General features: G+C 38.7%; 5 protein-coding genes across 8 annotated transcripts; 2 read left to right on the top strand and 3 right to left on the bottom strand.

The window, feature by feature from the left end:
* Window positions 1-10,368: 10,368 nt before the first annotated feature.
* Window positions 10,369-12,827, bottom strand: ccr9b (chemokine (C-C motif) receptor 9b). Its single transcript, XM_041814345.1, has 3 exons — window positions 12,580-12,827; window positions 12,361-12,410; window positions 10,369-11,618 (listed from the first exon to the last, which is right to left on the bottom strand). Exons 1-3 carry the CDS (start codon window positions 12,587-12,589, stop codon window positions 10,563-10,565), a joined length of 1,116 nt encoding a protein of 371 aa, XP_041670279.1. The 5' UTR covers window positions 12,590-12,827; the 3' UTR covers window positions 10,369-10,562.
* A 16,812-nt stretch (window positions 12,828-29,639) lies between these two features.
* lztfl1 (leucine zipper transcription factor-like 1) lies at window positions 29,640-44,124 on the bottom strand. The gene is made up of 10 exons (XM_041813731.1): window positions 43,852-44,124; window positions 43,404-43,528; window positions 43,109-43,303; window positions 35,490-35,547; window positions 33,952-34,023; window positions 33,789-33,854; window positions 33,626-33,703; window positions 33,208-33,384; window positions 30,963-31,066; window positions 29,640-30,432 (listed from the first exon to the last, which is right to left on the bottom strand). Exons 1-10 carry the CDS (start codon window positions 43,852-43,854, stop codon window positions 30,414-30,416), a joined length of 897 nt encoding a protein of 298 aa, XP_041669665.1. The 5' UTR covers window positions 43,855-44,124; the 3' UTR covers window positions 29,640-30,413.
* A 5,812-nt stretch (window positions 44,125-49,936) lies between these two features.
* On the top strand, window positions 49,937-109,525 carry LOC121527153 (dnaJ homolog subfamily C member 13). Of its 4 annotated transcripts, XM_041813922.1 has the most exons (57): window positions 49,937-50,087; window positions 60,301-60,381; window positions 73,897-73,972; window positions 76,499-76,648; window positions 77,096-77,137; window positions 77,222-77,422; window positions 77,518-77,724; window positions 79,073-79,168; window positions 79,398-79,489; window positions 79,658-79,824; window positions 82,499-82,578; window positions 82,675-82,844; window positions 82,947-82,979; window positions 83,701-83,800; window positions 83,950-84,057; window positions 84,196-84,351; window positions 84,431-84,487; window positions 84,588-84,709; window positions 86,678-86,753; window positions 86,912-87,007; window positions 87,633-87,773; window positions 88,693-88,710; window positions 90,948-91,030; window positions 91,148-91,301; window positions 92,220-92,323; window positions 92,420-92,579; window positions 92,672-92,734; window positions 92,830-92,931; window positions 93,073-93,177; window positions 94,509-94,711; window positions 94,797-94,881; window positions 94,981-95,135; window positions 95,955-96,000; window positions 96,122-96,276; window positions 96,367-96,568; window positions 96,667-96,782; window positions 96,957-97,035; window positions 97,131-97,266; window positions 97,346-97,530; window positions 97,616-97,690; window positions 97,803-97,922; window positions 98,054-98,449; window positions 98,552-98,665; window positions 99,033-99,149; window positions 99,967-100,144; window positions 100,240-100,331; window positions 100,415-100,514; window positions 100,633-100,707; window positions 101,843-101,955; window positions 102,058-102,227; window positions 102,339-102,381; window positions 102,469-102,642; window positions 102,730-102,909; window positions 105,056-105,196; window positions 105,289-105,432; window positions 105,528-105,627; window positions 108,435-109,525. In XM_041813922.1, the coding sequence occupies exons 2-57, from the start codon at window positions 60,314-60,316 to the stop codon at window positions 108,530-108,532; spliced, it is 6,819 nt and encodes a 2,272-aa protein (XP_041669856.1). In that variant the 5' UTR covers window positions 49,937-50,087; window positions 60,301-60,313; the 3' UTR covers window positions 108,533-109,525. The 4 variants fall into 4 exon arrangements, with proteins under 4 accessions (XP_041669856.1, XP_041669860.1, XP_041669857.1 ...); XM_041813926.1 differs by lacking the exon at window positions 82,947-82,979; XM_041813923.1 differs by lacking the exon at window positions 88,693-88,710.
* A 2,694-nt stretch (window positions 109,526-112,219) lies between these two features.
* On the top strand, window positions 112,220-132,393 carry LOC121527579 (transferrin receptor protein 1-like). The gene is made up of 19 exons (XM_041814592.1): window positions 112,220-112,319; window positions 116,603-116,652; window positions 116,816-117,020; window positions 117,220-117,415; window positions 120,882-121,019; window positions 121,474-121,558; window positions 121,660-121,782; window positions 121,882-121,977; window positions 123,433-123,572; window positions 123,645-123,814; window positions 123,918-124,037; window positions 126,901-126,986; window positions 127,067-127,130; window positions 127,215-127,282; window positions 127,364-127,431; window positions 127,644-127,734; window positions 128,279-128,506; window positions 128,635-128,784; window positions 129,221-132,393. Exons 2-19 carry the CDS (start codon window positions 116,620-116,622, stop codon window positions 129,431-129,433), a joined length of 2,274 nt encoding a protein of 757 aa, XP_041670526.1. The 5' UTR covers window positions 112,220-112,319; window positions 116,603-116,619; the 3' UTR covers window positions 129,434-132,393.
* Window positions 132,394-134,132: 1,739 nt separating this feature from the next.
* LOC121527595 (dnaJ homolog subfamily C member 13-like) lies at window positions 134,133-135,651 on the bottom strand. Its single transcript, XM_041814610.1, has 6 exons — window positions 135,523-135,651; window positions 135,230-135,431; window positions 135,017-135,132; window positions 134,764-134,842; window positions 134,534-134,667; window positions 134,133-134,454 (listed from the first exon to the last, which is right to left on the bottom strand). Exons 1-5 carry the CDS (start codon window positions 135,618-135,620, stop codon window positions 134,659-134,661), a joined length of 504 nt encoding a protein of 167 aa, XP_041670544.1. The 5' UTR covers window positions 135,621-135,651; the 3' UTR covers window positions 134,133-134,454; window positions 134,534-134,658.
* Window positions 135,652-136,697: the final 1,046 nt, after the last annotated feature.

The following is a 136,697-nucleotide window of genomic DNA, read 5'->3' as shown; positions in this document are numbered from 1 at the left end:
TTCTTGTATTTTCTCACTTAAATGAAAAGATGTACTCATAATTTAAAATTTAAAAAAAATTATATATAATACAGTTTCATATATGTTTATATTTCTTATATGCTTATCTAATCCTTTGAGTTTTTATTCCGAAAACTTGCACAATCCTTGTCTACTGTATTGAATGACAGCGGACTTGCCTCTGGCAACATGTCAGCGACACTGGTGTCCCGCCAGCCAGCTAATCTCTCGTCGCATATTATGTCTGTGTAAAGTAATACTTGAATTTGGATCATATATTGATTCCATTAAAATTAATGTTATGTAATTGTTGTGCTTGTTAGTCTGAAAACTTGCGTATTTTTCATCTACTTGTATTTCCTTACTTGGTGGACTTGCCTCTATTAATACGGTGGCACACAGGGAGAATCTGGATCTGGACAAATTTCACCTTAAAATCATTAAACTATGCTGTAAAACGACATCCATCTGCTCCAGTGTCCAAACTTTTTCATTTAGGGTCCACATACAGAAAAATATAAGGATGGTGGAGCCATTTTTATGTATCTCACCTTGATATTAAAGTTAGTTAAACCAATCTAATGTTGGTTAAGATATGCTCGGTGATTGGGTATGCTTAAATGACTAGACAAGCCAAATAGCCAATCATTTTAAGGCTTTTGGGAAGGCCAATCAGATTTCAGGGGGCCCTAGTCAGCTCTGGCTACCACTGGCTCCGCCCCTGGAACATCAATGGTGCTGCTTTTTGCTGGTGTAACCCATTAGGGCGTTATAAATCAAGGTTTTTCATTTTAGTTGCCAATATTTTTACTATTTATAGTGTTGTCTCAATTTAGTCTGAAAAAACAGCAATAAATCCTTCTATTCAAAATGTTTGTTTACAGTATTAGCATGGTAGCACTACCTTGGGCTAAAACTAATAAGAATAATACAGTGTAGCACAAGTTTCATTCTCTATTGAGGGCCATATTTGATTTAATTTAAAGAATTTTTGGGTGCCAAACTAAAATGGCCCAAGGGCCATAGTTTGGACACCACTGCTCACCGCTCTCTGAAATCACTGGAGGCTAATAACACTACTATTGCCATGTATCTCAGACAAAACAACTTCAAAATTACTGAAATATCCTTTTAAAGATGTGGCCCATTTGGACCTCAGGCCACAGTTTGGACATCCCTAGTTTAGAACAAAACTACAGCCATCAGTGAACCAAATTATTTTATAACATTTGTGACATTTACTTAATGTTATCCAACCTGGGGGTGTTCATGCCATTTAGTATGTTTGAATCTTTTTCCATGGCAGCAAATATAAAAGAGTATTTTTCTTTTTCTCTTACTTTTTTTGTTGTATTTTCCATGACAGGAAAATTAGTCAACTGTCTTCCAGGACACGTGGGACCCCTCAATGTAAAAGGGTAAATGTGTTAACTTCTGTTAAATCTTAGTTTCAAGAGTTAGATTACACGTCTAACGGCAAATAAAGATTTAAGTCAGGTGCAGGCTTTGCTGTCAGGATTGTGTAAAGATCCTGTCAGGCCCACATCACCTGAGCGTGTATTTTACAATAGGTGTTGACTGATTAAAAGTACCTCTTCTTTTGATCAACGAAAAAGAAGTCCCTGACCACTCCATGCCCAGACTGGGGGGTCATTATCAGACCCATTAGAGGCGATAAGACTCTATTCGCAGCATAGTCGAGTCCATTCTCATCTGGTGAAGCACGGAGTAGTATTGTGTATCAGAGCACACATCCTAAGAGCAGACTGAGCTCCCACAGGACACAGTTAAAAAAAAGCATCAATATTTCATCAAACTACTCTCTCTTTCTGGTCCAGATCAAAGCCTCGACTCCCACAGTCCTACAGGTAGAGATGGCTCTTTTGTTTTCGCTCCTCAGGTAGAGCAGCAGTCAGACTCGCTTCGCTTTTGGAAACCTTGCAACGCTCAGCCCATCCATCTCACGGCTCGCCGCCTCGCTTTTGGAAAAGGAGGTAAAAAAGGAAAAGGTAGAGACTGTGAGGGTGAAAACATGTTCCAGAGATGTCCAGAGATTGAACTTCTTGGCCTTGTAGAGCTGTATTGCTTCCTGTTTGTTTTCTGCCAGGTTTCCCAGTAGTGAGAATAATGGTGAGAGCATTCGAGGGTTTTCTCATTTGTCTTTGAACGGCTGCAATAGTGCTGTGAACTTCATTTTCACTTGCATCTGCATTAAAATTGTTCAAACTGAACTTACCTCGCCTCATAAACTGCACACTAATAAAGACAACCATGACATTAAAGGTCAAAATTTCAGACTAAAAATCAAAGTTAGGAGTTGACTCTAAAAGGTCAAAGTATGAGATAAAATTCTAAATCATGAGTTTGAAAAGTCAAAATATGACTTTAAATTTCAAATTGAAATATAAAAGTTCACAATATGAGATAAAAAGTCAAAATCCTAAGTTTAATTCATAACTTTGAGGTGCAAATTGAAAATGTTAAATGAAAACACAAATTCATTTCTCTCCTTCATCCCTTACTTTCTATCTTATTGTTTTTACGCTTTACTTTTTCAAATTTTTATGACTTAAAGGATATTTTAAATCTTCAAGGCTAATTTTACATTTCTATACTGGAGGAAATCTGCAGACCTGCGGGCCAGTTCTAATGAAAATATGGTATGATCTTGCAGGCTGGGTAAAACTGCACCATGGGCCAGATTTGGCCCCCAGTTCTTGAGTTTGACACCCCTGCTCTCGTTTTACCATTTTGAACAGGAATGAGGGATTTCAAACTGAATTCACCCAAATTTGAGCCGGCTCACTGGGCTTCTCTGAGAAGTCAGAAATTAATCATGCATAACATTCAACCACTAAAACTCATTTTTCTCTTCAGAAATGCAAGTAAATAACTATAATTTGACATCTTAATCAAGAAATATTAATGTGCTTTACTATTTTTTCATTTTTTTTTTGTAAATCATTAAATGTGAAAATTCATGGATAACAATAATAATTATATTTTAGCATTAAAAATATCATTTGGGTTAAAGAGCTTCTACATATTGATGTATTAACCATTGCAGAAACATAAAAAAAGATGTTGGTAATTACCAATGCTGTTAATTTAGGGCAGCTGTGGCATAAACCTTACTTTGGTAAGGGTTAGAGTGGTCTAATAAATTTGTAAAGCACTGTATATCATGAGTGTCATAATATAACCTAAGGTACATGACATGCACTTTAAAATTAACCCCTTAAAGCAGTGTTACTCAACCCTGCTCAGAGAGACAAATAGTTGAAAAATACCTTTGCAAGAGCCACAATGTAAATAGTAAAATGTGGCAAAAAAAGGTAAAAATGAGTTAAAAAGTGGCAAAAAAGTGGAAAAAATGGGAAGGAAAGTACCAAAAACAGGCAGAAAGAGGCAAAAATGTGTGAGAAGTGACAAAAGATGAGTTACATGTGGCAAAAATGGTCAAAAGCTGCAAAAATGTAACAAAACTCAGTTAAAAATGACTAAAATGGGCTAAAAGCATCATTAAGGTAGTAAAGATGGGCAAAAAGCTGTAAAAAGGTGGCAAAAATGGGACAAAAAAAGTGGCATTTAATGGCAAAAGGCAGCTTATGTGGGCAAAAAGTGGTGGAAAATGGCAAAAAAAAGGGGGAAAATAGCAAAAAGCAGGACAAAAGTGGCAAAAAGAAGTGGCAAAAATGGGCCAAAAGCAGCAAAAATGGGTGGAAAGTGGCAAAAATGTGGAGAAAAATTAGGAAAAACAGGCAAAAATGGGTGAGAAGTGACAAATTAAGCCTAATGTACAAGCATGGGAAACAAAATTAACAATGTGACTTGCAATGGATCATTTCTGAGGTCATAGTTTCCTTTTTTTTAAGGTTTTCTGGGGGAATAATATTTAAAATTTAGACATAGAAGAATCACAAACCATCACAAAAGAGCCACATGTGGCTGCTATCACTGCTTTAAAGCCTGTTGTATTTGATACATACTTTTATGATACCTCTATCTCATCAATATGATCGATAAATTACTAAAAAAATCTGAATACAATCTGATAAATGATAAAAATGCCCTCAAGTGAATTATCAGTTACCAAAAACACCTAATGTATCAAAAGAGATACAAAAAATATATATGTTAAATTTAATGGAAATTTTGATTTTTTTGGATTTTAGTAGAAAGTGAAATAAACATTTCAGTTCAAAAAGATGTGAATTTTCTGGCTATAATTTGTGTTTTCAGGCTTTACTGGGTTAAAATTAATCTTTTTTTACCTAAAAAATGTCGAGAAATTGTAAAATTATTATTTAGCATTCATTGACATGTTTAATGGGAGCAGAAATCACATGTAATGGTTATGAAAACCATTTCTGCCAATGAGGCCATCATATATTCACTAATGTCCTCGGATCGTGTCATTACAAAGACAGAGTGTTGTGTTTGATGTGTTTAGTATGTTTGTGCATTATGTTTTCTATTATATGTGAGTAAATGTTTCTCCCTCCCCCTCTACAATAACCCGGCTTTCTCTGTTGTCCCTGAACGTATCGGGCCTCTCCTCCTCTCATCATCCGCGTCAATCTGCTGCTGTCACTCGGCACTGGACAGTGACTAACGACACTCCCAGTCAGTCAAACACTTATCACCGCACAGGTAACACACAGGCCTGGAAATGACTGACATGAAATGGAAACGTCTCTCATTCTGTGGGCCCGGGAGCTGAAGTGAAATATTAGCTGTGGGAGAGATGGCGGCTGATAGGAGGCTCCCTGTTTGGGCTGGAATTGTGGAGGTCCAAGTTCTATTACATTTCTTTTCAATGCCGAAGAGTGTTTGCTTGGATAAAGGGTCACTTTCCTTTTCCATTTCCTTTCATAATTTCACTGTTTTTGCTTCAAATTTGCCACATTCTAACTTTCAAGTAAATGCTGCTCAGAAGCCAGTGGGTCATTCTTGATGCATCAGCCACGGCCCCTGAGGCCTTCACAGAACCAGATCAGAGGCCAGTTCAAACTAGACTGCAGCCTTCTCAGTGTCATAGGTCACATATGCTTCCTCTGTCGCTTCTATTACTCATGCACTCTACAGTGTCCTCCTGCCATCCCTTTTTTTTTTCTCTCTCACACATCTCCCTCACACACACACAACATGCACAATTCCCCGTGTGCAGAAAGATGGATGGGATGCTCCCAAACCACAGGTGCTGCTCCACTTGTGAGTCTTTCGCATTCTTCACCAGACCTGCACGCTTTTTTCTTAACTTTTTACTGTTTTCCCCCCGTGGTGATTACTGTGATACTCCAGTTGTGGGATAATGAGGAACATAGAATATTAGTATTGTAGTAGATAATCAATCTGCCTGTCTATTAGGAGCTCTTTGGGAATGAGGCTCCTTGTGCAAGAACAAGACAAACCTCATAACCTTCAGACTTGATGTGTAACACCACTTCTCAAGACGGTCTCTTATTCAGACTGCCACTAGAGGGGGCTAGTTTCATTTACAACTTCTATGTTTGCTGGGACTCTGAATGCTCAGCTCACAACTCCAATGTGCAGGCTACGCCACCTTGTGGCCTGTCGCATGTAACAAAATAAAAAGAGGTTTCTGGTTGAGATTTGTTTGATAAGCCACACATTTATGCAGGTTAGAAAAACTCAAGTTTAAAAGGCTTTTTATGCCTCTATTATTATTATGAGGAGAACAGTGGATAGAGTCAGAGGAAGGGATGAAGAGGGTGGGGAATGGCATGCAGGTGAAACACGGTTGGCAGTTTTTGGTTAAATCTTGACCCTGTTAGGCCCTCAGGTTAAACCTAAATTCAGGTTTTGGACCCTGCTGTGATTGAGTTTGACACCCCTGTTTTAAATCTTCTTATTTTTGTTAACTGACATTACTTTGTAGAAATCTATTTCACTTTGACACATAATATTTTTTGTGAAATGTGAATAAAAGGAGAACATAGAAATCTGCAAATCCTTTTTAACGTACATTTGTCTAAGTACAGTCCAAAGGCTGTATTGCTATGTTCTGCTTTTGTATAGAAAAGGTTCAATTTTTAAACTATTTATAGGACTTTGAATTGTTACAATGGTTCTCTGTAAACAGGTTTGCCTTGCTTTGGTGATGCTTTTTACCCCAAAATCTAAATTTAAATGGCCTGAAAAGGAATACTGTATGAAAAATGTATCACCTGCTTACTTATTAAACAGACCAGTGCTTTGCAATAAACAACAGGATGCAATCAGTTTGATAACTTTATTATTTCCCCTTCTACAGGAATAAGGAGAACTTATCCAAAGGGCGAAAGGTGAAAGTAGAGTGGAAGTAGAGTCATGAGAGCCAGTGACCTTGACCTTCGACCTCCAAAACAATAAAACTTGGCACAAAAAAGTAAGGAAATTTGTGTTTGGTAGATTGTATCTTTGTTGTAACAACGCTTCTTGGCCATAAATCTTATACCGTTGGAAAGTCTGTTTATTTCTCTTTTAAATGGTGCCACATTTGTAAGGACCATGCATCTGTGGGATGAGCAGCAGAGCTGAGTATGTGGGTTGCGTCCATGAAAATTTGCCAAATCTTCATTTGTGACAAATGCTGGTTGAAGAATGGGATTCCATCTCACAGGAGTGTGTGACCAGGCTGGTGACCAGCATGAGGAGGAGGAGCCAGGCTGTTGTAGCAGTGTATGGTTCTTCCAGATGCTACTGAGGCCTTGTCCACACCGAGACGAAAACAATATATTACCATCATTTTGAGTATTTTTTCTGTAAAGGTATCGTTTACAGTCACCAAAAACGCTGTTTCTTGTTTCTTCAAACTTCAATCATCCAATCCGCCAAACATCAAACAAGAGTCAATGGCACCATCAGCTGTTTGGCATTGGCAGAGAAGATTTGGCAAATTTTTCACGGGCACAACCCACATACTCAGCTCTGCTGCTCATCCCACAAATGCATGTTCCTTACAAATGTAGCATCATTTAAAAGAGAAATAAACAGGCTTTCCAGTGGTATCAGATTAATTGCGAAGAAGCATTGTTACAACAAAGATACAATCTACCAAACACAAATTTCCTTACTTTTTTGTGCTAAGTTTAGTCAGTTCATCCTCAAGTCAGAGTGGATGTTTGTGCAAAGTGTTCTTGAAGTATCCCGTTCACAAGAATGGCCTGGATGGCAGATGAACTGAACCTGAAGACATAATTCCTTCAGCCTTACCTGTATTACCAGCATATAGGCATAAAAAGATAAACTACATGTTTAGTCATCATGCATTAGGAGTCATATTAATCACAAACTTGAAAAAGTCTTCCAAGCACTACCATCGTAGGTCATGATCTCCAAATCCAATGTTTGTGTTTTTTAAAAGTCTCAGGCCTCAGCTCTGTGGTAAAGTGAACGTTTGCTGTTCTTCCTCTCAGCTGATGGTTTCCTGACATGAGAAAAAAAGAAACAGCACACACAAGGAAAAAATAAAGAGTGTGGTCTCACCTGTATTCTGCAGGTAGGCTGCAGTTGTCTGGCTCCAACCTCAGTGACCACAATAACAGACTCGATTTTGTTTTTGACAGTCAGTGTTGCCAGCATGTGCTGTTCCTCTGCCACCATCTGTTTTTTTCTTGTTTTACTACACGTGTCTGAAGAAATTTGTTAGAGAGGATTAAAATATTTCTGTATTTTCCAACTCAGAAACAATTGTACAACCCAATCAAACATATTACTGAGACAGAGTAGAATTACTAGTGCCAATATGATACAATACATTGGAGTGAGGTAGAATAGGATGGAATAGAGGAGCATAAGTGCATCGTACCATACTATATCATACCATACCTTACAGAAGGTTGTTATAAAATATGATTTCAGTCAGATACGATTGCGTTTGATACGCTAGGGTGGGACACAGCAGGGCAGGTAGCCTGATGTAAGGTAACTCAACATAGGGCAATGTAACATAAAGCAAAGTTACCCTATGTACCCTACGTAACTTTACCTTGCATGGTATTACATCATGCTCCATGTGCTATGTTATCTTATGCTGCATAACCTTAAGCTACATAACCAGACATTACGTTACCTTATGTTACATTACCTTTTATCATTTACCCTACGTCACAGGTGTTAAACTCAAGGCCCAGGGGCCAAATCCGGCCCGTGTAACAGTTAAATCTGGCCCACAAGATGATCTCATATTTCTGTTATAACTGGCCCATCAGTATGAGGTCTGCAGATTTCCTCCAGTATAAAAACGTGAACTTATCCTTGATGATTTAAGATATCCTTGTTAAGTCACAAAATCTGAAAACATAAGGAGTAAAAATATTTGGATATGAAGTCAGGAAAGTGGGAAAAGAAATTAATTTGTGTTTTAATTTCACATTTTCAATTTAGCATCTCACAATTAGGACTTAAACTTCCGATTTTGACTTTTAATTTCATACTTTAAGCATTTCAACTCATAATTTTGACTTCTCATATAAAATTTTGAGATTTAAGATTGATAATTCTACATTTTAAGTCATATTTTGACCTTTTAACCAGTTATTTTTTATGCATTACCTTATGTTGCCTAATGTTACCTTACCTTATGTTAAAGGGGACATATTTTACCCCTTTGAGACAAGTTTATATTAGTCTCAGAGGTCCCCAAACATGTTTGTGAAGACTGTTGTTAAAAAAAAAAAAAACTCCAGTATTGGATCTATGTTATGTCTAAAAAACCCTCTGTTTCAGCCCTGCTCAGAACGAGCCATTACTGTCAGTGTCTTTAAATGTTAATTCACTTATATTTGCTTATGTGACGAACTTGCCTTCCCTAATATGACGGCAAAAAAGTTAAACTTCTGTCTTGTCAGTCGACAGAATATTTTCCCTAAAGTTATGGGGATCATAATGTAATACAGGTCTTTGTGTTCTTTGTTTAGCAGTGGTTTTGACCTTGAAACTCTCCAAAAGAAGTCATTTTGGCCTAACCTTGCAAAGCAGATGGATACGCCCGTTTCCGTGTTTCTCACTGCAAAAGCTCCCATCTGAACCGTTTTGGCCCGGTTAGAAAGTGACAAAACAGTGACGAGGGGCAGTACTTTCGGGTGCAGCAGAGTCGTGACGTAAGCAAGCAGCAACAAGAGGCTGGTGCAGTTATGGAGGAAGTTTAATGTGGATGCTGCTAAAATGCCAGTTTTATCAGAATTTGTCAACATTTCTTCATTAAAAAAAACAAAGAACAGCAGTGAGTTGTTTTTTGTTTTTGTTTTTTTTTTTCAAAAACGACAAAAGTCGTGTACTGACATGTCTGCAGTTGCCATGGTTCGTGTTATACAGTTCTGTATGGAGTTTAGTCCTGGATAGCGGCTACGTCACATGTCTTGTTGCTCTGATTGGCCCATAAAGATATGACAGACAGAACATTCATCCAATCACCCTCTGAGTTTTTTTTTTTTTTAAAGCATTTGCCCTTTCCCAAATGCTGTCTACGACAGGTTAAGTATGATGTGTTGCTTTTTGAGTTCTTTAAGCTTACTTCACTTTGTCAGACAGGTTCTATGTAAGGGATTTCTTGATTCAGCAGGTCTGGCAGAAATCAGGACTCCAGCAATGTGCACATACAGTAGAGCCAACTCTACTGTAGTTTAAACCAATGTGATTTCAGCTCTTCTTTTATGGAGGTGTTATGAAACTATAAATGTCTCACAGTTTTCCCACATTAAAAAAACCCCTGCAAGACTTTGATGCACCTCATAAGTCAAGTAACAAACGTCCTGCTAGACATTTTCTATTGAACACCCTGCCAAATGCTCTGCTTTAACTCTAAAAATGATGCATTTGAGCATCCACGTTCAACCATGTCTGAAACCTCTGCTTTTGAAAGCTGTGTCTGCGTTATTGAAAGTCTTGAATGCCCTGATTTCACCCTGTCTGCCGCCTGTCTGAGCTGCTGCCGTTATTAGCCCACTATGGGAAACTGTTTTTCATGCCACTTTAAATAGGCGTCTGTTAGCACCTACTGTGAAACCGCCGAGTCATAGCCAGACACTGACTACTGGTTCGACAGTTATGAGTGTTGGTTCAGACGATGGCACCGACAAGAGGAAGACTGCCAGTCAGACTGAAAACTTAGTGGATGAAAGTGGTGGCCCTTTTTCCCACCACAATTTGTACGTTACACCAGTGAAAGCGCTTATTTACTTTCCTATGTAAAGTGGCTAGAAAATGCTGAGCTCATCTTTAATTTCTATTTCTTGAAGCTACTGTTGCACCTCGTTCCTGCTTGTTTTAATGCTGAGGAGACAAATGACAAATGCATTTAGTTTTTCAAGTTTTAATTGCTGTTTTGTATCAAAAATCATATTTATTTACAGCAGAAAACAACAAATACATGATGGAACATTTGTGAAAACAATATTTACACTATAATACAGTTTTACAGTGATTCCAGAGTAATAAATGCAATGTAAGAGGGGTTTTATTGCTCTAAAAGTGTAAATTTGTATTTGTGTTGTGAAATAATGCATGAGGAACCAAAAGAAAACAGCACAAAGGCTTCTGTCTCAGGTTTAAGAGCTTTATAATGAAAGGGCTGGGGTGGTTTCAGTGTCCGACATGACAGAGGGACGTTTAGGAATTGCTTGTATTTTACTGAGCCCTCCTTTGCTCAAACCACCAACACACGTCTTCACAATCCTGAAGAGATCTTGCCTAAACCTAACCCCAATGAAGACGTACAAGAGTGGGTTCAGGCAGGCGTGAGTGTACGCCAGGCTCCTCGCGAGCTGTTTGGCTACATCAAAATGAACGTAGGTTTCACAGGTAGTGATAGTGGTGTTTGCTGCCTGCGTGGCATCGACTATGAGTAGACTGTTGTACGGTAGCTGTGAGAGGACAAACACAAACACAACGGCGAAGATAACACGAAGGGCCTTGTGCTTTTCAAAGCTTCTGGCCTGCAGAAGAGTGTGAATTATAACTGAGTAACAGAAGACCATGGCTATGAGAGGAATGAAGAAGCCCATGCAGATCTGCAAGGACAAAACAAGTATCTTAGTCTGGTTGTTTTTGTTGCTCCAGTAGACCAGGGTGCAGGATGACTGCCCTCTTTGGTCCATCTTCACTTGGGCGAAGATAAATTCAGGAAGAGCCAGGAGAATGGCGAGGAACCAGACACCGAGGCAGGCGAGTTTGCTGTAGAACAACCTCTTCTTCTTCAGGTTCTGCGCCTTGGTGACTTGCACTATTGCAATGTAGCGGTCCACGCTGATGCAGGTGAGCAGGAACATGCTGCTGAAGAAGTTGATTTTATAAACAGCCGACACCATTTTGCACATGCCAATGCCAAAGTCCCAGCCCTTGATGGCTTCAACGGCCCAGAAGGGCAGCATGCAAAGGAAGAGGAGGTCAGCAACAGCCAGGTTGAGCAGGTAAACATCGGTCATGGTTTTCAGGCGGTTGCGCACGGTGCTGTAGATCCAAACCACCAACAGGTTGCCCATGGCGCCAAGGATGAAGATTGTCCAGAGGAGAGGAGGTTCATACTGACTCTGAAACAGACGGACCCAGCTTCTGTCACACATGCCTGTGGTCTGAGTCGGGTCTGTCTCATAATCCATGTAGTCAGAGGTGTCCTGGAATTTAAAAATAAACAAGAAGAAGTCAACTAAATTAGTTTAAAGAAGGCTTATTTGAATTCAGGAGCATTTTTTCTCAGTAACTGCTGTTACGGTTACAGTCTCTAGAGGTGTGACATCAAACAATGACTGTGACGTACAAGCTAACCAAAGCGTACAAAAAAATATGCTCTCAGGTGCAGGTGTTGTGTCTGTGCAAGAGAAACCACACCACTGTGAAACTTCCTGCAGCTATCTAAGCCTAAGAGAGGGGGGTGTAAATGATCCCGAGGGGCTCCAGACAGGGCCCCCCGCTACAACACTCAAAATGAAGCATCAAGATTTAGGGCAGAGATAAACAGAAAGGTGAAGACGGGGCTTCGGTTTACACGAACAATGGAAAATATGATGCTGACTTTTGCATTTGTGTACAATACAGATGTCTGCTTTAGATAAACCTTTTGAACATGAACCAGAAATGTAAGGAAAAAAAACACAACACATACCGAGCCACTACAAGTGATTTGTTCACGCAGAAAAATGAGTTTAAATTTCAGCGTGATATTTTTGGAATTGCACCTTTTAAAAAACAGAGCTGAAACACGGATAAAAAGTACCAAAACAAACATAAAAGTAAAGATCTGTGACAGAAATCTGTAAGATCATATGGGTCAGAATCCTCAGCATTTTTACATGACAGCCTCCGTTTTGTCTGACTTTTTCTTACATCTTCATATAAAAATCTTAAATGCATACTTACAGATCCAGAATAATCACCTCCTGTGGTTGTCAACGGCTCAACGGTGTAATCTATAAAGAGCAAGAGCATTAAATAAGACTTAACACACTTTTACATTCGTAACAATGCAAAACTTAATATAAGGATAAAAATAATACGACACTTAAGTGGAAAATAAAGCTTAAATGCCTAGAAACTTTCCTCTTACATTTTGTATTGCAATAAAGCACTTCCACTTACCCATGGTCATGAGTTGGGAAGAGCAGCCTGTCAGTCAGTGTCTCTTTGTCTTATGGCAGTATGACTGGTGTTACCAACAAACACTTCATGTTTATATGGTTTCCCTTTAACCACATGATCACGTGTTGAGACATATCACTTCATTGCTCTGCAGGAAAAAAAAAAAACACTACACAACCCCTAATGCTGTAGATTTCTAAGAGCAAACACAGCTAAGTAGCACAGTTAAAAAATCTTACATGATCTCAGGTCAGTGTTACTAATGTGCCAGTTTCAAAGGGAAGCTGTAGACTCAACCCGCTGAACCATGGCCATCAAAAAGAAGAACCGAAACAATACTCCCACATTCCCTCCACAGCTGATGCAGTTTTATCGAGTTGAAGCACATTTTTGACACACTTCTGTGTACACAGGTGGAGCACTTAACACTCCAGATGAGTGATGTATGAAACTGAAAACTGCAAAGCCATGATCAAAGACCAAAACTGGAGGAGTAATACAGTACTGAGGTGTTAAGAACCTCACGGTGTCCCAGATCAGTAGTAAACTGTCTGAATAGGAGTGTGTATAAAGGGACTAGGAAGTCTGTTAGCAAGACCTAAATTCACTCTGGCGTTAGCGGTCCTGAAATGTCTTTTAGACATGCACTATCTTGTACTAAAAATATAATAACCTTGCTGAACCTATGGAACAGAAAACTACACATTTTGTTGGTAATTTTAAGTACTTGTTTTTTTTAAGAGCACTGTAAAAAGATACCATGAGATATACTATATAACCAGACAGTGAAAGTAAAAAGGTGGGTTAAGCCAGTGGTTCTCAACCTTGGGGTCAGGACCCCATTGAGGGTTGCGAGACACTGAGAGGGGGTTACCAGATGCCTTAAAAAAATAAGAATATTTTTTAAAATTATACTGTTGCAACTTTACAGCAAATTTACCAAATTTTAAAGCGTTTTCATTACATTTTAAGGCCAATTTTGCCAAAATTAGCACATCTTTACCACTTAAAACCCATCTGTGTCAATTTTATACCCTTTCCACCACTTTTTTCTGCCTGTTTTTGTCACTTTTGAAATCATGTCTTGCCACTTTCTGCCTATTGTTGCCTCATTATTGCCACTATTAACTACTTTTTATGCCCTTTTTTGCCCATTTTAACCCCAGTTTTTATCAATTTTTCATCCCAGTCCACCTCATCTCCCCCAATTTCTTGCACTTTGAAGCCATTTATGCTACTTTTTAATCCCTTTTTACCACTTTTTGAGCCAGTTTTTGTCAATTTAATCCATTTTTGGTTATTTTTGCCACTTTGATCTAATTTTTTGCCACTTTTGACCCATTTATGTTCTTTAAAAATACAAGTCCAACACATTTTTGACCTTTTTTTCCATTATTAACTAATTCAAGCAATTTTTCACCCATTTTAAATATAAGTTATTTTCATTTTAGAAGGCTATTTGCTAGACAAATGAATAGATAGAGATATTTGTTTCTTTGATTAGAGTGGTTATTGTCCAGGTCAAAAATTAAATATGGTTTTCACAGCTGAACTTCACAGTGGACCATGGTTTTTCTGACCTCCATGGGCCCCAAGTTTGGCTGGGTCCCAGAAACCTCCCCCTTTATCCCTCCTTATGGACGGCCTTGTCTGCACATGACTATTATTGAATGATCATGGATGTTCAACCACCTTCAGGTACAGTGGGGGTCCCCAGTCTCTGACACCTTTATTTTGGGGCACGCGGGCTGAAAAGGTTGAGAACCACTGGGTTAAGAAAGAGGGCAAGGATCTTTTCTGTATTGGAGTAACCTCAAGGGATGAACATGAAGCGCAATGACGTCAACCTTTGACCTTCAACAGACTCTTAGATCATTGTGAACATCTGTGCAAAGTTTAAAGAAAATCCCTCAAAGCATTCCTGAGATACTGAGTTTATAAGAAAGGGAAGAACATGAGTCTGATTAATCTTGACCTTTGACTCATTAACTCCAAGATCTAATGTGTTCATCCTTGGGTCAGGCTCAGAGGAGACATTTGAGCAAAGTCTCAAGAACATCCTTCAGTGGAAGGGATGAACATGAGGCCTAATGCTGTGACCTTAAATCAATGACATCTAAAATCTCACCATTTCATGACTGAGTCACTGTGGACATGTGTGTGAAGTCTGAATAAGATTCCTCGGAGCGTTCTTGAGGAATTTGTTTTCACAAATATCGAACAGATTATGACTTGAGGATGGTTGGCTAAGCCGGGCAGAAGGTCATTTAAATACAAAATTTTGTTTTCACGTGCTGAGAATATGACAACTTTAAAGTGCAGGAAGCAGACCTTTCCTGAATCATGGGACAGAGCCAGCTAAACTCCACAGGACAGTCTGGCTGTAGACCGCAGATCTCAGAGGCCCCCCACTTTCACTTGCAGACCAGTACTGTGAGATGCTGCATCTCCCAGAACCAGAATACATGCTAAAACTTTTAAAAATAAAATCAGATTCACAGTTCTGGTTAGGGTTAGGGCAGGGGGTGAGGTATGGGCTAGGACCCAAAAGTTAAAAGTCAAAAACCTGATCTGCACAACCTGATTACAAACTATTAATAAAGCCACGTAAACAGTCTGCTTACAGGGGAAAAGGCTTGTCCTCAGTAAAGACACTATAACACTGCTAATGAAGCTTATAATAAAGCTAATGAAGCTACCTTTCCTACGTAAGCTATGTAGGTAACAAAGCTAATGTAGCTAAAGCTGAAGCTAAAAGCTGAATCGGCCAGATAAGCTACATAGATGCTGTAGCTACTTACCTAACTCTAAAGATAACTAAATGTTACATACCTAAACCTAAAGCTAGCAAAGCTATGTTAGCTATATAAGCTACATTAGTTCTGTAGCTACATACCTAAATCTAAAGCTAACAAAGCTATGTAGCTACATAAGCTAAATGAGTTCTGTAGCTACATACCTAAACCTAAAGCTAGCAGAAAGGGCACCTGAGATCTGCTGTTTGCAGCCAGACCTCTCTCAAACTCTGCTTGTAGCTACAAGCTACACGCTAACCGGCTGCTAGCCCAGCTAAGGTGAAATTGACCACACCAAAACACATCTAAAGAGGCGTTGTCTTTAGTTGGAAAATGTCTGTATTAATAAGTTGGTCAAGGGGTCAACAGTGTGTGTGAAGTCTGTTTGTGAGGTTTCATTTTTTGGGAACTTCACTCACAAGTTAGCAGTGACGAAACATGCAACATGTGAGACAAACAACATCCCTTTTTAATGGAGCATAACGTGATGTTAGACCTGATGGAACAGTTTAGAAAGAGTCAGTATTTTGCCTGCTTCTCTTTATTATTGAGTGAGAAATTAAGTGGAGCTGGGTGGTAGCTGCAGTCTCCCAGTCTGAAGGTAGCTAAGCTTAGCATTTAAAGAACCTGTATCAAAGAAAAACAGCAGAAATGCTGATTGATTTGATAAGAAAGTTTCTGTAAAGCTTTTTTCAAACTCTGTTTAGACAGGTGAGCTGTTTACCTTCTTTCCAGTAGACTGCACAAGCCAAGCTAGGCTAAGCTACTCTAACTAGCTTCTGGCTTAGCTTTAGAGCAAAATACCAGAGTGGTAATCATTTTTTCCTTTCGAAGAGACAATTTATACCTCAAAAACTTATACTTCATCTTCAGTCTGGCAGATTAAGCTACACATGAACCACCAACTGCTCCAAAAACTATGCTCATGATTCAGTATGCTGCCCATCTTAACCCTTAGAGCTCATGTGGCACAGGCCCATCCCTTTAAAGACCACTTAGTAACGTTTGAACCGTAAGTCGTAGACACTTCATTGTGTGTTTTTTTGTTTTTTAATCTGAAAGCTCTCCGTTGTTCTGATTATGTTCTCCATGTGTTCATAACTCTTACAGAACATTTTCCAGTGAGCCCAGAACTTGGCCGACTTTCTGGGGTCTCTGAGGACGCTGTTGTCGTAAACAACAAGAAGTGACAAGTTTATAAAAACGATAACTTTTGAACCACATGTCATGGACACTTACTCTTCTTTTCCTCTGAAAGCTGACTTTCCTTAACCTTGCAAACCAGATGGAAACGCCCCTTTCCTTATTTTTCACTGGCGAATCCATCTTGCAAAGCTCCCATCTGAGCTGTTTGGGCCCGGTTAGAAAGTGACAGGACCAATCAGCGATGAGGAGCAGTACTTTCAGGCACAGCAGAGTCGTGACATAAACAAGCGTTAACAAGAGGCTGGTGCAATTATGGCGGAAGAGCTTAGCGTGGATGCTGCTAAAGCGCCAGTTTTATCAGAACTTGACATTTCTTCATTAAAAAAAGAACAAAGAACAGCAGTGAGTTGTTTTCTTTTCAAAAACAACAAGTCAAGTACTGACATGTCTTTAGTCGCCATGTTTCGCGTTATTCCTTAGTAGCTGCGCACACGCAGCTTGATAGCGGCTACGTCACGTGTTTTGTTGCTCTGATTGGCCCGTAGAGATGTGACAGACAGAACGTTCCCCCAATCACCCTCCAAGTGTTTTTTTCAAAGCCTCTCCCTTTTCCCAAACGTTTCCTGTTAAAGCTTTCCCAGATGGATGTGTGAAACAAATCCATCTGACGTGTCAGGTTAGACTTGCCATCATTCATTTGATATCCTCGATGTCTCAGTAGCCCTAAAAGACGCCGTTTTAGCAAGCCCGGAACTTTGGCGACTGTTCGGGGTTTTTACAGATTGAATCCACATTGTTGATCCAATAATAAGCATCATTTAGTCCATTTTTAATCCATTTTGATCACAGCAACGCATAGTGGGAGTTGTAATCGACCAGTTGTGTCTCTACTGCTTTGAGGAATGGCACAAATGAATCTATCTGCAAAAAAGGGCACGGACTTTTCTTTGTATATATGTCGATATTTTGAAAACTGTTTGCCACAAAATGTTTTTTTTTCACTGTTTTGTCCCCAAGAGATGGGAGAACAAGTCTGTGCAAAGAAAAGGCTTAGTTACTGATGTTTTCTGTGTGTTATAAATAAAAACCGCTGAGTTTCAAACTCTGGTTTATTTTTTCTTTTGTCTTTAGAGTCCTATAACTTTTTAAAAATTCAAGTGACATTGCTGTTGTAGATATATTCTTAAAGCCCAGGTTGTCCTGAAAAAAGAAGATGTTCAGAGCTTGACTGTTTTTAAGACAAAAAGTCCAGATGGGACATGAGGGTGAAAAAAAACAGCTGTGAGCTCTTTCATGTGATGTTTTCTGAAAGGACAACAAGAACTTCCTGTGAAAATCTCAAAGTTCATTGGTATTACAAAGGATAAAGGGAAATGACTAAAATGACAAACAGTCACATTGCTGACCCACATTTGTTTGAACTGGGACAAGGAAACTCCCTCTAATTCCCAAACCTCAAACCCAGAGAAATTGAAATTGGATTTTCACCATGGGAAGTGATTGTACCACCAGAAAAAGACTTGATTAAATAACAAAAATATAAAAAAAAAATAAAAAAAAATACGCAGGATTTCAAATCATTGTTTGTGAAGTGTTTCAGTCTGGTTTTTGGTTGTGTTTCCTGTCTGCATGTCTTACTCTGTGTATTTTGCTCAGTGTGAACGTTTTCTAGAAGATCTTCTCACAGTTTCACCTCCTGTCCTGATGTAGCTTTTTCGGTCTCACCCACAGGTAAAACTCGATGCTGAGCGTTTTGGTCAGCACCCCTCAGAATCTGACCAAATACCGGTTGCGTTTCTCAGTTTTGCTCACAGCATGACAAAGGAAACGACTGTGTCATGATCGGATGAGTATTTTCTTTCAGCAAAAGTGGCATACTGACAGGTTTCACAAACGCAGCATCACCAACTGATAAAGCTGGTAATGATGAACTTGAGGATAACAAAGAAAGACATACTGTGCAATTTACAATGAACTAGAAATTCATACAAAAATCAGACATTATATTTCAGGGGGAAGAAGGTGTCCAGGTTTTTATTTTTGCAAAAAGAGAGTTTTTTCTTAAAAACAAAGGTTACTCTGGGACTGCTTTTGTGAGAAATGTATGACTAATTTTGAGATTTCATACACTGTCAGATAAACAGACTGACTCATTGTTACGTTAATGACAATGGGACTTTTACAGTAAAAAGGACAAATCCGTTTTGCATGCCTCATTAGTCTTTCATGCATTCTATAGCAAAAATAATACCATTCAACACGAATACTTGCTTAAAAGTCTATTTTTAGGCCAAACTAAGTTTTGTGGTCTCGTCTTGTGTCTGAAGCCTAAGGCCCCGTCCACACGGAAACAAATTCAAGAGTATACACAAAAGTTTTATGTCGGATTGGCATTTCATCCACACAGAAACGGCATTTTGGGTGACTGTAAATGATACCTTTTGAAAACGGGTCCCAGAGTGCATAAATCCGTAAATGACTACCGTTTCATCTCCGTGTGGATGGCTATCCGCATCTTTCTTGAAACGATTACGTCACACATAGCATATCTCTCTTAAGGCGCCTGCGCGCATCCGACCAAAACATTCATGGCGGACTACAGGGTTGGGTTCTTGCAGCAGAAGCTACTAAGCTCGTTATGGCTTTTACAGCAAAATCTGATGCTCCTTTACCACCACCGTGAAACGCATAATCACCGTGCGAAATACGGGGGGTCTAGGGGGGTCTGAGACCCCTTAATTGACACAAGAGACCCTTTGAAACCCTCAACTGCAAAATTTTGGGGTGTCTCTTGAGAAGTATTTATAACATCATTTTTTCACTTGCTATTGTCACTACAAATGCCATTTGAAAACATGTTTGTTTTAATTGAGTTCATTGTAAAGAATTTATTCACATATAAGAATACGGAAGAATAATGTCTCTGATAAAGCCTCCAAACGTGGGGGGCGCTGTTTCAAATGCTCCGCAACAATGACCTTGCGTAACCCTGCTATACAGCTTGTGTACTTCCTACCGCTTTGGTTACTCTCCTGAAATTGTGGACTCAGTGTGCTTAAATATGTAAAGGAGAAAGCAAAGTTCTTTGCTTGAAAACTTTGGATTCACATCTAAAAGACTAAACCGAAACAGTGATGAAGATGGAGCAGAGACATGCCGAGCTAATTCTGGCAAGGCAGCTGTTAGGACATCTACAGGTGAGTTTAGGTCTCTTAAAAAAATCTATTAAACCCAAACTTAATTAACTGATCGTGATAGACCTGTTTTACTTCATATTGAAATATATATTTCGCCATACATCGGTTGGCTGGGTTCATATGTGCATGTATGCGTGTGTTTGTGTGAGCACGCACGAGAGGGACGCGTGAGTGTCCTATTTGGTCACAGAGCAGAGTTGCTCTGTGGTCCTGCAGCTGTGTGCAGCTTTGTTGATGATGATGCTAGACTGGGTGATGTGTGTTTAATGTGCGTGTATGCATTACTTGTGGTCCTGTATACTGCACGCTGTGTAAGACTTCAGCCTGATGCTGGAGCACTAGTTAGGGTGGACCCCCCGATTGAGGCCGGGTATTTCGCACACTGCCACATAATCCATATGTTCTTAAATCCACTGCTGAGAAAAAGCAGAAGGACAACTAGAAGAAAGTTTGTGTCACTTTTCTGTGATCTTCTTCTTCTCCTTTGGTGCATTTCCGTGGCAGCGTTACAGCGCCACATACAGGCTTAATATATGCACTGCATTTTTTAGTCGTTTCAGTGGTTCCTGAAACGACTCCGCCTTTACGGAAACCAATTACCTATCCGTACCAAGAAGGTGGAGCTACACACACAAAAATAGGGGGTTGAACTGACGTCATGTCAGCATGCGACAGTTGCTCAGCTGCTTGGCTCCAGGCTGCAAAACACGGAAGTCTCTGTGAGGAGCGGGCGAAAACAGGAGAAAAACTGACTAATATCTGCTTAAATCTGGGCTTTTTGGACTCAACAGAGATCCAAACTGTTTCTTGGTCTGTGGATATTGGTATCTGGCCACAAATCAAGTTTCCTGACATTTATCTGGACCTGATTTTAAGAACACAAAGCAGAGCCTGAAGGATCACATCAGCCTGGTCCATCCGCAATGAATGTGAAACTAAATTAATGCTGAAGTTTTGTAAATACCAAGCCTTAGAACAGTTGATTCTCTTCTGTAACTAGTTATTTGATCTACTTCTTACATAGGTAACCTGTGAAAACATCGCTCTGTGGGGGTTGGACGTGTTTGTAAAACTTCAGGCTGCACCCTATTTAAAACTGAGATCAGCACACCCCGGATTTCTGACTTAATCTAGTTTGATTGTAACACCAGCTGAACCTTATTTTTAATTTTAATTTTATTTTTAAATTCTCACAGTACAGCTTTAAACTTTGATATTTGGCACATAACTGTTATAGACTAGATATATTCAAATTTGAACGTACACTTATGACTCAAAGCGTACACGTATTCCATCAGCTGATGATCCGTACTGACAGCGCTTAACATAATTAACATAGTTATTTTTTTTAAAAGCACTTTCAGCTGAAATAAAGCTGTTTAATGCTTATTCCCCACTGATTTCTGTCACTCATCCTTTCTATAACTCTGTGACTGGAACAGCTGACTCGCGCTGACTGGGACTTCACATTCATTGCCTTTACAGCCGCCCACCAAGGGAGGGCACGGGTGTCTGTGGAAACGCAAACTATTTTGGGGTTTAGCATCCCAAACCATATCAACTGTACTGAATCAAACCGGGCCCCTGATGGAAACACGGCTTAAAAGCGTAAGCGTATTTCAAAGCTTAAGAAGCCAATCCAGAACCTTTAGCCAGACCAAACTGGAGAGGCAGTAAGACCTCTACAACACCCCAAAAAAGTGGCACAACTTCGATTTTATCAGAAGGCCCATATCACAGCTTCAGTGAATCCAGAACTTTTTCCATTCATTGAAAAATTAGTTATTACCTGGTGGTTATATTCCTCTGTAAGTATGCGGATGTAGTAAGTACACTGGTGGGCCAAGAAGGTATAGCTCCTATATGAAGATACAACATATTACAAGGTCACTTCAAAGTTTTCAGTGACCTCTGACCTAAAAAATCTAATCAATTCACCCTCAACTTCAATTGTCAGAAAGGGGAATGCACAGTTTAGGGTTAAAAATAAGAGCCAGGGAGATTGCTGTTGAAATGTGATCAGTGGAATTGTAAGGATGTCGGTGCAGCTGTTGTAATAGTTTGGGTTACAGTGCAAGTCATTCACAAGATAGTCAAATTAATGCCAAAAAAGTAACCTTTGACCTCTAAAATGTAATAAATTCATGCTCAAGTCAACACATAGGTTTTTGCCAGATTTGGCAAAACTCCCTCATTTCATTTTTGCAATGTTGTGCTCACAAGATCTGTAGTCACAGTGACCTTGACCTTCTTTGAAATCCTACCTCAAACTACTCTTGAGACATCGCATTTGGCCCGGGCAAACATGCCAGGCAGTCACCAGTGCATAACAGCTAGATTCACGTGGTTTATTCACGGGATATATTCACATAACATCATTTAAATGCTGTTGTAATGGAAATGTTTTACCCACAGTCATTTTATGGGTGAAATTAAAATATTTCTTAGAAGCTACACATAAATATGCATAGATGCAAGTCGTGTGGTGTTAATGACATAACATTGGTGACAAAAGGGGAAAACCTGACTGCTTAATTGGGTCATATATAGATACTACGTGGCCTCTCTTCTGTCAGTTTCACAAATAACAACATGTGTGGTGGAATGATGCAGCTGCAGCAAATCAACTGTTACAACTCACATCTCAATCCGCTGACCTCAGAAACACACATTCAAATGAGATGCACCTTCATCATGGCTGTGAAGGTACTTAGTACTAGAGAGTAATTTAGGAAATACATTCATTTTACACGCTCTTATTTTTATCGAAATAAACTGCACATTGAAACAGTGTTTGTGAGGGTAATTTACATTTGATAGGCCTCTGTCTAGGGGTGCATTTATTTACAACCAGATAGCTAAATAGACATTCTTAGCAGCAGTAGTTTCTCTTTCTGTTATAAGCTAATTCTGCAAGATGATTCTCATAACCAACAAACTGTCAGAGTACTAGCCTGTAAGCATTGTCATTGTTAACATACTGCACTAGCATGTAGCTGTTAGAGTTAGCTTTAGTGCTGCTGGGCCTAAATTATAGATCGTCTAGTGTGCTGTCCTTGTATTTTAAATAACCTTTAAATCCCTTTCAGTGTCGGTCATTTATGAAAGGAGAAACCGGTACTGAATAGCTGACTCCAAAGTATCTCCCAGGTTTTCATCAAGCTAAAGATTTTTTTTTTTTTAAGTGTGATTACATAACTTTGTATAAATGATAGGCAAAGACTTTTTGTCATGCTTCGGTTGAATGGCAGGACATACTGTGGCAAAAGCTCTGATGAAGAGGAGTCAAGTCGAATATCTGTATAGCTTAAAGACTGTCTGCATTAGCTAATGTTTTTGTTTATCATGCGACCATGTTAACCCACAGTTTTTAGGCAAATGCATTTGTGATTGTCATCGCTATATAGCGTTTGTCTTTGCCTAAACCACTGGTTCTCAACGTGGGGGTCGGGACCCTTTTTGGGGTCACCAGATACCTTACAAATACTAAGAATATTTTTTAATTTACACATTTAACACTTTACATCTTTTTTTGTCAAATGTTAACCTGTTTTCATCGCTTTTTCCCACCAATCTTGCCAAATTTTAACACATTTGTGCCACTTAAAAGCCATTTCTCTCATTTTTAACCCTTTCCAACACTTATTCCTGCCCGTTTTTGCAATTTGTAGACCAATTCTTGCCACTTTCCACCTATCGATGCCTTTGTTGACCAATTCTCGCCACTATTAACCACTTTTTACACCCATTTTTACCCATTTCAACCACATTTCACTACTTATGCCCATTTTTGCCACTTTAACCCATTTCTGCACATTTTTTGCATGTTTTTCTAACCAATTTTTCTTTCCATTTAACCAAATTTTCCAACCATTTAAGCCACTTTTTAATCCACTTTTGCCACTTGAACCCATTTTTGCTTATTTTTTGCCACTTTCTACTACTTTCAAAATCCCATTTCATCATCTTTTCCACCAATTTTTTGCCATTTTTAACCCATTTTAATTCTGTTTTTAAGAAAAAGGATTTACATCCTTAAGAAGGCTATTTACTACAGCACAAAATAATTTAAAAATGTTTATTTGATTAGAGCTATTATTCAGGTTAATTATAAAATATATCACAGCTCAACTTTGCAGTTGACCCAGGATTTTGCTGACCTCCATGCTTGCCTCCAGCGTTTGTGAGGCAACAGCGCTAACCCCTGCACCACCATGCAGCCCCCAAAGTATTTTTCTAATATCTAATAAATAATAGTCAAATTGCATTCTTTTTGATGGTGATCTTTGCTAGTGAACCGTCATTTTGATTTTATCAGCCATTCAGAGGTGGACTTGCTGGTGTTTCTCAGATCATTGTCCTGATTCATAGCCCAAGAATCCTTGAGCATGAAGTCACAAACTGATGGCTGAACATTCTCCTTCAGGATTTTCTGGTAGAAAGCAGAATTCATGGTTCCATCAATTATCACAAGTCGACCAGCAAAGCAGCCCCAGACCATCACGCTGCCACCACCATGTTTGACTGTTTGTAAGATGTTCTTTTTAAATGACATGCCATGTCAGTTTTACGCCAGATGTGACAGGATGCATACCTTCCAAAAAGTTCAACTTTTGTCTCGTCAGTCCACAAAATACTTTCATTAAAGTCTTGTGGATCATTAAGATGTTTCCTGGCAGACGTTACGAGCCTTTGTGTTCTTTTTGGTCAGCAGTGGTTTTGACCTTGGAGCTCTTACATGGATGCCATTTTTGCCCAGTATCTTTCTTATCGTTGAATCATGAACTCTGACCTTAACTGAGCCAAGTGAGGCCTGCAGGTCTTTAGTTGTTGTCCTGGGTTCTTTTGTGACCTCCTAGAGGAGTCGCTGATACACTCTTATCTCCAATTTCCACATACAGTGAACGTGCCTCAAACTGCTGGCAAATCATACTGCGGAGCAAATCGCTCCCTCTCTAGCCCATCAGAGCATTTCCACAGCCGGTGCTCCTGACTGGCAGTGGCACATGCCTGGACCCACTTTGCTATGCTTCGTTCGAGATACGCTGCAGGTCTATTTTCAGCGCCGGCCGCTGCCAAACCGCGTCAATACCCATTGATCAGAAAGCTCCAGAGGAGGAAGTCGCAAGCGTAGAATATCTGGTTCTTTCAAAATAAAACGCAATGCACGGACTCGCAATCGTAAATCATCACTATATCAACATTACGTCTCATCCTGCAACAAGAGCAAAGGGTCACCAAGAGGTCAGTGGGTCACAGAGCTACAACGGCACCATTGATAAAGAAAGTCAACTTTTGAGGACATTTAGCCAAAGAATTTTGCTTAAAACCACAGATCCTTTAAGCTAACATTAACCTTTTAACTTCCTAATGAACCCATCCAATGGTGAAAGCAATAAAATCATGAACTTGGTACCGGAAAGGGTGATAAGTTAACTCCATAAGGTAAAATAGTCCGCTGTTGACATACTATTTCTGTGTGAACTCGCAGTTCTCCCATGATCTCTCCCTGCTGATGAGGGCTGTGTGCCACGGCGCAGTGCTCTAGATTCACTTCCAGTGGGCGAGGTCGCTCGCCTTCAGTCGGACTAAACCGGCAGCGCTTCGGTGCGCGGTGCAGTCGTCCCATGTGGAAATTGCGGGTTAGAGTAAGTTTGGTAGGCAGGCCATTCCTCAGATAGATGACCACTGTTAACAAGTTTTCTCCATTTGTGGATAATGGCTCTCACTGTGGCCAGCTGGAGTCCAAAGTTAGAAATGGCTTTGCAGCCCTTTCCAGACTGTTGTTGACTTTGTTTCTCATCAGTTCTTGAATTTCTTCAGATGTTTCTTCATGATGTGTTGCTTTTTGAGATCTACTCTCCTACTTCACTTTGTCAGACAGGTTCTTTGTAAGTGGTTTCTTGATTCAACAGGTCTGGCAGTAATCAGGCCTGAGTTTTGCTTGTGAAATTGAACCCAGCTTTCCAAAATAATCACAGTTCATTCATGGTTTAACAGCGGTGAATGCTAACAGCTATACCTGTACTAAGACGGCTATACTAAATCCACTGTGTGTGTGGATCAAGAACTGATACAATTCACTGGTAGACAGAGCAGATTCTTGTATCAGAGGGGATATTTTCTTTACGTCAAACCTGGGAAAATAAAAGCTTTAACCACACCAGATTTATTTGTAATAAGAGAGTCATTTCTCCTCATTGTTGTCATGATTATTCAGCACGCTGGATATCACCTCATCAGCAGACAAGCACAGATTTTTAATGTGCGTGATAGCCTGCCATGTGATTCAGAAGAAAAACCAACAATAGACGCTCATGTCGTGCCAGCGAAACCGAGAAAACCCCTGTGATGCCTTCATGAGCGAGCAGGAAATTGCTGTGAGTAACTACACCATTGTCTTATATTAACAGTTGTCCCGCGTTGTGGGAAAGTACTGCCACTGTGTTCGCTTCAAGTCTGCGCGAGAGATGAGTTTTGGTTCTGAGAGACACTCGTCACCACTTCCTGTGTACCTGCTCGCTGTGATTTATTTCATGCACTGATAGACAAGTGCTCAGCATCTGCATCGAATGTGAATTTATATCAGTTTTCTCATGACACTTAAGCTACTTAGAGAAAATGACTAATGCACAATTAACTCACCTATACAAGCATACACATGCAGCACAGTATTTCCTTGCATATTTCTAATTGAATGATTGATATGCCTTAGGTGCATAATCTTTTTGCTTGTTTGGAAAGCAGAGAAAGAAATATTTAAAATAATTTGAGTTTATCTTTTTGTTATTTGTGTTACTTTCTCTGCTCCTTTTGCTTTGCACCAATGGCAGCAAAAGTACACCATGCATACAGTGCGTGATGCAAAACCAACAGGAGTTTAAGTCAGGACGTACTGTGGCTTCAAGAGTTTCAAAGCAAACAGCAAGAGGTTTATGGTTTACAGGCTGGTGACCACTTTGTTTGTCACTCTTCCGTGATCTTATCTACAACAGCTACCAAGCTAACATGGTGAAAACTAAGAGGGGCTTTTCTAGTCACGCAAGTGTATGAAAGGAGTGGCAATATGATGCCTATTTACAGTGCATTCGGAAAGTATGCATGTATGTATGCAAAATAGAGAAGCAGCAAACTGCATAGACCAACAACGGACAGTTACAACATGGCAACATCTCTTTCTCTTTCTCTTTCTCTACATGCATTCTAACACAGGACATTAATTAAAGATGAAATTAAAGCCTTACCTTGACATGCTCTTAGTTCTGAATACACTGTTTTAATAATAGAGGCATCATTTAGAGTCACTAAAAAACGTGCACCATTATAACAAAATATACTTTATTTCTTGTTGTTCTCCTTGAAGTTCAGGCCCATCAGGAAAACACGACAAAACTGATGTTTGTCAGGAGATTTGAGTATTTATAGATGTTCTGCCCTGTAAAACCAAACAGTGAAACCACAGGCAACACGACACTGTTAGACCAAAATCAGGTCAACTTCTTCAGTCCAAATCCTCACTGTTTTATCAAAACTCTGCTATAAAAAGGAACCTTCAGCTACAGAGTCCACACATGTCAGTGTAATTTAAGTTATTGCTTTACTGAATAGTTTAAGTCAGTGATACTCAACATGTGGCTCTTTTGTGCTTATTTGTGGCTTTTTTATGTCTTGATTTAAAATATTATTCCCCCATAAAACTTTAATAAAGGGGAACTTTGACCTCAGAAGTTCATCACATAAATCAAATTGTTTCCTAGACTTATACAGAAGGCACAATTGTCAAACTTATTAGTCCCATTTATACATTTTTGCCTTTTGTCACTATTTTTTTGCCACTTTCCCCCAGTTGCGCTACCTTTGCCATTAAATACCACTTTTTTCCCTACATTTTTTGACACTTCTTTTTGCCCCTTTTCCCATTTTTACACCACTTTTCACCCATTTAAGCTACCATTTTCCATTAAAAACCACTTGTTTCCTCTTTTATACCAACTTGTGCAACTTCTTTTAGCCACTTTTAGCCAATATTTGCCCCTTTCACCATTTTTACACCACTTTTCACCAATTTCGCTACCTTTTTCCATTAAATACCACGTTTCCTCTTTTAAACCCACTTTTGGAACTTCTTTTAGCCACTTTTAGCCCATTTTTACCCCTTTTCACCAATTTAAGCTACCCTTTTCCATTAAATACACTTGTTTCCTCTTTAATATCCACTTTTGCGTCTTCTTTTAGCCACTTTTATCCCATTTTTGCCCCTTTTCACCATTTTTACACCACTTTTCACCAATTTCGCTACCTTTTTCCATTAAATACCACTTGTTTCCTCTTTTATACCCACTTTTGCATCTTCTTTTAGCCACTTTTGTCCAATTTTTGCCCCTTTTCACCATTTTTTCACCACTTTTCACCCATTTAAGCTACTTTTTCCATTAAATACCACTTGTTTCCTCATTAATACCCATTTTTGCAACTTCTTTTTGCCACTTTTATCCCATTTTTGCCCCTTCTCACCATTTATTGCCCATCTAAGCTACATTTTGCCATTAAATACCACTACTTCTATTATTTGCACTACTTTGCCACTCTTGGCTGCTTTTTACCCACTTTTCTCTCATATTTTGCCACGTTTTTGCCACTTTAGGACCGTTTTTGCCACCTTGAACTTATTTTTATTGCTACTTCTAGCCATTTTTTCACCACTTAGATTGTGGCTCTTGCAAAGGTATTTTTTCATCAATTTGGCTCTTTGGTCAAGCAGGGTTGAATAACACTGATTTAAGTCTTTTCTGCTGGGATTTCATTGATAAGAACATTGAAATCAATGTCAAGTTCTGACATCACTTCATGTCTTGTCAGTGCTGAAGGAGCTTTTAAGCTAGTCCAAGATTCAAGTAGGGGGCCTTTAAGGAAAACAAAACCTGAAAACTTCAGATTTAATTATACAGCTTCACATAATTTGAAGACAGACATTTAGTTTTACACATTCTTGCATTATTGCAGTATGGTGCCCCCCTGTTGAATCTGGCAGGGATGTTTAATGACTCACAGACAAATCATTATTCTTCCACCTGTACGTTTACATGCAGTAGTCCAAAGAGAAGGACAACTGTGAAATCTGTTAAACCCTTGATTATAGATATTGATTTTCTGATTTTAAATTGGTTCTGATCATATGGCATAAGTAATAAATAATTTAAAACTAAACATGTTTTTATGGGGCTGCATGGCAGCACAGGGGTTAGCACTGTTGCCTCACAGCAAGAAGGTTCCTGGTTCACTTCCCAGTCAGGGCCTTTCTGTATGGAGTTTGCATGTTCTCCCCATGCATGTGTGCATGGTTTCTGTCAGGGTACTCAGGCTTCCTCCAAAGACATGGCCGTAGGAGTGAGTGTGAGCATGCCTGGTTGACTGTCTCTATATGTCAGCCCTGCCATTGACTGGCAACCAGCCCGGGGTGTACCCCACCTCTCGCCTAATGACAGCTACTCCAGCACCCCCACGACCCCCAATGGGATTACCGGTATAGAAAATGGATGTTTGGACACATTTTTATGACGTTATCAATCCTCTTGGTGATTTAGATCTGTGGTTCTCAAATGGAGAGTGGGATCCAAATGTAATCTGCAGAGCTGTATTCAGTGGGTCGTGAATGTTGATTGAATAAAACAACTGTGGCAAAAGTCTGATATTATAGAGAAACTCAATAAAAATGATCACACATACATTTGGTTACAGCTTTTATTACCCCATACTTTGCACGATACACACAAACGCACATCTAGTGTAGTGTAATACAGGGTAGATGTATCATACTCTACAAGAGCATTAACTCATGAACATCATGTATATTATTCTTTTTTACACCCCATCACCCACACGATACGAAAAGTACACCGATTTTAGACAAAAATATTCTATGCCCTTTGTTTAGGGAAGTAGGGAAATCAATCTAGATCGCTATTTGTGTCAGAGCAGAAAAAGAAATCTGGACATGTTTTTGATGATCAGACTTTCACAGAATGCCAGATCATTAGAAGTGTTTCTGTTTTAAATCCTTAAGTGTTAAATGAAAGCAGTTCTCACGTCAAAGGGTCAGGAGACGTTACTTTGAAGATTTCTGCTAGTGATAAACAAAATGGCTTTTACTTTTTCTTGGGTTTAACCAAATTATGCTTCAATTCTGCCTTCAATGATGGGTTTAAATTAAGACTAATCAGCAAAGACTAAAACTAAAAATAAGCAGGTGCTAAAAAGCTTAAAATCAACTATAGCCATCTGATAGATAAGACTGCAAAGTTTCAGGCAGACAGAAAGTATCTGTCCAAGTCAGCACATGGACAAGGCCTCTTCAAACAGGGATCGTATTTGCATAGAGCACTGAGGGAAGTCTAGCTACTGTAAGAGAGCTCCAAATTGAGACGTAGAAAAAAAGCACAGCTATCATTTATCACTGCTTTGTTTGTGTTCAGTTTGTGTATGCTGCCAACCTCCCTGTTCCCCCTCTTTACTAAAGCCAAAAACTATTAAAGAAGCCAGATAAAACATGAATAAACACTCCCCATGGACATGCTTTTTCTGTCTCTCCTCTTACAGCAGTGGAACCGATTGTTTCAAGTCCAACTGACCACAGTTGTAAATTTCGCAGCCGTCTCACCCTCTGGACACCTGTTTCATCAGCAGTTTGGTGTAAAGCTCATTCATTGGGCTCATATCTGAAAGAGAGTAATAACAATGTTAAAAACTTAAATTTAGGACCATTTCTTAAAAGAAAGAAAAAAAATCTTTGCATCAAATATTAGGAAACGTCCTGTTTTCAAGCAAACTTCAGCACACTGTCTTAATTATTAAAATGCATTGCCAATGTCTCAGTAACAAAAGTTGCCAATGTAACTGGGCATTAGAAAGTGTGTAGGAGTTTGCATGCAATTTTTGATGGATCTGATCCTCTTCTACACAACTGTTTTGAAATGCATGTAGAAGTTTAAACTTTATCTGGTTACCAATACCGTAGTTCATTAAAATAAATACTATTCTTATTTATAAACACATAGTATTAAGGATATCAAAGCCTTGACAATTTTAAATATGTTTCTTAAGGTTATTTTCTGTTACCCACAAAGGTTTTCTAGATTTTCAAATTGCATTTTTTGCGCTATTTAGGTGGCCATCACACTGAAAAAGGTGAACACTGGTGGGAAAAGATAATATCTGCACTGTTTTCCCTTCATTGGCAAATACTCACCTCTGCAATCGTTTTCTAATTTCTTTGATCTGCTCGTTTTTCTTGGTAAGGATCTCCTTCATGTTTCTGTAGGCTGCAGTTTGCTGGAATTTCTTGTCTAATTCCTGCAAACAGAACAAAGACTATATAAACATGGACAGAGCAACAGCTGCCTGGGAGTGAAGTCACAAGGTTAAGAGCTCTCGATACTGACTGGCTTCAGTATAGAGGTATTCTGCCTAGCCCAAGCCCATCTAACCCTCATGGTCTAGATCAGGGGTTCTCAACCTTTTCAGCCCGCGACCCCCAAAATAAAGTTGCAGAGACCGGGACCCCTCCTGTACTTGAAGGTGGATGAACACAGCAATGCACAATTTGGAATTGTCATGTGCATACAAGGCCATCCATAAAGGGGGATAAATGGGAGAGCTTTCTGGCACCCAGTCAACCTGGGGGCAAAACCACGGTCCATTGTAAAGTTAAGCTGTGATATACATATTTCATATTTAACCGCAAAAATTAACCACTCTTATCAAAGAAAAAAAAAAAATTTTTTAATCATTCATGTAGTAAATAGCCTGCTTAAAAATGTAAATCCCCTTTGTTAAAAAAAAATAAAAATGAATTAAAATGGTTTAAAAATTGCTACAATGGGTTAATACTGACAAAAAATGGTGGAAAAGGTGGTGAAATTGGATTTTAAAAGTAGCAGAAATGGTTTAGAAGTGGTAAGAATTAGATTAAGCTGGCAAAAAAGGCAAAAAATGGGCATAAATAGTAGTAAAAAGAAGTTAAAATGTGTCTGAAATTGCTTTAAACTGGCAAAAATGGGTTAACTGAGAAAGGAAAAATAGGCAGATACTGGCAGAAATTGGTTAAACTAGCAAAAATGGGCATATCAAATGGTGAAATTGGGTTGAAATTGGAAAAAGTGGGTGTTAAAAGGGTTTAAAAGGGGTTAATAGTAGCAATAATGGGTCAACAGAGGCAACATTAAGCTAAAGTGGCAAGAATTGGTTTAAATGTGGCAAAATCATGCAGAAGAGAAAGTGTTGAAAAGAGTTCCAAACTGACAAAAATAGTTTAAAGTAGCAATTTAAGAAATATTTTGTTTTTTTTAGGGCAACTGGAGACCCCCTCTCAGTGTTTCGAGACCCCCAAGGGGGTCCCGACCCAAAGGTTGAGAACCACTGGTCTAGATTACAGTGTTTGACTAGTGTGAGTGCGCTGTACTGTTCTTAAGTAGGACGCTCTTGCTTGGCCCTGGCACAGATGGAAAAGGTGGTTTCGGTACAGTACGGTTACTCATGCATACAAACATGATGGCGTATTTAATCCAAATTTAAATAATAAAGGGATGTTTGAGGGCCACATCTGACCAAAACAAAAAATGAGCCACAAGGTGAATAAAGCTGCAGTCAAGTTCTATGTGTTGCATGCGCTAACTCTTAGATTACATGCTAAACAAAACCCCATATATGTTGTATTACAACTTGATGATGTAACAAGAGGTAACCATGATAAGGCCACCTGGGCTTGGAGTAATGCTAAGTGCAGGCAAGTGAGGGACTGGGGAGGGTTCCGCATGGCACAGAGCTACTGGGCCAAGTTTGAGAGCACCCCTAGGTCATAAATCCCACTACCTCCATGTAAACAAATGGGATGTGAGTGAAACTATAAACACAAGTAGGGGTGTAACAGTATTTGTATTCGCCTGAATGGAGAAAAAACGGAAGTTGCAGATGACAGTATTGCCTACCAATGTGGGTGGCAGGAATGATCATAACTGTTAGCTAACCGCTTTTAAACTACCCACAAAGAAGAGGAAGAGGCAGGCAAAACAAAACACACGAAGAAGAAAAGTTAGCTACAGGTGAAGTAGTTGATAAGTGGTGAGACCCTTCAGCTTTGTCCTCTCACCAACTTCTTTGGTGTTTTTAAAAAGCCTCTGGGTATAAAGGCAGAGGGAGTTGAAGACATTATCAACGCTACTGTGATCAGTGGTCAACAGCCTCTGCTTTTAAGGCACACAGATATTACCACTATGCTATTAGTTTGCTAGGCTCCAGATACATCCCCAGCACAACATATCAGCACCCATTATAAAGGAATTGTGGCTTCAGTATGTTCAACAAACAAGACATTAATATTGACATACATTAAGTGGTGCAGACATAAAAGCAACTGTTAAAAGCTCAATGTATCAAATCAACAGCTGACTTTTGTTGGGTGCTATCTCTGCAGGCTTGAGAGAACAATACTGTACCTTCTCTGCCAGGGCCAGCTGCTCCTGCACTCGCAGAAGCTCGTGTTTGGCAGAGATCAGGTTTTCTTGCAGATCCTTCTGGGACATAGCATTGGCACTAAGAGTCCTTTCATAGTCCTCCCTTAGAGCGGCCACCGTGTTCTCCAGGCTGCTGATCTCCTGGGATTGAGTAGCCAGCTTCAAGGGCAAAGAAGTGACATGAATATTCAGAGATGTATTGAAGGAGAACAATCACTATTATGTATTTATATTCCCTGTTTCTACACTGAGTGGTGAATGCAGCACTACTAGAAACATACCATTTAAGGTCCAAGTTAGCAGATGAAACCAAATGACAGCAATGTTCAGATTCAACAATGAATAAAAAATAAATGCAAACTCAAAATGTGTAAAAAATAAGAGGATGCTTGGACAGTACCTGCTGGTCACCTTGCACCTTCTGAAGGTCTTTAAGAGCTCTCTCTGCTCTGGTTTTCTCATCTAGTGCACTCATTGCCTGGGAAAATTTTAATCAGATAAAGGAGTTAACACCACAAACAAGATACTGTACATCTTGTTTATCATATTTTTTAATGTGATACCTGTGATTCTAAAGTTCGCAGCCTGGCTTTAAGTTTGTCATTTTCTTCTTGTAGTCTTCCAATCTCCTAGGGGGAAGACAAAAAAAAGACACAAAGGGCTTTATGAATCTATTAGTGAGGGCAAAACATTAAATATAAATCTGAGCATTCAACACATTTTTACCTTGTTGAGAAGTTCAGACACACCGCCTTCATTCAGAGGTGCTAGCTTAGGTTTGCTTGGTTCCTGGTTTATCTTGGGAAGAAAAGGTGAACATATTAACTTTGGATATATCTTATTTGTACAGATAAAGCATCATTTATACAGTGCCTATAAAACATATTCAACCCTTGGATGCTTTATCCTTTTATTGATTTTATAAATCAATCATGGTCAATATGTAAATAAGTGATTGCATAAATATTCACCCCCATTAAAGCAAATGATCTAATTCAACAGAGGTCCAGCCAATTGGCACTCGTAGTCTCACAATTAGTGAAATGAGGATCACCTGAGTGCAGGAAATGTGTCTCAAGTGATTGCAGTATAAAGACATCAGTATTCCTGGCTACCATTACACCATGAAGACAAAAGAACACTCCGAGCAACTCAGAGAAAAGTTTATTGAAAAGTATAAGTCAAGGGATGGATTCCTTGATCAGGCCTTCCTCACAGAGTGAGCTTGCAAGAAGTAAACTAGTAAGAGAGACCACCAAGACACCTCTGACTACTCTGAAGGAGTTCCAAGCTTCAGCAGCTGAGATGGGAGAGACTTTGCAGACAACTGTTGCACAGGTTTTTCTTCTCTCCGGTCAAAGCTTTATGGGAGAGTGGCAAAGAGAAAGCCACTGTTGAAGAAAACTTATGTAAAATCTCGATTAGAGTTTGCCAAAGGCATATGGGAGACTCCATGGTCAAGTGGAAGAAAGTTCTTAAACCTGATGAGACCAAAATGGGGCTTTTTGGCCATCAGACAAGACACTACGTTTGGCAGACACAAAACACTGCAAATCACCACAAACACACCATTCCCACTGTGAAGCAGGGTGGTGGTAGCATCATGCTGTGGGGATGCTTCCATGCAGCTGGCTCTGAATGCATGAATGCAGCAAAATATAAGAAAATCCTGGAGGACAATCTCATTTGGTCTGCAAGAGAACTACGGCTTTGGAGGTGATTTATATACCAGTAAGACAATGACCTGAAGCACACAGCGAAAGCTACACAGAAATGGTTTGAAGACAACAAGGTGAATGTTCTGGAGTGGCTGAGTCAAAGCCCAGACCTCAATCCAATAGAGAATGTGTGACTTTACTTGGAAAGGGTTGTTCACACTTGATCCCTGTGCAACCTGGCAGAGCTTGAGCAGTTTTGCAAAGAAGAGGGGAGTAAAATTGCAGAGTCTTGATGTGCCTTGGGAACTAAAAGTAACTTGTGTCAGATTTCTTCAGAACAGTGCAAAAGAGTGAGGTATAACAGTACAACGTGGCTTGTTTGTCTTTGAGCGTGCATCGTTGAAACCACATCTCACACTCAGTGATGTGTGACTTACACAGCTAGGTGTGAAGGACAGGCAGCTTGATATTTAAAACTACTTAAAGTGTTCTCTGGTTACAGAGTTCAATGTGGGTGCATGTTCCTTTGAACACATGATTAATGACAGCTTGTTGATGGGGGATATCTGGAGCTGTACATGTGACAGAGCTGCACAGTATACTCACCTTATCGGTGGTCTTAAAGTCAGTCTTCTCAAATTCTGCCACTTGTTCTAACAGCTCCCTATACGGGTAGAAAAAAAGAAAGAATTGGACTGACGAGAGACTGAAAAGAAGGCTTAAAATTTTCTCAGATATAATAAAATTATTCAATTATATGAGCCCTTTGTCTGAAAAATACAGATTTGATAGGAACAAATCATCTTTAGTATTTTACTACAACAAAACTAGTGTGTTTTTGTTTTCCCAAACAAAAAAACTTCTATTTGGTGGTTAAGCCTCTCTGACAGGTGAAAATAAACACCCTATTTCTTGATGACAGTTTAGCTCTAAAAGATATAGATGCCTGTGGTGAAAACAACAGCTTTGTAAAAAGCTTGAATGTGGTTTCTTGGAGGCAGCTGAACACACGTAGACCATCACACGGGGCGTATTCCTTGCTTAAGACACTGTATCAGTCACGTAGAAGCCTAGAAATATGAAAGCTTTATTTATCCACCCACCATATGCGTATCACAAACAAAAGAACTTTTCAAAACACGCTGAGAATAACAAGGTGAAGGGTTACAAGGTCAGCAGTTATGTGAAGTTCCCCCAAATTATACATCTAAACTTTTACGGTGGAACTTGACAGTGATCATTGGTGGATTATATTTATTTATAATGTGTTACCAACAATCAGCTGCAGGAGAGTGAATTTTATGACCTTTAACTTTGATACTGAAGATCAGATAATGTGGATTTAGTGAACATAGAAAAGTCCTACTTCCTCTTTTACGTTACTGAGAAGAGGAACAGGATGACATATGCTCAGAGCTGTAGTTTGATGTATATCTACACCAAAACAAACATTTACAAAAGTCACTGATAAGCTCTCAGTTCAGAAAACGCTATTCACTATGACTGCTAATCACTGTAACATCCACTTAGGATCAGTCTATAAGATATCTTTATTATTTATCCTTTGCCAAAATGTCAATAATATTGGACATAGTCTGAAAAAGTAATATGAGATGTATCTCCATCACCAGTATTTCATGTACAGGTCCACACTGATTTATGTTCAGGCTTTCATTGTGAAAAAACTTACTCCATCTCTTTCTGAATCCATGCCATTGTAGTTTACAGCATTGATTTCCTCAGAGCTGGCTCATGTCTATATACAGTGCTTAATAAATTTATTAGACCACCCTAACCCTAACCAAAGGAAGGTTTATGCCACAGCTGCCCTAAATTAACAGCATTGGTAATTACCAGTATCATTTTTTATGTTTCTGCAATGCTTAATACACCAATATGTAGAAGCTCTTTAACTAAAATGATATTTTTAATGCTAAAATAAAATTATTATTGTTATCCATGAATTTTCACATTTACTGATTTACAAAAAAACTGAAAAAATAGTAAAGCACATTATTATTTCTATATTAATATGTCAAATTATAGTTATTTACTTGCATTCCTGAACAGAAAAATGAGTTTTAGTGCTTGAATGTTATGCTTGATTCATTTCTGACTTCTCAGAGAAGCCCAGTGAGCTGGCTCAAAGTTGGGTGAATTCAGTTTGAAATTCCTCATTCCTGTTCAAAATGGTAAAACGTGGAGAGCTGACTGAAAATGAAAGAGTCCGCATTAAAGCACTTCATGATGCTGGATGGTCTTTGAGACAAATATGACAGGTGGTCTAATAAGTATGATAAGCACTGTATCTGTAAACTGTTAATTAAGTTTTTTGTTAGTTTTTAACATGGACATGAATTTTAAAATATATTACATCGAAGCCTTAAAGTTCTATTAAATTCAGTTTCTATTAAACAAAGCTTAGTGTTAGCTCATGCAGGACACAGCAGTCTTATGCCCAGCCTTCAGCTGACAGCCAGCAGAACCCAGTTAGATCCCAGCTCTTTCTCTTTACACAGCAGTGTATTAAAGTATGACATACTTTTCACCAATCCCTGCTTGCATTCATGCTGATGCACCATGCTGCTGCTGGCAAAGCTTAACCTCCTCCATCCCAGCCTCCTCCCTTATAGCATAAAGCTTGTTGCACCCTCAATCAGATTTATGCTACTATGGATTAATTGCTTTGAACTAATTCTATTGTATTCAATATGCACGATCATAAATGTATCTATCAGTATGGGGGTTTGTAGCTACGTGTGCATTCCCTGGAAAGTCAAAGCATGCTGCATGGCTAACCTAGGGAGCATCTTTTGAGCAGAGCCCTCTCCAACATGTAAAACTGTATATTCATTTTTGCAATAAAATGGTTAAATATTGCTCTTTGTTGATTTTGCCCTGTGCATGTCTAAGTCTGGCCACACATTTGTTGATTTTTAAATTTCAAACGATTTTGAAAACATAGGATACCACAAACAAAAAGACAGTTTCCAATGATTTTTCATCTTATAATCCTCTGAGCTCACACACTAGACAACCTCACAGTGAAGGTTCCCCACACACAAGATTTTATAGGATCACATGCAATCAGACGTGACTTCAGAATAAAAAGGTTGTTATAGGTATTCCGTGTTTTATATATTTTTGATTCGAGGTCTGGGACGCTGCAATGCAATTTGGAACAGTAAAATAATTGAGTTGATATCACACACTTGGGGATTTATCAGATAAATAATTGTTTGCAGAGTTTCCAGCCAGGATACGCCCCCACAATCGCTGGGGGAGGCAAACTGGGCCGAAAATCTAGTTTAAAACCGTGTCGCGTATGGCCAATTTTAGTTATTTAAAAAAAACATACTCCTGCTTTTTTTCCAAGTTGAATACATCACTCACTTTAGGTCTGTGCAGTGGAAATATAAAAAAGCAAATGCAGAGAGCATTTAGTCACACAGTGTGACAACTATCTCCAGCAGCAGTTTTGAAAATTAAAAACATCAATAAAAACACCTTTGTACTTCATTGATAGGCACCAGTAAATACTTCAGATGCTTAATAAGTGTCTAAAATCTCCTCATAGGAGCTTTAGACTGTCCTAAAAGAACATTTGCTTGTCTGATTTTTCAGGATTTTATGATTTCAATTTCCTAAAATGCAAGCGATGGCTTTATTCTGTTCTTATTATGCTATACAGTGCAGAAAGTTAAACTTTTAGTTTAGAACTTTGAGATATCCACATCAGAGTTCAAATTTTCACGAGACTAAATGAGACTACAAGCAAAAACTTGACTCAAAAGCATGTATTTCAAAGAATATCCCATTAAATCAAAGAGACAAAGAATGAAAAAAAAAATTGTAAAAACAGTCTGTTGTGAGGTCTGCAAGACATACAGAAAAAATGAGAGTTTCCAGGGGGACGTATTAACATCAAAATCTTTGATTTTAGTAATTTCTATTCTACTGGGACTGATATTTAAAAATGTCCACACTGTCTTTAGCCAGCACTAATGCCTCAGAACAGGACTGTGCCCTGTGTGAAGTGACCTTACAATAAAGTCAGAGGTAACAGATGTTGTGGTTTCAGGCCAACTGAACATCACAGCAGAGGAAGCCATTGTGATAGGATGGATGGAAATTCAGATAGAGTACGCACGTTTGTGGCTTTCCAATGACCTTTTTTGACAAGAGATCTTAACCTCTAAACAGCGCAGAGAAGGAAATGGTACACAGCTGAGGAGGCCTTTTCATGCACATGAGGGTGTATTGTTTTCTGAGAGGCCTTGCCCATTTCTGACTTTGGTGTAGCTCCCTGTTTGACCCTGAACTGTCATTGAACCTGGCAATCATTTTAATGCAAGAACATTTACAAAAGTTCACAATGTCAGTTTAAATGTTTTATATCTTGCTTTGGCTCTCCTGTTTTATGCGCGTACAAGATTTACATTTTCATCAAGAAAATTAAGAATTTTTGATACTTGATCATTTTTTTCCTACCACATTTCTATAGATACTACAATCTCTGTTACTTTAATGATCAGTAGGGCTGGGCAGTTATTGGCAAATTAGATTAAATCGCAACATGGCCTGCTGCAATTTTCAAATCGCAGAAGTTGCAATATTACTTTCACTTGAAATCTGTCAAAATACCAGTTTAAGCAATCATTTTTTGCAGAGATTTTATGCTCATTATGCAAATATTAAGTGTCAATTTTTAGAATGGTTTACAAAAATCCTCCTTTTAGTGTTATATGTATGTTTTTATTAATCAAAATGAGTGGCATAAAAATGATAATGACCTTAAACAAAGCAAATGAAATCACTTTTGCAATAACCCCAAATTAAATAGCTTACTCTATCTAAAAATAGTTCCATTGTTTTTAATACACATGGTGTTATTTATGGAATTTTTTTATTGCTTGAATTTGTCAAAAAAAATACATAAGATTGACCTAAGGATAATCGCATACTAAATTGCAATATTTGGGAAAAAAAATCGCAATTAGATTATTTTGCAAATCATTCAGTCGTAATGATCAGTGGTATCAAAAGTACCAAACCTTTAAAAAATACATCTATCTCAGGAACCTGTCCATGAAATATTGCACACAATTTTTTTTTTGTACTGAATTGTGCAGTTTTGATGGTAAGTAGGAGTTTGCCTGCAATATTTGGTAGTAAAGTACAAGAAATTACTCAGTACTAAGGGGCTGAGACTTCCATTTTTGTTGCTGTGGAATGAAACATGTATCAGTAAATATTGTTTGATTTTACTGATATCATAACAAAGTTTAGAACTCTTGTTTTAGGACAACCCTACCACATGCAAATGAACATAAAGAAATTTAAAAACATTGAGACTTTTAAAGCACTGTAAAATCTAGGGATGCTTGAGATTGTATTTCTGCCAATATCCAATTTGCCTTTATTTCCAAGCTCATTTTAGCCCACATGGACACATGCACAACTTTCTTAGAGTAAAAAAGGTCTCTTTTTTAGAGAGACTGAGTCAAGCAGAGCTGAGAGAGGAGCAGGGAAGTAGATTGTCTGGTAGTAGTTTACATTTTTTACAGTTTTCATTCAAAATGTTCAGAGCTCATAGTGGGCCTCCTTGGGTGTGTGGCACCCCAGGAAATGACGATACCTAATGGTAAAATTGTATATTTTGCAGACATGTAAGCCACACACATGATTTATCCTGCCAATGTGTACAGCCTATTTATCGGCTGTAAATATCAGCTGAATTTTCATATCTACTGATACAAATATTTAACTTTTTAAGCTTGTACCTGCCAATATCATGCTAATAATATTGTGCATCCCTAGTATAATCCAGTGATTTCCAACTGGTATGGCATCAGGACTCATGGCAAGCACCTCAATGACAAACTGTCACTGAAATTTCTCCTTTAAATCATATTAATATAATAGTAATAATAATAATAATAACTTTGTTTATGTAGCACTTTTTAAAACACACGTTTACAAAGTGCTTCAGAAAACCCAAAAGGGGCAGACAGATAAGCAAACAAACAAAACAAACATACCCCCAATAAGTAACACAACCAACATACTGGATGTTCAATTGCAACACATGTATCTACACACAAAAGTAAAACGGGGGTAGAGATTATAAAAAAGCTTATCTATAAAAATGAGTTTTTAGCAGATTTTTAAAAGAGACTACAGATTTGGCAGACCTGATGTTACCAGGAAGACTGTTCTAAAGTTTAGGAGTTGCCACTGCAAATGCACGATCACCTCTGGATTTAAAATTTGAACGAGGGACTGTTAGAAGACCCTGATCAGACGAGCGAAGATGGCGACTGCTAGAATAGAGGCTCAGTAGTTCATTGATAAAAAATAAAAAAAATCAGGGTGTGGATTAAAATTTCAACTGGATGTTTTTAATTAGTATGGAGCGATTCGAACTTTAGATGGTACAAAATATGTGATGGAACAAATAGAGTCATGTTAAAAAAAAAAAAAAAAAAAAACACATCACAGACTTTTTGCCACTTTTTTCCAGGCACACATCTGCGACCCACTGAAACTGGCTTTGTGACCCACTTCTGGGTCCTGACCCACCAGTAATTCTCAACAAGGGTATAATCAATAACACCAGAGCAGGAACATTTTGTACTTCTGTATACCTGACGTGCAATTCTGATTCTTCTTAATCGTACGCCATTCAAGCATGCAATTATAAGGATACCCAATTTACTGATGTAATAATAATGCAATCCTAGGATATGAAGATATGGTGGGGAGTTTTGAGGGAGACATTTTTCAGATAACATTCTCTATTTTGATGCAATTTCATTTGCCCATGACCCCTTATTTACATCCAAATATATTAAATTCATGCCCAGTTGATACACACCTGTTGTCTATAAACATGTAGGCAAATGATCTGTGTTGGAGAAAAAGTTACATGCATTTTCATCATGACACCAACACCTGGTCCTACTACAAAATACTTTCTGTAATCACTCATTTTCAGATAGTTGGATCATCAGTGATGTGTAGGCCTACACTGTTTACCTCTCATTGTCTGCTGACCTTCTCTCCTTCTGTCTCCCTTCATCCTCTATAGCTGTTTGTCTGTCTGTCTGTCTGAATAGATGAAAGTAATCACGTAATCCTTGTTTGGTATTTGGGGCTTCTTTCAAAATATTCAGGGTTCATGCCAGCACCCCCTAGAGCAGTGGTTCTCAACCTTGGGGTCGGGACCCCATTTGTGGTCACAAGACACTGAGAGGGGGTCTCCAGATGCCTTAAAAAGACTAAGAATATTTTTAAAAATACACTGTTACACCAATTTTGCCAAATTTTAACCTGTTTTCATCACTTCTTCCGACCAATTTAGGCTCATTTTTGCCACTCAAAACCAATTTTTGTCAAATTTTAAACCCTTTCCACCACTTTTTTCTGCCTGTTTTTGCCCCTTCTAAACCAAATCTTGCAACTCTCTGCCTATGTTGGCTGTTGCCCCATTATTGCCCCTATTAACCCCTCTTTTCCACTTTTTATGTCCTTTTAACCACATTTCACTATTTGATATGACCATTTTTGCCAGTTTAACCCATTTCAGCCTCGGTAAACCCTTCTATGTCAGTTTCTAGCAATTTTTTTAATCCTATTTAACCAAATTTCCACCAACTTTTGCCACTTTAAAGCCATTTCAGCCACTTTTTAATCCTCTTTTACCATTTTTGCAATTTTTTAGTGATTTTTTTTGCCACTTTTATTTATTTTTTTACACTTCTAACCCATTTCTGCTACTTTTAAAATCCAATTTCACAACCTTATCCACCATTTTTGCCATCATTAACCCATTTTAATGCTGTTTTTAAGAGAAGGGATTTATATTTGTATGAGGACTACTTACTACACAAATGAATAAAAAAGATGCGCGTTTCTTTGATAAGAGTGGTTAAGCTCTCCTTTTTATCCCCCCCTCATGGGCAGCCCTGTCTGCACTGCACATGTTCATGGCTGTGTTTTGCCACCTTCAGGCACAGAGGGGGTCCCCGGTCCTTGGCACCTTTATTTTGGGGCTCACGGGCTGAAAAGGTTGAGGAGCCCTGCCCTAGAGCATGTGGCGCCCCTACCATATGCCTATGCTGCCTATGCCACGGGCCGGCCCTGCTGACTAGTAGTTTTCTAGGGTCCGTTCTCTCATCCATTAACAGAAAGTCTGATTCTGCAGCACCTCTGCTACTGCTCACCTGTTCTCCAGCTCAGAGATATCACTCTGCAGTCGAAGGTAGAACTTCTCAGCCTGGGAGAAGAGCTGCCTGAGCAGCAGCACATTTGTGTGGGCTGTATTGATGAGCTCCATCTCCACCTCCCCTCTCACCACTGCCTGCAGCCCGTCCAGCATCTCCCTCACCTCATCCACTGTGAAGGTTTCCTCTACCAGCCTGTAGAAACATCAGGGTAAACGTTCATACATTATTGTGTTATGTTACCTTCACTCTTACATGCAAAAGCTTGATATTATGACCAGGAATGACCAATCACCTGCTGTCCTTGAGTTCTTCAAAGCATGAGTCAATGGTCTTTAGTCTCAGGACCCTCTTTGACCGAGCAAATCGCATGTAATTGATGACTTCATTCTGATGATGTTCATTAAACCCAAATTCAGCCTACATGAGGACGAAACAGAAAAAGCACAGACGTAAAAACGCTGTCATGGATATGAAAGGTGGAAAGAAGGAAGATAGAGACCGAGGCGCTGTAATGGAGACCACAACTAGCTTACAAGCTAACTTGAAGAGGATTTTCCCTGCTAATGTGAGACAGGGCCTATCCACATGAAGTTGCCCACACAACGTGCTCTCTGCGGGGATGCTTGCTAACTGTAGACCCGCTTTTGTTTAAAAAGGAACACCATGTAACGTTTCTAGATTCCTCAAAGCACAGATGTAGTCTGCTTAGCCCTCGACAGCAAATGAAACCACTTACTTACCATGATGGCTGTGACGCTAACGTTAATGTCACTAAGTTTGCTAGCTTGTTCTCTGAGCTGATCCAAAGGAAAATGGGTGTTTCTTTCTCTTATTTAGGCCACGGAGCGATACAACTTAAAGCTAAAGATGCTAAAGCTCCTTGAGTCGAAGGTTCCAGTAAACAGTTTTATACATGGAGTCAAAGTCAACACGCTAGACGGGGGTTATTTCATTGCTAAAAGATTATCTGGCAGATTGGCTAGCCTAGCTACCCAGCGAGTGTTTGCCCCTAGAATGCCTTGGTTACGGAGAATAGCGTCATCACCTTGGTTACGAGAGTTGCGTTCAACGGCGCTACGTGCATTACTGAACCGAAAAGTGTTCCGCGCATCATTATCGAAGATAAAAGTCGGCAAGATGGTGTCTCATATCATATCCACTAATGTTGCTTTTCGTAGTTTGATATAATATCTGAAAGCTGTTGTACCAATTTATAAATGTGTTATCAGAAAGAAGTCAGTGATCCGTATTGACATGGCAACTTCTGCAATCGTTTGTTCAAATTGCCCATAAACTCACCCATTTTCTATTTACTGTAACGATAACGTAAAAGCGTTATTTGTCAAATGACGTTTTCGCACTCTAAAGCATTACACAAATTCATCTAACTTTACATGGCCCATTTTGTCTACATTTTAGTCTAATAATTTCAGTTACTAGAACACCCCACGTGAATTACTTACAGCACAGGTGTCCAAGTCATGGCCCGGGGGCCAAATCCGGCCCATGGAACGATTATATCCGGCCCTCGAAATCATATTGTGCATTATGACTGGCCCACCAGTATGAGGTCTGCAGATTTCCCCCAGTATAATAATGTAAACTTTTACTTGATGATTTAAAATATCCTTGTCAAACCATAAAAATCTGAAAAATTAAAGAGTAAGAAAGATTTCATAAAAAGTCAAGAATGTTGGGGGGAAATTATTTGTGTTTAATTTCATATTTTCAATTTTGCATCTCAAAATTACAACTCAAACTTATGATTTTGACTTTTCATTTCATGCTTTGACCTTTCAACTCATAATTTGGACTATGTTTATGACATTTTTATTTTTTAGGTTCTCAATTTTAAGTCATATGTTGACCTTTTCGACTCCTTACTTTGGCTTTTTAATCCCATATTTTAAACTATCAGACTCACAATTTATAATCTTAAGACGTAATTGACTTATAAACTCATGATTTCAGTTTTTTCCCTCATATTATATATTTATAATTTTTAATTTTTATATCATATTTTGACCTTTTACACTCCCAATTTTGAATTTAAATCATACTTTGACTTTGTAAATCATCAATTTGAATTCTAGTTCATATTTTGACATTTTTTATTCATAACTTTTAATTTCTATATAATATTTTGACCTTTTACACTCCCAATTTTAAATTTAAATCATGTTTTAATTTTGTAAGTCATCATTTTGAATAACTATCATAACTAATAACTATCAGACTCAAAACTTAAAATCTCAAGACATACTTGACTTTAAAACTCATGATTTCAAATTTGATCTCATATTTTCACCTTTCAAACTTATGATTTCAACTTTTTCCTTGTATATTTGCTCTTTAAAAACATTATTTTTCTGTTTTTAAGATCTTGTTTTGATCTTTTGAAGTAATAAATTGGAATTTCTATCTCAGATTTGAGCCTTTAAACTTATCATTTTTACTTTTTTGAATTTCCTAATGATTTATCATCAATGCTGTTTTATATATATATATTTTATCACTGGTGAAAATAAGGTTGACAGTTTAAGGTTGTGTTGACCCTGTTTGGCCCTCAGGTTAGGCCTAAATCCAGAATCCGGCCCCTGCTGTGATTGAGTTTGACACCCCTGACTTACAGGGTACCGGTATTTAAGAGTTATTTATACTGATACAAATCTGCAGCATGTATGTTTTCCATGCCACACGACGGTAGATGGCAGCATGGAGTCAAAGAAAAAAGTGGGCGCTGAGGTCACACTTAATTTTGCGCTAATTTTAATTTCCTGGTTGGCAACAACTGTTAAACATATATTTACCCACCTGGTAACTTAACCTGTAACTTACTTTTTCTTTATGTATTTTAAATTTAAATAATCTTTTAAAAGGTAAGGCACTAAAAAAAATGAAATACAAGTTTTTACATAAAACCTTTTTTTAAACAAGCAAGCCTTTTCTGGAAAAACTTATGTGTCTATATGTTTAGTGAAAATGCACATTTGAAAAATATTCTTGTTAAAAGAATTGATGTTAGAGTTCTTTTAAATTGATCTGATTTGTCTTAAATATGTGTTGTTTTTCAATCTTTTCCATTATCAGTGATATCATAACCTATCTCAGTGGCAGACTCAGGTTGTTTGAGGGGCAGGGTGAAAATTATGGGGTTTTTTTGTTTTCTTTTTTAAAGAGCAGCTACTGTATGTGTTGGGGTACGCGCACACACAAAATTTAAAGCTGTATTTAAAGTATAATTGTAAGGAAATCAGGTTAGAATTTGGAGTTTTCCTTTAAGGGTTTTCTGCTACACCTCCGTAAAAAAGACAAGGAATTATGAACCACTAAGCATTTATTTCACAAGTATACACAGTGGACTTTGTCAGTGAAAATGACTCTTTAGCTAATGGCACTACATTGCATTTTCTCCACTGTTACACATGTGCCCTCTCAGATTTTATCCACCAAGAGCGCACTCTAGAGGACAAGTTAACACAATTTGGCATGTAGAAGGAATCCATGAAGTCATATTTTATTCTCCAGAAGGGCAGTTTATCATGTATTGAAGGGTACTGTAGATGGCACTTTGTCAAATCTTGTTACCACACAAAACTTGATAGGGAGTACTTGAGTACAAATACAGTCAACCTAAGAAAGCAGAGGGGAATTTGTACACTTAGAGAGTTGTAAGGAGGACACATGGTCAGATATTGTTCAGTTAAAGCAGTGATCATCAACTGGAGGCCTGGGGGCCACATCTTCCCATCCGGACACCGGATGATTATTAAAGTCAAAAAATTTGTGGAGCGCAGATGGTCGAGTGGTTTGAGATGCTACCCATGTGTGTGGGCGGTCCAGGTTCGAATCTGGCCTGTGGCCCTTTACTGCATGTCTCTCCCTGCTCTCTTCCCTGTTTCTGGATCCATCCACTGTCTTTCCTCTGTCAATAAAGGCATGAAAAAGCCCAAAAATAAATCTTAAAAAAAAGTCAAAAAATTTGTAAGGGAAAAATACGGCATGCTATTGTTAACTTTTTTCTTGAAGTTAAACCTTCAGACTTATCAGACAAGGAGCACACAAGTATTGCTGTGATTTGGCATGGTAAATGCAAACTTATTGTTCTTATCTTGATAAAAACTGCAGTTTTTCACATCAATTTTCCACATAAGGCCCTTTGAGAGTGCAATTTCCCTTCCTGAGAATCTTCACAGAATATCTGTTTCCTGCATGTGTTTTTAGCCGATCACGACAGAATATTAGCATCAAAATCAGTGGTAGATATTAAGAGGGCTCCAGAAATATGTAGAAATATATCTCAATCAACCCCTTGTGGCCGCCTGCAGTATAGGTGATGGGGATTGATCCCACTGTTAAAGACTTCAAGTTCATTCATTTTAAAGGATTTTTATTTTTGGGCCTTTGCATGCCTTTATTTGATAGAGGAAGGACAGCGGATAGACTTGGAAACAGGGAGGAGAGTGAGGAGAGACATGTGGTAGGGGGACCACAGGCCGGATTCAAACCCGGGCCGCCCGTGTACATGTGTGGCACCTTAAACCACTCGACCATCTGTGCTCCCCCAAGTATTTTTTTTTTTAAACAAAAATATGTTAACTAGACCAAAATATTGATTTCATTTTAGTCTGGCCCCCACAGCACCTGTCTAGAAAAAGCCTGCCCTTGTGAAAATGGAGTTGATGACCCCTGACTTAAAGGGTGCTTCATAGCACACTTTGTCAAATTTTATCCACTTAGAATGCATTGAAGAGAGCACTTTGTCAAATGTGTTACAGTGTTACAATGCAATTTAGCAGATGCTTTTATCCAAAGTTACACCATAGGTGTTCATGGTGTGGACCTTGCCCAAAGGTCCACACAGGATGCTGATTGTGCTCAGAATTCAAACCCCCAATCAGTGTTAATTTCATTGACTAAAACTATGACTAAAAATCTTCATCGACAGCCTTTTTTTTCCATGACAAAGGCGAACAAAAATAGATCTGTGATGAAAAACTGACAAAAACTAAGTTTAGTTTTCATCAAGATGACTACTACTAGACTAAACTGTAATGTAGTTTTCGTAGGACATTCAAAATCTGTGATATTTCTCCACTGTGGGTAAATCTGTCAAAAACTAATGTATCAGTAGCTATTCTGCCTCTCAGTTGTAGAAAAAAAACTCAGCCATTAAAAAAACTGATTCAAAATTAATTGATTAACTCAGGCTGCTTCTCCCCCAGTTAAACTCATCTGACTCCATGTGAGGCGAATAAAAACGTCAGAGAGGATCTGCCTTCTTATCTTCCACTACTGAAGCCAAAAGGACATTACAAATCTGTGTGAAGGATGTTCCTGAGAAAAAAAAGAAGGGAACTTTTTTCCATCATGTCTCTCTAGCCATAATTGAATTAGACTAACGGGCGGCGCATGGTTAGTCACCAAATCAGATGCCTCGTATAACGTGACCAGTTTTGTCTGCCCTGCTTGAGTTTAGTGTGTAACATCAGTCAGTCAGAGAGGTCAAGATGTTCCCCCTTTACCTTCAATCCAGGTGAGTCATTTACAGTTTTAAACAGGGGTAGGATACTTTTGGTTTGAGGCTTATTTTGAAGCCTTAGACTGCTCCTTTCAGGATTTGTGAGCACCCTGGATATTAATGCTTCTGTGCTACAGTCATGTAGGCATTGGTTGGTATTGCTCTGCTTGTATGTATCTATTTTGAGGTATTGTGCTAAATTAGTGGATTATGATGCAACTAATGCAGGGGATCTACAAACTAAATTGCTAAAACAGTGGGTTAATAGTATGTAAACAAAATAATGAATCAGAGCACAAAATAATAGTATTAAACGGAGGAACTAAAGCCTCACTAGAATGCCAAATACTCATGAAAAGCAGTTGAAAGATGCATGCTGTGTATACTTTTCCAATGAACAGAATTACACAAATATGCATCTTACATGTATCTATAATAGTACAAAATATGCTTCTATCCAGGAAAAGATCAAGATTTTGCAAACAAAATTTTACTTACAGGATGTTTATGACTTTTTAAAATGGCTTTTGTTGACTCAGTTTGCAAATATTAAGCAGCTATACGTCTGCAGAAGCAAGAGTGTATGCCAAGTCAGTTAATTTTTCCCCCTCTTCCATCTTCATGTAAGACTGGCGGTGTTATGCTTGACTCCTACTGAAGGAAAGCCTTGAATGTGCAAAATCCGACCCTAATCAAAGGTAATGCTGCATTGGAGTCCCTAGGGGGCAGAATAACACTTAATATCAATCAGCGTGTCGTTGTACCCAGCAGGCTCCTTCAAGGCCTACATAGAAAGCTGCAAGCAAAAAATAAAAGGCTAAACGGGCCCTTTGTGGTTCTTTCTATTTCATTTTTACCTAAGACAAGCAAAATGTTAGAAGCTTACTCTGGTAGACACTCTGTTTCTTCAAAGTCATTCACTAAAATATGTCAGAAAATTAGTTATAGCCAAGTTAAATTGGAATGGTTGTTAATATAAGTCTGTATTGGACATTCTGGTGAATGAAAATTTACATTTGGTGCGATATTTCGAGTTTTAAGACTGTCTTTCCATCACTAGAATAATAGTAAATGGAAACCGAGGATTCTTTCATTGTAGTTAGTCCGCATTAGCTCTATAAAACAAACTGTTTCGAGGTCAGTTTCAACTGTACATATCAATACAAATACAGGAAAATATTAAGAAATACTGATCTGGGATCGGTTTCCTCGACAAATCCTCGTGCCGTCAAACCAATCATCTGACAGCCGCATGACAGGCAGGCCTCGCGCGTGCGCAGTGGCACACTTTTGGTATAAGGAATATGGCAGCGTCCTGAACCCTGTTGGGGGGAATACGCCGTAACTGAGCACCTTCAGCATCAGAGTGGGAAAACTGAGAAGCACCGGTTGCGTTCAGAGGAGGGTGGGGGGCTGTGGGACGGCTACGAACAACACCCGTTAGCGATTTGACAGGTAAATGCACGCGCTACCAGCTGCCACTTTCTCCCAAGCTATCTTCTTCCATGTTTGCTTGATTGAACCCCGCCGCTAACGCGACTAGCTAGCTGCTGCCACAAGACTCTGACTGATGTGCTAGGTAGCCGTTAGCTTGTGGCTAACTTAACAGAAGCCAGACACAAGTCCTAATCTGCATAACGCAAACAAACGCTGATAACAAAGGTGTATGGGTTGTTTGTTATTTCAGTTATGTGTAGAAATGGCGTCAACACTACAGCAACGGTGCTGTCGTGCTTGTTTTTAGCCGGACAGTTAACCGTGTAGGCCCGTTGCAATGAAGCAAATACTGGCTCGCTTGACACTAAAGCTCAGACTCAGGTAACGTTAATTCTGCTCGTCATGGCTTTACTGACAGGTCAATATATACCCTCTTAAATACCTTGGTATATCCGCTGACCTTCAAGGTTTCTAATTTATGTTATTTCCTCATACGTTAAATAGCGTACGTAATATCTTCAAGTTAAAACTAATTTGCAAGGAAGTTACTCAAGGGTTGTCATGATATTTAAACTCAGATACAATACTAGTAAATATTTAGCGATGTCGATACTCGTTTAGATGAAATTGCAGCTATTATAGAAGTCGTGGGCACCAAAAACTGGCTTAATTCTTGTTTTGAATTATATAAAATGCAAGCAAAATCCTGCACACCTGAGCTGCTTAATAACATTTGAAACATTTCTGTATATCCCCGATGTTTTGTGCAATTTAAGACAGTGTGCACCTTTGCACCTTTATGAATGACTTAAGTAACCTCAGCATTTCATCAGCTTTTAAGTAAGTTGTGACTGGAGATCTTTTGTCTACTTTCAATGCTTTGGTACTCTTACTTTGTTTGAATAAAAACGAGAATATATAGTTTCTAAACATGTTCTATCAGAAAGTATAGATGTATTCTGACAACCAAATGCCCGTATAAAATGGTGTAAGATGAATCAGAGTTAGTTCCTAACTGTAAAGTTCTGGTGTTCTTGTTGGGATTGCTTCATTTAATTGGCTAACAGCGGAAGAACATTGCAACATCTGTTCAGTGAAGAAAGTGGAACAAGAGGAAACCAACATGCAGAAGCAGGCATGGTATTCGTGCTGTGTTTTGGATATGTCACTTCCAAGTTACATATTTATTATACATGCAAAATGGGATTGATAGGGATGGAGTTTTCATTCATCTGAAGGCAGTTTCTGCTTGCCCTGTCACATTTTGCTTTACTTTCATGTGCTGTCAGTTCAGATTCAGGCATGGTGATCACCTCAATATAATTTTAACAGGTAATGTATGGTCATAAAATGGCACATGATAGTTTAACCCTTGTACCCACAGAGGTGCTGAAGCAGTTGTCTGGTTCCTTAGTCGTTTAAAAGGAAGCAGGTGAACTAACTTATTTTGTAATAATTATTTTGTGAGTGGAAATCATTTTTTAGACCACTTATAACCTGTAGTTAAAAAGTATCCATCCATCCATCCATCCATCCATCCATCAATCCATCTTCCGCTTATCCGAGATCGGGTTGCGGGGGCAGCAGCCTAAACAGGGAAGGCCAGACTTCCCTCTCCCCGACCACTTCGTCCATCTCTTCCCGGGGGGATCCCGAGGCCTTCCCAGGCCAGCCGAGCGACATAGTCTCTCCAGCGTGTCCTGGGTCTTCCCTGGGGCCTCTGCCCAGTGGGACCTGCCCTACACCTCACCAGGGAGGCGTCCAGGAGGCATCTGGACCAGATGCCCGAGCCACCTGATCTGGCTCCTCTCAATGCGGAGGAGCAGCGGCTCTACTCCGAGTCTCTCCTGGATGGCCGAGCTTCTCACCCTATCTCTAAGGGAGAGCCCAGACACCCTGCAGAGGAAACTCATTTCAGCCGCCTGTATCCGTGATCTCATTCTTTTGGTCACAACCCACAGCTCATGACCATAGGTGAGTGTAGGAACGTAGATCAACCGGTAAATCAAGAGCTTCGCCTTCGACTCAGCTCTTTCTTCACCACAACAGATCGATGCGGAGACCGCATCGCTGCCAACGCCGCACTGATCCGCCTTTTGAACCTGTTGATCTACCATTCCATTCTTCCCTCACTCGTGAACAAGACCCCAAGATACTTGAACTCCTTCGCTTGGGGAAGGATCTCATTCCCAACCTGGAGAGGGCATTCCACCCTTTTCCGACTGAGGACCATGGCCTCAGATTTGGAGGTTATAAAGTAGTATCAGGTATTTCACCCTGATGGAGTCAGAGGAGGGCCTGTTTTGATTTTATTCAAATCCCAGTAAGAAGTCAGCACTTTGCCAATATTGTTCCTCTTGGTTGAAGCACGTGCCTACTATGGGATTAGACTTACAGCCATTCATTCATAATGGCAACAGCTGTGTTAGAAATAACCCAAAGCTGTGTTTGTTAAAGTTTCCAAAAAGTTGTGAGACCTGTCTGGAACGAGTTATCCTGTTAACGGTCTGTGCTTTGCTTTGCTTTGTGACTGGTTCTATTTATGTATTTACTTCCTGACTTCCTGTTTACCTTCCTTTTTGAACTAAACTCTGTCAGAGATGGCCCATGAATGATTAGCTATATACATCTGCATACAGGCAGAAATGGTTGGGCGGGGTAATCACATGACCCGGTCCTGGAATCTGCCTTGCCTTTTTTACACTCCTCACAGTGCAGACATCCCACTAATACAATAAAACTGTACTGCCCTCTGCAGCAGCAAAGGGCACACTGTGCATTACTTGCTGCTAACATCTCCTATTGTGCATTCCATCCAGTCCCCTGCTTTGGATTAGATTCATTATGCAGCTCCATGAATGAGCGTTTGAAAAAAAAAAAAAAAAACAGTTGATGCAAAACTTGGCTCTGACTGTTCCTTGCACTGTTGTTCCTGCAGCACACACATCCATCAATTATGGAGATGTTGATCTGGCTTGATTTAGAAGTCTTTGTACAGTGTTGTGAAACCTGAACATATCTCCCATCCTGGCTTTTAATGAGGACCAAATAGTTGCCTTTTTGGTGACTGTGGATTCCTTCATTTGTGTTTTTTTCTTGCTTCAGCTGACATGTAGAGGAAGGAAAACAGGAGTCAGATTTTTCCAGGATCCTGGCAGAGTGCTGACACAGGTTCCCCTTGTCACAGTGCAGCCGCAAGCAAATTACAGCACTGAGGATCAGAGAGTTGGCTATTCTCTCTATTTTCTTTATTCTGTTCTGTCAAATGGCTCATCTTTGATGCATCCATCTTTTTTGTTTTGCTATCACAAAGAATTACTTTCACCTATGTCACCAGTACTTTTTGTTTTTTGGTAAAGGAAACTACAATTTTAGTGACAAAATCTAGAAATTGGTGAGTGTGTTGTCCAGGTTTAGAGGGCTCTGTTTATCTTTAACAATCAATAGGCCACTCTTGTGTTGCATCAGACTTTGTTGATACATGCCCAGCTGGAGAACTGTTGTGTTGTTTTTGTGCCTGAGAATCAGACTAAAAAGCTGTCCTGTGCAGGTTGTATCTCAGTGATTCCTAACTGTCCTTTTTTATTGTTACTAAACACAGTTATTCCTTCCCGATAGCATAAAAAAAAAAAAACTAGGGCAAAATGATTTGGGAAAAAAGTCTAATTGCAATTTTTTTAACTTAATATTGCAATTGTGATTGGAAATGTGATTCTTCCTTAAGCTCCTCATCTTAAGTACAGTGCTTAACAAATTTATTAGACCACCTGTCATATTTGTCTCAGAGACCATCCAGCATCATGAAGTGCTTTAATGCGGACTCTTTCATATTCACTGAGCTCTCCACATTTTACCATTTTGAACAGGAATGAGGGATTTCAAACTGAATTCACCCAAATTTGCACCGGCTCACTGGGCTTCTCTGAGAAGTCAGAAATGAATCATGCATAACATTCAACCACTAAAACTCATTTTTCTGTTCAGGAATGCAAGTAAATAATTATAATTTGACATATTAATATAGAAATAATAATGTGCTTTACTATTTTTTCAGTTTCTTTCTAAATCAGTAAATTTGAAAATTCATGGATAACAAAAATAATTAAATTTTAGCATTAAAAATATCATTTGGGTTAAAGAGTTTCTACATATTGGTATATTAACCATTGCAGAAACATAAAAATGATTTTGGTAATTACCAATGCTGTTAATTTAGGGCAGCTGTGGCATAAACCTTACTTTGGTTAGGATTAGGGTGATTTAATAAATTTGTTAAGCACTGCATTTTCCCACAAACACAAACAATAAAGCATTCTATATTACAACCAACACAACATTAGACTAAACAAGTGCTGAAAATTTTTGAAAAATACCTAATTGTGATGATTTTGACTCGTATTGCAAACTGGATATGAACAATTATATTGAAGGGAGTGATCATTTTCATGTCATTCTTATTTTTAACTCTTAGTTATACCTCGGCACATTCTTTGCATTCTGCTTTCGAATTCTTGAACCAGTTTATGTTGTGGGGATGCAATTGGCATGAAACTGCACAAAGATGTGTATTTTTGCTCATTTTTAATTTTTCAAGCCAATCATTACATTGACCTGTTTGATGTTGTGCATAGGAAAAGTACTCACATTGGCGTCCCTGGGTGACAAAACTTGCCCATTTAAACCCATTATAGTAGCTTATTTTGATTGCAAATTTTTTACCATGCATCACTGTTACTGCCATTATCTGTAACACAATTTTGAATGGGGACCTTAGACTTGCAGTTTTTAACTACTAACCAGTATATGGCGCCATTAACCTTTGGGCCAGGCGGGTATCTGTAGGGCACTGAAAAGACCCACGTACTGTGGGATTTTTTATAGCCCTGTGGAACAAAGGCATAAAAAAATGAAATAAAAAATGTCTGTTGATGTTGGTATGAATATAAACTTGGGTTTTGCATGTTACATATGAGAAATTGCATCTTTAAAGCACCACTCCAACGTACTTCGCTTGGGATATGCGTAAGGCATCTCTCTGGGGACATATGTGTGTAGTCGTTATGAGAATCTGACACTGCACAAAAAATGATTATGCACCAAATTCAGTGTTGGTGGTAACTGATGACTTATGACCATCTTTGATCATAATTTAAAAAAAAAAAATCCACTTTGCATTTTTAATATGGAAAATATCTCATTCTGCTGAATTGAATATTGAACAAACTGGCATTTAAAGGGTTAAAAACACATAAAATCATGACAACGACCAAAGATTTGCTACATGATCAGAGCTGGAAGTGATAACAGAAAAAAATTGTTCCTGGGGATATATGTGCATAGTCGTTTAAAGGGGTGCCTAAGGGTGAATAAAAAAAAAAAAATGAAGAAAGTAGGATTTTTTCTAGACTATTCCAAAAATGGCACTTGAATGATTGCATGACTATGTAATGCATAACATCTCTGCTGCAAAAAGTTTTAAACTGGTATTTTAACATAAATTTCAGCTTAAAGAAATTGCGTTTTGAAAAATTGCAGCAGCATATTGTGATTGAATCTAATTTTCGATTAACTGACCAGCCCTATGAAAACCCAGCTGTATTCTTTGACATAATATGATTGCTGTCATTGTTGTATGGCCCAGCTTAGGTTAAGAAAAATTAATACAGAAAAAAATGAATGCCACAAATCTTTTTTAACATTTTGTGTTAATTCCAGCCTAAAAATATTGAGCACCTAGGCAGCCAAAGCTGAGCAATTCCTAGAAAGCTGAAGATAAAAAATTCCCTGAAATTAAAACTTAGTGAACATCTTTTAAGATTTATACTTCCAGTCCTGCCATAATTTCAGTGACTACTATGGCCTTGTTTTGTGCTACAGATCTTCTTGAGTGCTTGATTTAGCTGTGAGACTGCTGTTCATTTTGATTGTCCAGCTTTGTTCTGTATTTGTCTTGATTGAGGCTATAGTAGTAAAACCTTTCTAACACAGGCAGGTAGGATGTTGCAAAAGAGAAAAGTGTGTCCAGGGCTCTCTTGCCTAGTTGTGGGTACTCCTTCCTCTCCAATCCAAAATGCATATAATGTCTTGGACTGAAACAGCAAGAGCATCGTTGAATCTGAGGTGACATCAGTGAACTGGCTGCTCCTCTTCTGCAGTGCTTAAGTCATCAGCTGGAGTTGCTAAGCCTTGCTTTGCCGCACCCTCCCTGTCATGACACCACATAGATGTGATAGCTCCTGGGGACAGTAAACTCTAATGGCAAGAATCTTGCTGCAAAATCCATGCCATAAAACAGGAGGTACATATTAATTATTTATTAAATTATAGAAGATGAGATGGGCTGCACAGCGGTGCAGTGCTGTTGCCTCTCAGCTAGAAGGTCCCTGGTTCACTTCCCGGTCAGGGCCATGTTCCCTGTGCACGTGTGGGTTCTCTCTGGGTTCTCCGGCTTCCTCCTACCACCAAAAACATGCTCTAAATGACTCTAAATTGGCCGTAGGTGTGTCTGTCTCTACATGCCAGTCCAGGGTGTGCCCCACCTCTCGGCCAATGACAGTGCCCTTACCCCCGCAACCCCAAACAGGACAAGCAGTATAGAAGATGGATGGATAGAAGATGTGATTGTCTTTGACTATCCCCAAAAGTTTCTTATGTAGCACTTGGTGTGATCAATTTTTTTTCTTTTTTGCATAAATCCAGATTTAAAAATAGCTATACCTAGAACTGCCAGACGGGTAAAACTGACCCCATATAGAACTAAACGTGTAGCAGTAATAGCTCTCAGATATCCAGTTCAATGGCTGAAGATCGAAAATAACAGTAGAATTTTGCAGTTTTGTGGCAAAATAATCGTGTATTTCATGAAGTATCATTTTTTTGTGCATGAAGAGGATGGTTTTATGTCTGTAATCATCAAAAAAACAGATTTTTTTTGTAAAAAGCCTCATTATGTGACCTGCTTGCTGTTTTTTGCTCCTCTTGTTTGTCATATGAGAGCAGCCAAATGTCACTTTCTCATTAAAGCTTTGTACCACGATGCTTGATACATCCATTGGCAAAAAAAGACACTCATTATTGTCAAATGTCAACAGATAAGCTTAGTGCTTTGAGTGAAGAAGAATCCGGTGGTGGGGAAGTTTCAGGACTGAGCCATCAGGCCTAAGACTATTTTGGATGTGATGGATCATCGTCTGACAATGATCCTGTTCTCTCTGTGTGGTTAATGAGCTGTTCATTGTCTGTGCTTAAATAATTGCTCTAGATCTGTGCTCTTTGTGAAAATCAGTTCACTCCAATAACAGTAGAGATCTCTGGCTGTTCTAGTTTGAAAGAACATAGATTAATTTAATTGGGACATAATGACTTGCTTTTTGGCTTTATTACATCCTTTGCAGCATCCTACATTGAAACACAATAGTGTTATAGTGTTTCCCACAGAATAGTGTAAAACCTGGGCAGTCAGTTCCCAGTAGTTTGTTCAACAAGCTGCTTTAATTTACACAGTATTTCTCTTTGGTTCTCTTCATTCCCTATCAACACAAACACCCCCACATCTGCTCTTACAGCATCTTGTCACACCTGCCTGACACTGTGCTTTTGTGTGTTTGTTCTTTTTTTTTAAGATTTATTTTGGGGCTTTTTTCCCTTATTAGAAAGAGATAGGATGGTGACTAGAGCTGGAAACAAGGATGAGAGAGAGTGGGGAATGACATGCAGTGAAAGAGCCACAGACTGAGCCACATGTTTGTTTGCATTCTTGAGGATATTGATGTACTAGTAAGATTTAAACCTGGGTTTGTTTTCCTCCCTGGTTGTGGGACTTAACAGCCAATTGCTTATCTGACTGAGTCAATAGAGTGTTTCTGCTTTTTGAACAGTATTTATTAGCTGTACGTCAAAGACACTCAAATAAATAACATTGCCCACAACATCAGGTGATGATTATTAATGATGAGGAGGCGTATTACAAAGATGATCCTAAACTATGATTGCAGAACAGTATCAAATAGCAAGCAGCTGGAGGAAAATATTACAGTGAAGGTGTGGGACTTCAGTTTTAACTTGAGACATCACAATTAAATCAGTGAATTTATTTAGGAATGCACTGCATTTGTCGTCATCCAAATTTACAAATTCAGTTCAGCCAATATTGATACTGTTACAGACGTAAATGTAGTTCAAACCGAAACTGTCAGTCCTTAGATCAGGGGTGTCAAACTCAATCACAGCAGGGGCAGGATTCTGGATACAGGCCCAACAGGGTCCGCATTTAACCATAAACTGTCAACCTCATTTTCGCCACTAATAAAATATGAAAAAAACAGCACTGATGATAAATCATTTGGAAATTCAAAAAATTGAAATGATAAGTTCGAAGGCTCAAATCTGAGATAAAAATTCCAACTTATTAGTTGCAAAGATCAGAAGACAATATTAAAAATAGAAAAATAATGTTTTTAAAGAGTAAATATAAAAGGAGAAAGTTGAAATCATTAGTTTGAAAGGTCAAAATATAAGATCAAATATGAAATCATGCGTTTAAAAGTCAAAATATGACTGAAAATTTTAAATTGTTAGTCTGATAGTAAAAAATGTGGGATTAAAAAGCCAAAAATGAGGAGTTGAAAATATCAAAATATGAGCTAGAATTCAAAATGATGACTTAAAAACTTAAAAATATGACTTAAATTCAAAATTGGGAGTGTAAAAGGTCAAAATATGATTGAAAAGTAAAAATTATTCATTCAAAATGTCAAAATATGAAAATTGAAATCACATTTTTAAAAGTCAAAATATGGGATTTAAAGGCCAAAGCAAGAAGTTTTAAAGGTCAAAATATGACTTAAAATTCAAAATTGGGAGTTTAAACAATAAAAATATGACATATAAAGTCCAAATTATGAGTTGAAAAGGTCAAAGCATGAGGTGAAAAATCAAATCATTAATTTAAGTCGTAATCTTGAGATGGAAAATTGAAAATATGAAATAAAACACAAATTATTCTGATTTATATGGCTTAACAAGGATATTTTAAATAATCAAATTGAAGTTTACATTTTACACTGGAGGAAATCTGCAGACCTCATACTGGTGGGCCAGTTATTATATTATCTTGCAGGCCAGATATGATCGTTCCATGGGTCGGATTTGGCCACCGGGCCTTGAGTTTGAAAAACCTTTAAAACTAAAGGAATGAGGATAAACAAAGAGAAAGACTGGAGCTGACATCAGTCTGTTGGTCCTGTTTAAAACTCTGTTAACTTTTTTATGCATACTGCTGATGTTTACAGCTAATCTACTGTGTTGCTTGTAAATATTGGCAACATTTTTGTGGTAATACCAATAATTAACTTTATATGCTAATGTCTGCCATTACCAACTTGGCCGATAAAATCATGCAACCCTAAATTTATTGGAAGGGTATACCAGCGGGCTTCTCGTTCTCTCCCTCTTTCTTTCACACATGCACTTAAAGGGGAAATGTTGAAATTAAAAAAAAGTAAGCAGCTACCATTTGGTGTCCCTGAATATACCTGGATCAAATGTCATCTATGTGGGAAACACTGGCTCTGAAAGAAAAAAATCTGTCCATGCAAACTGAATGTTCCAGATCCATTCAGTACTAAAACATAAAATTGCCTGAATGAAGTGTATCACTGTCTTGTTACAACTCTGATTTTGCCGTCTGATCCAGATTTGCAGTGGAATCAGCGGCATGTCCCATTTTCCACAAAGCCTGTGAAATGGATGCATGAACACAGAGAAAAGGATGTCGAAGCGTAGAGTTTTTATTTAATCTCTAAGTCATGTGCAACCAGCTGCCGTGATGCTATGCCTCATATCTGAGTGATGAGAGTGAAGAATCAGTCCGTCTTGGAACAGCTCTCTGCTCTGCTGTTGAACTATCAGTTTGCTCAGAGTTGGTTCTGCAGCTGAAGGAGCGTGTGGTAGGAGTCTCTCCCTCTGACATGCAAAATACTGAATGACTGTGTGAAGTGTGTGGCCATACACTGGACTGTGGGTTACATAAACTTGATGTAATAATGACTTTAAAAGATGGCCATACTTTCCCCCTGCACTGTAACTAAAATGAAATGCTTCCCCTGAATTTCAGCTTAAATTAACATCATCAGCCTTATTTTTTACTGCCTCTATCTGTGTTGAAACTGTAGATGTGAAGGCATGTGTTTTTTATCCTCATCATAATAATAACTTATCTTCTGTTTTCTAGGTCCTGTGAGAAGATGAATGTCGTCAAAGACAACAAAGACCTGGCCTGTTTCTACACCACCAAACACTCCTGGAGGGGAAAGTAAGAGACAAAACTTGTTTTTTTTTTGTTTTTTTTTTTAAACTACACTGATAGAGTTCCAAGGATGGTGGTGGAACCCCAATCTCCAACAGAATTATATTTTTATATCCCCTTTCTTAAGAAGTTTGGGATGACTCAGTGCTTGTATTAGCTTATCCAGGAATAGAAGGTATGCAGACCACTGTCAGGAGTCACTTAGTTTTTTTTCTTTCTTTCACTGTCTTGTGAAATGTAACCCAAAGAAACAGATACTGGTAGAACGTGTTGTAAACTAGCTGTTTTGCCCAGGTATACTGACGTTCATGCATTGTAGGGAAACAAAAGCATGAAAAAAATGCTTTACCTTAAGGTATGAAAATTGCAGACAGCTCCATCATGCTGTTTGTAATAATTTAACAGACGAAGCACCATCCTTATATTCAAAGTAGGGATAGGGATCATTAAGCTGTATTGATATTGATACCCTTATCGTCTCACAGGCTCTGTGATGTAATGTAATTTTAAGATAAGACTGGTGTAAAAACATACATCAGTTCTTTTAAGGGGAACATAAACCAAAAGCACATCAATATTGTGTGTCACATTAAACCAGAATGTGGAACCTTCAACTGTCGGCTTGGGGTAAAAAGAAGATCATAATCTTATCGTCTCCGCTTGGAATAACATGCACTCATACCACTCTCTTCAGCTGCTTCAGGACATTTTTCTTCTTCAGCTGCTCAAATAAATGCTGAAAAGTGTTCCCAAACTTTGTAGCAAGTCCTGCTTGTTGACAGTGTTCATCCAGTGAAGAAATCTGTGACGGAATCAGCAGAACTAAAGTTAATTAGCAAACTTAACTAGCTGAAAGATGGAAAATATGACGCATTCAGGTAACCTCAGTAAATTAGACAACTGTATTTTATATGTTATGATACACTATATTGCCAAAAGTATTTGCTCACCTGCCTTGACTTGCATATGAACTTAAGTGACATCCCGTTCTTAATTCATAGGGTTTTAATATGCCGGCGTGCTTTACACTACTGCAGCCGACCCTTTGCATTGCACTTGGTGATGTATGGCTTGGATGCAGCTGCTCGGCCATGGAAACCCATTCCATGAAACTCTCTACGCACTGTTCTTGAGCTAATCTGAAGGCCACAGGAAGTTTGGAGGTCTGTAGCGATTGACTCTGCAGAAAGTTGGCGATCTCTGCACACTATGCGCCTTAGCATCTGCTGACCCCACTCTGTCATTTTAAGCCAGATTTATGCTTCTACGTCATCAACGTGCTGCCGTCGTTGACCATTTGAAGTTCTGTGTTGAGGGAACGTGTCGCTCTGTAATTCACCGCCATGTCGCTAGAGGGTGTGGCTGTGTGTGTGTGTGGTTTCACACCCGAATCCTTGTTTATCTTCCGGTCATGGTGACTGAGGTGGAGCGGGTGTGTATGGAGTTGGAGCTCATCAGTGTCAGTATCAGTATATGATCATCAATACTTGTATTAACTGTAATTTATGTCAGATTTATTGGATTAGGTCAATGCACAACTGCATGTTTATAAACATAGTACCAATATGTTCCAATGTTAATGTATAGGAATTTACACAATAGCTACTTAACATAGATATATATCACAATGAGAAGGGCATTCTACCAGAGAAAGGCTCACAAACACATAAGAGATAATTATAGGCCTAAAATGACACTAGTGCATGCAGATGCTTGGTGGCTCTACGAGCTGGAGGATGGACAAGCTCTGGTGTGAGTAGTGAGCATGAGGGATCAGATTACCAATACCTGCTTTCTAAATGTCTTTGTCCCATTAAGGCCGTCTGCCATTGACTTAGGTAACTTAAGCCTAGCTGCAGAGCATTAGCCATCATCCGAGCTTCATCCTGCTAATGCTTCCTGAAGTGTCCGTCAGAGGAGAGGCTAGTGTCGATGTATGTGTGTGGTGGATATTTGAGAAAGACACCCCATGCAGGATAACAGTGATGCAGAAAAACTCCCATGTTTGACCCACTGTTGATCTGAAGGGTTTGAAACACGTCACTGGATAGCTTTCTTCTGACTTGTATCGAACATGGGTTGTACAGATGTACACTTAGATTAATTGTTATTAATATTTCAGAGAAATTGAGCTGACTCTTCCAAAGAAAGAGAGAAAGGCATAGAAAGAGGAGAGGGCACAGGACTATATGAGCAAGTAGACAACCAGGAAATGAAAATTAAACTTTATTTGGTGCCTGTGTAATATAATTCTGTGGTCTGTCAGTGAAGCGAGGGTAGAGTTGTAGACGAGAGGGTATGAGATTAACTTTTGACAGCAGTCTCATATGAATGGCCAATTCAGTAGATCTGCTTCAGCGGCTGCCTGAAAAAGGAACATGTCACAAAGAGACACGTAGAAGGAGAAATAGAAGCTGTAAGGCCAGGATATCTTATTTCATGTTTCTTCATACCCATCTCAGATCGTTTGAGCTGCTTTGGTTTCAGTTGTTAAGTACATCCAGTAATAATACCGCTAGGACAGAATTCTTTCATAAAAGGCAGCTTGCAGGCTGTGCTTATCTGACACTTCCAGAAAAAACATACCTGCTACTGCAAAGTAACCTAAATCAGGTTTTGCTCAAACAATAGTGACCTACAGCTGTTTCATGTATCCAAAGGATCAGTTCAGATTAAGGGGATTGTTTGCAAATGTTCTACCTGATTACTCATATTTATCCAAGGTCGGAAAATAGTCTGAAAAATACCTGAAGATCTGGCTTATGTTCTGTGTCTTTTGGGTGCATTTTTCATCTTTCTAGGACCCAGCACCAACACCTGATGTCATTAATGTTTCAAAAGGACAACATGCCATTTCAGCTTGGGTTTCCCTTGAAAAAGGAAAATTTCCCAGCTGGACAGGGTAATAGGGAAGCACAAGTCAAGATGACGAAACAGAGCAGCAACAGAGTTCAACACAATGTTTACATCTTTTCCCTCCATGTCATGCTGTGTTAAATTGGTAGGGCTGGCTGACACTCTCTTGTCAGTTGGTCAATTAGTCAGTCGGTTAGCCCTCATCTTACCAAAATCTCATTAGTTGGACAGTCACAGAGACAGTGGAGAGCAGCTGTGGGCAGGTAACAGATCTTGGTTGATTTGAGAGAATGAGTGCTGTCAGTTGCAAACGAGGCTGTGGCGTAGATAAGCAAGATGTTATTTTCTCACTATTTTAGAGTGGTTATGCTCTAAAATAGTGTTTCTCAACCCTGCTCAACCAAAGAGCCTTATTGTTGAAAAATACCTTTACAATAGCCACAATAAAAGTGGTGAAAAATTGGGTTAAAGTGGAAATAATAAAAGTTGAAGCTGGTAAACAATGACAAAAAGCTGCAAAAATGTGGCTAAAAGTGGGTGACCAGGGTAAAATAGGCATAAAATGGCAGAATTGGGTGAAAAGTCACAAAAATGGAGAGAAAAGTGGCAGAAATGGGAATAATACAGGAAGGTAATACACTGTAAAACAAAATTAGTTGCGCCTACTTAAAAAAAAAAAAAGGAAACTCGTTGCCTCAAGAATAACAAGTAAACTACACTTGACTTTTGTGAGTTAAAAGAACGTGTTTATTAATAGTGTGCAGTACTTGTTTAAAATGAACTATTTAAGTATTCACTACTAGTTTAAAATCAGTTATTTTAATTGCTCAAACCTGAGATTCAAATGTTTGTTTAAGTTTGCAGGACTTAGGCTAAAACATCTACTTTGAGTGGGCAATACTTAATACTTTTAGTGCACTCTAAAAACCGATAAGTTCATAGCACTCAAAATATCATAGTCATCTGACTACCTTACAATGTGTAATAGTACTCTCTGTAAACATTTTTTTAATGATCATTTCACCTAAGGTGGACTAACTTGTGCCACCATTTGCAACAATGGCTGTTAGTGACCCACTGAACCAGTAGTTTATTCATTCATGTCAGTGTGCCATCCAACATTCATAAACATTACTAACATTAACATCGCCCCCTATGTAACAGAGACAGCAACTTCCCTCTTAGTATATTTTATTTATTTTATTAACCCTTATTTAACCAGGAGAAAACCTCACTGAGATTAAAAATTTCTTTTTCGGGGAGCAGGTGGCCTAGTGGTTAAAGGTACTCCCCATGTACGCGGGCAGCCCGGGTTCAAATCCGGCCTCAGGCCCTTTCTCTCCCCGACTCTTGACCCTGTTTCCGACTCTATCAACTGTCCTCCTATATCTAATAAAGGCAGAAAAATGCCCAAAAATAAATCTTAAAAAAAAAAAAAATCTCTTTTTCAAGAGTGTCCTGGCCAAGACAGCAGCAGCAAACAGAATGCATAAAGGTTTAGTGCCCAAAGGCATTCTGGGAGAACTGCAGATTTGTCATAACTCAAATAAATTGAGTAATAGCAGAAATACTTAAATTGTTTGAGTACTGTTCACTTAAAACTAAAATGAGTTCTGTCAGCTCATCAAAATAGAGATGAAATCGCTGTTTTGGATTTTTAGGTAAACACAACTCAATTGTATCCCGTTTTTACTTAATTTGTTTAAGCCAAGTAAAATAAAGGAGTTGAGCCCTTTAGCTGTTATGGCCAAGAAGTACAAGTAACTTGTTAGAACAGGTTACAAAAAACTGTGTTAATTCAACTCAGTGTTTCTCAGTAAAATGGATGTTGCCTTTTACAGTGTAGAATCTGTTGGCTTGTGCACGAGATGGACTAATGAACAACAAACTCCTGAAGATTTCAAGGGAAATCTGCCTAAAAAATTTCCAAGAATTTTCACCAGTGCATTTGTGAAAACAGCCTCTGATTTTCGGGAATGTGTAAATAGGGTAGTACAGTTGCTCTTTGGACCGTATGATTAAGATTCAGTTGACAAAGCGCCTACATATTCTTATGTTTTTGTTTTTGTTCACTTTAATCCATCAACACTTTTCTATGTCCATATATAACAGTGGCAAAAAATCCCTTTTTTAACAGTATCTGTGCACAGAAGTTAGACCTGCAGCTCTTCACTGTGAATACAGAACATGCTCTCAAGTCAACTTTAATTAGCCTTTTCTGTGGTTAGCATTCCCCTTTAGCTATGTATCATTTCAGTAGTAAGTATGTTAGACAGTTTTCAGTGTAACTTCTCTAAGGAGTGTCAGACCCCTGCAAAGGCGGTTTAAGTGTGGATAAAAGATTCAAGCCACTTTGATGAAAAAGCCTGCAGAAGGTTCAGGTTTGAGCTGCAGTTGTACGTTTGACACAGATGCTTGAATGTATTTTTGTCTTATCCCTGGTAATTGGAATAAATGACAGTCTGGTCAGGAGATAAGGGAGGAAATCTGACGTCTGCAGGGAGCCATGATGACGTCTTGTTGATTTATTTTTTCCTCTGTTTTCTGTCTAGCTTACTTTCCATGTGTCTTAAACAACTGTGTCTCAGTGTTTCTGATGTTATTCAAATTTGTAAAAGTCAGCCTTAAATGATGGAGGTCTTTAGCTGCTGTGGTGTTGCTTTAGTGTTATAACTGCATATTCCTCCCCCTCTCTCTTTCTCTGTGCTCATGATCATGTTCAATTCAAGTCTTGTGACTCCCACTCATAGAGAACATTTGGTTTGTGTCTGTGTGTGTTCTAATGAGAAGTGTTTTCATGCCTTTTTTAATAAGTGTGTTGGATTCTTTAAGTAATCGCTGTGTTATTTAAAGGCTTTGATTTACAATCACAGCATGTCTCTATTTTCAGGGAATAAAGCATGCAAACTGCATTTTTTATTCATCTAGTGCCTTAGCTCTCTATGAAATAAAGAGAATGTATGCTGTGAATGCTCAAGCTATTCCTATTGATAAGAATTCAAGGTTTTAGATGTTACTATCATTGTACATTGTGCTCATATGCAGCTGTCTTTTCACCATTATTTGCATGTCTTTAATCTTGGTGGTCCAGTCTTGTGTTTGGAATAAGGATGCCTTTGTAACTTTAAAAGCAGTTTAACAAATCTTCAGCTTAAATTTTTGCCAAACATTTTGTTTAAAGGAAAAAGACAGTTACAGGAAGTTGCTTAATTTGATACATTATGAAACTGTGGAAGTGGAAGGAAAAGCTTCAAAGATGCATAATACAGTAAGACTGAACAAGGGTAACCTTTTTCCTGCAGTCTTACATTAATATGATAGGTGCAAAACACCTTCATGGCTTGTGCATGTTGCTCTCACCTTCTATATTTATTCTTCTGTTTAGGAGCGTTTAGTACAAATCACTAAACAAGAATTACATCACAATTATATCTTCTAAAACAGGAACAAGTTCTGATTTTTATTTATCTCTCCCTCCATATCTCAACTGTTATAAGTTTCCATCACAGAAAATATTGTAAGCAGACATGAGGTTTACTTTGATGGCTTTAGCAGTGGTTTCAATTAGGGCTCAACGATTTTGGAAAATAATCTAATTGTGATTTTTTTCCACGATATTGCAATTGCGATTTGATACGGGGTTATTCCTTAACTTTCTTTTATTCCTAAACAAGGGCTGAACAATTCTTTGAAAGTGTCTAATTCTGATGATTTAATCAGAAAAAAAGGTTAAAAAATGAAGAAGGTAGGCTTTTTTGTAGGCTATTTGAACAAAAAATGGCACCTGAATGATTGCATGATATGTCATGCATAACATCTCTGCTGCAGAAAAAAAGTTTAAAACTGGTATTTTGACACAAATTTCACTTCAAAGAAATATTGCACCTTTTGCAATTTGAAAATTGCAGCAGACCATATTGCCATTTAATCTAATTTTTGATTAATTGCCCAGCCCCAATTCAGTCATCTGCATAGTTCATTTTCATATACAAATATAAACCACAGCGGCATGATTTGTATTATGGCCAGCAGTAATGTTATGTATGTGTTTGCTTCTACATAGACCAACACATGCAAAACAGTTTAAAGCCTGTTGTCTTATCATATTGTTATATTTTATTGCTTGATAGTAACAATAAGCAGTGAGATTTTTCTGTTGAAGTAAAGTAGTTTAAAAGCACAAGCTTCCCTCAGTATTTGAAGATTGATCAAACATCTTTGTTTCGACCAGATTTAAGATATTTTAGTCATTGTGACGTCTGTGAGGCATTGTTATTAGCCCTTCATTAACCTGGAAGCCCTCTCACAAGATTTTTGATGCTTTGCTAGCTGTGCAAACTATGTTTATTTAGGCTAGCCTAGCAAGCCCCCTGTCTTTGCTTTGGGCCCCAGCTAGGGGCCATGGGCCCCACGTTGACTCACTCTTTCAGGGTATCGGTATGTCAGCACCCTGGGGTTCTGTCTGCCTCGTGGTCAGATCTGCACAGCCAAAGTACCTGCACATATACAGACTCTGTGTTTTTCTCTTTTAACTGCTCTCTTTACAATGCATCTGAATATCTCAGAGCCTTTTTATTGTCACACAGCCATTTAAGTTTATGATTTTTATTTGAAAAATAAAATGCATTTAAATGTCATCTTGGCAAAGACAGGGTATTACTTATTGCCAAATAATGATTTGACTACTAAATGCTGCTACATTTAGCATTTTGTTCCTCTTTGTAATGCTAAAATATACAAAACTGAAAAAAAGACAAAAATGGGCCGATCAACATATTTCATTTTGTTTTCAGACAGATTTTGTGTTCATTGCTTATTAGATAATCCACAGTCACGTCTGACATGCAGATATTTTAACAGAGTTTTGTTTCTACATCTTATAATGAAGCCCAGGCTACACACCTTTAACTTAACATTCAGTTCAAGGATGGTGTTGTCTAAAAGAGGACTTTATGTCTTTATATTAGGACAGTTATTTGCTTCTGCCATTCAGAAATCAGTTATTTTTGGGTTGTTTCAAAGGAAAGTTCTTCATGATCTTTTTTCATGTGTTATAGCCTTCATTATTACTACAGACTGTGCTTCTATTAAATCTCTACAGTGATAGTATTTAGTGAATTATGTTGTTGGCTTAATTCGTCTGAATGTTTGTTTCTTTGTAGTCATTGACAGTGCTTACCGTTATTCATAGATTTCCAGATAGACTTTGACATGTCATTTTATAATTACTTGAACTATTTATGTCCGTCATGGGACTGGTTTGATGAAATCAGCTCTGGCTATAAATGCATATACCACTCTTTTTAAACTACTTTTAAAACGGTGAATATTCCTCAGCATTTGTGACATAAAAAACTAAATAGACAGGGTAAGTTCCTAAATACAAAATAGATCCAAAACTAAACAGTTCTAATTATAAGATCAATTGAAAAGTAAATAAATATTGATTGAATTAAACATTAAGTATTAGAGTTATCAATTTTAGATTAAATACATCTAGATTCTCTTAAAAAGTAAATCAATGTGCGATCAAATTGAAAATAGAATGAACAAAAGCAGATGAGAATAAATTGAACATTAACGCCTGTTTCAGACTGGGAGCGTGTTTTGCTGCTTTGCTGCCGGTGCAGCTTTCACACAGGGCGCGAGTTTGCTGCGTGTCAGCCACATTTTCCTGCTCTCAAAGTACTGTCCTTCTTCACAAGTTTTACCTGAATAAATCCCCCTACAAGCTTATTGATTCAGCGAATTGAGGAATTGTGTTGGGAACTATTCAAAACAAAAGCATTCTGTACAAGTGAAAGGAGTTCCTCTACAGAAATACTAAACTGGGCTTTTAATTTGAAAAGCACAAACCAGAAAAGCATGCATATGGTGTTTCTCTTTCCTGTGACATATTCTACCAGTGTGGAGAAGTAACGCTTCACTAATAGTTGCCCTTTAGAGAAAAACTTTATCAAACAGGCACATTTAAGCTTTCTGGCCTTCCTCAGGGTTATCAAGAAACACATTGTAAACATATTCTGTGTGCATATTTGCCACAACGATGTAAATATGGCTCTCCATTTATCATTTTCCTGTCTAATGTGGTCCATGGCCACACGCGTTGCACAGAAAAAATAGGCGAGACGTCGAATCTCTCAACCCTCCGCGCCTGAGCCGCGCGTATCAGCCGCGCAAGACGCAGCACACATGCAGGCAGTCTGAAAGCCTTGACTTGTTAACATGCAGTCAAACCAGAAATCCACACGTGTCGTGGTCGAGACGCGTGCGTCACGCTCCCAGTCTGAAACGGGCTTAAGGAAGGCAGTAGTATATGAAAATGTTAAAGGGATACTTCAACATTTTGGCAAATTCCCCCATTGCCATAACTCCTATAGACTTAGTAATAGGTTCGTTTCCTTTAGTTGTCGGCTCAAGCTGTTTTTAAATCTGAAATAATCATGGAACATTACGAGACGGAGATGTTTTAAAGTTAAATGCAACGCCGAAACTACACTCCAGACATGGCTGCTGCACTGTCACTCCGCCCAGTGGTTTACTCAAGAAGTAGTTCCGAGTATTTGCTTCATGTGTCGTAATGTTACATAATTATACGTTATCACTTCATAGTGCATTGAATTACAGGTCACAACTTGTCCACGAGAGCATTTTGGAGTTGTTGGATTGTGTATTTGATAAGTTTGACGAGGGAAAGCAAAAAATTCCATCTGCTTCCATAGCGTTAGCTGTGCAGCTGGTATATTGGTCCCCCCAGATCTAGAAATAGCTTGCATTGACAACTAAAGGAAACAAACCTATTACTAAGTCTATAGGAATTATGGCAATGGGCAAATTTGCCAAAATGTTGAAGTATGCCTTTAAGGACCTAATAAACAAACTGAAAAAGCAGGAGCAGCTGACCTCTCATAATAAGCTTGTAGAGAAGAACTACTTCTTATACCCTAAAATGTTGTTATTCTGAATACCACTGTCTCAGTTTCCCCTCATGTCAACAAAGTTGAATCATCCTTGGCCCATTTCCATCAAAACAAAAAAATGATATTGTAGAATTGTTAAATAATGCACTCTGTCTGACAAAAACAGACCTAGCACCTCTTTGTACTCAGGTAGAATTAAGAACAAAACAATCATCCAACAAGCATAAATAATTGACTAGGCCTCTGCTGACACCCAGTTTAGCCAGCCACTTAACACCAAGGTCAAGCAATGTGTAGAGCGAGAGAGAGAGAGAGAGAGAGAGCACCCACGAGCAGGGCAGTGTCATGGTCTCAGTCTCATAAAGGAAATGAACAGTTAAAAGGAAACTCAGCATGAAGAGAGATAGTCGGAGGCTTTCTAATGTTAGAGTTACAAATAATGGACTTGACATTTGTATAATTGTGAAAAAGGAAGGATGCTGACTGTGAGGCTGTATATTCCACTTCAGCCTCGCCTCAGGCCGCTGCATATCCTGTCTCTTTATATTAGCTGTGATCTCTGTACACAACTATAAGTGTGTTATAGAGAAGTCAGCTCTCAATTTGACTTCCTTTTATTCTATTTGATAAGACTTGCTGGGAGCTGAAGTAGAACCGTTAATGTTGTCCAGGCCTAATGAGGATGTGCGAGATGCAAAGGAGCCGAGTCAGCATGTTTAGGGTGCAGGCTAATGGTGCTGTCGAGACGCTAAAAGAACATGTTGAACATAGTTGGATGTACATTTACTTTGGTTACAAACAAAGCCCTTGTATATATTCATGTCTACACACATCTTTCTCAACATAAACTGCACCAAACATACATTTTCACATCACAAATATCATTGATAGCCCATTTACCAAATCAAAAACCAAACAGAATGTTACAAATTGAGCACAAATGCCAACTGCAGTCGTTGGTGAGCAAACAGTGGCATGCATGCAAGTTCACACGTACACTCATTAAGTCAGTGTAGTGTGTAGAAAGGTTTGCAAAAGAATTTCACACTTCCTTCCTACTATGTGAGAAAGACCCACTCTCATAACAATTCATATGAGTAAGTGTTGGTCGTTTCAGGGTCAAAGAGTGACTCATGGCTAGGGCCGGGAAATTAATCGCAAATTAGATTAAATCGCAATTTTTAAATCACAGAAGGTGCAATATTTCTTTCACCTGAAATTTGTGCCAACATACCAGGTTAAACCTTTTTTTTTTTTTTTTTTGGAAGCAAAGACTTTATGCATTACATGTGCAGTCATTCAAGTGCCATTTTTTTCCCAAATAGTCTAGTTGTAGTCTGTTGTGATAATTGCTGTGGGACTTTTCCTTTATATAGTTTTTATCCCCATTTGCATTTTTATTTTGAATTCTTCATCATTGAGTGTGTTGGTGTCAAATTTCCAGGGCTTCATGTAACATTTTTTTCCTTATAAAACTGGACAGTTTGGTAAATTCTTGCATGATCTGAATAGATAATTGGATTTAATCTGGAATCTTTTATCATGTGTATAAAATCAGGTGGCTTTCACACTAGGGGCCTGGTCCTGGAACCGAGTGCGCTTGAGCCCAAAGTCCGGTTCGTTTTGGTAGTGTGAATGCAAACAAACCGTGCCCGAGACCATCTCCCCAAGTGGGCCCAGGCGCGATTCAAGTGGACTCTAGCATGGTTCGGATGAGAAGTGAATGCAACCGCGCTCGGATACGGGACAGAGCGTCGTGTCAGCTTTATGACATCATCGTAAAAACTAAACTTCTTTCCACAGCATGGCAGTTTGTTCACATTTTTCCTCAATAAAGGGCGGAAATCATCAGAATCAGCCAATAAATAGTCTGTTGTGACTCACCTTACAGATGAACACAAGTTGGAGTCAGTAAGAGGAGGTGCAAAGGCAATAAAAGTCTCCTGTCACCTCAAAAACCGCTGTTTCTGCGCAGTGCGAGCCCTTTTAATCCTCTGAGCTGTAGTAGATGTGCAGATACAAAGAGTAAAGTTGCTGGTATCTTACAAGTGATTTTAATCATCCATGGCTGCAGGACGGACTTTTTGCCGGGTCAAAACAAAAATTATCTTCGCTCAGGTCATGACCCCAGTGGTTGCCATGGTAGCTTCTTCTTCTTTCTCCTCCTTTGCAGGGTTGTAAACCAGCTACGTGCATACCGCCACCTGCTGTTTCAGGCCGAGTAAATACGCAAGTGCGCCCTGGCATGGTTCGATCTTGCTAGTGTGAACGCAAGCTGGGGAGGGGGAGGGGGAGGAATCGCGCTGCCGCGCGGTTCGCAACAACTGGGGCTAATGTGAAAGCACCCTTAGAGTTGATGAAAAAGTCTATTCTGGAATATGAATTGTGAACATATGAATAAAAAGTATTGATGTAAATCACGCCAGATATCAATAAGGCCACTTTCTTCACACAATCCTTGGAGAACCTTTGAGGATTTGGAACTATTTGTTGTAGAGTGATTGTTTGTTGTGCCATTTTTTAAAGAATAGTTGGCAAAAAATTCTACTTTCTTCATTTTTGAAGGTTTTTCTTAGTGAATATGAGAATGACAGCAAAATTATCGCTCCCTTCAGGACAAGAATTCATGCCTGATTTGCAACATGTGTCAAAGTCGTCACAATTACATCAAATTGCAATTGCAATGTTGGGGAAAAGAATCGCAATTATAATATTTTCTCAAATTGTTCAGCCCTATTCATGACACAAAGTAGATGGGACCTTTCCTTTAATAAACGAGAGACCTTAATCAATGATTATTAATTGTGATCTTAAAACAAATCAAAATAATCATGATTATGATTTTTGCCATAATCAAGTAGCCTTAGTCCACATATTTTGTTTTATTTTGTTTCTCACAAACCTCTTCAGTTACTTAACATGAAAATAATGATTAGTTGCGACATTATCAGAGTTAAAGTAGCATTTGTCTTTCTCATTCAGGCTCACTCAAACTGCATGCCTTGATGCTCATTTCTGATCTTTTGCTCAGATCAGATTTTTTTGTTTGGCTGTTCACACTTGAATTCCAAAAGATCAGATATGTAAGTGATGCGTTACCACATATGAAAGGCTGGAATCTGATATGAAAATGTAAGATTCATTGTGACTTGCGCTGTTTATACTCTGTTAGAAAATAAATGTGATACGAGTCATGGCAAGAAAAGATTTGGGTCGCTTTTAACTGCAGTGTGAATGCAGCTTTGGTCTAACTAACTGTCTTGCTGTTGCAGCTCTTAAAACGACAGTAATCTTCTCTAGCCATCTTTCCTTTGTGTTTGCCTTATCTCATCCATTGCCTCATAAAAATGTCTGGAAACTGAAATATTAAACCAGCCGGAGGATGATATCATCAGCTAACTGAGCTCTGGTGATGTCACCTGTCCTTGACTTATGAGTAACTCACAGAGCTTCTTAGTTTGGGGACAAATAAACCTTCATTCTCACAGTGGGGTAAAAAAGACTGTCAGGAGTACTGGAGCCATGTCACTTTCCTGGATATATTTTAAAATCACAAGGTGAACATGTGTTTTCATAGCTAAGTGGATCTGCTGGCTTTGAAAGACGGCACACATTCAGTCCTTTTCCCCAACACTAAATGCTAATGGTATTTGACTACCCTCACTGATGTAGGCATTGCTTCCATTTGCAAGTGACGATGGCGAGTGGGCTGTGTGTCTGACTCATCCCCTCTCTTGTGTTCCAGGTACAAGCGAGTCTTCTCAGTGGGGACACATGGCATCACCACTTACAACCCAACCACGCTAGAAGTAACAAATCAGGTCAGTGTGTTTCTAGCCTGTCAAAGAGGGTCCTGAATGAATCTGCTACAGCTCCTTTTTGCTGTTGCTATCAGTGTTTCACAGATGCTTGTGGGATGTGCTGCTCTTGGATCCATGTCACACTTGTAAATCCATTTGAAGCACAGTGCTCTTCTTCTGAAAGCTCAAACACAGCTCTCTTTACTACTTGCACTCAGCTGTTAAACAAGCTTTTAGTTCTGCAGTAAGTGAATATACAGCAGCATACCTTCACAGTGATAAGAATATGAAGCATGTCTTAATAATATAAATGACTCTGGAAATCTGACTCATCCCCCTCTGTTAGTTTTGCAGCTGTAAAAATGAATGAATAACTATACTTAGCACTGTAAAACTAACATTGGTAACCCCTGTTAGCATCAATAAGCTGCTCATTGATAAACTAAACTCTTCTAACATAGATGTTGCTCTACAAAGCTTTAAGCATATTGTACATCAGGGGTGTCAAACTCAAGGCCCTGGGGCCAAATCCGGCCCATGGTACAGTTAAACCCGGCCCGCAAGGTCATATAATATTCTTATTATAACTGGCCCTAAAATATGAGGTCTGCAAATTTCCTCCTGAACTGTCAATTTGACCTTGATGATATCAAATATCCTTAAGTGATAAATATGTAAAAAATTGAGTAAAAACAACTAGATCAAAAGAAATGAGGAAACAAATTAATTTGTGTTTTCATTTCACATTTTCAAATTTGCATTTTACAGTTATGACTTGAATTTATTATTGAACTTTTATTTCGTATTTTGACCATTTTCAATTTATTATTTTCACTTTTTGTCTCATGTTTTGACCTTTTCAACTCATAATTTTGACTTTATCTAATGTTTTGACTTTTTATTCATGATTTTGACCTTTATCTCATATTTTAAATTGTCAATTTATTATTTTCACTTTTTTATATCAAATTCTGACCTTTGTAATTGATTAGTTTTACTTTTTATGTAATATTTTGACCTTTTTGATTCATGATTTTGATTTATATTTTAAACTATCAATTTATTATTTTCACTTTTCATGTCAAATCTGACCTTTTCAATTTATTCTTGACCTTTATATCATATTTTGACCTTTTAGGCGTACCATTTTCAATTTTAAGCCATATTTTTGCCTTAAAAACATGATTGTGGCTTTCTTTTTTATACATTTGCCTGTTAAAAGTATTATTTTAACATCTCAGTTTGTGTTTTGACCTTTTGAACAAAAAGGTTTGACTTTTTATGTCAGATTTTCAGCCTTTTAACTTACTATTTTGACTTTTTAAATCTCAAAATCATTTATTATCATTGCTCACTTTTTCCCCCATAATTTATTACTGACAAAAATGAAGTTGACAGTTAAAAGTGGACCCTGTTAGGCCCTCAGGTCAGACCTTAAATCAGAATCCAGCCCCTTCTGTGATTTAGTTTGACACCCCTGTTGTACATGATTGGTTATGTTAAGTATTTGTAATCTACTTTAAGTGTTTTTGACTTTTTTTCTTATTTACTGTGTTAGCACTTATCAAATATACTCAAAGTTGCTCATACAAGAGGCTTATACACTAGTCACAAAAAAGTAGGGATATTGGTGGAATTTCAGGATGAACCTAGAATGTGCTGTAACCTCTACAGGTGAACTTAATGTGACCCTCTCTAAACTTTTGAATGCGCATCTCCAACTGTTCAATGTTTCAGTACTTTTTGCACAACTTCTGTTCTCTAACAAGGAGCTTAACGGCAAAATTCACAACAGGGGTTTGATCCATGAATTGATAATAAATTTCCTGGTTCAATTAGAATTGGTATGTAAACAGTCCTCCTCATCAATTCATCAACAGTACCTCACCATTGCAAGGCTTCAAACAGGATGTTCTCAGACAGAAGTGGCCACTGAGACACTTTCTGTGTCAATGTAGTACAGAATTATCATGCATTTGAAGTTGATTATTCAAAGTTCATGCAGCACTATGCAGAAGTCTTTAGTCCCCACTAGTTTTGGCATTTTAGCAGGGTTTAAATGACAAAATTTGGGCTCAAAATTGCTCTGTGCACCTTGTAGTTTTAAAGTGCTATGCAGTCCCAGACTACAGTCTGACCTTCCCCATGGACACTGATTCACCTGCTGGTCTTGCATAATCAAAATGAATTCTGCTTAACAATCTACCCAGAACGTCTCACTGAGGATTTGACTGACTGTTGGCTTTGTCGGTGCTGGGCACAGCCTTAAGCTGCCCCAGAAACCCCCCTTGGGGATGATGTGACCGCAGTCTTTAAACCCAGACACTCGACTAATTTAGTTGAGATGCATAAATGATTTTCCCTGTTAGCTTTCGCAAAGCTCCAGTTGCTCAAACAACAAACCTAGTGCTGGTGTAAGACTTTTGCACAGCTTTTTTTTACTGCTAACAAACCCTAAATATGACGGCTAAAATAAAATGTGTGGCCTGCTCCTGTCTGACTGTATCTATTTGTTTATCTCTGTGCTGTTGCTTTTTGTGTTGTCAGTGGCCTTATGGAGACATCTGTGGCATCGGCCCAGTGGGAAAAGGTCAGGGAACAGAGTTCAACCTCACATTCCGTAAAGGCACCGGCAAGAAGTCCGAAACACTCAAGTTCTCCACAGAGCATCGGACAGAGCTGCTCACAGAAGCACTGGTGAGGAAGAAGTACTCCGAGCTGCATCACTGAACAGTGACTAAACAAACCACATCATACTACACATTCAAAGGGTCTCAGAATTGGTCTTTGAGGTTTGTCCATGCCTTTTAGTTGTGCCATAGCTGCATATTTTGCTGTGTTGTCTTATAAATAAAATGCAGCAACAGCAAAGTCACTTTATGTATTGTACTGTAGGAATGCAGTGCTTGCACATCACAGGCCCTTTGACTCACTGTAGGCGTTTATTACAAATGTAAATCAGCAGGTAGTTTATTGCTGTGAAAAATAAGACCCCTTTTCTGAGATTTTTACAATGGATGTAAGGATGTAAATCTCTCTTGAGGGCTAACTTTTGCGTGGTTGTTATTTTGCAGGAGTCATGCAGGTTGCAGTGAAAGTTTGAAATGTAATAACTCTGATTTTTAATTATTTTTTCTTTTTCAGAGATTCAGAACAGAGTTTTCAGAGGGGAAGATAACTGGCAGGGTAAGTAATACATCTTCAAAGTAACTGAGTTTATGTTTACTGCTGTTATGACACTGAAATGGATATTTCTGATGTGCAAAACAGCGCTACAACTGCTACAAGCACCACTGGAGCGACACAAGGAAGCCTGTAAGTTTAGAGGTAACGCCAGGCGGCATCGACCAAATCGACCCACATACAAACAGAGTGGTGTGCTCCTACGACTATCGTAATGTAGAGGGCTTCGTCGAGGTCTCTGATTACCAGGGAGGATTCTGCATCCTCTATGGAGGCTTCAGCAGGCTGGTATGTCTTCATATAGCATGTTTGTGTGAATTTATGTCAGCTTAATGCTTCAGAGCTTTCTGTTTTCATGTTTCTTTTTGCTTCCTTCCCCCCAGCATCTGTTTGCCTCAGAGCACCGGGATGAAATCATCCGCAGCGCCATAGAGCATGCTGGGAACTTCATTGGTATTATGCTACGGCTAAGGAAGGAGGCGCTGACGTTTGAGAGCTTTGTGACAGACAGGTTGGGGAAGTACAGCTCAGATGAGAGCATCACTTCACTGGCGGAGTTTGTGGTGCAGAAGATCACTACACGGCATCCGGTTAGATTTTTCTCTTAGCACTGTATGGTTTTAAAACATAAAGGATTATTTACACCAGCATATGTTTTTTTTCCTTTTAGTTAAGACTATCTCTAGCATTAAGAAAACTTTGATTAAATACTACAAATGAATTCTGATAAACACCTTTTTTTTTTAACCTTAACAGTTCCATAACAGTCTTCTTTATCACTGTTATTCTGTTCATGGCATTATGATACAGAAAAAAATTTTCCATCATGGAAAGCACTGCATTCATCATAATTTTAAAAGTTACTGGTGCTTACACAATGCCTGGATTGATACTTTTAAGAGATAAAAGTGTTTTTGAAAGTTGGCTGCTGAATAAAATCTTTCTCTGAATCATAAATAAGATATTAATAGAACATATAAATAAAAGAAACACCAAACTTCTTCACAAAATGTATTTTGTGCCTTACCTTTGGAGTGACGGGATCACATTGGGGTAGCAGGGTACCATAATGCAGTGGTTTTCAACCTTGGGGTCTGGACCCCCTTGGGGGTCACAAGATATTAAGAGGGAGTCTCCTGATTCCCTAAAAACACAAAAAATATTTTTAAATTTCCACTGCAAATCTTAAGCAGTTTTCATCATTTTTACCCCAAATTTTAACGCATTTTTGCCATCTAACACTTATTTTTGCCATTCCACCATTTTTTTCTGCCTGTTTTTGCCACTTCTAAACCAATTCTTTGCCTCTATTGACCCATTAATGCTACTATTATCCCCATTTTACCACATTTTATGCCCAATTTTTCCCACTTTAACCACATTTCACTATCTAAAATGTCCATTTTGCTAGTTTGACTGATTTCTGCCAAAATCTGCCTGTTTTTTCTTTTTCAGCTAGCACTATTTTGCCATTTTATATTGATTTTTCTTCCCATTTCACCAGATCTCCACCCATTTTTTTCTAATTTAAAGCCTTTTCAACCGCTTTTAATTGCCTTTTACCACTACTCACGTCCATTTTTTTCCACTGTAACCTGCTGTTGCTTTTTTTGGTTATTTTTGCCATTCTGGTGTAATTTTTGCCACTTCGGGGTCGCAATTGGATTATTTTCCAAAATCATTCAGCTCTAGTTATATTCTGACTTTTACTGTAACCCACCTAAAATAAATAAAAAGTTTAAACCAGGCTTACTGTTTGAGCAGAGTTTCCCCTAGGATTTGGTAAATATAAACTTTCTAATTGCAAGCCAATGCTGTCTGAATTATCTTTAATTTTAGTGTCTACCTCTGCCCTCAAGCAGTATTTATTGAAGTACTAAATGTTTGTTTGATCAGATTTGTTAGTAGTATGACTCTTGTTTGTCCTGTCTGTCTTAGGAGCCTGTTAAGCGTATACTTTGCCTGACAGAGACGTGTCTAGTGGAGAGAGATCCGGCTTCGTACAACATAGTCACCATCAAACCCTTCGGGGAGGTGAGTGCGCACACACAACAGGGACATGAAAGATTTAGTTTTAAACATTTAAAACATTTTGTTGGGTTGTGTTCTACTCATGTGTAGGGAAATGTTAATTACACTGTCCTTGTTTCATTATGGATGAACTGCTTCACTGTGTGTCAACAGCTCAGATGAGAGCACTTAAGCGTGTGTGATATGTGGAATCTCTGTTGGTATATTTTCCTCACTCTTGTGTTTCTTTCAGGTGTTTGCTCTCATCTGTGACGTAGACAACCCTCAGGTGTTCACAGTTGAGTTCATCAGGGGTCAGATCAGGAAGTTTTCCTCCACAGAAAGGTATACAGGCTTTTTTGTAGTATCTTTGCTTTTCCTTATCTACAACAAAACTAATGTGATTTTTTTGCATGCAGCCTCACAGCCTTAACTCTTCCTGTTACCCTTCTTTCTTCATATGAGAGATGACTTATAATGCATCTAGCTGACTCTGTTTGTTTATGTCTGCAGGGATTCCCTATTGGCCAGCCTACTTGATGGAGTTCGAGCATCGGGCAATAGGGATGTTTGTGTAAAAATGGCACCCACGCAGAGAGGCCAAAGATGGGGTCTACTGAGCATGCCTGTGGATGAGGAGGTTGAGAGTTTGCATCTGAAATTCCTGGCAGCACCTCCAAGTGAGTCCAAACCCTGCATCTCATCATGTCCATGAACTTGAATCAGTTTATAGAAAACTTGTTGAAGCTTGTTAAGGATTATATTTCTGATGTTTTTCTGTGTTATGCTAGCAATGCAATCATAAGATTTAGATATCACTCACATTTCATCCAGCACTGCCTTCAGATATTTTTTTTTGTCTGATTCTTTGCCCAACATAGATGTGTTTATTTCTGTATAGCAAGGCATAGGATGCCAACACATCACTGTTTAAGAGCACCAACATGTTTTCTAGATATTTGCATGTTTGCATGGCGTTGGTGAGAATATTAACATGCTAACAAAAACACTAACACCAAACCACTGCTCCTAGCCCTAGTTTATACTTATTATGTATCACTATTGGAGTAAGACGCTAAGGATCCAAAGAAAACACAACAACCCTGGTAATTTAAACTGCTTTTCCTGGGGTATTTTCTGAGTCTGCAAAGACTCATCTTGCTATTCAGTGGACAAAATCTGTAGTTTATCTCTGCGGAACATTTTTCTACCTTGCTTACTAAAGGCCTACCTTTTTCTAGAGTAGTCTGCTGTTCAGCAAGGTCTGATTTAAGTCAACATTTTGGTAAGTATTTTGTGTGAAAACAATATTTGAAAGCACATCAAAACATGATACACATAGAATTGATAAATGCTTTGCAATAACCTGGTTGGTGTGCTTCCTGTGATGTATTTTTGGTTAGGAAAAATGTAAATTCATGCAAACAGTGTTGTTTGGTTGATGGATGAAGCAGTAGATTCTATCAAGATGATGACGGCTTTGGCTTTGCATCAATGCTTCCTGTAATTGGACATATTCACTGGATAAACTAAATAGTAGAAATGCTCTTGTACATGTAATGTTGTCAATGTTCTTGATACTTTGATATTTTGCATTAGGACTGGCTAATTAATCGCAAATTAGATAAATCAAAGTATGGACTGCTGTCATTTTCAAATCGCAGAAGGTGCAATTTTTCTTTGACATGACATTTGCACCAAAATACCAGTTTAAAACCTTTTTTTGCAGCAGAGATGTTATGAATTACATACCACGCAATCATTCAGGTACAATTTTTTAAGAATAGTCAACAAAAAATTGTACTTTCTTCATTTTTGTAGGTTTTTCTTATTGGATATGAGAATGACATCAAAATTAATACTCCCTTCAATACAATAATTCATGTCCAATTTGCAATACGAGTTGACATCATCACAGTTGGATATTTTTTCAAAACTGTTTAGCCCTTGTTTTATTTAATGTAGTATTGGTTATAATATAGAATGATTTATTGCTTGTGTTTGTCGGAAAACACATAACATAAGGAACTTCAGAAATAATCGAATCGAAATTACAAAATTGGGGAAAAAAATCACAGTTATAATATTTTCTCAAATCGTTCAGCCCTGTTTTGCATTATTGTGTTTGAAAACAATTTATAGACCACCATTTTAATGATATATAATGCTTAAAAAAGCAACAAAGCTGAAAGCTCAAAATCTTCTTGAAAAGCAGCTGATCTGTGCATTGTATCTACTGTGCAGGAGTTTCCTTGCATCTTTGTGTTTTTAAATACTAGAAATAATCTGATAATAAATGTCGGTGACTTGTAATTTGACACTGATGTTGTGAGATTTTTTCCTAAATTCATACTTGAGTTTAAAAATGTAGTTGAGTGACAATCATCGGTGGGGGGGGGCAACTGGCAGCCTGGGGGCCACATGTGACCTCTTCCTGCCTCAGTGTGGCCCTCAAATCAATTTCAAATATCAAGAAATTCTAAAAATGAGATAACATGACAAAAGCTGCAACATAGTAATGAAAACATTTCTGTTATGTTCTTGTATAAGGTAAGAGAAAAAGTTAGGATTGGCATTAACTGTTGCTGTAAAAGTCTTACATGCACCAATAAATGCATTTTTATTTAAAAAACAAAAAAAGATCTGTATGTAAATTATACCAGATTTTTTTGTAACCCTTATGTTCACTGCACTGTTAAAACAGTTTAAATTTACTTACATTTTGTGTTTGGCTGATTAAGTTGAACAGTTATATTTTTATTTACATTATGTTTGGGTTTTTTTTGTTAAATTTAAAATAATTATGATTGTTAAACTCAGGATATCCCACAGTTTGTAACAATTTGGCCCTGTGATAGTGACAATAATAATATTGTGGCACTTTCAGTGACTAAAGTTGCCCCTTCCCTGCTCGAGAATGAGCAGAAAATACAATGAAGCAGCTTTACTACTGGATTAAGATCAAACTGGTTGCACTGAACACAGGTTGTAAACAATGATCATTCCCACCCACAGTGGACTTTCCTGAATATTACCTGCCGTATTCACACAGAGGCTCGCACTGACTTCTTGCAGTGCCAGTGGGCTGGCTGGAAAAAGTCTTGATAAAGTCAGGATAAAAAAATCTTTGCAGTCGGTGTTTACTCATGCCACTCCAAAAAATTTCAGGACTTTTTAAGAAGCGTCATGTCTGTCTAAGTAAACATTTGACTCGATTGAAATGGCAGAATAGGAGGTAAATATTAGGATTGCATTTCTCTGGAGCACATTGCTGCAAAACCTAGATTCTTTAAGTCTCACTCTGAGATGATCTGTTGTTTTGGTTAATTGTTCCATCCCTCCTCCTCTGCTTAGATGGAAACTTTGCAGATGCAGTGTTCAGGTTCAACGCCAACATATCCTACAGTGGAGTGCTGCATGCAGTAACCCAAGATGTGAGTGTGCGCTTTTTCTGTGATCTATGTCCTTCAATTTGCCTGTTCAGAACTCCCACTGATATAATCATGGTTATCGCTCTTGTTTCTCTTTAGGGCCTTTTCTCCGAGAACAAAGAGAAGCTCATCAACAACGCCATCCTGGCGCTCTTATCCCAGGAGAGCGAGCTGCCGGCTCTTAATGCTGAGCTGGAGAGCCATTTCCAGGCCATCCGACGTCTGGTGGCCTCCAAGGCTGGTTTCCAGGCCTTCACCCAGCTGCCTAAGTAAGAATGCAGCTGTTATATCTCTTTACCTTCATGGTTTTGTTTATTTAAAGTGAAAGTTTTGGAGAGCTGCTGGTAACAGGCATGCTCTGTCATTCCAAGGTCTGGTCAAGGGTCTGGACTCACAGATGCAACGTAAATATGAATCCATACATCTCAGTCTGCCCTTTTGCTTGTCTGTTTCTTACCCTTCTTGTTCCTGTTCTCCAGTCATTGTTAGCTGTCTGCTGGTCAGCATTCTCCTCTTTTATCTTTATTTCGCTTTCATCTCAGGCTTTTAGACCGGCTCAGAAGGGAGGTTTTGTCACTCAGTCGAGCTGTCTGCCTCGATTTGCCTTGACCTCTCACTCTCGCCCTTTACATCTTAATTTAATTCATCCATCTCTCTGCATATTCTATCCTTGATATGTACGTTTATTATAAAATAAGACAACCCTCCAGTCTTTGTGGGTCACTGAGATGTATGAGAGGAACTGTATTTACCGTTTATTATTTGTTCCTGTGAAGCAAATAAGCCATAATTGGCTTTCCCGAGAGATTCATTGCGGTAGTAGCTTGGTGTTTCCCTCAAACAGCAGCAACAAACACGACTATAAATAGATAAAAAGTTTATCTTTGCCTCAAGGGAAAACCTCTTTGATATTGTTTGAGCTAGCATTTCAGTGGAAGAATTGACACCTTATAAGCAAGAAGAGAAACAACAAGCCACTTCTAAAGCAATGAATTCTTTGTGTATCCAACCCCAGACCTCTTTAAATAAAACTGTTTGTATCGCTCATATTCTGTTGTATTTCTGTTATTTAAGCAAGATTTTATGTCTTGATAAATCTTTAAATGTATGCTGTTTCTTTTTCAGGTTCAGGGAAAAGTTGGGAGTAAAGACGGTAAAAGCTTTAAAACGGAATAACAACGGTGTGACACATGCTGCTGTAGACATGCTTTGTGCCCTTATGTGTGTAAGTATCTCTTTAATACCTTGACAAAAATACAAGTACAGATAACAATAAAGAAATCTGCCTTTTTTGCAAACCTAAGCTTGGAAATAATGCTCAACAGTGATGTGTATCTGTGTGGCTGAGACCTTTTCTTTCATGTTTATCTGCAGCCGATGCACGATGACTATGACCTGAGGCAGGAACAGCTGAACAAAGCGTCCCTGCTCTCCTCCAAGAAATTCCTCGAAAACCTCCTTGAAAAATTCATCACAAATGTGGTACATGTCTTTGTCCTCTCCACAAGCTGGCTGCAGCCAGAGCTCAGGAAAAAAAGATTAAAATCATATGGCTTTATATCCTGTTTTTTTCTCCTCCTAATCTTAGCTCTGATTCCTCTTTTTTTCCTTTGTTCCCAGGACCACGGAACAGGAGCTTTGGTCATCAGCGCCTTACTAGACTTCCTAACATTCGCCCTCTGCGCCCCCTACAGTGAAACCACAGAGGGACAGCAGTTCGACATGCTGCTTGAGATGGTTGCCTCCAATGGACGCACTTTGTTCAAACTCTTTCAGGTAGCTGAAATGTATGATGGTGATGATGTATTGTTAGAACTTAGACTGCTATAAATGAATTTTCTTTTCTTGTCTTTAGCATCCATCTATGGCAATAGTGAAGGGAGCGGGTCTGGTGATGAAAGCCATTATTGAAGTAAGTCTTTCTGTGGTTTTACAGTGAGGATGTTTTAATGGTTAGTCTCCTGGGTTTTGGTTATTCTGTGATAATAATTATCCTGTGTTTTTGCATTTAGGAGGGAGACAAGGAAATAGCTACAAAGATGCAAGAGCTCGCCCTGAGTGAAGGAGCACTTCCAAGACATCTGCATACATCTTTGTTCACCATCAGCAGCGACCAGCGGATGCTTACCAACAGGTCAGACCTAAATGAAACCCACACAACCTTTCACTGTGATTTAGATGACTGCTTCCAGCTTCTGGTATTTATTTTTTACATAGAATTTAACAGCAATGCTGTTATCAGTATAGACCAGTGATACTCAACGCGTGGCTCTGCAGCCGCATGTGGCTCTTTTGTGATGATTTGTGGCTCTTTTATGTCTTAATTTGAAACATTATTCCCCCAGAACACCTTAGGAAAATTTAACATCAAAAATGATCCATGGAAGTCACATTAATCAGTTTGTTTCCCACACTTACACAGTAGGCTTTAAATGTCAAACTTAATTGCCAACCTCTAGTTTTTGACTGTATATTTCCATTGCCCTTATTTGCAATTTTTTGATAGTTTTATTTATAAAAGTAGCCCATTTTTTTCCACTTCTTTCTAACACTTTTATCCTGCTTTTTGTAATTTTTTTACTCCTTTTTTGCCTTTTTTGATACTTTTCACCCATTTAAGCTGCCTTTTGCAATTAAATGCCACTTACTTCCTGTCTTGCCACTCTTTGATGCTTTTTGCCCATTTTTCCCACCTTTTTGCTGTTTTTTGCTCATTGTAATCATTTTTTGTCATGTTTTTGCTACTTTTGGACCTTTTTCTGCCGCCTGTAACTAATTTTTTTGCCACTTCTCACCTATTTTTGCCCCTTTCTGTCCTTTTCTGCCACTATTTCTCCTCATTTTTGCCACTTTTCTCCCAGCGTTTGTTCCTTTTTGCCTATTTTTGCCACTTCTTACCCATTAAAGCTGCCTTTTGTAATGAAATGCCACTTATTGCCCATTTTCCCACCTTTTTTCTGATTTTTGCCCATTTAAATCACTTATTACTCATTTTTTTGCCACCTTTTGAACAATTTTGCCACCTTTAATTCATTTTTTGTCACTTCCCACCCATTTTTGCCATTTTTCTCTCAGTTTTTGCCGCATTTTGACTGTTTTTGCCACATTTAACTTATTTTACTTGCCACTTTTCACCACTTCAGTTGTGGCGCTTGCAAATGTATTTTTCAACAGTTTGGCTCTTTGGTTGAGCAGGGTTGAGTAACACTGGTTTAGACACTTGTGAACATCATTTGATTGTCTCAGGAGATTTTTTTATATATATATATATATATATATAATATCTTTGAACAATTCAGTGATGGTTCAACTGCTATTTTTTCATTTATATTTTTATCATTGATAGACAAGTATTTATTTGTTTATTATCATTTTGTCAGTTTTCACATTTATAAAGCAAAGTGGCACAGATGAGCAAAGACAGTAATAAACAACAACTAATGGGAGCAGCTTTAGCTTAAATAACTATCATAAAGCCAGTAAGAAGTCTGATAGCACCTTCATTCTCTGCAACAAAGTGACTTCATTTCTCCAACTTCTCAGCCAAGGTTCCTCCGTTCAGTCTCAGTAAAAAAAGTCATCTTTTCCATTGATTATATATCATTAATCTTTCCATCCATTTCTTGGGGTTTCTACCATCTCTTTGTAACTGATGTTTTACAAGACATGAGCAGTACTTTACCCTAATGCCTGTCTTTGTAGTAATTAAATTTTCTGTTATAAAACCAAATCACAGTTCCTTCACATCATGGTGTCCCATAACCTAGAATCTTTGTCAAATATTTACAAAGAGTGTCTGAATTTTTTACATGTCCAAAAGATATTAGAATGATTCTTCCACTCTTTCTCCAGCATTGTTGATCTGATTAAGAAGTTTGTTTTTGATATAGGTTGTTATGAAAAAACATAAGATTCAGTCCCTTCTTTGAGCTTGTGGATGATTTTTTTTTTATTGCCCTAAAACTTCTTTTCCCTATTTTGATTTGATATATTAACAATAATTTCCTTTCAGAATCTTGAAACCCTGCTGAAGCTTTTAAATAACTTTCTTATTGTTGAAAGACAAGCATTTAAAGTACACTTTTTTATTTTTCTTTATCAGGCAGCTGAGTCGTCACCTCGTGGGCCTTTGGACGGCAGAAAACCCTGTCGCCATGAACCTCTTAAAGAGGATACTGGTAAGGCTAAGAACAATAAACATTTTAAACAAATATTTGATACCATTCCAATATTCTTCTGTAATGATGGGGGTACTGGCAAAATACTCCAGGATAAAAGCCGATCCTTTTCTCTGTCTAACTTTCTGCCTGCTTTTCTCTGTCTTTTTCACTCTCAGCCCACAGGCCTGCTGGCTTACCTCGACAGTCCTGACCCAGTCCCAGAGAAAGATGTGGATAGAATGCACATCCGGGACAACTTGAAAATCGCCACGGTAACTGGACAAATAGTTGACATGTGCAAACTTTCTCAGAATGAACAAAAAACACACAAAGGGTCTGTGCCCATTACCAGCCCTTCTCTTCCATGTAGCGCCCACAACCCCGATTTCAGAGCAGTCTATTGTTGCTAGGTTATGAACTTCTCTTGCAGCACTTATGCTTCCTTTGGTATTTATTATGAAGTCTATTTCAAATTTCTCTGTATGTTAAGGATTGTCTTACATTCAAGGAAATTAAAGAGAATAGAAAAAGTGAAATAAAATCATGCCTAGCATTAGTAGCAGCTTTAGACCTGGAAATATCAGTACCATTAAAAAAAGGAGTGTATGTGTAAGAGATCAACCATTAAGTGGTGTACCAAAAGTTGAACTATTTTGCATTGGTTATTTTTATGGAAAAGACATGCCAGCACATAAATCCAGCAGTCTGTAGACTCAGACCACAAGTAAGCATGTTAAAAATCTGTAAAAAATCCAATGCCATCCTTGCTGTAAATCCACTTTAGACTGTAGTAATCTTCCTTCTCCTTTTGAAACCAGAGGTTAATGTGATTCTCTTTATTCTGGGAAAATGTCATAAAAATGTAGAGCAGAATTGTTGCATATATTTCTTCCATAGGACCAGCTGAATCGCAACAAGGTGCCCGAGTGGCAGCGGATAGCAGGCAAAGCAGCCAAAGAGGTGGAGAAGTTTGCCAAGGAGAAGGCTGATCTGGTGTTGATGCACTGGAGAGATAAAATGGGGATCGCTCAGAAGGAGGTAAGGATTTATTCTCACCAGGCACCAAACAGCCAGTGTACCCTTACCTTTCAGAGAAGCTGCTGCTGTTGCTGCTACCGCTGACTTTGGTTGCTAAGGTGTCTCTAACTGTTGTTGCCCCTCCTGCTGATGCTGAAGAGTACTGCAGGATTCTACATTAAACACAATAACACGCTGTTGCTGCTGCTGTTCTGCATGCAGATGCTGCCTGGTCTTGGGAACCAGCACCAGTCCAGATACAATCACATATGATTTCTCTCCCTCTGTTTAAACTGCTTCTGCAAGTTTTCATTGTCAGTGCATAGCAAGCATTTTTTTCCCTCTCGCCATGACAGAAGCTTTCTATTACAGGCGTGCCTCAGTTTGTCACGAGTGTTATTTAAATTCAAAGGTCACTTATCTTTTGAAGAAACCACCTGCCATGTTGAAACCGGTTTTCACATGAGGTGATGTAAAGGGTAAAACATTAAAGATGTGTCTGAATGTCTTTTTAAAACTTTTTTTCACAGCTTAACTTAATCACATCTATGTTCAAATGAATCCCTAACCTCAGACTTTCTCCACCTGAATGCTGCTGGGCTTACACTTCCATTTCTGTTCTGTTGTTTTATTATTATTTTTTGTTAATAATTTGAAATGGCTGAGGAGTTGCATATATAAATGTGCTTGCTTTCACCAAATCAAACCCATCTTTTCATTTTTCCAATACCTGCTCCATTTTATGTAAAGAAATCCAGTATCTAATTAGTCTAGATTAATTTTTGATGAATTTTTCTTTGCACGATATACTCCAGAAACCTGTGACCCTTTTTGTGTCGATTCATCTCTGTTTGATCTGAGGAAACAATAATCTCTCTGTGTTGTCTCTGCCCCACCCTCCCCTTGTCTTGTGTGATTTCTCTGCTGTCAAACATTGCAGCAGGACAGAAATAACCTGGTAAGTAGGATTAACAAATGGGATCCATGCTGTTTTCTTTTCATCTTCTTTGTCTTTATCAATCAGTTTTTCCATCTTCATGTGACAAATTGAGTGTTTTCCATCATTCCGCCAGACATAGGCCTTCAATCTGCAGTGGATTTCTGTGTTATCAGGTAGATGTAAGAGAAGAAATACAGTATGAAGACATCAACACAGATTTTAACACATCTATTCTTTCTGTGTTGGAGGAAATGTTAAGACTACCATTTTGGTTTATTTGACATTTAAAATGACCACCTTATCCTCAAGATGTGCAAATAACATAGGAGGAAAACTTTGCCAAGCAGTGCCTTAGCCTTCTGGGATGATGTTGTATTTCCAATGCCACTTTGATTATGCAATAAAACTGTGGAAAGTGTAAAAAGTTGTAATTACAGTGGATATAAAAATTTTTGACCCTTTTATTGATTTAATAAATCGGTCATAGTCAACAACATTTTTTACAAAGTAACATTAATTAAACAAAAATATTTAATGTAAAATAAGAATTGCATAAATATTCACCCCCTTCAAGTCAATATTTAGTACATACACCTTTAGCTGCAATCACAGCACTGAGTCTGTGTGGACAGGTCTCGATCAAGATTGCACATCTTGACTCTGAAATTTTAGCCTATTCTTTATTGCAAAACTGCTCAAGCTCTGTCAGATTACACAGAGGTGACCAGCCCTTTTCAAGTCCAGCCACAAATTCTCTGACAATAAGCAAGCAGCAACAAGAGGCCAGTTCAATTATGGCAGAAGACATTAGCGTGGATGCTGCTAAAGTGCTGGTTTTATCAGAACTTGACGACATTTCTTTGATAAAAGAAGAACAAAGAACAGCAGTGAGTTGTTTTCTTTTCAAAAACGACAAAAGCCGTGTACTGACATGTCTACAGTCGCCATGGTTTGCGTGATGCATTTTTATATGGAGTATAGTTCTCGGTAGGGGTAGGGTGTCACGTGTTTTGTTGCTCTGATTGGCCTGTAAAGATGTGACAGACATAACGTTTATCCAATCACACTCCGAGTTTTTTTCAAATCCTCTGCCGTTCCCAAATGCTTACTATTGAATTTTTTCCAGATGGATGTGTGAAACGAATCCATCTGGCGTGCCAGGTTAGCGCCACTGTATTTCTATTAAGAATTCAGCCTTCTTTATGACTTCAGATATCACCTTGACATTAATGTTATTTCTACAATTTGGTTAATTCAGGGGGCTTCCCTGGGAATATACACACACTTGGTCCACATGTGTGGAGAATGATTCAGTCCACAGGGTTTGACTGTTTTTGACTGCTGCCTCGTTTGCAGGGAGGAAGCTTTGATATGAACAGTGACACTTGTACCACATCTTCAAAGACTCAACCACTTGATAAACTGGTAAAAAAGTGTCCCTTGGGCGCCGGTTTGTCATGGTTGGTGGAAAGGGCACCAATGTACTGGAACTGTTGTCCTCTGTACTGTTTGCGGGATCGTTTCGCGGTCTCGGCGCATGTTTGATGCATGTTTTCCTCCACTCTCTTTCCTGTTTCTCTTCAGCTGTCCTGTCAAATGAAGGCAAAAGGGCCAAAAACAGAAAAGTGTCCCACCTGTTCAGGTCATGTTTTATATGTAGAAAGAGTTTAGCTCCGTCAGGTTGAGAGTGCTGAACTCCACAGTAGGATGCAAACTACACAGAACTTGATGGGCTTGTTGGATATCATTAGTACGGTATGCATTGAGAATTGAGCCTTGTGACAAACAGATAGCAGGCATAATTGATATGCTATTTATGGAGCTGTTGGCTTTAGATTTTAATTTATAGGAACTAAATACTTCACATTTTAGATGAAGTGCTCAGTGCAGTCTTGCTAAGAACACACTCAAAAATGGGATTCCATTTTGTTTTTTTGTGTTTCATAACCTTGTGTTTTTTCTCATGTTTGTTTTTGTTGGTGTGGTGAAGACATTTTTACTTTGGGGGGGTTCAAATAGTTTGTGTCATTGTTATAACACCTGTCTTTTCTGCTCCCAAAATATTTCTTTTATGTCGTTCTGGTTCAATTTAATCCATGTTTGGTGCATTTTTTGTGTGAAAATGTTGCATTTGTCACCTTTTGTTAATTTCACAACTCTCTGAACGCCCTGAGCTGAAAAGGAAAATACCTCTGAAAGATGACAGACTGACTTCAAGCAGTCCTTAATAGTTCGCTTCTTTCCTTTATTTTCAGAATCCAAACCAAAAACCAGTGATCCTGCGGAAGAGACGGCAGAGAATAAAGATTGAAGTAAACTGGGAGCTTTTCTACTACAGGTTAATAATGCAGAATTTGTTTTATGAGTTTGTAGCTTAATGAGGGTAAAACCTTCAACCTTGGAGTCATAATATCAGCTGAGTACTTAATTTTGAAAAATTTTATGTCCTCTGAAGGTTTCAACTCGATCATGCGAAATCCAACCTTATCTGGAACCTGAAGACGAGGGAGGAGCTGCGGGACGCTCTGGAAGGGGAGATGCGTGCCTTCAGCGTGGACCGTGAGCTGGGAAGTGCCACCGTTATCTCCTGGAACCACCAGGAGTTTGAGGTTTGTGCCTGACTGTTGTCATTTAAACTCATTGCTACCTGGATCACACTTATATTTCTAGCATAGTGATGTTTAAGGCATGCTAACTAACACATCTCAGAGTTCCCACAGGCTTGAAAAGTCTCAAGTTGTACCTTTCAAATTTAAGGCTATGAAAAGCTAACTAGAATTTGCACTTTAGAAAGGAAATGGCATTTATTTTGCTCATTATTAATCAGAATCTTTGTTTTATTTAGGCCTAACTGAATTTCTATTATTAATTGGAGCACAAATATTCACCAGAATGTGGGGAATATAGTGTTGGATGCTGTAAATTTCCTGTACAGGGACCCCCAGACTCTTCTCATAAAATACTTATTATACTGTTTTAAAACACTTCAGTGCTAGCAAGTTGTGCTACTGAAAATTTTGTCCAGCTCACTGTTATTTTGACAAGTCTTCCTGACAAAAAAGTTCTTCTCCTTTTTAATAATTGAACTGTTTAGAATCAGCTCAGCAAAAGCTGCAAAATTATGTTATGATAAATATCAGTATACTATATATTGATAGAATCTAACCATTAAAGTTGCCAGAAATCATCACATTTGGGAATTTATGGCCAAATATTTGTCCTGTATCATTTGACATTTTGAAAACAGTAGAATTCAACTTGGGCTGCATGGTGGTGCAGGGTTAGCGCTGTTGCCTCACAGCAAGAAGGTTCCTGTTCGCTACCCGGTCAGGGCCTTTCTGTGCAGAGTTTGCATGTTCTCCGGGTACTCACGGTATAGAAAATGGATGGATGGATGGATAAATTCAACTCGATCTGTATACTGAAAAATCTTCCATGCCTTTCATTTTTGATTATTTGCCATGCAAGCTATGTTGGAACCCTGCATTCTGTAAGCAAAATATGTCTGTATATGTTCCTATTTGCAGGTGAGATATGAGTGCCTTTCAGATGAGATAAAGATTGGGGATTATTACCTGCGTCTGCTGCTTGAAGAGGACGAAAATGAAGAATCAAACGCCATCAAGAGATCGTAAGATAACATTACAAAAACCTAGCAGACTTCTTACATGTTATTCTGTGCTGAATCTAAGAGGACAACTCATGCAACTCCTATTTTTACTCTCAGATATGAGTTCTTCAATGAGCTCTACCATCGCTTTCTGCTGACACCCAAAGTTACGATGAAGTGCCTGTGCCTGCAGGCACTTGCTATAGTCTACGGGAAATGCTTTGAGGAGATTGGCCCCTTCACTGACACTAAATACATTGTGGGAATGCTGGACAGAGTGAGCAGAAAAAATCACTGCAATAATTGAAACAGTTGAGGCAATGGGAGTGAATCTATGTGTTTAAATTAATTTGTTTTCTGTGTCGACAGTGTACAGACAAGCTGGAAAGAGACAGACTCATCCTCTTCCTCAACAAACTCATTCTCAACAAGGTGTGTTACTTAAAGCATTAGTGTTTTTATCATTGCCTGTTGATTTTTATGGGTTTTATCTATTTGTCTTGTGTAACTCTGTTTCTTTTCTGCAGAAAAACGTGAAGGAGGTGATGGACTCCAATGGAGTTCGCATTTTGGTGGATCTGCTCACTTTGGCCCATCTTCACACAAGCAGAGCCACAGTGCCTCTGCAGGTAAAAACCCTAAGCGACATTAAATCTTTGAATTCTTCATCAGCCCTCGATGAGAGGAGAATAAAATTAATATTGACCCATGTGTGGAACCATAATTAATCAGTCTGGAGTGTCAAATAAAGGTCGTCTTAATCTCCACAGAGCAATGTCCTGGAGGCATCACCAGACATGAAGAGGGAGAGTGAGAAGGAGTGGTACTTTGGAAATGCAGACAAGGAAAGAAGAGGACCTTTCAGTTTTGAGGAGGTATGTAGGAAAATCTAACCACTTTTTCCTGTGAAATCAAGTTAAAACATTAAATTACAGTCATGGACGAAAGTATTGGCACCCATGGATTTCTCCCATTTCTCCCAGAAATTGTTGTAACTACAAATGTTTTTGGTATACACATGTTTATTTCATTTATTTGCATTGGAACTGTGCGTAATATAATCAAGACGTTTATAACCCATGGATCTGTGGCTAATCTCCCTGGATGTGGACGGAAGAGAAAAATCTGCTGACAAAGAGACATAAAAAGCCAGACTGGAGTTTGCACATTTTGTGGACAGATGAGATTAAGGTAGAGCTTTTTGGAAAAGCATGTCATTCTACTGTTTGCAGAAAACAGAATGAGGCCTACAAAGAAAAGAACACAGTACCTACAGTCAAACATGGTGGAGGTTCAAAGATGTTTTGGGGTTATTTTGCTGCCTCTGGCACTGGGTGCCTTGACTGTGTGCAAGGAATCATGAAATCTGGAGACTATCAAAAGATTTTGGGTCACAATGTAGGGCCTAGTGCCAGAAAGCTAGGTCTGTGTCAGAGGTCATGGGTGTTCCAGCAGGACAGTGACCCCAAACATACCTCAAAAAGCACCAAGAGATGTTTGGAGACAAAGCTGGAGAGTTCTGAAGTGGCCAGCGATGAGTCTGGATCTAAATCCCATTGAACACCTATGGAGAGATCTCAAAACTGCTGTTGCAAGATGGCACCCTTCAAATCTGAGAGACCTGGAGCAGTTTGCAAAATAAGAGTGGTCCAAAATTCCAGTTGAGAGGTGTAAAAAGCTTGTTGATGGTTATAGGAGGTGATTGGTTTCAGTTATTTTTTCAAGGGTGTGAAACTAAATGTTAAGTTAAGGGTGCCAACAATTTTAGTTTTTTAAGTTTTGTGTAAAATTTTATCAATTTTGGCTTTTTTCTTCTGTTTTTGTGTGTTGTTCCAATGCACATAAATGAAATAAACATGTGTATACCAACAACATTTGTAAATGCAACAATTTCTGGGAGAAATGGTGTATTTTCTGGAAAAATTCCAGAATCTGCTGAGATTATCAGAATGTTGCCTCTTTAAATTTATTATACTTACATGAATGAAAAACTTCAAATATTTTCCCATGCTCATCATAATTATATTTTATCAGCATAATCAAGAAGTAAAGGGCCTCTTAATTCAATATTATTGCTGTCTAGTGGGGAAATTTCTAAATAATGTAACATTATTCTTTCAATTCTTTGTTACTTTTAATTCATTGTTGCTGTTGACCTTCCACTGAACCTGCTTTTTTATGTTTTATTTTACTTTCACCTCTCCAGATGCAGGAGTTTTGGAACACAGGTGTCCTGACAGCAAAGACCCGCTGCTGGGCTCAGGGGATGGATGGTTGGCGTCCCCTGCAGGCCATCCCGCAGCTGAAATGGTGCCTCTTGGCCTCCGGACAGGCGGTGATGAACGAGTCAGACCTGGCTACACTTATCCTTAACATGCTCATCACCATGTGCTCATACTATCCAAGCAGGTAGGCAGCAGACAACACCTCCTGTATATAAAATTATAATTCAAGTCTGTTTAAACATTTTATATCATGGTCTGGATTTCCTCAGGGATCAAGATAATGCCATCATCCGTCCTTTGCCGAAAATCAAGAGGCTCATCAGTGACAATGCTTGCCTCCCTCACATTGTCCAGGTAATGGCACTGTAAAAATCCCATTTCCTCTTAACTAAGTTGAATCTACTTTAATTAATGTGACATTTTAATGGTTTCCTTTTTTACTGTCTACTCCAGTTGCTGTTGACATTCGACCCCATCCTGGTGGAGAAGGTAGCTAACATCCTGTACCTGGTGATGCAAGACAACCCGAACCTACAGCGCCTCTATTTAACAGGGGTCTTCTTCTTCATCATGATGTACACAGGCTCCAATGTGCTTCCTGTAGCCAGGTGAAAACACGGAAGAAATGTGTTTGTTTTACTAAACTGTTTGCACACAATTACTCCTGAACATTTCTAGAAAGTTTAAGGACAGCCTCTCCTCCAAATCTTCCCGAGTTGCTTGATCAAATATGTTTCTCACAGGGTAAAGATGCAAGGATGTAGGTGTAGAGAGGCAGGCTCTTTTACTTTTTTACATAGGACCAGATAGGTTTGGGTTTTTTTCTTCCTTAAAAAATGGAAAAGGAATCAGAGAGGGAGAAATACTTTTTTTGACTGTAGCATCAGGCTGCAACATAAAATTTAAAAAGTGAAGGGGTCTGAATACTTTCTGAATGCACTGTATATCCCAAATATAATATGATGCATTCCAAGTTTTAACAAACAATTGGAAAAGAACAAACTGGCAAGCAGACAAAAAAATGCAGCTTTACTATGTGAAGAAAGATCAAACTGGTTGTGAACCAGTTGTGTGATATTAACACCATCACCCCTCCCACCCACGCACAGTGAAGTTTCCTTGATATTTCCTGCTGTATTTGCACATCGCCTCACCCTGTTTTCATTTTAAAATTTGACTTTCAGTCTGGCAAGAGATAGTCAGGGTAAAAATCCAGCTAACCTTGAACATTTTTGGAAATATTCAGAAGTTTGTACATGAGTAAAATCACTAACAGATTCTTTTAATACCACAGAGGTCAAGGACATACTAGAGTTTTTTATTCCCACATAATAGTTAATATTTCATTGCTGTTTTAAATGTGCACTTTTCAATAGTTTGACCCAGATTTTGTTGATTTAATAAAATCTTACCTGTGGTTTCTTTAGGTTCCTAAAGTACACACATCTGAAACAAGCCTTCAAATCAGAGGAGGTAACCATGAATAATTCCTACTGTGGACAAACTGTGTGGTTAAGAATGTTATTTGAGAAAATACAGAAGATTTGATCTTTTTGATCCACTGTGTCATGTCCTTTTTTCTCTTCCCCTTTAGTCTAAGGGTCAGGACATTGTGCAGCGTAGTGTTCTGGGTCCTGTTCTGCCTGAGGCCATGGTGTGTTATCTGGAGAACTACGAGGCTGAACGCATCTCTGAAATATTCCTGGGAGAGTTTGACACACCTGAGGCCATTTGGAGCAGTGAGATGAGGTACATCCTAGTCTGTATTTTGTATCAGTGCTGTAAAAGGCAGTTTAGAGGTTTGAAGTTTACTTATTGTGTTTGAACTTTGTGTTTCAGGCGGATGATGATTGAAAAGATAGCTGCTCATGTTGCTGACTTCAGCCCCAGGCTGCAGAGCAACACGCGGGCCCTCTACCAGTACTGCCCCATTCCTGTGATCAGCTATCCTCAGCTCGACAACGAGCTCTTCTGCAACATCTACTACCTCAGACACCTGTGTGACACCACCCGCTTCCCTAACTGGCCGATAAGAGATGCTGTAAGTCTCTCTTTTCCTGTGTTAATCTGACCTTTAGGGTTCCAAAGAATTTTCCCTATTAACTTTTAAAGCTGAGATGCTCTTTGTTATGGTTACAGGTAAAGCTGCTAAAAGACACACTTGAAGCCTGGAAGAGAGAGGTGGAGAAGAAACCTCCATCTATGTCTGTGGATGATGCCTATGAAGTCCTAAACCTGCCCAAAGGACAGGGACAGTAAGTGTTGACTCGTTATGTGTTCTTACAGTTCTCCTACAATTCTTAATGGTATTTTGCTAAGAAACAGTGATAAATGTGAAGTATGTGGGCGAGGAAAGAGAAGTAAGTCAGATGCTGCAAGTATCTTAAGCTCGGTGTTTGATTGAAAACATGTTGGCGTTTTTGTCTCAGGCATGAGGAGAGTAAAATCAGGAAAGCTTACTTCAGATTGGCGCAGAAGTATCATCCTGACAAGAACCCAGAAGGAAGAGTATGTATAAATATCACTAATGAAATTATACCGTCTATGGTTTTCTGTAGTCTGGCTTCATTGGTTTATTCTCTTTTTTAATGTGTAATTTTCAGGACATGTTTGAGAAAGTCAACAAAGCCTACGAGTTCCTTTGTACAAAGTCTGCAAGAATCATAGACGGCCCTGACCCAGAAAACATCATCCTCATCCTGAAAACTCAGAGCATCCTGTTCAACCGACACAAACAAGGTACACAAAGATTTCTTTTCTATTCTTCTCTTAAAAGAAAGAACTCCCCTCTCTGATCATTTCATTGTCTATTAAACAGAACTGGAACCGTACAAATATGCCGGCTACCCCATGCTCATAAAAACAATCACCATGGAGACAGAGGATGAGCAGCTCTTCTCAAAGGCCTCCCCCCTCCTCCCGGCTGCTGTCGAGCTCGCTTTCCACACCGTCAACTGCTCGGCTCTTAATGCTGAAGAGCTTCGCCGTGAAAACGGCATCGAGGTAAGCTCACATTCACAAAGTGAAATATCAACCAGTGTAAATGAAGCAGAATTAGAAATATAATTAAACTGTTGTATTTATTCAGGTTTTGTTGGAGGCTCTTTCTCGCTGTGTTGCTGTTTTGACTGCATCCAGCAAGCCTGACGACATGGCTGTACAGGTACAGAAAGCATTCTCTAGAAACCAGAACTTTAATTTCTCTTCGGGGATTACCCCCCATACTCCTTATGGTGACTTATTTTTAACAATTTGATCTTGCTGTTTTGCTAAAGGTGTGCGGGCACATCTGTAAGTGCTACAGTGTCGCAGCCCAGTTTGAGGAATGCAGGGAGAAAATCATTGAAATGCCGAACATCATCAGAGATCTATGTCACATCTTGTTCTATGGAAAGGTAAGAATTTTAGACCCGCTATTTTAACTTTAATAACATGAGTGTTACGTACATGCTACCAAAATATCTGCGCTTAACATTTAATCTACATACACTTCTGATGTCATCTTAATACTTAATTTCTTCCTCAGGGTCTCCCGAAGACTGCTTCCCTAGCTGTTCAGTGTGTGAGTTCTTTCGCAGTGGATTTCTTCTTGCAGACCCACCTGTACCATGCTGGCGTTCTCTGGCACCTGCTGGTCTACCTCTTCAACTATGACTACACTCTGGAGGAAAGTGGCGTTCAAGCCAGCCAGGAAACAAACCAACAGGAGGTCGCAAACAGCCTCGCCAAAATAAGCCTGGTTGCTCTCAGCCGTCTAGGAGGCTACGTCCAGGCTCCACACACCCCAGATGGGAACAATCCCGTGTCAGAGACTAACGGCCTTGAGGGCCAGCCTCCAGAGAACCCAACCATCCGCAAGAGCTTGGCCGCCATGCTGACACCGTACATCTCAAGGAAGCTGGGAACAGGATGTCCTCCTGAGGTAAGCTGTGCATGTGGAGAGCTGAGCTAAATCAACACTGTGTGTCACAAAAGTATTTACATAAAAATGAGCTGAGTTCCACCTGCTGTGTTATTGATTTAGGTCTTAAAGCTGCTGAATAGTAACTCGGAGAATCCATACTTGATCTGGAACAATGGGACACGAGCTGAGCTGCTGGAGTTCCTGGAGGCTCAGCAGGAGGGGAACATCAAAAGGGTAGGAATAACTCTGTTTTTCTTCATTCTAACCCCTTTTTGGAAATTTTCCTCAAAAGCAATACCTTAAATGGCATATAGTGAAAAGCTGTAGCCTATATAAACACAGACATAGTCTCAAATACAAATAACGATATACGACAACAATGAAACAGCTAAAATAACTACTTTCATATCCAAAATATTACAACAAACACTGAAACATTTACAAACAACGTGGAAAAAAATGTTTAACAAGACACGTTACAATAATAGCTTAATCATGATTATCTTGTTTTCACAATCATGGGAAGCCAAAATTTAATGAAATTAAAATCTGATTAATTGACCAGCATTGGGTCTTAAATTCCTCTGTCGTCTCTTTATAGGGAGAAAATGATGAAAGCTTTGGAGCTGAGTTTGTGTTCAGCGATCACAGCAAAGAGCTGATTGTTGGGGAGATCTTTGTGCGAGTCTACAATGAACAACCAACTTTTCCTTTAGAGGTGAGTACCTAATCAAACCTTATTGTTTCTTGTTTTCTTGTCAGTCCTTTCTTCTATTTAACATGTTTTTTTATTGAGTGTAGCATGAATTTAAAACTTCTGTGAGGATATTTTAGTTTCTAATTTAGACACGCCTCCTGTAGATGACGCATTTACTCATAGCTTTTGCTGATTTTGTCCAATGCATGTGTGACTAATGGTTTTAAACAGAAATCTCATTCCCCCACTTTTTTTTTTTTTTTTTAAGATTAATTTTTGGCCTTTTTGCCTTTATTTGATAGGACAGTTGATAGAGTCGGAAACAGGGGAGAGAGCGGGGAGAGACATGCAGGAAATAGTGCCACGGGCCGGATTCGAACCCGGGTCGCCTGCGTATATGGCATGTGCCTTAACCACTCGACTACCAGCGCGCCATTCCCCCATTCTTTTAACATTTAAATGAATCACTCATTAAGAATCTTAACAATGTTAAGCATAAAAAAGGCTGTTTTGACAGCGCTGACACCAGCTGTGACTCTAGGCATCGAAACAAAAATCAGAAATTATTAATCTTGTTTTGATGGTCCAGTTTGCTTTTTGGATCATATAAAGCTATCAGTATTTATTAATCTTTTTTATAATGACCTAAAAACTCAGCACATGAGCTCTGAACATGACAGTTATCATAACAGAAATATTGATCTAGCTGTTGATAACATGAACTAAAAGTTTTACTTGCAGCTTTCACTTTTTATACTTCATGTGGTTTATTTTCACAATGATGTAGACTTGAAATGTTTTGTAATGCCATAACTTGTTTTCCCATCTTTGCTTTTAGTACCCCAAAGCATTTGCAGCCAGTCTGCTGGACTACGTGGGCTCACAGGCCCAGTACCTGCACACTCTGCTGGCCATGAGTCAGAGTAACAAAGTCGAGTCTCAGCAGCACGCAGAGAGGCTCCGCTTTGCTGAGATGGCTTTAGAGGCTCTTCGCAATGTCATCAAGAACAACCCTGGTGAGATTTGACTCCTCATCTGGTTCCTCTTTTTGTCTGCAACCGTTTTTTTCACATTTGGAAATCTTAATTCTGGACCCTCTCTGTAATTTCAGGTTCGGAGTCAGAGTGCATCGGACATTTCAAACTGCTCTTCTCTTTGTTGCGGGTTCATGGAGCCGGCAGAGTACAGCAGCTGGTTTTGGAGGTAGAGGATTTTGGTCCTTTTATCTTTATGTTGGATTCCCCAAATATATCTCTGCATTGTTGTAACATTGTTTTTCTCTGCAGGTTGTAAATACAGTGACATCGAACCAAGAATGTGTTAGCAACATAGCAGAGTCGCTGGTGTTGTCTAACCTTCTGTTGCTGCTGCACTCGCTCCCCTCCAGTAAGAAAACATTCAGATAACAACTTACGGACTCCATATTTGTCCCATTAGCTGACTTTTTTAACAGCAGTGATATTTCTTTTGACTTAAAGACATATATGTATTTTTTGTCATTTAGGCAGACAAATGGTGCTGGAAACCTTGTATGCACTGACTTCTAACACAAAGATTGTCAAAGAGGCTATGGCCAAAGGTAAGTGTAACTCACAGGTGTCAAACTCAAGGCCCAGGGGCCAAATCTGGCCCATGGAACGATTATATCCGGCCTGTGAGATCATATCATATTTGTATTATTACTGGCCCACCAGTATGAGGTCTGCAGATTTCCTCCAGTATAAAAATGTAAACTTCAGCTTGATTATTTAAAATATCCTTGTTAAACCATAAAAATCTGAAAAAGTAAAGAGCAAGAAAAATGAGATAAAAAGTCAAGAATGTGGCGGGAAAAAAATTAATTTGTGTTTTATTTCATATTTTAATCTTTGCATCTCAAGATTACGACTCAAACTTATAATATTGACTTTTCATTTCATGCTTTAAACTTTTCAACTCATAATATGGACTTTATTTGTCACATTTTTATCTTCTGGATTCCCAATTTTAAATTTTAAGTCGTATTTTGACCTTTTCAATTCCTTACTTTGGCTTTTTAATCCCATATTTTGACTTTTAAATGCGATTTCAAATTTTTTTTTCTCATATTTTGACATTTTAGATTCATAATTTTTACTTTTTAGATCATATTTTGACCTTTTACACTCCCAATTTTGAATTTAAAACACATTTTTAACTTTTTAAGTCATCATTTTGAATTCTAGCTTAATTTTTGACACTTTGAACTCCTAATTTTGGCTTTTTAATCCCATATTTTGAACTATCAGATGCACAATTTTAAATTTTAAGACATAATTGACTTTTAAACTTATGATTTCAAATTTGATATTTTTACCTTTCAAACTTGTGATTTCAATTTCTCCTTGTATTTTTGCTCTTTAAAAACATTATTTTTCTATTTTTAATATCACGTTCTGATCTTTTGAAGTAATAAGTTGGAATTTTTACTTCGCCTTTAAACTTATCATTTTTACTTTTTTGAATTTCCAAATGATTTATCATCAGTGCTGGGTTTTTTTCATATTTTAATCTCTGGTGAAAATGAGGTTGACAGTTTAAGGTTGTGTTGATCCTGTTCGGCCCTCAGGTTAAACCTAAATCCAGAATCCGGCCCCTGCTGTGATTGAGCTTGACACCCTTGGTGTAACTGTTTTACTTTTGCTCTGTATTTATAGCTTAAAAGATGCTTAATTTGTCTGTTTTCCCTCCTTCAGGTGCTCTGATCTACTTGCTAGACCTCTTCTGTAATTGCACACATCCTCAGGTTCGCACACAGACGGCAGAGCTCTTTTCCAAGATGACCTCAGACAAGCTGGTGGGGCCAAAGGTTAGTCTGGGTTGAACTTAGTAAAAGATTTAGAAACTCATCTCTGTGAAGCATTATTTACCCTAATGTGTATGATAAATACCAATATCTGCTTTCTTCTAGGTGCGTCTGACGCTTATGCGTTTCCTCCCCGGTGTCTTCATGGACGCCATGCGGGACAACGCAGAAGCAGCGGTCCACATATTTGAAGGAACACACGAGAACCCTGAACTCATCTGGAATGACAGCTCAAGGGAGAAAGTGTCCACAACGGTTCGAGAGATGATGCTCGAGTATGACATGACCTTAATTCAATACTCTGTTTAGCCACAAGCTGTCAGGAGTGTGAAATATTTGAATATATGATGCTTAACATCACATTGTTCTTTCTTAAATTTCTCCAGGCACTTTAAACAGCAGAAGGATAACCCTGATGTGAACTGGAAGGTGAGTGCAGGGTCACATGACTGACCATCAAACCCCTTTGTTTTCTGAGTGATTTAATGTGACTATACATTTCTGATGTGTGCTTAGATGCCAGAGGACTTCACAGTATCTTGTGGAGCAGGACAGGGCGAACTGGAAGTGGGCGGAGTCTTCCTGCGTATCTTCATTGCTCAGCCTGGGTGGGTGCTGCGCAAGCCTCGTGAGTTCTTAGTGTCTCTGCTGGAGACTCTCACTGAGCTTTTGGAGAAGAACAATCCCAATGTGAGTATTTAAAATACACATTCATACATATGTTATCTTTAAAGAGCAGTTTCACTTCCTCTTCTTGACATCTCTCATATCCTGTAGGGAGAAGCCCTGGAGACGGTAACAACGGCGGCAGTGTGTCTCTTTAGCACACAGAGCCAGCTGGCCGACCAGGTCCCCCCTCTAGGTCATCTGCCTCGCATCTTGGCAGCACTGAACCACAAGAACAACGCCGTGCCCAAGAGTTCCATCCGCCTCATTCACGTACTGTCAGACAATGAGGTGAGGGTCAAACAGTTTGCTCTCTGAAGCTTTCAGGAGTCACTATAATCACATGAGGTTAAACAGACCATTTACCTGCACTCAATCCAGCAAGCGTGCACATCATCATGTGTCTCTTACTGCAATCAAGCAAGCTCATGGGGCTTTCTACTTAACTTGGAAGTCAGATGTTGACGGGTGCCACATCCTCATTCCAGTTAAGAATTGGTAACTAGGGTTACCGTAGTGAGTGTAAGCTGAGGCTATGAGTCAGAGTTCTAACTTCTTGAAATGTCCAACTTCCAAGATCAATTTGAATGCACCCTACTGCTCAAAAAAACACTCAACCAAACCCAGGTTAAAAAATAAAGACCAGCTTCACTGCTACCCTTCCTGTCACAAAATGCTTGAGAGCTAACCTGACATGCCAGGTGTATTTGTTTCACACATCCATCGAGAAAACCTTCAATATACAGCATTTGGGAAAGGGCAGAGCCTTTGGGGAAAAAAAGAAAACAAAAAGAAAAACTCGGAGTGTGATTGGATGAACGTTCTGTCTGTCACATCTTTACAGGCCAATCAGAGTAACAAAACACGTGACATAGCCCCTACTGAGGTGTATGTGCGCAGCTACCGAGGAATAAACTCCATATAGAACTGCATAACGCGAACCATGGTGACTGTAGACATGTCAGTACACGATTTTTGTCGTTTTTGAAAAGAAAACAACTCACTGCTGTTCTTTGTTCTTCTTTTAACCAAGAAATGTTGTCAAGTTCTTTTTTTTCTAAGATTTATTTTTTAGCTTTTCATGCCTTTATTTCATAGTGGAGGACAGTGGATAGAGTCGGAAACAGGAGAGAGAATGGGGAGCGATGTGGTAAAGGGCCACAGGCCGGATTCGATCCTGGGCTGCCCGCGTACATAGGTTGCGCCTTAGACTGCTAGCCTATCTGTGCACCCCAAAATGTTGTCAAGTTCTGATAAAACTGGCGCCTTAGCAGCATCCACACTGATGTCTTCAACCATAATTGCACCGGCCTCTTGTTGCTGCTTGCTTACGTCACGACTCCGCTGCACCCAAAAATACCCTCGTCACTGATTGGTCCAGTCACTTTCTAACCGGACCCAAACGGTTCAGACAGGAGCTTTACAAGATGGATTCAACAGTGAGAAACATGGAAACTGGCGTATCCATCTGCTTTGCAAGGTTACTTGAGAGCAGAGGTATGAATAAGTGTAGATTCCTGTAGAAGAAGAATGTATGTTTTTAAGTGGGGTCACTCTATCAAGACTACACTGCTGTTTATTAGTGTTGTACTCAAGACCACGCTATCTGAGACTGAGACTTGCCCGAGACCAGAGTGCCCCAAGACAAGACCAGGACTTTTGGAGGTCGAGACTGAGACAGGACGGAGACCATAAAAATCAATTTAAAAAAACATGACAAGGTTGAAGCATCCTCTCTTTTATTTTAGTTTTCTAGTTATCTTTCTTTCAGTTTTCCTATTTATTTTGACTCCATACTGTATTGTGCATTTGTTTAAACTTATTCACCTTCCATGGACCCAAGCACACATTTTTCCAAGAGGGGAAATTAGAGGAATTGGAGGTAAAGGGGCTGGGTTTTAATTTGTGCAATATAAAGAAAAATCACTGTGTAGTTATGGTAGTTTAGGTTTTCCATGTTGGAGAAATTCGTAAAAACACTTGTGATGTTACATTACAAATGGCGTTTGATGATGTTTTGATATATTTGATAGTGTTTTGATATTGAGAAATAAATATCTAAAATTCAGAAGTTTTGAGGTTTTATAACATTTATTATTGCATATTATTCACACACAAAAGTACCAAAAATGGGTACCGTTGTGTACCTGTACAGGTTCACAGGTACCAGTAATGGGTACCGTACCGGAAATCTTCCAAAGAGTTGCTGTATTTCATCCGGTGCACAATACCATGCCCCTGGACTCTGTTTGCACAGGATCACACTTAATTTAAGGGTTCAAGACCCCATAAAGTTAGAGTTTAGGATCTAAGGGGTGCTTGTGTTTAATGCCTGACATTTGTTAAATATTGTTAAATTACTTTGTATTTTTTCTGCATTTGGGAGTTGCTTTATTTCCTTAAATTGTTTTTGTTTTTTGTTTTTTTTGTCATGTAGCTCTGTGTACGCTCAATGGCGTCCCTGGAGACCATCGGCCCTCTCATGACTGGGATGAAATGTCGGACAGACATGGCTGGATTGGCTTGTGAAGCTCTCAACCGCATGTTCCAGAAGGAGCAGACTGAACTAGTGGCCCAGGTAAAATAAGATCCCTGCATTTTTGTAATGTTTTGAAATGCAATATTTGATTGTGAAATTAATAAGAATGTGTTTTGTTATGAATAAACCAGGCTCTACGAGTGGAGCTGGTTCCATACCTCCTCAAACTGCTAGAAGGAGTCGGCCTGGAGAATTTAGACAACCCTTCCGCCACCAAGGCCCAGATAGTGAAGGCTCTGAAATCCATGACCCGCAGCCTGCAGTTTGGAGAACAGGTACGACACCAGTACGATCAGTTCAATCTGATTTAAATTGCGTTTAACATGCAATGTTTCCTGTTTAAAACTGTCTGCTAATCGCTGCATTACAGGTGAATGAGATCCTAGCAAGGTCCTCTGTGTGGAGTGCCTTCAAAGACCAGAAACACGATCTATTCATCTCAGAGTCTCAGACCGCTGGATACCTGACAGGTAAAGTGTATCTCTGAACTTCACTGCTTTTAAAACTCAGCATCACAGGATTAACAAGCAGGCAAATCATTTTTTTCTGTGTTCTGACCCCCTGTCTCTGAGCGGCTGTTGATTCTTAATGCTTTGCTTTAAACACCTTGTGGCTGAATCCTCGTGCTTGAATCCAGCGACCCTCTTCTCTGTCCACGTCCTTTAACTTCCTGGCTTTCCTTCCCTTCCTCTTTGTCCTCCACATTTCCTCCTCAGGGGTTTCCACTCCTTCTCTCCTGGCCGCCAGCAGCCCACTGCGAGGTGGGCTCTAGACTCCTAAGCAGGGCCCTTGCAGCCCCTCTCTCTTGCTCTGATGCAGGTAGACTGTGACCTGGCTCCTATTGCCATACCTTTCCTCTTAACTTCCATCTTGTGTTTCCATACCCCCCTCCATGTCTGGAGTGCTGAAATAAATGTCATACCATCTCCATCCCCTTGCACTAACTCTCAATCACACCCTCTAGTGTCGGAGAATAATAAAATATTCACACATAAACTCAGACTGGGATTGGGGAAAAGGAGCTCATTTTGAATTGGAAAACATTAAGCTACATAAATGATAATGTTAGTGTGTAGACATCAGTAAGAGAAAAAAAAGATTATTCTCACAACACACTGACAAAAAACAATAGAGGAAAATTGAGAAGTTATTAATTTAGCACTTCTATTATTACTCATTTCAGCGTGTGTTGAAGGCTTACGGTGAAAATCTGTGATCCTAGAATTTTAAAATTGTGTTCCTGTTGAAATGGTACAAAAAAAATTTGTAAAACAATTTATTCCACTTAACAACCATAGCTTGTCCCTTAAAATGCAAAATACTCTCTTGATAAATAAAAAATCCCTATGCAATGTAAAGTTAGTGACTGCAAAAATCTTCACCCCCTTTAAAGTGACCAACCTCAAAAAGTGCCAGTAGTCCCACATTTAGTGAAATGGGGATCACCTGAGAGCAGTGAATGTGTCTCAGGTGACTGTAGCAGAAAGACACGTGTGTCTGGAAGGTCCAGTCACTGGTTAATCAATATTCCTGGCTACCATTACACCATGAAGATAAAAGAACATCCCAAACAACTCAGAGAAAGTGTTATTTAAAAGTATAAGTCGGGATGGATTAAAAACAATTTCCAAGGCACTGAGCTTCCCCTGGAGTTCAGTTAAATCCATCATCAAGAAAGGAAGGAATATGGCACATTAATCTGCCTAGATCAGGCCATCCTCACAAACTGAGTGACTGAGCAAGAAGGAGACTAGTGAGAGAGGCCAACGAGATGCCACCAGTCAAAGCTTTATGGGAGAGTGGCAAAGAGAAAGCCACTGTTGAAGAAAACTTGTTAGATCTGGACTAGAGTTCCCCAAAAGGCACGTGGGAGACTCTATGGTCAAGTTGACGAAAGTTCTTTGTTCTGATGAGATAAAATGGGGTTTTTTGGCCATCAGACAAGACGCCAAACACTGACATCACCATAAACACTCCACCCCCCTGTGAAGCAGAGTGGTGGCAGCATCATGCTGTGGGGATGCTTCTTGGCAAGTTGCCCTGAAAGGCTTGTAAAGGCAGAGGGTATAAAAAGTGTGGCAAAATTTGGGAAGGTACAGGAGGATAATCTTTTTCATTCTGCAAGAGAACTACAGCTCTGAAGAAGATTCATATTCTAGCAAGGCAATGACCTGAAGCATACAGAGAAAGCTACACAGAAACCAACTGGGTGAATGTTCTGGAGTGGCCGAGTCAAAGCCCAGACTTCAATCCAGTAGAGAATTTGTTGCTGGACTGAAAAGGGCCTGATTAAAACAGATCCACACAGACAGCAGTGATTGCAGCCAAAGGTGGATCGACTAAATATTGGCTTGAAGGGGGTGAATATTTTTGCAGTGACTTATTTTAGTTGATACATTTTTATTTAATTGACATTACTTTGGAGAAATCATTTTTCACTTTGACATTAAAGAGGATTTTTTTTATTTTTTGTTTTTTTTTGGGGGGGGGGGGGTCAAAAAAGTCAAATTATATTGACTATGATTGATTTATAAAATCAACAAAAGAGTAAAACGGGCACTGTATTTTGAACAAGAAAGTTGCACACTATCAAATGATTACTTTAATGGGTGCCTGCCAAGCTCAGTTGGTCGAGCAGGTATGTATACAGAGGTTACAGTTCTCAGCATAGTACTCAGACTGAATCTTAATGCTGGTGCTTCTTGCTGCATATCTTCCTTAATCTCTCCCCATATTTCCTGTCTCTTTCACAAAAATAAAATAAAAAGATACTCCAATAAGTAAAAGTTAAAGCACCTATGAGGAACTTTAAGAAAAAAAGAACCCCCTTTAATTCAAACACAAAAATAAGAGCAACCAAATTATTAAATCAAAGTAGTTATTTATCAGAAAGAGGATGTTTTGATTTCTTAACTTAGCGACAAAATGACAAATCAACAGTGGAAATTAATGTACATTCTCTTGGATCTTTAAATTGCAAATTTTAGAATTAATGCATATTACATTTGCGATCAATGCTATTAAAATGTGTTTGATAGGGCTGCTGTAGTCTAACATAGTTCCAATACAGAGCATGACTAGATTTCCTTTTACATCTTGTATCGCATTTTTCATATTCAGCATTTCCAAAGCCTGCCCTCCATCCCTGTACACTCCTCCATTCATCCAGTAGTTTAATGCTTTTAGTTTAGTACATCACAGTAGCACACTAGCAGAACTTCAGCTGTCCTGTACAGTCCCTAAATCTAAATCTTCTCTGTCTTCCTGTCACCTACAGGTCCAGGAGTAGCAGGCTACCTTACAGCGGGAACTGGCACCACGGTAATGTCCAGCGTCCCACCCCCCGTGGACAACGACATTGGAGACCAAGGCTGATGAACACTCACACAGTCACGCTCAGGCACCCAGACTGCCCTGCAGCTTCACGGCAGCAGCTCAGAGAAGGAGTGTTCAGCTCCCAGACGAGGGGACAGAGAGAGAGAGAAGGTTGGAGGAGGAGAACGGGCCATCGTCAACCGTCACCAAAATTTCTGCTACACCTCCTCCAGTGTCGCTCTCCTCTCCCCTCACAAATGGCACTCAAGTCTTCATAAACACTTTAAAATTGTTTTAACGGATGACCACCTTTTTTTTTCTCTGTGCTTCTTTTTCTTGTTTCTTCCAATGACACAGAAGAGTTTACTTTTTTCTATGAACTTATTTTTTACTCTAGATTTTTTTTTTCATGTCAAAGACAGGCTTATTATAAATTAACTGTCTCGTCTCTATTATCTCCCCCCATATTATATCCTGATTGGCTGTTCTTATTCAAAAACCTCAATAGAAAGTATGGTGACACGTGTGCACAGGACCTATCCGCCCTCTACATAAACATGAGATCAAGTAGTCTATATAATGTATTCTCATGTGGTAAAGGAAAACACTTAAAGTAGGAAATCAGAAATTATATATGAAAGATTTTCTGCCCCATCATCTGAAAAATGAACCTTTTTGGACTAAAAAGTCAACACAGATCTTTTCCAACATCCAGCCTATTATTCCTCTGTTCTTAATTCATTCTCTCCCCCTCTCTTTGACGGCTTCCCTTTCTGCCTCACTTTTTTAAAGTAATCCTCCTCCTCTTTCCTCCCCAGAATGCAAAAAGCACTAGAATATTTATACGTGAATAATAACCACCGGAAATGAGCTTCTGCAAAGACATGACGAATGACGTTGACTCTGATTTTGAATCTATGTGAAAGACTAGTGCAATTTGTGAGATGTTCAATGTAATATTGCGTATATAAACTTTCTATATTGAATGTACATTCAAAAAAATAAATCAGCCGCACTTGTACATAAAATTTTAAGAATAAAAGGGAACCCACAGTGTTGTCCTTTTGTATTTACATGTGTCATTTTGGAGAGAACAGTAGTTTGCTGCATTGACTGTGTATTAAAATATACGATGCTTCTTGTTCTCCTTCAGATGTACTGAATTGAAGCCAGAATACCCTTAAGGCGGGCACCAACATGTTGGGCTGGTGGAACCGCAGAACTGATGCTATATCTGCCAACCATTAAACTTAATATATTGTCAAAGATCCCTCAGGTTTGTACTGTCCACAACAGAACAGATTCAAAAGTATTCATTCACCTATCCAAGTAATTGAAATCAGGTGTTCAATCACTTCCATGGCCACAGGTGTATTAAATCAAGCACCTAGGCATGCAGACTGTTTCTACAAACATTTGTGGCTCGCTCTCAGGAGCTCAGTGAATTCCAGTATGGTACTGTGATAGGATGCCACCTGTGCAGCAAGTCCAGTGGTGAAATTTCCTCGCGCCTAAATATTCCACAGTCAGTGGTATAACAAAGTGGAAGTGACTGGAAACAACAGCAGCTCAGCCACAAAGTGGTAGGCCATGTAAAATGATAGAGCGGGGTCAGCAGATGCTGAGGCACATAGTGCGCAGAGGTTGCCAACTTTCTGCAGAGTCAATGGCTACAGACCTCCAAACTTCACGTGGACTTCAGATTAGCTCAGGAACAGTGCATAGAGAGCTTCATGGAATGGGTTTCCATGGTCGAGCACCTGCATCCAAGCCATACATCACCAAGTGCAATGCAAAGCGTCAGATGCAGTGGTGTAAAGCACGCTGCCACTGGACTCTAGAGCAGTGGAGACGCATTCTCTGGAGTGACCAATCCCGCTTCTCCATCTGGCAATCTAATGCAGTGGTTCTCAACCTTTTCAGCCCACGACCCCCAAAATAAAGGTGCCAGAGACCGGGGACCCCCACTGGAGCTGAAGGTGGTTGAACATAGCCATGCACAATCAAGAATAGTCATGTGGAGACAAGACTGTCCATAAAGGGGGGAAAAACGGGAGGCCAGCAAAATCATGGTCCATTGTAAAGTTAAGCTGTGAGATTTTATATTTAACCTGAATAATAACCACTCTTATCAAAGAATTCATTTGTGTAGTAAGTAGCTCCCTTTAAAAAATGTAAAGCCTTTTGTTGAAAACAGAATTAAAATACATTGAAAATAGCTAAAATGGGTTAACAATGGCGAAGTGGTGGGAAACATGGTGAAATTGGATTTTAAAAGTATCAGAAATAGGTTAGAAATGCCAAAAATTAGAAAAGTGGCAAAATAACACCCAAAAATAGGTTAAAGTGGCAAAAAATCTGCATATAAAGTGGTAAAATGGGATTAAAAAGTGGCTGAAATGGTGTTAAAGTGGCCAAAAATTGGTGGAAATTTGGTGAAGTGGGATGGAAATTGATACAAACTGGCAGAAAAAGGGTTAGCTGAGGCAGAAATAGGCAGAAACTGGCAAAGATGGACCTATCAAATTGTGAAATGTGGCCTTAAGAAGTGGTAAAAAGGGTTAATAGTGGCAATAATGTGTCAACAGAGCCAACAATAGGCAGAGAGTGGAAAGATTTGGTTTAGAAGTGGCAAAAACAGGCAGAAAAATAGTGGTGAAAAGGGTTTAAAATGGACAAAAAATGGGTTTTAAACTGCAAAAATTTGTTAAAATTGATAAAATCGTCAAGATAAAGTGATGAAAACGGGTTAAAATTTGGCAAAATTTGTTTAAGTGGCAACAGTGTAATCTAAAAAATGTTCTTAGTTTCTGTAAGGCATCTGGAGACCCCCTCTCAGTGTCTCGCGACCGCAAATGGGGTCCCACCCCCAACATGGAGAACCCCTGAGTCTGGGTTTGGCGGTTGCCAGGAGAACGGTACTTGTTTGACTACACTGTGCCAAGTTTAAAGTTGGGTGGAGGGGGGATTATGGTGTGGGGTTGTTTTTCAGGAGCCTTCCCAGAAGAGCTGAAGCTGTTCTAGCTGCAAAGGGTGGACCGACGTCATACTGAACCCTATGGATTAAGAATGGGATGTCACTTTAGTTCATATGCGAGTCAAGGCAGTTGGGCGAATACTTTTGTCAATATAGTGTATCGACAGAGCTGTTTCTTATGTCATCTTAAAGCAAGGTATCCAGTTGCAGCTAACAAACACGACAAGAGATGTCTCATTTAAGCCCCCCCATTAACCAAAACACAATTCACACAAACTTCTACACAGACGTGAAAAGATTGACCACAGTAGAAACTGTAGGTACATCTGAAATTACAAATTACAAAGGATTCCTTACTGAGACATCAATGGGGAGAAGTGAAGGGTTAAATTCATTCTTATGCCACATTGCATCATGCTTTAATAATCTACAACTTTGGCTGCTGTAGGTGGCAAAGAAGTGCATTGGCGTTAAAAGGACCTTTCATTAATTAATTGTTGATTAGAAGGAGGAAAAAACGAAAAACTCATTCGAATGGTGCAAATTACTCATGAATATATAATATGAATTTACTATACTAAATTTAGGCGGCAAAGAAATAAAATAAAGTTTCAAGAGAACCTTTCTTTCTAAATCTAGTTTAGTGTGATATTAAATTCAATATCTGAGTGCAAAGTTGCTCAATAATAAGCCAAATAAGCGAGTAAAAGTGACTGAGATTCATCTTCTTCATGAATTTGTGGGCGGTCTATTTAAGCACGTGACCGTGACTGAGACGGGTGACAAACGAAAGTGTTAAAACCCTTCAGGACAGGACACCGCTGGACACGGTAGTAGCAGAAATCACGGGGCTGTCAAAGCCGGAAAAAGGTGAGCTGACTCATATGGAAAGCAATTTTGATAGTTTATAGCTCTTTAGATAAGAAACATTGTTAATCAGTGTAACAACTATTATTGATTAAATATTTCGTATGTTTTCTCTTAGGTTTGCTGAAGTGTTCTCAACTTCGTAATCGATATTTTCTCTCCATTTAAAATCAAAATTGTCATTTTAATAAGCTATTTGTTTTTAATATTGAGTGGAGGAAATTAGCCTTGTTCATATTTCAGGAGCTGCAGAGCTATAATAATGTTGGATATTATGGGAAATGCTGATGAGGAAGTTCTAAACCATTTTATCAATAGATAATCTAAGATGAGGGATTATTAAATGATAGTTTTGGTCATAATTCAAGCAGTAATTCACTAATTAAATGTATTAACCTTGTAAATTCTGAAAATATGCAGAATTTTGATCGATTTTAAAGTGATTTAAGCGGATTAAAGATGCTTGCATTGGCCTTTAGGTAACTGAGATTGATTACAACTAACAATCTTACTCTAATATTTTTTAAGAGAGCCAAATAACTGCTGCATTGTGAAAATACTGAAGATTAATTTTTACAGAAATGGATGATTGATTTGCCACTTTCTTGTGTTTTATATCATCATCAATGGGTTTTGGGAAGTTGAAATGTACTTTTTCATAAATTAATATTTCCTCAAAACTTTATGCTGGTTATTAATCTTAGTATAAGTATTGAGAGCAGGTCTTAACTAACCTGACACGCCAGATGGATTTGTTTCACACATCCATCTGGGAAAGCTTCAAAAGTAAACGTTTGAGAAAAAGCAGAGGCTTTGAAAAAAACTCGGAGTGTGATTGGATGAACGTTCTGTCTGTCACATCTCTACGGGCCAATCAGAGCAACAAAACACGTGATGTAGCCACTATCAAGCTGCCTGTGCGCAGCAACTGAGGAATAACGCGAAACATGGCGACTAAAGACATGTCAGTACTTGACTTGTTTTTGAAAAGAAAACAACTCACTGCTGTTCTTTGTTCTTCTTTTAATGAAGAAATGTTTAGGGCTGTAGTCAACCAAAGAAAAACTTGGTCAACCAAAATCGCACCCAGGCACCAATTAACAGATTGGTAGTTCAGGTAAAAAATTTCATTCATTAGGCTATAAAAAGTTACCTCTTTGAGGACTAATTCAATCCATCCAGGCTCCTCACTGGACCTGCTTGGCACCCGCGGCGCTACTATACTTGCATATTGTATTTTGTGTAACCTAGAAGATATATACGAGAATGCCTTAATATTTACTAAAATTTGCCTAATCTTACTACATCTACTGTCCTGCGGTGCTGGGGTTGTTTAAGCACATGGCTAATTATGTATGCACAATGACGTCAAAGCGAATCTATTTCTCTACTGCGCCTGCTCATTACTGCTGGAGATTCTGCAGGGAAAGTTTGACCAGAGCTTTTGCATAAAGCAGAATTTTAATCTAAGTGAGGTTTTCCTGGTTGACCAAAGGCTTAATATCATCAGCGGTATGGAGGGATTTTGAGTTTGTCATCGCTGTGAGTAATGAAGAGGCTGAAACAAAGGGAACTGTATAGCTGAGCGTCATAAACACCGATGCAGCAGCAGAGACAGAGAGAGGCCTACGCCGGCTAATTAGCAGAAGTAGTCTTGGATAAGCCATGGGAGAAGGACTGGACCGGACTATCTGCTGTGGAGCTTTTATCTTTTCGGGACTAGTCCAGATAAACTAGGATGGTTGGATTTACCGCTTTATTGGAGGTTACAGTGATATCACAATGAGGACTGATATTAGCAACTGACGGTAAGACTCATTTTTCATTTGAAATGTAGAGTTGTAACGCAGTGTCCAGTTAACAGAGCACTTTTGTTCTGTGTTTGGATGCTTCGTTGTTGTCGGTGGAGGATGGTATTTGGCTGTTTTAAGCTGCTTAGTTATGATAGCGGCCAGCTTAGATGTGCTAACAGGCTAACGGTGCTAATATGAAGCTAACTGTTGTTGTTTATGAGTTTAACGTGGGCGTGTATTGTGTGACTGACTGCGTGTCAGGAAAAGCGCGCAGCTTTCATTTTGATACTTTAAACCACTTACACAAAGAAAAAATAGAGAAAGTCTCTGTTCAGCCGTTTCCAGGGTCCCATCATGTGTAAGTGTCTACCAGTCTGAAATAACAGGGTAATAATTACTCAGGTTTACTGTTGCTTTGGTTTCTACTGTCTGGGTTTTGGGTCAGGTCTGGAAATAAAACTGTGTCCTCAGTCCCGTTTAGCGCAGACTTGTATCGATGTATCACAGAATATCAGATTTATGCGTTTTGCTGCTGTTAATGCTGCAAAATAATATTAAAGCAAATGTCCGGTAGTTGTTCTAAATGGCCGGAATTCTTGAGGACGGCCGGTCATTTTGACCGGGGAAAAGTAGCGGAAACGCTGGTGTTTGACCGTGACTTTTCAGCATCTGGTTAATGATTATTGCACATTGTATGGAATTGTCAGCAGTTTAAAAGAAGAAAATCACAAAAACAGATTTGTTTTTCATGGCTTTTATGAAAAGAAATGTTGTTATTGCTCAGGAAGTTTTGATATGACATTTGAAATGTGAACCTATACATGTTTAGAACAATCATTTTTTGAGTCTAGGACTCTGGGTGTGCAAAACACAGTGCAAAAGATAACTATATACATAGGCCACAATTAGTGCAAATAAAGGTGGAAAAAATGCATTCTCAACATTCTCAGTAACATATTGTTATTGCACATGACAGACACGCACAAATGCCACTATCTAACGCTATTTTTTGAAAACAAAACACCACTCTCACTCGCTCTCCTTTTACTCTCTTCCTTCACTCTCCTTTCTCACTCGTCTTCTGCCAAAGCTGCCGTTCTGGCAGTGCTGTTCAACATTACTGTAATATATATACCACATATCATATATTGCCGGAAAGCACAGATTCTCAGCTCTCTGTCAGTGTTGGGATTTTTTAGATTGAGCAAACTTTGGAGAAGTTACAGTGTTGAGAATCCATGTAGAGGTCTCGCAATACTTCTGGTGTTTTGCTATGAATGCCCATGTCATATGGTTGCAAGTACCATAATGGACCATATAAGTGCGCATGCCCACAATTCTCAGCTTTCCAACACAGTTGAAATTTTTCTGATCAGACAAACTTTGACAGAGTTAGGGTAATAATACTCCGGACATATTAAACACAGCGCCGGCACAGGCTCAGTAGGTAAAGGGTTAATCATGATTAATCAAAATTAATCCACAACAACCCTTTGATTAATCTGATTAAAAATTTTAATCGTTTGACAGCACTAGTGTTTTTACTTGTTCGAGTGGTACAACTTTCCTCAGACTTCCCATTTCAAGAGATGTTTCTTTCTTAAGTTTTTAAAGACTTTAGTCCCAGTAAAATGTTGTGATTCATTAGGAAGAACCAGAAGTGGTTTATTTCAACATCTCAGCGATGGGGAAGTGGTTCAGAGAATTAAAGCCTGTTTTTAGAGGAATCACAATCCACCCTGCAGACTTACAGTAAAGATTAAGGGTATTCTCAATAACATCTCTGTTTAGAGCACGAGTCACAAAGTTAATTTGGGATTTTTATTAGGTTTTTAACTCTAAAAGCTTTTATTTCCAAACTAACGTTCTATGTGTTCTGGTTTTATGACATCCTTTTATCTGTCCCTCTTTAGATATTTTTACTCATGTCCTTTAGCTTTTCATAAAAATCTTTTACAAAATGTTTTTCCTCATCCCCACAGATAGCACTTTAAAATGACCTAGAATGCACTTTAACCCCACCAAGTGGTCATTTCCTTGTATTGTTTCGACACATGTTTTTTGTGTGTCTGCCTCCCATTAGATGCACCCTGTGCCTCTTTGACAGTGTCTATTGATCATAAACCAGACGATCACTTAACAAACCCACTGGTACTGTTACCCCATTGGCTGGTATACAGATGTGGCTGTTTCTGATGATTAGAATTATGTAATTTAGAAACATTTTGAATTTTTTTTTCCCACTACCCTATTTAAATGTTGCTTGCTATGTGGTTCTTGATGACCCTGATGAAGGCTACATGCTGAAACGCAGCGGTCTAATAAAAGTGTTGCTGGAGATTTCTGTTCTCTAGCATGAGTCACCACATGGCCTCTTACTCCTCCTCTTTCCTTTCCCTTTCTATTTGCCTGCATCTTTTATCATTTATTTAATATTCCTGTTGTAGTTTAAACTCATGACCTCTTGTTCTTTGTCTTCTGCTCTGTTTTTAGATTTAAACTGAGCAACAATGGAGCGAATCAGGTCTGCGTTTAACAGAGTGGTGAGTGATTGCTACCTTTCTTTACAACTTATTTAAAACACCCTTTTCAAATAACTTTTTTCCATGATTAGATTAATATGTTGCCAGTCTGCCAGAGAAGCTTTGGGACCAGGGAGGAATCGTATTTCTCTCATAGTTTTTACTCTTTTCTTTCTACCTGTAGATAAACAGTGAGCGCTCTAGCAGCTTCCCTCTGCAGCCGGAAGAAGATGGAGAAAGACATGATGAGGTCAAACTGTCTGACGACGGCACAGAAACGGATGATGGGCAGGCAGGAGGCTCTCCAAGCTTCAGGCCGGTGCCACCTCACCAAAGCAGACGTACCGTTTGTTACTGTATCCTGGCCACGATTTTGATTTTTATGATTGGTAGGTCATTTTATTTCTTAATATCATTTTCTGGATTGTTTGTTGTATATGTCCCTGAAATGTAAAGTACAGGATCAACCGGAACCGTAAGAGCTAAAATGCTAACTCACTTCCACATTTTAGGACTCATTCCTGCACCACTCTATTAATCAGTGTTTTTGTTGTTGGTGTTCTTGTTGTTGTTGTTGTTGTTATACAGGGTACATGTTTGGCTTCATCAGTCATCAGACGGCAAGCTGTGACCTCCAGCTGTCGGTGGAAAAGCAGACCAGTAAGACCCCGACCCAAGACCCAGTTGTTGTTCCTGTAGCTCCCAATTCTCAGATGGACTGGGCAGACGTTACCGAACTTCTCACTCAGAAACTTAGCAGCCAGGCCTTCGACAAAACTCTCAGGTATTCTGGTCACTCTGTAAGGTACAGTGCTTAACAAATTTATTAGACCACCTGTCATATTTGTCTCAGAGACCATCCAGCATCATGAAGTGCTTTAATGCGGACTCTTTCTTTTTCAGTCAGCTCTCCAGGTTTTACCATTTTGAACAGGAATGAGGAATCTCAAACTGAATTCACCCAAATTTGAGCCGGCTCACTGGGCTTCTCTGAGAAGTCAGAAATGAATCAAGCATAACATTCAACCACTAAAACAATTTTTTCTGTTCAGGAATGCAAGTGAATAACTATAATTTGACATATTAATCAAGAAATATTAATGTGCTTTACTATTTTTTCAGTGTTTTTGTAAATCAGTAAATTTGAAAATTCATGGATAACAATAATAATTATATTTTAGCATTAAAAATATCATTATGGTTAAAGAGCTTCTACATATTGGTGTATTAACCATTGCAGAAACATAAAAAATGATTTTAGTAATTAACGCTCCAATGCTGTTTATTTAGGGCAGCTGTGGCATAAACCTTACTTTGGGTGGTGGTCTAATAAATTTGTTAAGTACTATATGTCCTGTTTAATAGTCCTTAACTTCAGACACCCAACAAGAACGTAAACTTGCTGCTAGTCCATTTTTGAGTAAATCACATAAAGAAGCCTTCACTTTGCTCATACAGCATCTATCATATAAACACGCAGCTGTTCGTGCCTTAAGAGAGACAAAAGGTGATAAAAATTAAAGTAATAACTTTATTTGACATCATTGAAAACAAATGGAGTATTTTAACATGCAGGCATAATCATAATAAGCCAAACAACGTTAATATATAGGAAGTCAAGGTTCACACAATGAAACAAACTTAACTGGGACCAAACAGACTAAAGATATTAATGAAACAGGAAGAAATAAAAGCAATGAAAGGAGATATAAACATTGAAGAGAGTAAGCAATATGAAAACATTGTAGAACTATAAAAATCATAAAATGTCTGCCTTAAAGACATGAAAGACTGGATGTGCTTTTTGGATTTTAATAAAAAGAAAACTGAACTAATTGTTTAAGGCCCTAGTGGAACCCGGGGTGCACCTCTCAGGGTCCTGGACCCCCTGTTGCCTTATGTTAAATCCACAGTTTTAAATCTTGGTATAAAGCTTGACAATGATTTTAAATTGAATCAACAAATAAACTCTACTGTTAGATACAGTGTTGTCATCGGAGACTTTTTTTAATAAATAGTTTTACTGACTTTGAGTGAGTGATTCATGCTTTTATTTCTCAACATTTGGACCACTGTAATGCACATTACTTTGGTGTCAATCAGGCCTTTTTTGCATGTTTACAGATAGTCCAAAATGCTGCTACACGACAAGTACTCTAAATAAATTATAAAATGAACAGGGAGACAGTGGAGGGAAGCCAGGGTTGTCGTTATATGCTCATTTTATTCAAAGATTTTATAGTTCGTTTTAACATCTGTAAAACAGATCAGATCCTCAGTACATTTCTGCCTCTTAAATGTCGACACCCCCTCACGATTCCTGAGGTCTGATGATCAGCTTCAACCCATTGTTCCAAAACCAGATTAAAAACCTGAGGTGATCATGGCCTTTTCTGTGGTGGTTCCTAAATTGTGGAACAAACTACCACTTGAAATCAAAACATCCTCCACCCTACCAACTTTTAAATCGCATCTTAAAACTCATTTAATTTTTTTGGCATTTATTTTAGCATGAGAAATGTGTGATCTGTCCTTTTATGTCTTCAAGAAATTGATTTAACCTAGAAACTTAAGCAAATAAAAGGATAATGAAGAATCAATAGATGAAAGATTTACCATAAAATGAGCTGTATAAGATAAACCTTTTGATATATTTTTTCATCCTAAAAATGGTTAAAACCTACATATTGGTGTGAACTCTATACCAGTATAAAATACTGAGACATGCTCTGTTAGGACTAAAAGTTCAGCCGCCACTTTACTGCACACAAGAAGATGTAATAAGGACCATATTGGCGGGGGTTTGAGGCATTTTGTATCATCTTTTGTCACTCACTTGGTGGTTATTCTGCACATTAAGAAAAAGCAGGTTAATTGATAAGTATATGCAGAATATGTGCACAATGTTAGTTTCATTTAAAGAAACTACTTGCAATCAGTGGAGGTGGGCAGAGTGACTCGCAGCCTATGACTGAATAATTTTTAAAAATCCCCTCAGCACAGGTAGCCTAGGGGTTTAGGGCATGCCCCATGTACATGGACGGCCCAGGTTCAAATCTGGCCTGGGGCCCTGTACCGCATGTCTCTTCCTCGCTCTCATCCTTGTTTCCGACTCTATCCACTGTCCTTTATCTGTCAAATAAAGGCACAAAAATACCAAAAATATATCTTTTTTTTCTTTATTAATGTACACACAGAAGCCCATTTTGACAGAAAACACAGAACTGTAGACATTTTTGCAAATTTATTAAAGAACAAAAACTAAAATATCACATGACCATAAGAATTCAGACCCTTTGCTGTGACACTCGTATATTTAACTCAGGTGCTGTCCATTTCTTCTGATCATTCTTGAGATGGTTTCTACACCTTTTATTGGAGTAAATTGATTGGACTTGATTAGGAAAGGCACACACCTGTCTATATAAGACCTTACTGCTCACAGAGCAAAAGGGGACATATTGTGCAAAAATTCCTTTTTCAGGCTTTTCTAAGAAAAATATGTGCCCCTGGCCACAATTCCCTCAAATACCAGAACACCCCCCCCCCCCCCCCCCCCACACACACACACACCTTTCAGAAAATGTGTGCTGAAACAAGCCGTTTTCAGTTTTTCCCCTCATGATGTCATGGTGGAGTTAGCCCCGCCCCCATTTCTGGTTGGCCCTCCCCGCTTCGAAGAAAGTTCCACCCTCCTCTCCTGATCTTCCTCTCAGCTGCCAGCTGAGATACTGGATAGCTCAGAGGGTTTTTTAGACATGCAAAAATCCTATATTAGAGTGTTTTTTTTTCAGTAACAAACTTCACAGAAATGTTTTGGGGACCTCTGAGAACAGTATTAAACTTTCCTTTAAAGGGTAAAACATGTCCCCTTTAAAAGATATGAACAACAACTCAACATATAAACATATCTTGAGTTGTGACACTGAGGCTGTAATAATGACCTTATGTTAAATAATCATTTCTTGCACAGAAACTATTCTTGCTTCATGACATGAGTACTCCCCTGACAGCTGTGTAACCACAGACCTTTTTGTGGTTAGACTTCATCAACAAGCTCACTTTTTCAGGTGAAAAACTACAAAAACATGACTGACATTTCCCACCAAAGCCTCAAACTTCTCCTGAAGAGCTCATAGGTCATCTGTCGGATTTTTTACTCAGAAGCGTTTGAACTTTATAAAAGAGTTGTTCAGAAGAATAAAGTGAGTCAGTGTTGGCAAGAAAAATTAGATTTTGTTTCTCCACAGTGAATTTGACCAGCCAAAGCGTCCAGCAGGGAGTGACGAGGATATAAGCATGGCAAACCGCATATTCAACGAGTTCAAGACACTTCAGATGGCTCCGTGGACGAACATCTACTACGTTCAGCTGCAGAAGCCTGACAGGTTGATAACTTTTTAATCTTTACTTGGATGAGATTTATTTCTGGAAAATTAAATATGCTGTGTTAGGAGGGTGCTGGCCTGCTAGAGGAGTGATTTGAATTGACAGGTGGAGGGGATATGCATTTTCTATATACGCTAGTTTGATGTCCAATTCTGCCACCTTCTTACATAATTGGACTAAAAGCATTTTGACAAACTGTTCTGAGCATTTTGCAGACTTTTGGTTAAATATCGTTTGTTTTTTGCCTTTTTTGTTCAAAAGTAAAACCAGTCAAACTTCATGGATATGTTATTTCTTTGTAACCATTGCTGAAGATAATCTTAAACTTTGTCTGTAACAGAAACATATTCATAAAGATTATTTTCAAGAAAAGAGGCATTTGAAATAAACCTAAACATAGGAAAATCATCAATTGAATCTTGTTGTTAACATCGTTTTCCCTTTAACTCAAAGCACTCGTCCAAACCGGGTCTCTTTTGGTCCTGATGTCTTCGAGCCAAAGGGCTATCTGGCATACAGCGCTCCTAAAAGGGTCCAGGTGAGTAACACTTTTAATAAAGTCAGTCTTGCAACTGTTCTTCTTCTTGTGAATTTTAACTGTTAGTCTTTAACGGGGATTTTGTGCGTATGTGCTTGCAGGGGAAGCTGGTGTACGGCAACTACGGCCGTCAGAAGGATCTGGATTTCCTGAAGAAGAAGAGCATTGAGCTGGAAGGCAGCGTGCTGCTGCTGCGGGCGGGGAACATCACTTTTGCAGAGCAGGTACCATTTGCTATTTTGATGCCTTTAATTTGTCTTTTATTTTGTGTGTGTAGCTGGAACTTTCCCAAAACCTTGATTCTTGTTTTTTTTGTGTCTTAGGTGAATATTGCTGCCGCAAACGGAGCTGCTGCTGTCCTAATCTACCCTGACATTCAGGATTTCAAGTATGTCGCGGACACTGAGCTCTACGGACATGTGAGTTTGCAAACATAACCGAGTCTTGTGATGTTTTTGACATATTCTGAACAAGGTTATTATACTTAAGAAAACAAACTAAATAACTAAAACTTAAAGGTAAAAATCTTTTTAGTTAACTGAAACAAAATAAAAATGAGCTTTATGAGATAAAGAAAACTAACTAAAACTAATTTTTGTGCTGACAAAACTTACTAAAATGAAATAAAATTAGAGACAAAATCTCCTTAGTTTTAATCTTTGTCAGCAGCAGACTGTCTGACATAAACACCCAGGCCCGGAGCGAATAAAGTGGCCTGATTTGATTGCAGAAGACTTTGCTCAGTGGTTACTTTTAGGTCTTGAGTTGTACAGAAACATAAAAATTGAACAAAAAAATGAAAAGTGAAGAGCTCTTTTGGGTCAGGCCCTCGACAGGTGGGCCATATTGCTACAAAACTAAAACTAATAAAAACTAAACTAAAACGAAGCATTTTTTAGAAATCAAAACTAAACTAAACTAAGAAACCAGCAGGATAAAAAAATCTAAACTGAAATCTAAAGCAAGAGGTAAAAACTAAATAAAAATAAAAACGAATGAAAAATCCAAAACTGTTATAACCTTGATTCTGATATTAGAGTTGTTTGGGTTGTGATACTGGATTTGTGCTGATATTTCAGCCAATACCAGTACGAATGTATGCACCAGTGTTAATTTTGGCAGCTGTTTTTAATTTTAGTCTTATTTATAGACTGTAAATGAAATGCATTTTAGCTTTAGTCCCATTTTAGTCATTTGTACCCTTTTTAGTTTTAGTCTTGTTTTAGTCGACGAAAACTCAAAACATTTTAGTCTAGTTTTAGTCCATAAAAGTCCTCACATTTCAGTCTTTACTTTAGTCCAAGCATTTATTTTCTTGCCTAAATCTGGTACCAAATCATGGTAGTGTGTTCTCTGCACCCTGCCAAACCTGGTGTCCCTGCTTTCTACAGCTGAGAGGAAGAATAGATACAGATGGATTGTTTTTTGACAGATTTACCCACAGTAGAGAAATATCACAGTTTTTGAATGTCAGACGAAAACTACATTACATTTTAGTCTCGTTTTAGTCATCTTGATAAAAACTAAACTTAGGTTTTGTCAGTTTTAGTCATCACAGATCTATTTTTGTTAGTCTTAGTCTAGATTTTGTCATGGATTAAAAGGCTGTCGATGAAGATTTTTAGTCATAGTTTTAGTCGATGAAATTAACACTGATATGCACAACTTTTTTTTTATTATTGTCATGATCACCAAGTCTCTCTAACCTAGAGTAACTCTTAAGAAAAGAAGAAATTAGGGACTATCAATCATTTTTTCCCTATCAGTTCAAAAACAAATCTCTTACTCAGTAAAATAACTGCATTTAAAACAGATAGCATAGTCTTCATTTGAAATGTCTTTGTACAGCCTGACATTAGTGTGTTGTTTTTTAGGTCCATATGGGCTCTGGAGACCCCTACACCCCTGGATTTCCTTCATTCAACCACACACAGTTCCCCCCGACTAAGTCATCTGGCCTCCCTGAAATCCCAGCTCAGACTATCACTGCAAACATGGCTTTATCTATGCTACAGTAAGAATACTTCAACATGCACAAATGCTCACAGTCAGCAGAAAAATCACCCACACTCTGTCTCCTCTGCAGGAAAATCGGCGGTCCTGAAGCAGATGCAGGCAGTGGTTTTGAAGGTGGCTTGGAATCCGTCACGTACAGACTCGGAGGCAGTGAGAACGTCACCATAGAGGTGAACAACGTGCTCGTCAACACCAAGATCCACAACGTGTTTGGAGTCATCAAAGGATTCACTGATCCTGGTAGAAAATGACTTATCATCGTGTTTTCATCTGCAGTAATTATTTGCTTCTTCATTATAGATCTAAATTTTGGCTTTTTGGGTGTCTGTATGGGGTTCTTCAGATCACTACATTGTTCTGGGAGCTCAGAGAGATGCCTGGGGTCAAGGTTACGCCAGAGCTGCAGTTGGCAGTGCTGTTCTGTTAGAGCTGGCCAAGGCTTTTCAGGAGATGGTGGAGAAAGGTGAGATATTTTATACATTGCACTCTGCAACACAGTAAAAAGTAGAATTGTTGGACAGGGTTTGAGTCTTTATTTCTTCTGTAAGTAAAGTTTATTTACTTGGCATATACTACTCAGGAAAAAAATGTGTTGATGGAGGAAAATTCTATCAGAAAACATACCAATTGTTTCTGATTTACGACTTTTTTTGATAATTTTTAATTTTTGGGGGGGCTTTGTTATGCTGGGATAGCTGACGAGAGGAATAGTGGGGGAACACACACACCAAACAGCTCAGAGGCCAGGACTCTATCCCTCAACCAGTGCACTGAGGACTATAGCCTCTACATATAGGCGCCTGCTCTACCCACACAGCTAAACCGGTGCACTAATGGCTACATTTTGATAATTTATCTTTATAGTTTTTATTTGGCATATTCATGTAATATTTTGGCAGAAGTGTCACTGATATGACACGCTAGAAAACAAGTGCAGACATGACATCACAATAAAAATCACCAATGAGCATACTGATGGTCTTCTGCCCTTCGCTAAATGTGTCTATTCAGCCTATGCAGCGAACTAAACACTTATGGCTTTAGTAAGCACTCAGGAAGCGTATCCATTCTTCGGAGCTTTTACTGATGTACCATATTTCTTATTTGTAAAAAGATCATGCCTTTTCAAGCACATGAGAACCAGGGATCTAAAGAAACACAGAACATGACTGTCCACTCCAGGAGCTTGTAGAAAATGCCTCTAGTTTTTTGAAATAAGTTGCTGCTTACCATATACAGCCAGCAGAGGGCAGTATTCACTACAAACCAGTCTGAAATCACTCTATTTCTATTAAAGGCACATTCTGGCAATACTTAACCTGTTAAGCCCGAGCCTCTTTTATTAGGCTACTGCTCGAAATTTCCACTCCATCTTTAAATGAGTATAACTCTGTAACTACAAGGTCTATTTGAATGATCAAGGTACCATTATGAAGAGGGCACTTGTGAAATTTGTTCAGAAGTGTAAATATGTATATATATATTACTGGATCAGAGAGAAACAAGTTGGCAAATGAAAAATTTCATTTTCGCCTAATTTCTTTTTTGCAATTTTAGCATTTATGTCTCATAGAAATAATGCAGTTCAGTTCAGTTCAGTTCCAGGAGGCCAAAGCACCACATTTTAACATTACATCTTTCAAATTGCATGGCACTAGAGGGTTATCAGGACAAAATGAGAGAGATTTTAGTTAGAAATATCCAGGAAAAAATCCCCTCTTGAACCATTTGGGCACAATTTGGCACAGTCTCTGCCATTTGAAAAATCACATGTATCAAACTTTTTTTTTTTTTTTTGGTACTCATTTGCCATTATAGGTTGTCACTGCATCATGGAATATCCCCCCCCCCCCAAAATCACCCAGACCTCCATATAGTTCTCTTTCAAAGGAAGTCTTACAAAGGAACTAAAGTTTGACACCAAGAGGAGCAGATTTATTTTCAATGGCACAAAATAAAGTGTCTGGCTGCGTAGCACTACAGCTACTTTGATATGTGGTCATTGAGTTGAGTCCTTTTTGAGTTGGATGTGGTGTAGGTAAAAATGGTTTATTTTGGCTTGTAGATGAGCTTCTTTTGTTTAATTTGATGTGTAACATGACTATTTTTGTGCAATAATAGAGTGCACAGAGCAAGTTTGTTTGGATCAAGGTGAGCAGGACCAAATTTGGTCCTGCTAGGTGTTAAGAGGTCAAACAACAAATTGTTATCAACTCCTATACAGTCATGGATGAAAGTATTGGCACGCCTGGAATTTTTCCAGAAAACACACCATTTCTCCCAGAAATTGCTGCAATTACAGATGTTTTGGTATACACACGTTTTTTTTCCTTTATGTGCATTGAAACAACACAAAAAATCAGAAGAAAAAAGACAAAATTGACATAATTTTACACAAAACTCAAAAAACGGGCTGGACAAAATTATTGGCAACCTCAACTTAATATTTGGTTGCACACCCTTGGGAAAAATAACTGAAACCAATCACTTCCTATAACGATCAACAAGCTTTTCACACCTCTCAACTGGAATTTTGGTCCACTCTTCTTTTGCAAACTATACTTTAAGAAGAAATATACTGTAAGAACTTAAATGAGGCACAGAATAGATAGACTTTTAAAATTTGCTGTGGCATTAAGTGTTTTATTTTATTCTGAAAGAGTAATTTTATCCCTTACTTTAGGATTTATTTTGGAGCTTGTATCCCCTCAAAATTTAGATACAGTAACCGAACTTGTTTTGCTTCAAAAAATAACATGTTCAGGCACCCATTCAACAAAAATTTTCATCAAGCCTTTCCCAATCTCTTTCCAAAATGGTATTATACCGGCCAAATAAAAAAAAAATATATCTAGTTTAGTTTTTGTTCTTGCTCCCATGTAGTTATCTGTTCTTCTCCTTTATAGCAGTGCCACAGATATCTTAATTCTTTTGCCCATTTTTCTCTCACCCTATTTCCCATAAAAGTTTCCTTTTACAGAGTCTTCTAGATATTTGAAAGACTTCCTTTAACTTTATTATGCTTGTAATGCTGGTTCACTTTCCTCTTCTCATCTGCAAAATCCTTTAGAAACGTTTCTGGTCTAGCTCTTATTTTACAGCTAATTGTTCAAATGAGTCTATTTGAAAGTAAAAGAGTATTTTTCAATTGTTTGCTGGCCTAGCAATCATCTATTCTGTTTGATCTTGTTCATGTCACAGACCATTTCCCTGCTTTTGAATCATGAGGTCTTTATTTGTCTGCTGTTTTAGGCTCTCGTTTTATACAATGTATAAAAATGTTTATGTATTTACACTTTTGTTGCCCACATGGTTCTTTTTACCAGATGGCTTCAGGCCCAGAAGGAGTCTTGTGTTTGCAAGCTGGAGTGCTGGAGAGTATGGAAGTGTTGGCGCCACTGAGTGGTTAGAGGTGAGAACTGCATATCTTTTTCCTGAACAACAACAAAAGCAATGAAAATGTTCCTAAAAATCTCTATGCTGTCTTTTTAGGGTTACATGTCCTCAATTGAAAAACGTGCCTTCACCTACATAAACCTGGACGGTGTTGTCATGGGTCAGTGTAGTTCACTTGACTGTCTCACTCTTCTCCCAGGTATTTTTTCATGTGATCACTTAACTGAATTTATCTCCTCCAAAGGTCGTGGGAGCTTTATAGCTTCATCAAGTCCACTTCTCTACAGCCTCCTGGAAAGCACCATGAAGGAGGTAAAAGCAGCATCCTTAAAATCTTTTCCAGTGCTGTAGGGATGAATAATTGTTTGAACTAAATCTCTCCTTATTTTGTAGGTGAAAAGTCCTATCGGTTCTGGCTCTCTGTATGATTTGGTTGGAAAATCTGCCTGGCAAGCTAATGTGTAAGTAGATAACCAGTTTGTGAAACCAAATATTCTCAAGAATTTCTCGCAAAATGTTTTCTGCTGTGATGATTTCTCATTCAGTTAGTCTGGACAGCTGTTATTAATGTCAGTTTTCTCAGAAAGACAAAATAACTCCCTGAACTGAGAAATGCAGCCCTCTTCCTGCTCATTGGAGCATAACTGCTATCGTGCTATTGTGTCCTGTGCAGGCTGAGGCCCATGTCCATGGATGACTCTGCTTATCCCTTCCTGGCTTCATCTGGAATTCCCTCCGTCTCTTTCCACTTCATTTCCCCAGATGTGAGTCTTAACATACTGACTGATGATACTGTGAATGTTTGTATGCTCCAACAACAAGTACAAATGATAAAACAAATTAATGCACAGCCTCCTTTTGTTAGTAGAGTTAATCAGATAAAGATGCTAGGTAATACTGCTGCTTCTGGTAATGATTTAACTGTTAATCTTATCACATAAAAAATGTAGAACTCAGGTAATGGAGTGAGACAATGACCGAAACCATATTTTGGGCAGTGCAATTGTTATGGCATTTTGATAAGAAATCAGACAATAAATTTAGATTTCTATGGCAAAAGAGCTGTTTTTTTCCTTTATCTATTCAACATAGACCACATAAATTCTTCTAGTTTAAAACACATGAAGTTGTGTACATGAAATCCTCCATTAGTGAGAAATGTCAATCAAAAGATGGAGAAAATACACAAGATTCCCAATTGCCTAATGCTGCAATATTAATGCATAGTTTTGTAGTTTCCCTAATACAGTTCAGTGTTGTGGCATCTTCTTCATTGTCATACATTGTGCTCTTCTCTTGTGTCTGTAGACGGAGAAATACATTTATTACGGCACCAACCTGGACAACCTAGATCACCTCAACTACCAGACCAGCCATCGCACTGGAGAGATCACAGCATTGGCGGCGGAGTTTGCCGGTCGTATGGCCCTCAGACTTGTCCACGACCATCTTCTCAGACTGAACCCGAGCCAGTACAGCAAAGTCTTTCGCCAGGCCGTGATCAAAGTCTACAAACGCATCAACCAGCTCAAAATGGTTTGTCTCTGCCTTGTGCTTGCACCTTTTACCAAGCTCCTGTTTGATTGATTGTCTCTCTTTGTGCATTTTAGTACCATTTGATTGTAACATGAAGTTTGTTGATTTGCGTTCTTTTCCTCCTGCAGTCTGGCCAGCTTAAGGATGTGACTCCCACCTGGTTGATCCAAGCCTACGGCTCCTTCCAGCGAGCAGCTGCAGCCATCAGTAACACAATCCAGAACGCTGACTTAAGCAACCCGGAGGCCTGTCGAATCATCAACGACAGGATCATTATGGTATGACCTGTCCTGTGAAAGCACCGCTCTGTTTACAGAAGTATTAAAATGTTCATACTGGAACCCAAGGTGTCACATTTTAAACCATAACACCAGCGTTTGCTGCTGTTAGTGACCGTCTATGCAGTATTTCTGTCTTAGACATTGCTAAAATGACTTATGGGTATCAAATTCTAAAAGCCTTCTAAGCTTTACATGTACAAAATGACATTGTGGCACAGAGGTCGTGTTGATGTACTTACAGTCTGCCAAATCTAAAATGAAGAGGGTTTCAAGTATTTTTACTAGATATCAGTCAACAATGATAAAGTAATTTTAATAAGGCAAAATAATGACATTTTGGTTCAGTTCTTAGCTTTATAGTATATTTAAACACCCCCCCCCCCCAACACACACACAGTTCTGTAAATTGTTCTGTTTTATTTACTCCTTCCAGGTTGAGCACTCCCTCCTCTCTCCATACGTCTCTCCCACTAAATCCCCCTTCCGTCACATCCTGCTGGGTCAGGGCTCCCACACTATTGCCTCCATCGTAGACATCACAGACATGCAGCAGCTCCACACTGAGCTGGCTCTGGCTATCTGGACCCTGCAGGGATGTGCCGACGCCATGATGGGAGACATCTGGTACATCGATAACGAAATATAAAGGAAAGGGATGGGATTTAGATGACAGGGTGTCTTTGTTTGGAGGTGAGGCATAGAGAATGAGCTCCAATATTAGCACTTAAGCACAAGCTGTCAACCAGAGGTTCAAACTGCACCTTTTGAAAACAAGCTTATAATTATATGTTTTTGGCTTCAATCCCTCGAAAGATTTAGGAGGAGTTTCAATTTGAGCCAAATCAATACTTGAAGAAATCGACAGCTGCTGACAAAGAATCTTTTAGCCTCTGCTTTTGACCTCTCGCCACCAAATCACTGAGAAACCTTTTTTATACTTAAAGTTTTTATCAGTGGCAGTGTCCACTATTGTTTTGTCTTTTTATACGACGTTATCAGAAGCAGTGCCTTCCATAATTATGACGGTTATACTGTCTCATCCTACAGCAGCATCTGCTACAGAAATGACTCCTCAACTGTTGCTGACAAAATAGAGCCCTTAGAGAAGTTACGTATTTATTTGTCACAGCCTTCATTTCTTCCTTCATAAGCAGATTGATACAGATCGAAATGAGGATTAATTCTCTCTAAAATATCAATGAAGAGTTACTAGGACAGGCAATTCATGCAATTTTATTTAAATGGAAGACTTTAGCCTCCACAGGTGATGAAAAGGATGGATTGTAAAAAAAAGAGATGCTATTGATTAGTCTCCAATAGAGCCCTCTGACTTGAAGACTCTGCCCCTAAATTCACCAGGATTCAGGAAGCTGGTATACACCAACTTCTAAGCTGCTAAAGGTTAGATCAACTGCTAATTTATCCACGTGTCCAGTTCTAACTTCTACTGAAAAGGTGGAAAAATGAGATGTTCTCATTCTCTGTGACTGGATATATGTTTAGTTTTCAGTTAGGGCTGAACGATTTGTGAAAATTATCTAATTGCAGCTTTTAAAATTTCCTTATATACCATCAAACACAAGCAGTAAATCATTCTATATTATAAGCAGAGCAACATTAGATAAAACTAGAGCTGATCAGTGTTAAAAATATGTAATTGTGATGATTTTGACTCGTATTGCAAATTGGGAAGGAATTGATGTATGGAAGGAGTTATAATTTTTACATCTTCCTCTTATTTAGTCAGAAAATTGTACAAAAAAGTGCAAAAAACTGCCTGTGGATAATTGCATGATATGTAGTGAACGACATCTCTGCTGCTGCTGCAAAAAATATGTAAACTGGTATTTTGGAACAAATTTTAGGTTAAAGAAATATTGCACCTTCGCCATTTGAAAATTGCAGCAGGCCATATTGCAATTTAATCTAATTCTTGATTATTTTAACAGGCCTATTTTCAATTTATTGTCTATCCTATAGCCTGTACTAATAAGCAAAGTCAGTATAAACAGGATCGTTTCCACGTTTCTAAAAATAAACATCAAAACATAATTTCCTCGTGGAAAGTTTGCCCATGTTCACAACTTTACAGCCACACAGCTTTAATAATTTTGCATTAGAGGATGATATAAGCAAACAACAGTGATTATTAATACAAATTGTTTTCATGGTTGTCCTTCTACCCTCTCTTGTGAAGCGTTTTAAGCTCTTGAATCAGTATTATTTACCTGTCAGTGGGTGATGCTGTTATAAAGATTGATGTCTTACCTTGAACATTGACTTGTGGAAAATAAACCACCTTTTTAGTCATAAATTCCCTGAATTTAGCCTGGAGTTACCTCACTAACCCCAGATCCTCTTTGTGATGCGGGCCTCTGCTTCTGTAAAATTAACATTTTGCCATCTTCCTGACTTCTGTAAATGCAACATCCCTTTTAAAATTTGTCAGCAGCATTAAGTAAACACGATCCTCAAGCATTAGTCTGTCCGCCGTCCCAATGGTTATTTAAGAAGCACTTAAAGGAAGAAATGAAGGGCCTGAACGTGTTTTCTGATCTAGTGTCAGTAAAGATTTACAGATATTTATTGACTAAACTCCCAAAGATAAATCAGGATGAAATAAAGAAAAATGCATCCAGAAAATCCCAAAACATTAATAATGCATTAATTTAAAAACAAAAACTGAGCTAATTAGATCCATAATTTTCAAGAAAGCCATTTATTTTGCACAGTCTTATTTGGAGCAGTTAAAGGAGACATATTATACCCTTTTAAGACAAGCTTAAATTGGTCTCAGAGGTCCCCAAAACATGCCTGTGAAGTTTGTTGCTGAATAAACACCCTAGTACAGGATTTTTGTACGTTTAAAACCCCCTCTATTTCAGCCTTTCTCAGAACGAGCCGTTTCTGTGTCTGTGGCTTTAAATGGTGATTAGCTGTCTGACTCCGCCCCCCTACCATACCCCTCTCAGGAAATAGATGCAGTACTCTTGGTACTACAGACACTTTAATCCAAAGTTTTGAACTTGACAGGGATTTGAACCATCAATCTCCCAGACCATAGTCAGCAGGATAACCCATTGAGCTATCCAGCATCTCAGCTGGTGGTTGAGAGGATCACTAAAGCAGGGCAGAACTTTCCTCCAAGTGGGGGAGGGCCATCCAAACCTGGAGGCGGGTGCTTATGCTCCTGGTGAGGTCACCAGGAGCTAAATCTGAGAACAGCTTGTTTCAGCACACATTTTCTGAAAGGTGGAGAAAGAGAGGGGGAGAAGGAATGGATTTTTCTGGCATTTGTGGGGATTGTGGACAGGCCAGGGGCACATATTTGTGTTAGGAAAGCCTGAAAAAGTGATTTTTGCACAATATGTCTCCTTTAAGCAAAGGTCATGCAGCAACCTACTGTATCGTCTTTGTATTTTATTGTACTATGTTGTCTGGTCTCTTGGTGTTGTCTGATTTTTATGTAGATTTTTAATGTACTCTTTGTTGTTTATACCATCAGCCTGCCGGGGACTACAGATGGAAAGTAGCCTATGGCATTTATATGTCCATATTCATTCATGTGTATTGCCCCTTGTAATAAATAAATAAAGTAAAATATAATGGAAAAAGAAGGGAGTGTCTCATAATAAAAACACATTTTCAGCATTCAGCTCTATAAGTGATACACATGTGGAGATCTTAAATGAATACTCATCTAAATCTGCATTGCAGGTACAGACTCTAAAAGCTACATGCACCATTTATATATAGTTTTAGACATGCTTATAATCAGGGCTAGGCAATTTATTGATTTTTGTAAAGATATGTTGATATTTTTTAAACAAGATAAAGAGTGAGACAACATTGTTTCTACTGGGATAGGATAGTTTCTGTCAATTTGAAACAAAGAATACCAAGCCCATTGTTCAGTAAAATGTTTCTTACAAGACCTACAAACAGAAATGTGCTTACTAAATATAAGATAATGTATTTTAAATGTTTAGTCTCAGTGGGGAATTATAACAGTTTTATTTGAGAAGCATTTTTATTGAGTAGTTTGTGCTTAAGTCCTTTGTCATGTACATGTTGGGATTGGGCAGCTTCTATCAGTGCATGTGCTTGTGGTTCATATTGCTAGAGTCTGTGCAAAACCTCCTATGTCCAAAGTCACCACTTTTCAAGGTGTAAATCAAACAAAAGGAAAAAAACCCACTGTATTTTTTTTTTATAATGAACGGTCATAGAGAGCATTCTTTTTGACACTATTGCTTTAAAATTCATTACAAACTGACAGATGTAAAGGGTGATCAATAGCACTGATTTATGACAAAAAATGAAATTGTGAAAAATGCGAGATACAAGGTTTTTGCCAAAAGCCAGCAATATGACATTTGGCTACTGTGGATTGACCTTGTTTTTATTATTACAGAAAAATATAGGCATATATATCATGGACAACCATTCAGCTAATAAATACTGAGATATGAATTCTGTCCGCTGGTGTATGGCCAAAACCTTGTACCTCCATTTTTTATAATTTACTTTTTTGTCTATAAGTCAGTACTATTAATCACCCTTTACATCTGTCAGTGAGTTGTTACAAATTTCAAACCAGTAAAAAGTGTCAAAAAAGATGCTGACTATGACCATTAAGTGTTAAATCTGTTAGTTGATTAAAAAAATTAATCAAGTTAATCATATTACTGCTGTGATTAATCATGATTAATCACAGCATTCTTTTATAGTTTAAGTATATTTTGATGTTTTCAGATTTTTAAAGGTTGTTATTGTCAAATGTTTTATTTGTAATTCTTTTAATTCTATCTACAGCACATTGAAAGTGCTGATCTGAGTCCTTATTGATACCTTTATCAATACTTTCTATAGTTCAGTGGAAAGACAAAATAAGGGCAAATATTTAAACTCCAAGTGTTTTTAGCTGAGTAGAGCTTGGGTTAAAAAGCTTTGATTCAGTCTGTCACATCTATTGTATGTCCCTCAATAAAAACACATTCACACTGTATTTATTAAAGTTTCTCATCAAAAACTAAATTTTCCCATTTTTATGTGACATTTAAACAGATCATAACATATAGAATACAGTCATCTAATTTACTGAGGTTACCTGAACGTATCATATTTTCCATCTTCAGTTTGCAAAGTTCGCAAATAAACTTCAATTTATCCGATTCCGCCACAGATTTCTACACTGGATTAATATTGTTAACAAACAGGACTGTCTCAAAGTTTTGGAGCACTTTTTATAATTTATCTGTGCAGCTGAAGAAGAAAACTGTCCTGAAGCAGCTGAACAGAGTGGTATGACCATGGCTTGATCCCATGTTGTTGTTAGCATGTGGAACTTCAGACTCATGCTTCGGGGTAAAGACACTTCATCACTGCAGCATGTACCCACAATTTTGGTTTTATCTTAACTAACATTCTCCAGCTTTTTAAGAGGAAAATTACCATTAAGCAGACTGGGGTCTGTCTCCACACTCATCACTGCTGGCTGTGTCTGACTCTCTCACATCTTCACCTCCAGGTACGTATACATCTGTGCATCTTGACGGTGTGGAAAGCGAGCTCGACAGCAGCTGGCAGGAGGGGGAAGGCCTTTGAGAAGAGCTGCTCATCCTCTGTCATCCTCTGGGTAGCTGGCATATTTGTACAATTCCAGTTCTGTTAAATAGACAATGAAGTGGTCAGAGAGGGGAGTTCTTTCTTTTATGAGAAGAATAGAAAAGAAATCTTTGTGTACCTTGTTTGTGTCGGTTGAACAGGATGCTCTGAGTTTTCAGGATGAGGATGATGTTTTCTGGGTCAGGGCCGTCTATGATTCTTGCAGACTTTGTACAAAGGAACTTGTAGGCTTTGTTGACTTTCTCAAACGTCCTGAAAATTACACATTAAAAAAGAGAATAAACCAATGAAACCAGGCTACAGAAAACCATTTGACGGTATAATGTCATTAGTGATATTTATACATACTCTTCCTTCTGGGTTCTTGTCAGGATGATACTTCTGCGCCAATCTGAAGTAAGCTTTCCTGATTTTACTCTCCTCATGCCTGAGATAAAGACGCAAACATGTTTTCAATCAAACACCGAGCTTAAGATACTTCCAGCATCCGACTCACTTCTCTTTCCTCGCCCACATACTTCACATTTATCACTGTTTCTTAGAAATTTGCCATTAAGAATTGTAGGAGAACTGTAAGAAGACATAATGAGTCAACACTTACTGTCCCTGTCCTTCGGGCAGGTTTAGGACTTCATAGGCATCATCCACAGACATAGATGGAGGTTTCTTCTCCACCTCTCTCTTCCAGGCTTCAAGTGTGTCTTTTAGCAGCTTTACCTGTACCCATAACAAAGAGCATCTCAGCGTTAAAAGTTATTGGGAACATGCTTTGGAACCCCAAAGGTCAGATTAAGACAGGAGAAGAGAGACTTACAGCATCTATTATCGGCCAGTTAGGGAAGCGGGTGGTGTCACACAGGTGTCTGAGGTAGTAGATGTTGCAGAAGAGCTCGTTGTCGAGCTGAGGATAGCTGATCACAGGAATGGGGCAGTACTGGTAGAGGGCCCGCGTGTTGCTCTGCAGCCTGGGGCTGAAGTCAGCAACATGAGCAGCTATCTTTTCAATCATCATCCGCCTGAAACACAAAGTTCAAACACAATAAATAAAACTTCAAACCTCTAAACTGCCTTTTACAGCCCTGATATAAAATACAGACTAGGATGTACCTCATCTCACTGCTCCAAATGGCCTCAGGTGTGTCAAACTCTCCCAGGAATATTTCAGAGATGCGTTCAGCCTCGTAGTTCTCCAGATAACACACCATGGCCTCAGGCAGGACAGGACCCGACCCAGAACACTACGCTGCACAATGTCCTGACCCTTAGACTAGTCTTGGGGATCATCAAGATGTTTTCTTGCAAATGTGAGAAGAGCCTTTGTGTTCTTTTGTCAGCAGTGGTTTTGGCCTTGGAACTCTCCCATGATGCCATTTTTGCCCAGTGTGAACTCTGACCTTAACTGAGGCCAGTGAGGCCTGCAGTTCTTTGGATGTGGTTCTAGGTTCTTTTGTGACCTCCTGGATGAGTCATCATTGCACTCTTGGAGTCCTTTTGGTTGGCCAACCACTCCTGGGAAGATTCACCAAAGTTCCCAGTTTTCTCCATTTGTGGATAATGGCTCTGACCGTGGTTCACTTGAGTCCCAAAGCCTTGGAAATGTCTTTGTAACCTTTCCTAGAGTGATAGAAACCACTTTGTGTCTCATTTGTTCTTGAATTTCTTTGGATTGTGGCATGATGCGTTTCTGAGATCTTGTGGCCTACTTCACTTTGTCTGACAGCTTCTATTTAAGTGATTTCTTGATTCAGCAAGTCTGGCGGTAATCAGGCTTGGGTGTGGCCAGTGAAATTGGACTCAGCTTTCCAAGAACTGTGGTTAATCACAGTTAACTCATGATTTAACAAGGGGGGCAATTACTTTTTCTTAGTGTTTTATATAGGGCCAGATGGGTGTGGATTTTCCCCCAATCATAAATTAATCATCATTTAGAAATCAGCCCACTGACTCTCCATCTGTATAAGTTCTTCTTCGGTATACTCCAGTTCATCCAGTCATCCTCTGGTATCCACAGTAAACAGCACATCATCATCACTTGAGATGAAATAGCTCATATTGTCTTTATTGTAGCCTGGTGTGGTGTTATTTATCCCTGTAGAAGCCCATAGACCCACACAGCTGATCAGAGATCAGTGTGCGGCGGAAGGAGACAAAATGGTAAAACCTGCATCGTAAAATTAGTGCCTTACACAGGGGTTTTGGGGAGAAATGAATCGCTTTGTACATTTTCACAGCGTTAAACTACGCAAATAAAACGTTCCCATCTACAGCCACTATGCTCCGGA

The sequence above is a fragment of the Cheilinus undulatus genome, linkage group 19 (assembly GCF_018320785.1).
Source record: "Cheilinus undulatus linkage group 19, ASM1832078v1, whole genome shotgun sequence".
In the NCBI taxonomy this organism is placed as follows: Eukaryota; Metazoa; Chordata; class Actinopteri; order Labriformes; family Labridae; genus Cheilinus; species Cheilinus undulatus.
The sequence above is the reverse complement of the archived record's forward strand: the minus strand, read 5'-3'. Positions and strand labels throughout refer to the sequence as shown.

What these genes read in the sequence shown, in the direction of transcription:
- ccr9b (XM_041814345.1), bottom strand. An exon ending in GAGGTGATTATTCTGGATCT is followed by an intron (nt 11,619 to 12,360) that starts GTAAGTATGCAT and finishes TTTAAATTCCAG; the next exon opens with GACACCTCTGACTACATGGA.
- lztfl1 (XM_041813731.1), bottom strand. An exon ending in ATCTCTGAGCTGGAGAACAG is followed by an intron (nt 35,548 to 43,108) that starts GTGAGCAGTAGC and finishes CTACCCGTATAG; the next exon opens with GGAGCTGTTAGAACAAGTGG. An exon ending in AGCTGGCCCTGGCAGAGAAG is followed by an intron (nt 31,067 to 33,207) that starts GTACAGTATTGT and finishes TTCTGTTTGCAG; the next exon opens with GAATTAGACAAGAAATTCCA.
- LOC121527153 (XM_041813922.1), top strand. Translation starts at nt 60,314, where the DNA reads ATGAATGTCGTCAAAGACAACAAAGACCTGGCCTGTTTCTACACCACC. An exon ending in AGATCACTACACGGCATCCG is followed by an intron (nt 77,725 to 79,072) that starts GTTAGATTTTTC and finishes TGTCTGTCTTAG; the next exon opens with GAGCCTGTTAAGCGTATACT. An exon ending in CTGCCCAAAGGACAGGGACA is followed by an intron (nt 96,783 to 96,956) that starts GTAAGTGTTGAC and finishes TTTTTGTCTCAG; the next exon opens with GCATGAGGAGAGTAAAATCA.
- LOC121527579 (XM_041814592.1), top strand. Translation starts at nt 116,620, where the DNA reads ATGGAGCGAATCAGGTCTGCGTTTAACAGAGTG. An exon ending in GCCTTCGACAAAACTCTCAG is followed by an intron (nt 117,416 to 120,881) that starts GTATTCTGGTCA and finishes GTTTCTCCACAG; the next exon opens with TGAATTTGACCAGCCAAAGC. An exon ending in TCCACTTCATTTCCCCAGAT is followed by an intron (nt 127,735 to 128,278) that starts GTGAGTCTTAAC and finishes TTGTGTCTGTAG; the next exon opens with ACGGAGAAATACATTTATTA.
- LOC121527595 (XM_041814610.1), bottom strand. Translation starts at nt 135,620, where the DNA reads ATGGTGTGTTATCTGGAGAACTACGAGGCTGAACGCATCTCTGAAATA. An exon ending in ATTTGGAGCAGTGAGATGAG is followed by an intron (nt 135,432 to 135,522) that starts GTACATCCTAGT and finishes TTTGTGTTTCAG; the next exon opens with GCGGATGATGATTGAAAAGA. An exon ending in CTGCCCGAAGGACAGGGACA is followed by an intron (nt 134,843 to 135,016) that starts GTAAGTGTTGAC and finishes TCTTTATCTCAG; the next exon opens with GCATGAGGAGAGTAAAATCA.